General features: G+C 39.8%; 2 protein-coding genes and 1 long non-coding RNA gene across 4 annotated transcripts; all 3 read left to right on the top strand.

Moving 5' to 3' along the window:
* Positions 1-31,657: 31,657 nt before the first annotated feature.
* Positions 31,658-35,827, top strand: LOC140559435 (uncharacterized). The gene is made up of 2 exons (XR_011979889.1): positions 31,658-31,936; positions 32,075-35,827. It is a non-coding gene; the product is annotated as an uncharacterized lncRNA (long non-coding RNA).
* Positions 35,828-37,188: 1,361 nt separating this feature from the next.
* On the top strand, positions 37,189-111,369 carry ppp1r16b (protein phosphatase 1, regulatory subunit 16B). 2 transcript variants are annotated; one of them, XM_072683881.1, is made up of 12 exons: positions 37,189-37,278; positions 59,176-59,549; positions 77,616-77,686; positions 85,309-85,454; positions 86,708-86,811; positions 89,838-89,962; positions 105,350-105,475; positions 105,618-105,693; positions 105,828-105,957; positions 106,088-106,229; positions 106,896-107,153; positions 110,876-111,369. In XM_072683881.1, exons 2-12 carry the CDS (start codon positions 59,282-59,284, stop codon positions 110,963-110,965), a joined length of 1,536 nt encoding a protein of 511 aa, XP_072539982.1. In that variant the 5' UTR covers positions 37,189-37,278; positions 59,176-59,281; the 3' UTR covers positions 110,966-111,369. The 2 variants fall into 2 exon arrangements, with proteins under 2 accessions (XP_072539982.1, XP_072539981.1); XM_072683880.1 differs by having other exon boundaries at positions 106,896-110,968.
* A 19,164-nt stretch (positions 111,370-130,533) lies between these two features.
* Positions 130,534-140,006, top strand: atg3 (autophagy related 3). Its single transcript, XM_072683927.1, has 12 exons — positions 130,534-130,740; positions 132,343-132,384; positions 132,482-132,531; positions 133,132-133,202; positions 133,298-133,405; positions 134,519-134,568; positions 134,730-134,832; positions 135,080-135,114; positions 135,236-135,391; positions 135,514-135,641; positions 138,575-138,643; positions 139,057-140,006. The coding sequence occupies exons 1-12, from the start codon at positions 130,669-130,671 to the stop codon at positions 139,136-139,138; spliced, it is 966 nt and encodes a 321-aa protein (XP_072540028.1). The 5' UTR covers positions 130,534-130,668; the 3' UTR covers positions 139,139-140,006.
* The last annotated feature ends 4,173 nt before the right edge of the window (positions 140,007-144,179 follow it).

Raw genomic sequence — 144,179 nt, 5'->3', positions numbered from 1 at the left:
CAAAAATGATGAAAATAATGTGACCAAAGGGACATGTTAAATCAAGATGTGTCCACTAATTAGCATCACAGGTGTCTACAATCTTGTAATCAGTCACTATCAAAAGTTAAACAAAAAAAAAAAAATTAACTCCTAGCTTTGCAGGTTTTGTGATTTACTAGATAGCAAACCATACCATATCTAACTATTTTAGCCAAGATTGTGCTTCAGTATACATTACCAACTATATGCAAGTTTTGCAACCTTAATAGCAACAAACTGCTATACCACAGCAACATCTCAGCAACCACATAGCAGTGGCTTTGGAACCTACAGCTATTCCATACCTTGGTAGCTAGCTAGCAATAGCTAAGCAACCAGCTAGCAAAACCACCAAGCAACCAACACCTTTACTGTAGCAACACTTTTGCAACCAACTTTGTCTGTCTCTCCCTATACAAATGGCAGCCTGTCTCTCTGTCTATCCCTCAACAACTCTATATTTATCTCCATGTATTTCAATGTTTTTTTATCTGAATTGTGTATGTGATGCATCTGTACAAAACAGTCTAAATTGGTGAAGTGAAATGATAAAAAACATCACATCATTAGTCACATGCTTAGTGAAATAAAGTCCACCTGTATCACATGATCTGTCAGTATATACACACATTTTCTGAAAAAAAAAACAGTGGCTGCTACACCATTAAGCAAGACAATAACGAAACAACACAAAAACCAAGACGTCAGGGACAAAGCTGTAGAGAAATACAAGTCAGGGTTGGGTTATAAAAACCTATCCAAATCTCTGATGATTCCTGCAGCACCATTAAATCCATTATCATCAAATAGAAAGAACATGGTACCACAACAAACCTACCAAGAGAGGGCTGCCCACCAAAACTCTAAGCAAAGAGGCATCACAGAGACCAAACGTAATCCTAAAGGAGCTGCAGAGATTCCAAGCAGAGACTGCAGTCAAGGGTCAAGGGGGAGATTGATGGTGCTAAATACAGGGATATTCTTGAGCAAAACCTGTTTTTGGTCTGTCAGTGATTTGAGAATGGGACAGAGGTTCACCAGACCCAAACACATACTGCTAAAGCAACTTAAGTGGGGAAAGCTACAGTGAGGAAACGTAAATGCCGTAAAAGGTGGCTCTACGTAGTACTGACTGAGGGAGGTGAATAGTTATGCAAGTTTTCTGTTATTTTGACATATTTGTTGTTTGCTTTGCAAAAAAATATATATCAAATGTTCAAAGTCGTAGTCATGTATTGTAAATAAAATGATGCAAACCCTCAAATAATCAATTTTAGTTCCAGGTTGTGAGGTAACAAAACACAAAAAATGCAATGGGGTGAATACTTTTGCAAGGCACTGTATTCTAGTGCCATTTTCTTGAGAAGGGGGCAGTTCCTGATCTGTTCCATGTTCTGTGCCAGCAAGTAATTTTTAGATTCTCCATCAGTGGCACCTTCTTTTCATTTTTGCTGCAGGCCAGGTCAGTAAACAGTAGAACATTTAAACCAAACACAGACAGAAGGTCTTGTCTCATCATCATGTGCACTGGAAAAAAAGTTTTTTTTAACTTTGTAAATAGAGTGAAGATTATTAACATATTCTCTACAAGAATATACTAGTTGTGCCTTGCTACTTTAGAATGTCAGACATAATTCAGTGTGCCATTTGGTTGCTTTGTAATTACAATTTACAATTGTACAAATACAATTGTTAATTTAATTCTAAATGCCAAAGTAAAAGTTACAGCATTTGTCATTTTAGCAGTTGATGCAAAGCCAGTAAAACATTGCCTACATGTGTGAAAGAGAAATGATGAATGCAATAAGTAGCTGGGTAGATACTGATGGCGAACACATTTTGTCAGTTACATCAACGGTTCTCTATAGGTTGCCAAATACATTTAGCAAACAATTAGCTTCTGATTCTATCACTTCATATACCAATGTAATATTGACAAATTTATTATCAAATTAATGTCAACAGTTCTTTACAGTAAATCTGGGTGAACTTGGAAAATGGTTTGATTAATTGCAAAACAGTTAACAAGGCAGAAGATGTGCATGCAGGGTTAACAAACGGACACTAGTTATGTCTTGTTTTTTTAGTTGTAGCTGCTGAAAAGCCAAATTGAACTCCTTATACATATTTATTCTCAATATTAACAGTATGTTTAACGGTATTCTAAACTTGATTCTATTGCATATGTATACCATGTGTGCACTGTTTAAGCTGGACAACAATTTATACATTTCATTTGATGCTCCTTTCATTTGATTAAGACACCTTTTTCATTGCAAGTTAAACACATATGCATACATACATACGTACATACATACAACATAAAAGACTTTTAGGTACTCTTACTCACTCCTGGTAATTATTATTTGACCCAAACATTTTAGACACACCTGCCACACACAAACAAACACGCACAAACACTCTTCCATACTCCTTATACTTAATATGCCCTCCCTCAATCACTCCAACCACTTAACCAACAGGAACAGATGCAATAATCTGTCAAAAATCTTTTTTGTATTTGTAAGGATGTCAGCAAACGCATGATCAAATATGAACTGTATGATCATTGTACTGGACAGTGCTGCAGCAGAGGAGGTGCCAGATAACAATCATTGTTATTGATGAAACAGCGGTACTGGATGGATATCTGTGCCCTCTGTTCATGGGACTAATCTGTTCCCTGAATCTCAGTTATCAACAATGCTGTGAGAGACATTTAAAACATTCTAAGCAGGATGGTTTACCAATTGCACTGATTATTATTTTGTGCAGCTACTAACACATTAGAAACAGTTTGAAAACTCATTGAAGACACTGTGACACTTAATACTTCTGCATCTTAATTGTACCATTGTATCCTTTCAACTGTTAATTGAAAACGCCATTCCATTAGTGGGGCAATAAATAAAAAAGTATAATGTTGTCTGTCACTTTGTAAGTAGTTTTTGAATGGCAATCATCAGTATTAGCATTTATGAAAATGAATATCATAATGTAAAAATATTTGACAAGTAAGCATTACTAATATACTGCTACATGATTACTAGTGCTAGCATGTGCACTTTAATAACCATGGCTTAATGTGGTGCTACATTGTTTAAGTAAAGTCTACTAAATCTAGGTCTGTTTTTATGTTTTTAAAGTAAATCCTGCTCTACTTTCTTTTCAGTGTATGTAAATGCAAAAAAAATAACATGCATAGAGAATATGAAAAATAAACGAATAGGCATACCTCTTCGCACTGCTTTGTTCTTCAGTCTGTGAAAAACACCCTCACGCTGCTCTTAGGGTAAAGGGGGTACAGCTCGAAACCTGGGATCCAACGCCGTGCTCTCCAGCAGATAATCACGTTCCTTATTGTATCTCTTAATATTAGCGATGGCAGCCGAGCTTTCCTTGTTGGACTCCATGCTCTGCTCAATCATGTATTATATTACTGTATGGTTCTTTTCACCGGATAGCATGGCTGTGCCGGTTTTCAGAGGTTTCAGAAGTTTCACAGTGTCCTCGGCATCAGTGAAGTCGGAGTCATCCAGACAATCGATTTTACGGGCATCTCAACTTATCTCCGTACTCGCGAGATCTGTCGCTATCGCTGCTTGTTGTTCGAATTTGCGTTAAAGCTTTTCTACAGAGCTGTTTCTTTGCGTAATGACATCCATTTTTAGTTTGTGCGATAGAGTCTTAAGTGGTTTCTGTTTAGCTGTTAGCACACCGATCCAGTCGATCCAGCAATCACCTGACGCGAGTTACGCCTAAACCTGCCTGGGACGCAAGCTCAAGAGATTACCACGTGCATTTGCTTATGGCAAAGGTTATGAGACCGTTTATACTGTCGTCAATAACGACGGATCTGGACTTCTTTCAACACGCTGGAACCCAAGTACAGCATTTCATCACGCCCGCAACTCAGTCGCACTGTCCTACCAGCTTTATACAATACAAAGAAAATGTGATGTAAATGTTGAAAGAAGTGGATGGACTTCAAGGCCTGCTAACTATGTTACTACAACGGCACTTGTAATCACCGGCGAGTGGGAAATGGCGAGCGTCCTCTTTTGAAGTTGCGCAGTGGCCTAAACATAGCCGAAAGGTGTTTGGCTCACACTTTAAAGCTTTTGTGCTGGACTCAAGAAGTGAGGCTGCAAAAGCACTTGATAGACATATTTGGCTTTTGAGCACTTTCTTCATTGCAGGCAGTGGCCGGAGCTTTTTCACTGTGACTGCGTTAGATAGGTGGATACTTTATTGATCCCGAAGGAAATTAAGCAGCCAATAGCAGTTACACAATACAGCACAATAAGACAATAAATACATGTATATTTAATTATAAATGCTGCTTCAGATTGGTGGTGCTAGCTGTTGTGTTGGCCATTGTTCTTTTGCAATATTTGCAAATGGTTTTGGTTGTGTCAGTTACCCTGTTACCTTTTTTCATGTTGGGAATCACGATGGATGCATCCTTGATCTCTAAATGACCCTTTATTAGTTTCAGTTGCCGAGTTTAAGCAGCTGCTATGCTAACAAGTGCAGGAGTGTGGGGGTAGGGCTGGCTAGTGTGAGTTAAATCGATTGCGACCTCTGGTGTTTAAACAATGCAACTGCATTAGATGGCACAATAAACAGAACGTCATATCAGTCATATGTTTCATGGCATGCACATAGTCTCTGCCATCTTAAAAATTAAAATAAGTGTGGATAACAATACAGTTACGGTACATGAAAAAGCATTTATTAATCCATTAATTTCATGATTGAGTAATCATTCATTCTTACACATAATACTTTAGGAAAGTAAGCATGACTCATGCATGTCTAATGAAGAAGCAATATATTAATTCATGTAGTAATTAATGTACAGATATAATTAGGTGACAAGTTATTCCTGGTGTTCATACAGGTCTTTGTGGTAGTCATCAGGCAATTTGTCAGCCAACACCTTAAATAACAAGAATGTTTAGCATTACTAAATCATTATTTCTTCATGAGTTCATGAGGTTTGTGAACCAATACTATTATTTGAACAATGAAATGTCAGATGAAATCATCCAGACATCTCAATATGTAACACTTGTGAACTTTTATTGTTCTTGAATTGTGCAAATTGTTCAGGAGAAAAGAGCTTGACAACAAATAGAGAGCACATGTGAGTAATGTATTACCAGTATACACTGTATACTATATACTATATATCATATACTATACACTGCTTAACCAAATAAAGGCCAACATGATATGGTACTCTCTTTTGCGTAGTTTAGAAATTTTGCCATCACACGCAGCAAGGTGCTGCCAGTGATTTGTCTTTGGAGAGCAGCTGAAACAAAATGGATAGTAAAGTCCTATTAAAGGTAAAACAGTTATTGCAGTTATGATCAACACATTAACTTGGCAAATTAAGATATGGCAACAAATAATTTAAAGAACTATCAATAACAATCTATTTGGTTTATTCTTGCTATGTTGCTATGTTCTACTGAAGTAATAAACTAACATGTGCTAGCTAAATATACTGGCTGTAGTTAACCACTAACTCATGTTATAGATGAGCATCTTACCAGTTGACAAGTACTGTCAGTGTCTGCATAAGGAAAATTTACTTCTAGCTGATGTTTACTGCAAATGTTTGCAGCATAAAAGTCACAATGTCACAATTGACCTAAATAAGAATGCAATGAGTGTCTTCAGAATATTTTGAGAATAATTAAGATTTTCTTAAGAGAATATCTGAGAATGGCTTACTGTCTTCTTAGTGTTTAAATTAATACCCTTTATAAGTGTTTTCTTAGGAAAGCGTTTGTGAATCCGGCCCCAGATTCTTAAATTGGAATACACAAGGATCTTATTTATTTTATTCAAAATAAATTCATACTTCACAGTATGATGATCACGCTTACGTTTTTGTGAAATATCTAATGTTTTTATACCTTATCCAAGGCATTGCACTTTGTGACGCTTTTTGCTGAAGAACATAACCACAAACATATGTTGCCTTTAAACAAATAATTTTTGGTCCCATCCTATTTGCACAATTACTGATGGAGAAGTTATCTTAACTGGCACATCTTCATGACACAAAGGATTATTTATACATCAGGTTATACATTAGTTATATGTCAGAACTTTGACATACACAAGGCACAATTACATTATACTCAGCTTTATATTTTATACTCAGTCCAACATATTAGGGGCAAAATAACTATGCATCAGTGGAGTGAATAATACATTTTACATTTAAATGTTGAGAATCATTTAAATTTTATCGCTCTGTCCCAGCAACTCAGAGCTTTCTGGGGTCCCGAAGCTTCTCTAGAAGCTTCTCAAGATCTTCCAACTTGGTGGTGACATTGTTAAATGCTGAGCTGTAGTTAACAAACAGCATTTTACATATTTACCCCTCCTAGTGTCCAGATGAGTCCGTGTTGTGTAGAGGAGATGTAATGACATCATCTGTGGTGATGAAGTGTCTGACCAGCTTTTCAAATCACTTCATCACAGCTGCTGTGAGGGCTACTGGGCGATAGTCATTGAGGCAGGCTGGCTTGGGTTTCTTTGGAACAGGGACAATGATGGACTGATTGAAGCACACTGGCACAACGCCTAGCGTTAGGGACGTATTAAAGATGTTTGCAAATACTGGAGCAAGTTTAAATGTGCAGGCTTTAAGGATTTTACTGCTGATACCATCTGGTCCTGCGACCTTCCTGGTATTAACTCTTTTGAACACTTGTATGTATGGTCCAACATTACAAATTAACATTAAACATTAAAAATTAAACCATCATCCAGGGAATTCTGCAGAGCAGTCAAAGGTGTGTGAATTGTATCTTAACAGAAACAAGAGTCAAGAGAAAAATGGTAAAGAGAAATAAGGATTAGAAGAAAAAAAAAGTGATAAACAAATAAAAAAAGCTTAAGTGGAACTGTAGCCATTTTCAAGTCTCTCCAGAAATGTTTGCTGTTTCAAGTTATGGCTCTGTCTGGGCCATTCAAGGACATTGACAGAGTTGTCCGCAAAGCCACTCATGTGATTCATAAAGTCTTGGCTGTTTCCTTAGGTTCATTACCTTGTTCAAAGGTGAACCTTCGGCCCAGTCTGAGGTCCCAAGCTATTTGGATAAGGTTTTCATTAATATCTCTGTACTTTGCTCCATTCAGCTTTCCCTCAACCCTGACCAGTCTCCCTGTCCCATTCACTAAAAAACACCATCAAAGCATGGCACTGCCACCACCATGTAGGGATGGTATTGGGCAAGTGAGGACATGACACCTTTAATTGAGGCAAATAAATGTTGATTTCATCAGACCAGAGTTTTATTACAGTCTGATAGTCCTTTGGGGACCTTTGGAGCTCAGCCGAAGTAACAATTGGGTTTCTGGCCGCATCTCTTACCTAGGCCCTTCTCCCCTGATTACTTAGTTTGCTCTAATATGCATTGTCAGGTATGAGACCTTCTGTAGACAGCTGTGTGTCTTTCTATGTCAACTGAATTTTCTACATCCAATCAAGATGTAGAAACATATCAAAGATAATCAAGAGAAACGTGAGGCCACCTGAGGTTTATTTAAAGTGTTAAAGCAAAAAGACTTAGATCCATGTGAAATAAATTTGCAAAATTTAAAAAATTCTGTTTTCAATATGGGGTATTGAGTGCAGAATGATGGGGGTAAACATGGTCTCATCATACAAAACATAACAAAAAACACAACAGCATGGCCTAGTCAGAACATCCTAGAAAGTTCAGCCCAAGAGCAGACCACAAGATCCATAATGAAGTCACAGGACCTACTGGTAGCCCCTGCAACAGTTGATGTCAAAGTACAGCATGTACCATCAGAAAAATACTGCCCAAGTTTGAATGGGAAGTGTGCAATGAGGAAACTCAAAGTAAGTACATTTACATTTACATTTACGACATTTAGCAGACGCTCTTATCCAGAGCGACTTACAAAAGTGCTTTGCTATTTACCCAAGAAAAACCTTAGCTAGTTAGAATAGACTAATAGTTCAAAGATACCTCAAAGCTCAAGCACAAGTCAACAAGGTGACCATAGTACTCTGCTATTCGTCCAAGTATTCTCGGAAGAGGTGGGTCTTCAGTCTGTGTTTAAAGACAGCGAGCGACTCAGCCGTTTGGACACCCAGGGGAAGCTCGTTCTACCACTTCGGTGGCAGGACAGAAAAAAGCCTGGACGCTTGTCTTCCGCGGATTTTGAGGGATGGCGGTTCGAGCCGAGCCGTACTTGAAGCTCAAAGGGCTCTAGGTGCAGATCGGCTTTTTGCCATCAAGTATGGAGGGGCTGGTCCGTTCTTGGCTTTGTAGGCCAGCGTCAGGGTTTTGAATCTGATGCGGGCAGCTACAGGAAGCCAGTGAAGAGAACGCAGCAGTGGAGTGATGGCTGAATTTAGGAACATTGAAGACGACCTGTGCCGCTGCATTCTAGATGAGTTGCAGGGGACCAGCCAGAAGAGAGGTGCAGTAGTCAAGTCTGGAAGTGACGAGAGACTGAACAAGCACCTGGGCGGCCTCTCTAGAGAGCAAGGGTCGAATTCTCCGGATGTTGTACAGGAGAAATCTGCATGACCGAGTTACGTTTGCAACATGACTTGAGAACAATAACTGATCATCCATAACTACAACAAGACTTCGAGCTTCTGTAGAAGGTGTGACCAGTGAGTTCTCTAAGGAGATGGCAAGATCGTTTTTAGATCCAGCAGTTCCCGGGATGTACAGCAGCTCCGTCATGCTGGGGTTAAGTTTGAGGTGGTGAGCCGCCATCCAAGAAGAGACGTCAGCGAGGCATGCTGAGATGCGGGCAGAAACCTGTGTGTCAGACGATGGGAAAGAGAGCATGAGTGTTATCGGCATAACAGTGGTAAGAGAATCCATGAGAGGATATCATTTTACCAAGAGAGCTAGTGTACAGTGAGAAAAGAAGAGGACCAAGAACCGAGCCTTGTGGAACGCCAGTGGAGAGACTACAAGGAGTGGACATGTCCCCCTGCCATGTTACCTGGTATGAGCGTCCCTGCAAGTACGATGCAAACCGTCGCCATGCAGAGCCGGTAATTCCAAGGCCGGGAAGGATAGACAGGAGGATCTTGTGGTCCACTGTGTCAAAAGCTGCGGAGAGGTCAAGAAGGATCAGAACCGATGACAGTTTGGCAGCTTTAGCTGCATGAAGCTTCTCTGTAACTGCAATGAGAGCAGTTTCAGTAGAGTGTGCAGCTTTGAAGCAAGACTGGTTAGGGTCCTGTAGATTGTTCAGAGTGAGAAAGAGAGACAGTTGGTTGTAGACAGAAAGTTCAAGAATCTTTGAGAGGAAGGAGAGAAGAGAAATGGGTCTGTAGTTGCCAATGTCCAAGCTGTCCAGAGTTGGCTTCTTTAGGATAGGCACAACTCTGGCAGACTTGAAGGCGGATGGTACCTGACCTGACTACAAAGAGCTGTTTATGATCAAGGAGATGAAAGGAAGGAGATTTGGAGCAATAGTTTGGAACAGAGGGGATGGAAAAGGGTCTAGCGGACAGGTGGTATGATTATTAGAGGTGAGAAGATGTAGGAGGTCATCTGTGGAAAGAGGACAGAGAACAGGGAGGAGGAGGGCAGTGTCTAGAGAGGGTGGTAGAGCCAGGGGGGAAAGATCGGCGGATCTTGTCAATCTTTTCTTCGAAGAAGGAGACAAAATCTTCTGCAGACAGGGTAGTGGGTGGTGGGGGAGTAGGAGGGTTGAGGAAAGAGGAGAAGATGGTGAAGAGTTTGTGTGGGTCAGATGCAGATGCTTCCAGTTTCCCTCTGTAGTAAGATGCTATAGCAGCAGCAACTTCCGTTCTACAGCTGGAGAGAAGAGACTGATAGGAGTCGTGTTGTGTCTTCCTCCACTTCCTTTCAGCCATTCTTAGCTCTCTACGGTTGTTGCGGAGAACATCTGACAGCCACGGGGAAGGTGAAGAAGAATTTGCTGACCTAGGTGAGAAAGGGCAGAGAAGGTCGACAGAGGTGGAGATAGATGAAGAGGAGAGTGTCTGTAGCAGTTTCTAGTGGGAGAGAGGAGAAAGATTTAAGATGAGAAAGAGTAGTCAGGACAGTTGAGGCAAAAGCTGAGGGGGAAACAGAGCGAAGATTGTGGTAAAGAGTGGAAGAACTGTCAGGAGTGGTGATTGAAGGAGCAGAGAGGAGGAGTGAGTATGAGATAAAGTGGTGGTCAGAGAAGTCCAAAGGAGCAGGGACAGGTCTGCTGAAGATCAGGTCCAGAGTGTTCCCTGCTCTCTGTGTTGGTGCAGACTGGTTGAACGTCAAAAGAGGATAGCAATGGAAGAAGGCATGATGACTGGAAGGCATGATGACTTACCATATTAAGATATGGTAAGTTGTTAGTAGACATGACAATACTGGGCTTGTACATGATTTCACTTCTCTGGTATGCTAGAATATACTAGGTCCTGTAGTCTATGAGGTAATAAAAGGTTCTCCAAGAGGAAACCAAATAAAGAGAGTATGGAACATAAAAGACCAGAAGTACACCCTATAATTTGGCAGCACCAGTTCTCCCTGTGTCTTATCTCGCTGAAATCTTGCGACACATCTGAATTTATATTAATCAACGATGACTTTGTTTTAACTTAAGTCCAATTAATGTTATACCCAGATAACGAGCTAAACAAAGCTATGGGAGAAAATAAATGTGGTAATTAAGAATTTGTGTTGCATACGTAAAGAGGATATCAATGGTGTACAATGACATGCAGTGCTCTGTATTGCAGACAGTGATAGGAGACACTAAGGGATGCTGTCTAATTTTCTGAGCAAGTCTTCTGTCCAAGGCAGCTCAGAAAATCCCAATCTAGCCTATTATTAGGGTTTAGTCAAGTCAAGTCAAGTCAAATTTATTTATATAGCACTTTTTACAACTGTTGTCGTCACAAAGCAGCTTTACATAATTAGTAATTAGTAAAAGACAGAGACAAAAAAAGAAATAACGTAAGACATGAAGAATCAAAGACCCCCAGTGAGCAAGCCAACGGTGACAGTGGCAAGGAAAAACTCCCTCAGAGCTAGAGGAAGAAATCTTGGGGGAACAAGGGGCACCCATCCTCCTCTGGTCAGAACTATTATAAACATTATTGATAAAAAATTACCAAACCATCTATTCTGTTGACCTGCTCTGATCATAATCATAATATACTAATCATGGTGTAGATAGCCAATAGTGGTGATTTTAAAAAGTCCATTTAGGTTTTAACATGGTCATTAAACAGGTAGCAGTGGTAGGAGGGTGTGCCGCTGGTCTGATATGGGTGGTGGTGGGTGGGGGGCCTGATGGTCGGACTGGTAGGTGGCAGCTGATCTGACGCAGGTAGAGGGGACCTCAGCGGGCAATCTTCCAGCAAGTCGGGCTGGGTGGCCATTTACTCGGAGAAGGTAAAAAGAGAGAATTAGTTGTGAGAGGATTTTATGTAGAACAGAGAATGTTGAGCAGTATCAGAGTGTCAGCCTAATTAAAAGGAGAGCCAGAAGGTAACGCAGACACGGGAGCGCCCTTAAATGCTAGCGTCCATCTGCTCCACCATCCACAAACCTGGGTGATCGCATGCAAGCAGCGAGACGACAGCTCCAGCATCTCAGTGTGCTACAATTCCCTGTGTGTGAACCCCTGGACCTGCAATCTTTATCTAAGGGGAAACATTAATTACCCAAAGCTAAACTAAACAGGTAGGTTTTCAGCTTAGATTTAAAGATTGAGACTGAGTCCCAAACATTATCTGGAAGGTTATTCCAGAGTTGGGGGGCTTTATAAAAAAAAGGCTCTTCCCCCTGCTGAGGTTTTCTGAATTTTGGGAACTACTAAGAAGCCAGCATTTAACTGGAATTTAACTAGAATTTAACTGGGAGCCAATGAAGTGTTGATGGAACTGGACTGGACTAGTTTTAGTAAGGACCCTGGCCCTAGCTGGTCCATCTTTTCCACCAGAAAGCAGAAAGTTCCTGAGCAGTTGCATCACTGTCTGGTATGGAAAGTGCAATGTTTCTGACCACAAGACCCTACAGCGAATAGTGAGGACAGCTGCTGTCGTCTGGCAGAAGCATTCAAGCCATCACTGTCAGATTCTCAAACAGCTACTACCCCCAAACTGTCAGAATTCTCAAGGACTGATTTGAGACCCCCGCTCACCTCACGCACACTCACACACACCTACACATCTCTCTTGATGCCCCACCATGTGCCTAATTGCACACCTATCATGAGACTGTATTACAAACAAACTGCTCTCTTCTATCTCAGACACTGCTGTTCTAATGTCTATGTTATAAGATGACTGCAAATAGCTATATGTCATAGCATGTTACATACCACTGCAACTTATCCCCACTACACACATAAGTGCTGTGTCGATTGTCGTCTGTTTACTGTGTCTAATTTATGTTGTATTTATCATATTGTTTTGTATTTTACTGATTCTGTTTACACATTTATGTATATGTACTGTATTGTTTCTGTTCCATGTTGCAGTCTGAAGTTTTGGAGGAATGTAATTGAACTTTTCCAAAATATTTAGTCTAATTTTTATCATGCATTTCCAGATAAGAAAGATAAAGAAACGACATGCAGACTTAGACTTATTCAGACTTCCTTGGGGAACACTGGGGAATGCATTATGTACTAGTCTTTAAACCTTCTTTGGAACTTTATGTTTGAATAAAGTTTTGTACCTGCCTTTCATTGGCTTTAGAGCAGGATTGATTTTTGCATTATTTTTAAAGAGTTTATAATGGGTCATTTTTTTGAGTAATTAAATATTCTCACATGGAAAGATTCCTATGTAGCCCCTTAGTTTTGACATATTAATAATTCAGCAGTTTTTGAAATGCTGTGAAAGCTAAGGAATTGCTGTCTCACTGAACAGCAACGTATGACGGATAACAAAAAAAAAAATCTTAAAGTCAAAGTAAATATTGTTAATGTACAATACATGCACAACCCGCCTCAATAAATATAAAGGCAACATTTGCTTTGTCATAGTTGTGAGCTTGGAGACAATTTATTTAACCTGACACAAAACAAAGCAAAACAGGAACCAAAGAAACACAAACTGGAGAATAAAACAAACACAGGAGCCAAACAAGCCACCTGAGACTAACAAGAGGCTAGGGCAGAGAAAACAAACGAATATAAACAGTGCACTGCTTGCAATTACTCAAATCACACTTGTTTTGAGTGTGGGCTTAACCATTTCATGAAAATACAAGGGGGAGGCAAATTAGGGAATGGCTCAGGATGGGTTTTTGTTGGTTTTTAACGTTTTAATGTTTTAAATAAAATAGAAGAAGATTTAGAAAAAGATTTTTTTTATTACATGTTTAGGGCCCCTGTCTGTCACAACATGCTGTTCATAATAAATCAGTTGTCCCTGAATGGTGACTCCATACTCCTACCAATGAACTAGCCCTGTCTTCCCCACCCCCCTACCAATGAACCAGCTTGCCTCCCCATCCCCCATGCCCCTACCAATAGTGAAAGATAGACATGGAGATTTCACATTTGGCAACATGCACAACATGTCCAACCTTGACAAGGATTGGGGAATCCATGCCACGAAGAAATGAGGATGTTTGAGAGCAAAGGGAGAGTATAGTCTTCCAAATAAAGTGCTTAGTAAGTACATGTTTCATATAGTTTTCTATTATGCTAAACATAAAGTCCGCACTGAAATGTTTATCATAATAGCAAATTATACAAATTATAAAGTCACTGTGCACTTTAATAGGATAATCATACTAATACTTGGTAGTTGTATTCCTCTTATATTCTGTTGGGTATAAAAAATTCTCCCCCAACTCTATGGAAATGTGTGCATATATGTTTTCATGTGCACAGAGACGTGGGAAGTTGTCCATATGTTAACCCTTGTTTAAAGCTTCAGTGCATTGCCCTGTGGGGTCTGTAGACTGAAGAAGTGACCTAGATACATTTATGAGCAATGCACGAATGGTTCTTTGTGCTGCTTTGTGCTTAATTGGTGAACTGTATTACAGCAATACAATATAGTGATTTTTTTTTTATGTGAGGTTTCATTAACAGTTTTTGTTACTAAATAATGTGGAGAAACAAATTAGGTTTTTCTTCTGCCAAATAAATCTTTCTTAGACTTTCAGATTACATTCTTTCAAAACAGTGGGCACAAGATAGTGGACACTACTTCTCCATGAAATTTGTTGCAGTTATAAATGCAGAATATCTTCAATCCTGGTCAATGGATGTTTAATAGAAACTATACATAGTCACAATAAGATCATACTACATTTTCAAACATGTTAATAAATGTAGAGTGAAAAAAAGAACAATATCCTTCAGTCACCACTCTAAATGCCTCAGAGTGATATGATGTCAAGCGTAATTTTTTGATCCAGTGCACATACGGTACCTATATATGTTTACTCTGCACAAATACAGAAACCTGTATTATGAGATAGATCAGGAAATTAATACAAACTGTGACAAAAGCAGTTTTGTAGGATCATGACCACCATCTCAGACTCAATTCTTTAATTCAATGCAACTCATTAACTCTGTAGATACAACCTTTTTTCCACATGCATAATATTGAAAACATTTGACCATCTCTCTCTAAATCTGCTGCACAAATCCCTATCCATGTATTTATTTCTAGACACCTGGACTCTCTATTAATCAAAGTCAAATTCAGCTTTTTTGTCAAAACTGCAATATGTACAGGACATACACAGGATTAAAATTGCGTTACTCTCAGACCTATGGTGCAACAATAAACATTAAAGCTGATACTTACTTTTACTTACACTACTGTTCTACATAGCATTGATGTGATTTACTTATTCTTTACAAAGTCAACCTGCATTTTCCTCTACAGATTTACCCATTATCTGACCACTTATTCTACATGGATGTAATGATATGCTTTTTGACTGCCCCCCTAGGCTGTGGAACTCTGAGACCTTATTGTAATTTAATCAAACCTAACGTCTCTATTAAGTAAGCCTGAACCATCTTTAACACCAGTAAATTAATGTAGAGAGTTTTATTCAGTTTTATGTAAATATTTCACCTGGTCATTTTCAGAACTATGACTGTTTGTTACGTTTGACTTAGACAGTACCATTAGCTAATTTGCCGCAATGTGATTTAGATTTAAGCTAAACCATCCTCAGAATCTTGAGTAGTGCCTAAAAACTTGCTCTCTACAGTTTGTGTTCTATATAATAATTAGTATGATTATATTACGCACATAACTATGTACTGAGTTGATGATAATGAGCATTAAGGCAACATTTCCCATTTTAAATCCACATACTGAGTTAACGGTTTCTAACACTTAATGTGGACTTACTAGCATTTACTACACTAGCAGACCCACCAATGCCAAACTAATCTCTTCCATTTCACCTGTACTTAAAGTACATTTAAGTTCCATTTCTTCCATTTCACCTGCACAATACACTTTGTCTATTGTACACTTTAGCTTATCTCTAGCTTCCTTAACTTGCTTGTTTGACATTAAGAAAATTGTTAGCTTTTCACATGCTATTCTAGAGTGCTCTTGTAATTGTAATTACAACATGTCTGTGCTAATATAGTGATATGTTCACGTTGTTCTGTGATTAATAACGAGTGCCATCGCCTGAAAATCTGAACACATCCTTACAGATATTCTTCTTGTACACATTTTGGCAAAACTGAAAAAGCACTGGTCCTGAGTCCATTCTGAATCATGTGTGATAAACTTTTTATACAGTTAAGCTTTTCTGTTTGCACACAGCCAATCTAACATCCACACACAAAAGCTCATTTAGTCTCTCAGTCCATACATACCAAATAAATTGGATAGCTTTCACCAGGATGATTGACTTTCTCCAGCACCAGACAATAAGTCCTGTGTGTCCCCATGTTAATAGTTCCAACTAAAACATTTTTTTCTGTCTGTGGTGTGGTTTGACATGGTTTGTCCCGAAAGTCCACTCATGCAGATTGTTGGTATAGACATAACTGGAAAGTTTTACAAAAAGAAAACCCTCATAATTCCCCTTTTCAGCTTAAAAACAACCCCCTCCTTAATACTGACCCTTAGTGGACAGGGTGGGAAATACAATGAAAAACTGTGAAACTGTGACAATTTATTTTGCTCTTGATTGGTAAAGTGAGTGGTATCACTATGGTGAGATCTAAAGAGCTCTTCAGAAACAATGGCCAGGTCAGATCATCAAACAAGTTCAGCCCAAAATCAGAACATAAAGAAATCTCCCAACAATCCTAAAATGTCATCATGGGAGCTCATAGAACAGCATTTACTATCAAAAAGAGACAAAAAAAAAAAGATAATTTTTTTTGCCCTGTTTTTTTAAAACAGCAAGGTGATGATGATACCACATCTGAGGTTTAAATAAAACAGGCTTATCCAAAATAATAACAATAACAGCATTTTATTCATTTGCAGCTGATGTGATGCATTTGTGGTGCACATTTTTATTTGTTTAGTTATATTACCTCAATTTCTCATTGTTAAAATGAAGATTAAATGTACTTATATGCAGGCTGCCAACCAGAGGACCCGTGGTCAAAGCTCTGGCTGCAAATCAAGATTTAGTGTAAATTACTGATAGCGCATCCAACATGGTTGTTGTTGCTGAACTGGGTCCTTTTTTACATGTAAAATGCTATGTCCACACACTAAGCCTCTCAGCAAGCGCCTAAGTTGCCCACTGTGTCAAAGTGTTTTTCCACTGCAGCCCAACTGCAAAATATTGAAAATATTGGAAATATTTGAAGTTAATTCATTATGAATAATTACAGATACTTTGCTTTAAAAGTACCAAGTAGTCACTAGAGAGAAAATAAATCCTATATACCGATATGCACCGATAATTGTTTTAGAATCGCATCGCAGCCCTCTGAATTATAATTAAATCGAATTGTGAGGTGCCTAATAATAGCCAAATCAGAAACAAAAGTTTTGTTAATTTGGAAAAAAAGGAATTAAAACTGAAAGTTCAAGTCTTAAGCTTGAACTTTAAAAAAAATACAATGTGTAGGAATGGTGGCGTGGCATCAACAAAGAGGGATGTGATACAATGACTGACAGCATGACCAAGACGGCTTAGAACTTGATGGTACCTCTAAATGTTGCCTGCGAGAAAAAAAATCTCGACATTTCATATGCACCATAATCACTTAAAAACGCCATATTCACAAAAAAGAAAAAAGGTTTATACAGCATTTGCTACCAGTTTGCTGCAGAGTGAGATCGGTACATGAGGTCAGATTGTGCAGTTCACTAGCACACTTTGAGCACTCGTGGTGTCCGCGCGCGGTGGCGTCCGCTCCACCAGGACAGCCCTGCTGGCTCCAGCGCGCAGGTAAGAAATGTAAGATAGCATACTCCGGGGGAAAAAATGCCGCGTCAAAGTCATTTTTGTGAAATAGGTATTGACGTACGTAGGGAAAAGGCGTCTTGAGGTGGGGAATTAACCAAAGCTGAAGAGTAAATATAGGTTTGGCCAAAGAGTTTGGGAGGTACTTTGTGAATTATATATATAAAGCAAACTATTAGGTAGGTATGGCGTCCACCTTACGCGGGAGAGTGCTGCCCTTCCTTCGTGCAGCATAGCGCATAGACTGCTAGTAAGTCGGCAGAGTAGTGTAAAAGGCTGCTGACAATCCAGAGGGTCCAGGGGACCAGGCCGCAGACAGACCGGCTAAACCAACCGTTTGCGAGCTGCTTTGAGGCGTCACCCAGGTTTCACCATATTGAGACTGTGTCTGTGCCCCGAATTAAAGGCAAACATAGAATATCTAAATCAGCTCGTTTTAATAATTTAATCAGTGTTAAATTTTCGCATTTAAACGATAACAGCAGCACCTCAGACCTAAAGCTCGGTCTACTTAATATTATATCATTAACATCGAAAGCAGTCATTAAATGAAATGAAATTATATGTGATCAGAAACTAGATGTTTTCTGCCTCACTGAAACCTGGATTAGACCTGATCAATATATAGCACTAAATGAAGCCACCCCAGCAAGTTATAAATATGTACATGCACAGCCAGATTATCAGGCAGAGGTGGAGTATGCATGATCTACCAGAATACACTATGTATTATTTAAAAACACTGTATTACCTTCACTTCTTTCAGGATTATCTACATTAATATATCAAATCCGGCCATGAATTAAAATGCATTCACACAAAAAAATATTTATAGGCCTCCAGGGCCCTACTCTGAATTTTTTTAAGAATTTGCTGCAGACTTGATAGTGTGCAGCGACAAAGTAATAATAGTAGGATACTTTAATATTCATTTTGAAAAAGCAGACGATCCATTAACAAAGGCGTTTGTATCGATCTTAGATTCTGTAGGCGTCACACAAAACGTAAATGGACCCACACATAACTGTAATCATACCCTAGATTTAGTCCTGACCCTGGGTGTTAGCACTGGCATCTAAATATTCTACCTCAAAGCTCAGTAATATCAGACCATTATCTAATCTCCTTTGAGCTACAAACACTGTCCCCCGACACTGTCTAAAGCGTGCAATAACAGCTGTACAATTTACTGAAAAACTCCAACCCCTATCGACCTTAGCTTACACTCCGTCAGACCAAATGGAGCTAGTCAAATTAACAAAAGATCTAGAAAATACCCTTCGCTCAACCTTAGAAAAAGTAGCATGACAAGGCAAAGAAGGCTCGCACCGTGGTACAGTGTTCATACTCCTACCTTAAAACAGACAGTGTGGAAACTAGAGCGTAAATGGCGGACGACTAACCTAGAGGTGTTCCACTCTGCCTGGAAGGACAGCCTTAGTCAGTATAGGTAGGCTCTCATTAAAGCTTGCTCAGCGTATTTGGCCTCGCTGATCGAGAAAAACAAAAACAATCCCAGAGTTCTTTTTAATGAGATCTCTAAACTTACTAAAAGCCAGGCAGATACTCAACCCCAGATTCCAACATCTTTAACCAGTCATGTTTTTATGGACTATTATATATGTATATATTATATTATATATATATATATATATATATATATATATATATATATATATATATATATATATATATATGGACTAATAATAAAATAGAAAATATTAGACAATAAATCCAACCCTGCTTTTTAAATTAAACATGGCCGTCTGCTTTAGAACATGATACATGCTTTAGAACTTGTTTTAGAACAAAGGCTGGAAGCCTTTTACCCACTTCCACGTCCAGAACTAGAAAAAAATATTTCCTAAGCAGTATCTTTATTAGCTCTACTGGACCTTAGTGCAGCCTTTGATACAATAGATCATACTATATTACTAGAAAGATTAGAGAACATAGTTGGAATCACAGGAACAGCCCTATCGTGGTTTAAATCATATCTAACGGGACGTTATCAGTTCGTAAAGATAAAATATTTATCTTCAAATTACACATAAGTAAGATATGAAGTTCCGCAAGGCTCAATTTTTGGACCGCTATTATTTACATTATACATGTTACCACTGGGCTCAGTTATAAGCAGACATGGCGTTAATTTCCATTTCTATGCAGATGACACACAGCTCTATATATCAGCCAAACCTGACGATACATTTAGATTACAGAAAATGGAGGACTGTGTAAAGGATATAAAACTTTGGATGTCACATAACTTCCTTCTTCTTAACAGTGACAAAACCGAGGTTCTCCTTTTAGGTCCAAAAGACACTAGAAATCAACTATTAGACTTAATGTTAGACTTGGCTGATGCTTCCATTATTCCTGGTCCAGCAGCTAAAAATCTTGGTGTCATATTCGACTCATTTATCATTTGAGCAACATATAGCCAATATTAGTAGGACAGCCTTAATGCAGCTTAGGAACATCTCCAAACTAACAAACTCCTTATCTCTACAGGACGCAGAAATGCTAGTACCCGCTTTTATTACCTCAAGGCTAGATTACTGTAATGCACTTTTATCAGGTTGTTCCAGCAGAAACCTCAATAAACTTCAGCTGGTGCAAAATGCTGCAGCCAGGGTCCTTACTAAAACTAGAAAATGTGACCATATCAGTCCAGTTCTATCAGCACTTCATTGGCTCCCAGTTAAATTCCGTATTGAATACAAAATTCTTCTATTAACATATAAAGCCCTACATGGCCTCACTCCTGAGTACCTGCGGGATCTTATTACATATTACGAACCATCAAGACTACTTAGATCTCAGGGTGCTGGCCTCTTACTTGTTCCCAAAATTCAGAAAACCTCAGCAGGGAAGAGCCTTTTCTTATAAAGCCCCCCAACTCTGGAATAACCTTCCAGATAATGTTCGGGGCTCAGACACAGTCTCAATCTTTAAATCTTAGCTGAAAACTAGTCTGTGTAGTTTAGCTTTTGGTAATTAATGTTTTCCCTTAGATAAAGGTTGCAGGTCCAGGGGTTCGCGGACACAGGGAATTGTAGTACACCGAGATGCTGGAGCTGTCGTCTTGCTGCTTACACATGATCACTCAGGTTTGTGGACGGTGGAGCAGATGGACGCTAGCGTTTCAGGGTGCCCCCGTGTCTGTGTTACCTTCTGGCTCTCTCCTTTTAATTAGGCTGTTATAGTCAGACCTGCCGGAGTCGTCAGACACATTCTGATACTGCTCAACATTCTCTGTCCTCCATAAAATCCTCAGTACTAACTCTCTCTTTTTACCTTCTCCGAGTAAAATGGCCACTCAGCCCGACCTGCTGGAAGATTTCCCGCTGAGCTCCCCTCTACCTGCTACAGACCAGCTGCCACCTACCAATCCGACCATCAGACCCCCCCACCCACCACCACCCATGCCAGACCAGCGGCACACCCTCCTACCACTGCTACCTGTTTAATGACCATGTTAAAACCTAAATGGACTTGTAACTATCTGCCACTATTAATATCACCACTATTAACTATCTGTTGTATCTGGTTTGGTAATTTTTATCAATAATGTTTAAATAGTTCTGACCAGAGGAGGATGGGTCCCCCTTGTGAGTCTTGGGTCCTCCCAAGGTTTCTTCCTCCATCTCTGAGGGAGTTTTTCCTTGCCACTATCACGCCCACGTCGCCGCGGCCCGCATGCGTACATGAAGACTTTTTGAGTTTCACTGTCACGGTCAAGTCAGGTTTCTAAAGACTCTTATGTTGAAAAGGACTTTTATGTTGACACTTACGTTCTGGGCACGCTTCACATTTATGTATGATTCCTGTGCGTGTCTTCACGGTTGGTTAATACGTTCCACCTGTGGCTGGTGTATTTAAGGAGGGCTGGCGCTAGCAGCCAGGGCTGAGAATTTAAACTTGTGAAGCTTTTGGACCGAATCTGTCGGACTAATCGACGGACTTTGTTAATAGAAGTGGATCGGTCAGACTCATGGAATCTGTCGGACTAATCGACGGACTCACTGAACTGAAGTGGACCTTGTGAGTATTGTTGAGTATTCTGTTGAGTATTTCGAATCCGTTGGGCTCATCGAAGGACTCAAAGTTGAAGCGAATCGAATGAGCTTAGTGAATTCGGTGAACCCGCTGAACCGAGGAACGGACTGAACCGTAGGAACCTTTGGGGGCTGATTCATGAGTGAGCCTAACTCACTTAACTTATCTCACGAAGCTTTGTCACGGTCTTGAGCTCAAGCAACGAGCTGTCTTCATGTAAGGTACTCATGGTAGGGAGCCCCATTACTGTATCGATTTTGTCATTTAGGTTTGGCAGCTGTTCCTTCAACTCGAGTCAATTAAGTTCAGAGGCGCCTGACTAGCGCGGTCTTTAGTATTTCTCTGCTTTCCCCAGGCACGGCCTGTAGATTTTGGTTGGTGTTATTGTTCTGGCTCATCCCTGGCATGCTAGCCTAACCCTTGTACCTCACCAGCCTCGGGTGTGCACCTTTTGTTTTGCCCGAGTTCATTTGCCCTCTCACTCAGCACAAAAGAGTGGAATCCATTGTTAGGATGGCTGGTATTGCTCACCATCTTTTTGGCATTGATCCAGCGCTGCTTATTTCTACCCCCAGAGAGAAAGCTTCTTGCTGCAATCAGTTCCTTATTGCTGATGACATTAGATGATTATCCCCACTGTTTTCCACTGAGTTTTCTCTTCCAGGTAGGCCTTCTATGCAGTTGCCATGCAGTCACTCAGTATAGCAGAGAGCTCCATTGCTGTAGGTGGTAAGACATGTTTGCTTGTGGTCTGTTGGTCAAAAAGCTAAAGCCACACTAATGCACAGTGGGACAATGCACACATCTCAAGGTGAGGTTGAATGTGTCCATGAACACAGGTGCTTGTTGCTCCTCGCAGGCTGGAGATTGGTATATTGTGGCCCGTCATTGTGCATGTGTTTTGCCCACAGTTGATTGATCATGGTCTTAAAATGTCTAAACACAAATATAAATAAACACAAGTCAGATTGTGTGTTTCTTTTCTTTGAAAATCAAAATATGTTCACCATATGTGGATTTCGCATTGATTTCACAGCATTTGTGTTAAATTTATCCTTAGCAGCTCGAATTAATGCTGTTATAATGCTGTAGGTCTTGCACAAGTGGTGTTTTTTTTTTGTTTTTTTTTGTTTGTTTTTTGTTTTTTTTTAAACCTCAGTTTCTTTAACTTTCTTGATTCCATAATCTTAGAATTCATTTGGACAAAAAAAACCTCACTTTTAATTATAACCCACTTTTAATTACCCCATTTGGCTTAAAATGGAAGCTTTATCTTCTCCTGCATTTTTAGTCACACTGGCACACTACCCAATTAAGGGTCCCAACCCAATTTAAAACATAAATAACATTTAAAACATTTCTGGGAATTTGTAATCGGTTGGGTGCAATTTTGGGCTTTGATTTCCTCAATCAATGGAAGATGGTGCATTTAAAATCTGGTGTACCCTAGGTAAACATTTTAAAGACATATTTATTGACAACACATTGGCTTCATTTCAACATTTGAGGGATAAATTCTCTTTGCCCAATAACCATTTTAAATCATCTTCAAATTTGTAGCTTGTTTGAATGTTTGTAGCTTGTAGAATGTTTGAATGTGGAACCTTTCCTCAGTTTCCCATTTTACCAGGAGAAACCAGTTCCCTCTATAAAGGGGTTAATTTAATTTCTTTATGAGCAGATTAATGCACTATGTTTAGCCTCCCTAGACACTGTCCCTCTGGGAACAGAATTAGGAGAAAACAATCCCAGAAGATAACTTCTATCTGTGCTAAACATAGATGTCTCACACAGTGAAAAATACTACATCGGTTCTGCTTTTAACTTTTGGTTAGGCTTTCACATTTTGATAAGCACATTGATCCTATATGTGATCTATGTTGGCAGGCTTTAGCAAACCATTTGCACACCTTTGGTCTTGCCCTGCTATGGGTTCATATTGTATTAAAATATTCAAGTCTCTTCATCGGTTTCCCTTTTAACTGTGGAGGTTGACTTTGTATCCTTTGCCACTCTTCTTGCTAGAAGATTAATGCTACTAAAATGGAAATCTATTCTAAGATTAGATCTTTTAGAGATCTATTTGGCTCTATGCCCTAAATCCATTAGGTTTATATGAGCTACCCTTGAGGTCAACATTCATCAAGGATTCACAAGCTATATGAAACAAAGAGGGCAAAACTAGCTCAGGATTTGGAACTCGCAGCCTCTATTGCACTTACAGGTGATTATTGGATGTCAAGTCAAATTTATTTGTATAGTGCTTTTTACAACTGGTGTCACAAAGCAGCTTTACATAATTAGTAAAAGACATAGATAAAAAATGAAATAACGTAAGACATGAAGGATCAAAGGCCCCCGCTGAGCAAGCCAACAGCGACAGTGGCAAGGAAAAACTCCCTCAGAGATGGAGGAAGAAACCTTGGGAGGAACCAAGACTCACAAGGGGAACCTGTCCTCTTCTGGTCAGAACTATTTAAACATTATTGATAATTACCAAACCAGATATAACATAGTTAATAGTGGTGATATTTATAGTGGCATATAGTTACGAGTCCATTTAGGTTTTAACATGGTCATTAAACAGGTAGCAGTGGTAGGAGGGTGTGCCGCTGGTATGGTACGGGTGGTGGTGGGTGGGGGGGCCTGATGGTCGGACTGGTAGGTGGCAGCTGGTCTGATGCAGGTAGATGGGACCTCAGCGGGAAATCTTCCAGCAGGTCGGACTGGGTGGCCATTTACCAGAAGGTAACAGACACAGGAGCACCCTGAATCGCTAGCGTCCATCTTCTCCACCGTCCACAAACCTGAGTGATTGCGTGTAAGCAGCGAGACAACAGCTCCAGCATCTCAGTGTGCTACAATTCCCTGTGTCTGCGAACCCCTGGACCTGCAACCTTTATCCAAGGGGAAACATTAATTACCAAAAGCTAAACTACACATTAGTTTTCAGCTTAGATTTAAAGATTAAAGAACATTTTATCTGGAAGGTTATTCCAGAGTTGGGGGGGCTTTATAAGAAAAGGCTCTTCCCCCTGCTGAGGTTTTTTGAATTTTGGGAACAAGTAAGAAACCAGCACCCTAAGATCTAAGTAATCTTGATGGTTCGTAATATGTAATAAGGTCCCGCAGGTACTCAGGAGTGAGGCCATGTAGGGCTTTATATGTTAATAGAAGAATTTTGTATTCAATACGGAATTTAACTGGGAGCCAATGAAGTGCTGATAGAACTGGACTGATATAGTCACATTTTCTAGTTTTAGTAAGGACCCTGGCTGCAGCATTTTCAACCAGCTGAGGTTTATTGAGGTTCCTGCTGGAACAACCTGACAGAAGTGCATTACAGTAATCTAGCCTTGAGGTAATAAAAGCGTGTACTAGCACTAGCACCATCACTAGGTAAGAGCTAATTATATACATGAACAGTAGCGACTTGATTCACATGCTTTAACGGTCATGAAAAAAGGCATCATGCTGCAACCTGTGCCCAACATTTTATGGATGTGGCCAAGCAGTGGAACATCGAAGGTAAAGTGAGCACTCTGAGCACAGAGAGTGCACTGTCTAGGGTACCGTCACAGTGTCCCTACAAAATAGTGCATTTGACTGTGCGCTTTCTAAGTGTTGCTAGACGTTGGGGCACTTCAAACATAGTCCACCGAATACCTCTGAATTAGAAAAACAGCAAGTTGCACATGGGCTGAAGAATTAGTTACTCGTCTTGGATAATAGAGAGTTCAGAGGATGACCCTGCCTACATTGTGAAGTACAAGCAGACCTTCACCTTGGACATGGATAAATGCACTAAAAAAAGTGCCTGGCTGAAGATTTTCACAGCACTCGACTCTAGATTTACTTGACCCTAGGTTGTTTTCTCTTTCTGGGCACATTGTGCAGAAAAAGTGAGCTGCTTTGTCATCTAGCAATGTGACCAGACTTGTGCCTAAGTAGCTGGCTTGGGTCAGCAAAATAGAAGCTGTGCCTAACTATATTATTCATTAAAGCCAACCAGTTGTTGCTGTTTAGATTAACTGGTCAAACTTAACCAGTTGCTTGATTTTGAATTAGGCCTAGGCCTATGTTCTATTAGGAAGAGTTTGATGGAGTTGAACTGTGGTATGACACTACATGTCTTTAATGAAGTCCAGCTTTGTGTAATTTTTTTTTCTTAATGCTGTACTGTGATGTCCTATAGGCTGTGACTGAATACAACTGCAGCACAGTTAAAGTTTTATTTAGTTATTCTTTTCTTTTATTGCACATATCTGAAATGAGTCACAGTAGTATGTGACTGCATGTCTTATATTTGAGACTACAGCTTTGTAATCTATTACAAATCCAATTTCTATTTTTGTGGGTTCAGTATTACTGCCTAGTACATAAAACTGTGTAACAACCACTGAATGCAGATCTGCAGGAATACCTTTATAATGATTAAAAACAAATATACAGTTAATCCAATATAAGGTCTTACATAGAGCACACATTACACAACACCGGATGTTCCAAATGCGTTTTAACAAAATAGATAATAATAGAGATATGTTCACAATGCACACTTCACATCACTGATAACTACTTTAATGTACTATGGGGATGTGTACCAGTGAATAATTTTGGGGGGAAAAAATACCCCAAAACTATCCACATTCTTGGATAGCAGTATTCCAGCAACACCTGCTCTGTGTCTCACAACAATAGACCTGCCAACAAAAAACTCCAATCCACTACTTTTAGCATTAACTATTGCAAAGAAAACTATTCTTCTTAACCAGACAGTATCTTTTTGTTGCACATTGAATAAATTTATTAACAGATCACCTAAGACAAGAACAAATCTCAGCTGCACTCTGAGATCAAATAACCAAATTTAACACTACTTTCACCTATCTTAACATCTTTAAAACTGCCTTTTAATGCCTCAATAATCTAAAAGAAAGCAAAACTGAATTTCTAAGTATATATTTGTATATGTGGATGTGCATTTGTGGCTGTGTGCAGGTCTGGATGGCTCTGGGTCCCCTTCCCCAAACCTGACCTCTTCTCCTTTTGCCCACCCCTTCATATAGTGAGAGGCAGCCCATATTGTGACCCCATCAATAAGACCTTGCTGCTACAATGAGCAGATCCTTTGTAATGGTGCTTTCTGTCGGATGTGCATTGTATTGTATTTGAATAATGTATTTGTAGATATCAGATATGCATCTGATATGCACCTACTTATGCACCTACTTCATGGATGATCAGTTACCGTTCTCAAGTCATGTTGCAAACATAACTTGGTCCTGCAGATTCCTCCTGTACAACATCTGGAGAATTCGACCCTTCCTCTCTAGAGAGGCCGACCAGGTGCTTGTTCAGTCTCTCGTCACTTCCAGACTACTGCAACTATTAGATGCTGTTAGATGAAACATCTTTTTATCTAAAATTAGTCAGATGAAGTTTCTCCATCTCTGTTGTGAGAATGAAGCCTGACCAACTAGCTCAATCTAGTTATACATTAGCTTTACAATATTTGTCATCCCCCACACCGAAACTCATAACATAAAGAAAGAATAGCCCTTCAAACTCAATACAACCTTCTACTTCTAATATCTACATATCAGGCTGCTTATTCTCAGTTCTAGGGGGTTCTTTTATAAACACAGTGACAAATCATTTGAAATTAAAAACTCGCTCTGAAGTCCAATTACAAGATGGCATGGGTAATTTGACTTTGGACTCTCTCAAAATAAACAACACTTTCTAGAATGTTTATTCTTTTCTTTCTTTTTTTAATTAATGTATAAATCTGAATTCCTAGAAGATCAGGATTTGATGAGTCTTTTTTTTTCAATTCTATTGAGGTTCCTACTATTTCTCCTGAACAAAAGGAACAACTGTTGTAACCTGAAAAGGTTCTAAGTCACTCAGACAATTTTTAAGAAGCAAGGGAATTCTATAAAATATTCTCTAATAAATTAGCCCCGATACTACTTAATATGTTTGAACATTTCTTAGAACAGGGTAAGGTACCTTCAATTTTTCACAGAGGCCTTGATCACATTCTTATACTTGATTCACATTCAAAACTCGGTAAAGATGCAACAAAATGTAGTTCTTATTGCAACATTTCTTTATTAACCATGTTGACCATGGCAATAGAACCCCTGTCCTTAATGTTAAAGACAATTCAATCATTTCTGGGTTCGCCCTGGAGGATCAAGCAAATTATTCGCAGACGACTTGTTGCTTTATATTTCAGATCCTTTAGCTTTAATGACAGACATGTTCAGCAGGTTTTGGTAGTATCTTGTGAAGAGTGAATGTGTATCAGTAAATGATTCAGCTACAAAAAACCCTGACAGCTCTCTCCCATTTCATAGTACAACATTCAGGTTCAAATATCTATGTATCAACTTTACTTGTGCTTTCAAGGATCTCTATACGAAGAAATTTGGCCCTTTTTTAAAGTCCAGTCTTAGTACTTGGGGTATTCTGCATTTAACTTTAGCTGGCATGGTAATTGCGTTAAATGAATGATGAATGTTAATGAATGTTCCAAGATTTTTATATCCGTCTCAATGCCTTCCTACTTTTGTTTTTATCTAAACCTTTTTTTTTTTTTTTTTTTAGCAGATTGACAAATTAATTTCAAAATTTATTTAAAATGGAAATATACGTATTTGGGAAGGACCTTCTTCAAAGACTCAAAATTAATGGAGTATTTACCTAACATCATGTTTTACTATTGGGTTTCTAATCTACATAAGGTCTTTTACTGGATTCAGGCACTGGATAACGATTGGTGTGAATTCGAGTCTAAATCTTGCAGAGACGTCATTACATGCTTTGGTCATGTCTCATCTAAGGCAGCATATAACACATCCTGTGATAACGTACCCTTAAAATTCGGAGTAAACTTCAAGACAAGACACTACAACCATATTGACCATTTGCGATGGACACAGATGGAATTTGGCTTTCGCTTTTATCCCATCTGCGCAATGAACACACATACACACCAGTGAAACACACATGCCCGGCGGGGTCGGCAGCGCTTGCTGTGGCGCCCGGGGAGCAGAGAGGGTGAAGGGCCTTGCTCAAGGGCCCAACAGTGGCAGCTTGCCGAGCCAGGGTATTGAACACACCCTGTCATCAATAGCCCGAAGCTCTAACCGCTAAGCCACCACTGCCCCCAGCACTTTAAAATTACACCGACTCTGTTTATTCAAAGTCCTATTTGCAGCAATAACTAATTTCTTTCAGATAACTGGATCAGACCTTCATAACTTGTTGGAAGAAAGGACTAATTACATTTGGTGATCTATACCTTGATGATGCCTTTTTTGAGGACTTGCGTACAGTCTTGGCTGGTCAGATCTGTGGCTGTATTTTCAGGCCCAGCATTTTGCTTGGACTCATAGTGTGACATTCCTGATCTCCTGATTTATTCGAAATTTTACCCAGTATTAAAGGGTTAATTTTAAACGCCTATTGAATAGCACATAGAATAATGGGAGAAAGAACTAGATCTCTCTGAAGATATGTGTAGTAGTGCTTTACAAAGAGTTAATGACAACACAAATGGCAACTGTGTCAATTGCAATTTAAGGTTCTCAATCACATACATTGGAGTACGGCTAGGGTAACTTCTTTCTATCCTGGTGTTGACAGTATCTGTCTCAGATGTCATAGGTTAGGGCATAGCCATCACATATCAGCCTTTTGGGCTGCTGTGTTTAATGCTCTTAAAAACAAATGTCGCCTGATAGTTGAGCTGTGTGCTTAAATTGCTGTAGTTGGAGTTACAGTGATTATATGAAGATTAGATTTATACAAAATTAGATTTAGTTTATTGTGCTTTTGTGCCTAATTTGACTGCCTGTAAATAAACATATATCTAAATCAGAATAAGGGATGCAGTGATCTGGCTTTTTCAGTACCAAAACCGGTACATAAACTTTGCACATCAGTCGATACCAATCCAATGAATTAATAAACCGTATACCTCACCATGTGGTAGAGACTTAAGACATTAGGGTTGACTTTTACATTACTTTACTGAAACAAAATATCAAATTAATTATTAGATATAAATGTACTAATTTGCTATTTATTTGTCACTAAAATGTATCAGCCAAAAAATAAGTCGCTCCACTTTGTCAAACACACAAACAGTAATCAATCTTATTTTTAAATATTTAGTGTAAACAGTAATTCAAAATAAAATCTAGCAGCTGAACCTGAAAATAAATAAGTAACTTGGCCAAACATACAAGCAGTAATCAAACATGTAAATATTAAGCACAATCTCACACCAACAAATTAAAGTGAAAGGATCAGTTCAATTGGTCGGCCTAATTATCCGATACCCGTTTCGAATATTATCTATAGCTAATGTCTAACTGCTCTTAGTAGAGCAAAACAGTATACAGACAAAGATTATTTATCATCTAGCATCCTCCCAACTGATGACTAGATTTCCCAAAACCTTTGATGCCTGTTATCAATTTCAAAGGTGAGCTTCTCTAATGGAAAGAGGTCTGATATCTGAGTCATACCACATTTTAGGTGAAGGACCATCTGAAGATATTCACAACAGCAAGATGCTAGATATGTTAAAGTCCCTAACAAATTAGCCTGAGTGTCATTTAGGACCAGATCGGGACTATGGTTCAAAAGATATGAACATGGTGATATATGGACGTTTTTGTCCAATATCTCCATAACAAATCAAATAAATTTTTAAGCAAAATACAAATACAAAGCAGCTTTACACAAACAGTAATTAGTAAAAAGACAAGTAATCAACAACTTAAGTGAGCAAGCCAAAGGTGACAGTGGCAAGGAAAAACTCCTTCAGAGCTGGAGGAAGAAACCTTGTGAGGAACCAAGACTCTTTTTATAATAATCTCTGAAAGTTTCATTAACAGTGACAAAACCTCCTTTTAGGTCCAAATGACACTGGAAATAAACTATCAGACTTCATGTTAGACTTGGCTGATGCTTTATTCCTGGTCTAGCAGCTAAAAATCTTGGCATCATATTCGATTCAGATCTAATATTTGAGCAACATATAGCTAATATTAGTAGGACAGCCTTTATGGAGCTTAGGAACATCGCCAAACTAACAAACTCCTTATCTCTACAGGGTGCAGAAAAGCTAGTACATGCTTTTATTACCTCAAGGCTAGATTACTGTAATGCACTTTTATCAGGTTGTTCCAGCAGGAACCCCAATAAACCTCAGCTAGTTCAAAATACTGCAGCCAGGGTCCTTACTAAAACTAGAACCATATCAGTCCAGTTCTATCAGCACTTCATTGGCTTCCAGTTAAATTCCGTATTGAATACAAAATTCTTCTATTAACATATAAAGCCCTACATGACCTCGCTCCTGACTACCTGCGGGATCTTATTACATATTATAAACCATCAAGAGTACTTGATGGGTACTCAGGGTATTGGCTTCTTAGTAGTTCACAAAATTCAGAAAACCTCAGCAGGGGGAAGAGCCTTTTCTTATAAAGCCCCCCAACTCTGGGATAACCTTCCAGATAATGTTCGGGACTCAGACACAGTCTCAATCTATAAATCTAAGATGAAAACTAATCTGTGTAGTTTAGCTTTTGGTAATTAATGTTTCCCCTTAGATAAAGCTTGTAGGTCCAGGGGTTTGCAGACACAGGGAATTGTAGTACACTGAGAAGCCGGAGCTGTCGTCTTGCTGCTTGCATGCGATCACTCAGGTTTGTGGACGGTGGAGCAGATGGACGCAAGCGTTTCAGGTAGCTCCCATGTCTATGTTACCTTCTGGCTCTCTATCTGCTACTATTAATATTACCACTATTAACTATTATTACTCTGACCATCACTGCCATGACTATATTAAGTTCTACTACACCATGATTAATATATTATGATTATAACTTTTATCAATAATTTATAAATAGTTCTGACCAGAGGAGTATGGGTCCCCCTTGTCACGCCCGCGCCGCCGCGCCCGCCCCAGGGGTGGTCCCGGGACGCGGCTCACAGGCGATCATGAACTCCCCCTTCATGGTTATGTTATGTTCGGGACTTTTGTGCTGACAAGGACTCTTAGTTTGACATTCACCGTCGCCATCTTGTGTTTTGTGATTTGTGTCTCATGCCCGTTCCTCGTTAGGTTGATGTGTCACACCTGTGGGCTGGTGTATTTAAGTAGGGCGAGTGGCAGCTGCAGGTTGCCGAGAATTACTCTTAGTGCTCCCCATGCACTCAGGATACTCTAGAGTAACCTGGCATACTCTAGATTCGCCGGTCTTGTCTGTGAGTTCTTCTGGATCTAAGAGGACTCTTCCAGCCGTAGCTAGTTTAGCTTAGTAGGTAACTAGTTAGGCCGTGTTGTTCTCAAGGTCCGGTTTGGGGAGACCAGTCTGATTATGGTGTTGTAGGCAGAGCTAAAGTCAATGGACTAGGTGAGTGCAACCATGCACAAGGCAGGGCAAAACTCTCCGGTTCGGTCGTCTAGGTTTGGCGGCAGACCCCCTACTCCCACGAGTCATGTAAGTTCAACGCGCCTGACTAGCGCACTTTGTTTGTTTGTCTCTGTTCAGGGTTTTCCCCAGGCTCGGCTTGGTGGTTCATGTTTCCCGGATAGCGGTTCAGGCTCAGCCCCGGCAGCTAGTACAGCCCTAGTGCCTCACCAGCCCCAGGTGTGTTATTTTGTTTTGTCCCTTTTGGTTGTCACAGTTGTTTCTGTTCTGCTTTACACCACGTAGTTATTGCTGCTGTTTGTTTTACGGTTTATTGTTCATCAATAAACGTCTCGCTTTGGTCCATCCCCTGCGAGTGTTCTCCCTCAGTGTCAGACCGTGTGGATCATGACACCCCTTGTGAGTCTTGGTTCCTCCCAAGGTTTCTTCCTCTAGCTCTAAAGGAGTTTTTCTTGCCACTGTCGCTGTTGGCTTGCTCACTGGGGGGTCTTGGATCCTTCATGTCGTCTTGCGTTATTTCTTTTTTCTGTATTTTACTAATTATGCAAATTTGTGACGAGTTGTAAAAAAATAAATTTGACTTGGCTTGAATTAAATGTGGGTCATATGCAATGTTACCATTGTCTATTCTAATAACTTCTATAGACTATTTTCTGATTCACCTTTAACTGATAAGCTAATAATCTACTTGATCTATTCCCATGTTCTTAGTACTTCTGCTAAATTAGAAAATAAGTTTCTTTATATAATCTGTATAATGCAGGTTAAACTGAGCTCTTGCTTTAGCCAATTGGTTCCAATTGTTTTGCTGCCTAAATTTTGTTTAAATAATTATTGCACACTTTCTGTAAATCCTATAAACTTCATTTCACTTCTCAAATATCACTGTTCGTCTGCTATGATATATTTAACTGAAATTGCTGATCCGAACAACCAATGATTTATAAAGGAAAATCATCAATTAGTTTTTGCATACCACTGTACATACATTATGGCTAAGATATGGGCTATATAGAATTAGGTTATGGTCCAAGATTGCTGAGGTTTTAGAATAGAAGTTTTTGAATAGAAGAATATTTTACTATGTTATTCATGGTAACACCCTTTGTCAAAACTAAATCTAGGGTATGATTACAATAATGTGTAGGCTATTACATTTTGGGTATGCCGACTGAGTTTGCCAAAATTCTAAATGGGGCCCGGGTCGTCTTCCTTTTTTATGCATTTTTTTGTTTAGCCCTTGTGCACCTCATCCTCCTAACCCCTAATTGCTGTGTGTATGCAGATGGGTTCAATGCAGAGGATAAATTCCATTGGCCATAAAGAATGATCTTAATTTTAGATTGTTTGTTTTTGCCTGTGATAAACCTACATTAGGAATTGTCTTGCCCTTTTTTTCCTTCGTGGCCTATGTCTGTTTTGCCCTGCCTTGTGCATGGTTGCACTTACCTAGTCCATTGACTTTAGCTCTGCCTACAACACCATAATCAGACTGGTCTCCAAACTCAACACTCTTGGAATGTCACACACTGTAACTGGAGCACGGACTTCCTCACTGGCAGACCAGTCCGTCAGAATGGGTGACCATGCCTCCCCCACATTCACATTTAGCGCTGGATGCACAAAAAGCAGCATTCTCTTATCCATGCTCTACACTTTGTATACCTATGACTGCAACAATGATGAGGGACCATACAGAGAGAAAGTAAAGCTCCTTGAGTGGTTCACTGATAACCTCTCCCTCAATGTCAGCAAAACCAAAGAACTGATTGTTGACTTCAGGAGTGGGAGCAAAGTGCACACACCCCCATGAGCATCAAGAATGTGGTGGTGAAGGGTGTGAGCAGCTTCAAGTTCCTCTGCGTCCACTTATCTGAGGATCTCTGCTGGGTACTCAACACATCACACAACACCTACACTTTCTTTGACAGATTAAGTTACTGTTTCGTTGTACTGTACAAGCCTCTTTTAGTACAATAACGATTTACTTTAAAAAAAAAAATAAAGCTGCTTTGTGACTACAGTTGTAAAATACAAAATCACCACTGCTATACCAATTAATTTGAACTTATGCAGACCATAGTGATCGAGTGTTTTATGGTCGGTGATGAGTATTGGAGATCTCTAGAGATCATGGCCAACACCTTTTTTCAATTTGTCTGGACTTGCTTTCTGTTTCACTCGATGTGCATGACCTGGTGGTCATTATTACAGAGCTAGGCTGATGTAGTGTTAGTTTTGCCCAAGGACTCCTATTGGTGTAGTGCAGATTTCATTGTGCCACACCAACTAGGGCTGCAACTATCAAATATTTTTGGAATTGAGTATTCTTTATTTATTTATTTATTTATTTTTTACATCAAGTAATCAGATAAATCATGCTTTTGTGTTTTTAAACAACTATATCAAGTGTTATGCAACATGAAAGGCCTGTTAAAATGATCAAGCAATTGGCTGTTAATCCTCTTAAAAGGTTTTTATTCAAACACTTTTACAAGATCAAAACCTTTTGTCTTATTGTCTGCAGGACTAAGCCCAGTTAATCAACCTTTCTGTGGAACTTTTATGATGTACATGAAAGAAAACCCTATAAAATACAACTTCACAAACATATTTTGCCTTAGTTTTATCTTTGTTAAAAAAGGGAAAACTGTGTACCCCCTGCAATAGCCCTTCTGAGAAGAAAGAATAAACATTTAAAAGTATAACGGTTCTTTATTTTCCAATCGTCTCCAAAAAGAAACCTATATGCTAATGAATGTAGTCATTGATGAAATCGTTCATGAATTTTTCCATGTGTTGCATTTATTATTACTACTATGTATGGAAAAGGCATGTTTTGAGATGTAACGTGTGCGTGCATCTTGCTATTTTCTTAGACACAAGAGTCACAGACTCTTCAGTGTCCAATTGCAAGCTAGCATCCTATCCACCACAATGCCTTTTTGCCAATTGCAGGTTGTATGAACTAAATACATCTCAATGTTTGTATTTATCTCCATTCTAATTAAAATTTATGAGTCTATCATGAATCTACTAAGACGGGGATTGTCAAGTTGTGGGGCGAGTCATCCTCATCAAGCACAGGGCTATTATGACAGAGAAAGCTATATGTGAAATCCAAAGGCCTGGTTGCATCGAACCACAGAAAATATGATGAAAGGTACTAAAATATGGGTTTACATGCATCATACTAAAAAAGAGCAATACCAACAGTGTGTTGTATGTTCAGAGGTACTTGACTGCAAATGACAGTTTAAAACATGTCAAAATTAATACGGTACTTGAACACCAGGCATCCGACATTCAGAGATACGTCAGTTGACTTTTTTTCGTGGTAAAGAGTAATTGTTGGCTACTTAGAAACAGACAATGGTCAGCCAAATGTCAGCGAGTGCCTCATTGTAATGTCTCCCTCTGCTGGCCTCAGTGAGGAGCTCATTCACAAGTCATGCGCTCTAATGTTCAAAGCCTAAGCATTAACGCACATGATTAATCTGCAACCTTTAATGTGTATAACCTTTTTATGCAAATTAATAATTTTACCAAGTTCATCTTACACACTCCCATATAAGTGACCTCCTCCCATAGGTCACTCTCTTTACAGAGCCTAGTGATGTATTAGCAGTTTTATTTAGCGATGGTTATTCAGTATTGTATTTTATCTGCTGATACCCACTCCCCTTGCACATTTTTCATTTCTTTCTTATTCTTTATTACTGCACTGTTTTTCATCTCTGGTTAGGTTCAAATGTTTTTTATTCTATTTATTGTTATTGTTGTATTACTGTGCTGTAACTCTCTGCTAAATGTCCTTCAGAATCAATAAAGTGTCTATCTGACTGTCTAGCTAAACACAGCTTTGCTACTATGGAGCTGATTGGGTAGATTGTTTTATTTATGCTGAAATATAAATTAAATCTTATAACTAACTAACACATACTTTCTCTCTCTCTCTCTCTCTCTCTCTCTCTCTCTCTCTCTCTCACACACAGCTACTCCTTTCTTAGCCAGCTTAGTCCAGCCCAATGACTGAGCCATCTATTTAGTCTCATAAAAAGTTTTGTTTGTTTGTTAGGCAGACCACACGTTAATTAGTTCTTCTGCCCAAAAATTGAAGGCCATGCTATCTAGCATTTTAACTTGCGATTAATCATAATTAATTACAGAATATGAAACTTTTTAATTGATGAACACAGCTATTTTGTATTTTCTCATGCAGAATATTTGAGCAACTCAGAGTATCTTACAGTCACTACTATAATAATGTCTTGGATGAAGTAATTCATTGATTTTACTTATTAATAATAAAGAACAAAGCCCAACAAAGACTAAGTGCACAGGGAACAAGACTGAATGCTTCTTCCATTTGTTTTTACTTATCTGGTAAATCCAGCTTTGTTCTTGGTATAACTGACCAGAGGGTGTTAGTGTCCACATAATGCATTGCTATCTAAACAAATAACAATCATCTTCATAAAGATCATGATAAAAAAAAACAGCAAATGTCTGAATTTGAATTAGCAACATTGTATCAGAGCAAACTAGTCCTAATAAAATGTCTTTTGATTTGATGTGATAAAGTAAAGTGGTGTAAAGTAGTTGTGGAGCAGCTTTTTCATTTTTTATTTATTTTTATTTTTTGCTGCCAACTGATAGTGAGAAATAAAGACATTTCTCAGATTTCTCTACTTCTATGTTATGTCAAATATTTTAACTGTCAAGATATTTTATTCTCTATGCCTATATTCCTAATATGGCATATGTATTGGTGATAGATTGTGACATAATTGGGTGAAATTAATATCATCACAGCTTCTTCTACAGTTTGGTATCTGACCAGAATGCAATATCGTGTTGCACTTATCGACATAATTTTACAGATCATGTAAAATTAGCACATATCCTCATCCCCTTAATATTATTTGTGGCTACACCGTAGTTCAATGGGCTATAAAACAAGAGGCATCTCAATATTTTTTACTCAATAGTAGTGTAGTACTTATTGCACATTCATCTATGTGTATACTGTTATATGTATCGTTCTTTAGCTGTATCTGATATGGTGTACAGTTTGATTGTCTCTGTAATACAAAATATTGTGTCGGCGATTGCTATTGAGAGTTTTTGGCACTTTTGGCCTGCCATAGGCCCCTCCCGGTAGACCTAACGTATTACGTGGGGGCGCTCTGTTAGCGCCACTTCTCTTGAGTGACTTTACAGAATGCAGGATACCTTACAAAGAGAGAGCGAGTCTCGCCACTTGCACTGACGGTTACTGATTTTGGAGTAGCAGCTTTAGCAAACATAACGGGCAGTGGACGGTAAGTACCTACCCCTTTAACGCCCTGATTTCTGCACGTTTCGACAGTAAAAATGACAACCGAATTCATTCGTTCACTTACGTTTTTGATTGTGTATGTTGTAGCAGCAAGGGTCAGAAGCAGAGCCAGTAAGTGTGATGCTTGGTTTTTACGACACTGAGCATCTCATCTGGCTTTTCTGCAACTTTATGGTCTCCGCATGAATACATTCTGCCCTTTTTCGAAGATGTGACTGCTTACATTTCGGGTGCATCATATGTTTCTCAAGGCTTTTTAGAGAGTTATGTGGCAATCTTTAGCTACGAGATGTTTTCCAGTTATACTAAACTTCGACAACTGCTACAGCGCTTAAGTCCAATGGCGGGGCGGCATTGAATCGTTTATAGTGTGTTTATGTAGGATGTGGTTAAAACAATGTGGCGTGGAGACCCAGCGGATGTTCCTCTCAGTCATCATTTTAAGATTGCTGTGAGGTAAAAATAATTTGACTGTACAGCATAAACGCAAGCCACTGTTAATAGGTACATGATTAGCTACAGATCTTGCTTCTAGCCAAATCACCAATCGGATTTACAGCCGTAACGAGCAGCTTGGAGAATTCTACTATTTATAGTGGGCTTCCTCTTACAGGCTCCTATGTTGGGCTAATTTATCTGTTCTGATGGCTGATGGGCATAGAATTAACTATGCATCATAGTAATGATATTAAATCATGAGATCAGAGTGTGAAATCATAAACTTCACTTCCAGAAGAGTGTGAAATCATAAACTTCACTTCCACTCTAAAGAACACAATGTTTTAAATGTGGGTAATATGTTTTGCTAATACGTCTGTATAACACCTTTGCAGATGTTTGGATACAAAAACATCTTACTCACATTTCTTGCAATTCTGCTACTATCCTGTCTCCAGAGGTATAAAAAGAAACTTTCATATAGTGTTGTATCTCTCTCTGTCCTGTCTACCAAAAAAAAGTTATGATTAGCAGATACAGATAGGTCTGTTGTGGTGAAAGAATTAACCCTGCAATGATTTAGGGTGGCTCAACATCGCGATATGCGGTTGTACCATCAGTCACAAGTGGAATTGTGGTTATTGCGCCAGCCCTAGATACAAATGCACAAGTACAATTAATATTAAAAATGTAAATAGAAAAATAATTGAGAATAAAACAACTAAAGAGTGACATGTAACTAGAAAAGTGCATTTTCTGCTGTTGCTAAGCAGTTGCTATACTGTCTCAGGTGGTTGATTTGCGGTTTCAAAATGGTTGCTATGCTGTTTCAAGTGGTTGCTATACAGTTGATAGATGGATGCTATGTTATTGCTATTCTGTCCCAGATGGCTGCAAGAATGGTGTTAGATTGTTTGATGGTTTGTGGGGTGCTGCTGATATGACATGTCTCTAAATCTTGTCTTATGGTTATGATGCTGTTTCTTTGAAGGACACATGCTAAGTATTATTTTGAGGGGGAATAAAATTGTAAGTCCATGCGGGCTGCTGTGAACGAATCAACGTATCCAGAGCATTAAAACCTTTACATTTACATTTATGGCATTTATCTTATCCAGAGCGACTTACAAAGTGCTTTGCTATTTACCCAAGAAGACCTTAGCTAGTTAGAATAGACTAATAGTTCAAAGATACCTTTAAGCTTAGACATTACTAAACACAAGACAATAAGGTGACCAAGTATTCGTCCAAGTATTCTCTGAAGAGGTAGGTCTTCAGTCTACGTTTGAAGACAGCGAGCGACTCGACCGTTCTGACGCCCAGGGGAAGTTTGTTCCACCACTTTGGTGCCAGGACAGAAAAAAGCCTGGACGCTTGTCTTCCGCGGATTTTGAGGGATTGCCATCAAGTACGGAGGGGCTGGTCTGTTCTTGGCTTTGTAGGCCAGCGTCAGGGTTTTGAATCTGATGCGGGAAGCTACAGGAAGCCAGTGAAGGGAACGCAGCAGTGGAGTGACATGGCTGAATTTAGGGACATTATTATATAGGGAATTTAAAACATCATAGTTGGCAGTAAGGAAGTGGAGATCATGTTCATTGTAGCACTGAGGCAGGAAGAGGGCATCTCAATACATTGATGGAAAAAAAACAAAGGGATTAAGAGGGTTGTAGCAAAGCAAACTTACAGAACAGGAGAATCTAGTCCACAGCTTGTGTGAAGAGAATATTAAGCTTTGGTAAGACTTAAAGGTTGAGAGTGTAAGTCCTGATTGTTTTAGAGTTGGGGAATCTTATGAGGAAAAAGCTCTTCCCCATGCATTGTTTTTTTTCTGTTTGAGGAGCTGCCACTAGACCAGTGAGCAAAGTGTACATGGCAGGATTTAAGAAACACTGCAAGACACTGCAAGGGCCAAAACATTAAATAAGATTTATATGTCAGGTAGAGTATTTTATAATTATGTGGAATTCCACTAGTATTTTATTGATCAAGCTGGACCTCATTTAACAATTTGCATGAGCTTCCAGCCAGGAGATTAAGGTAGCCTAGCCTTGAAGTTATAAATGCATGTTCCAGCTTCTCTTCATCTTTTAGAGTACATTTTGCGGTTTGGCAATATCACAGAGATAATAATCAGCTCATTTTGAATTCTGAGTCAAAAAAGACCATTGACTTTATTAACTATTGGGTATTGGGTATGACTGAGAAATCATCTAAATTTACGGCAACATTAGCAAGTTCACTTTTCTCTTATATAGCGACCTAGTAAAAAAAAAACTAAATTGAGTGTTATTCAGGGGTTTCCAGTCTTCACAGGCAGTTGCTAAGATGTTGTCAAGTCAAGTCAAGTGGGTTTATTGTCATTTCAACTACAGTGGGGAGAACAAGTATTTGATACACTGCTGATTTTTCAGGTTTTCCCACTTGCAAAGCATGTAGAAGACTGTAATTTTTATCATAGGTACTCTTCAACTGTGAGTGATGGAATCTAAAACAAAAATCCAGAAAAATACATTGTATGATTTTTAAATAATTAATTTCCATTTTATTGTGGGAAATAAGTATTTGATCATCTATCAACCAGTAAGAATTTTGGCTCTCACAGACATGTTACTTCTTCTTTAAGAAGCCCTCCTGTTCTCCACTCATTACCTGTATTAACTGCACCTGTTTGAACTCGTTACCTGTGTAAAAGACACCTGTCCACACACTCAATCAGTCAGACTCCAGCATCTCCACAATGCCCAAGACCAGAAAGCTTTGTAAGGACATCAGGGATAAAATTGTAGACCTGCACAAGGCTGGGATGGGCTACAGGACAATAGGCAAGCAGCTTGGTGAGAAGGCAACAACTGTTGGTGCAATTATTAGAAAATGGAAGAAATGCAAAATAACGGATAATCTCCCTCGGTCTGGGGCGCCATGCAAGATCTCACCTCGTGGAGCATCAATGATCTTGAGGAAGGTGAGGAATGAGCCCAGAATTACACGGCAGGACCTGGTCAATGACCTGAATAGAGCTGGGACCACAGTCTCAAAGAAAACAATCAGTAACACTCTACGCCGTCAAGGATTAAAATCCTGCAGTGCACGCAAGGTGACCTTCCTCAAGCCAACGCATGTCAAAGCCCATCTGAAGTTTGCAAATGACCATCTGAATGATCCAGAGGAGGAATGGGAGAAGGTCATGTGGTCTGATGAGACAAAAATAGAACTTTTTGGTTTAAACTCCACTCGTCATGTTTGGAGGAAGAAGAATGATGAGTACAACCCCAAGAACACCATCCCAACCGTGAAGCATGGCGGTGGAAACATCATTCTTTGGGGATGCTTTTCTGCAAAGGGGACAGGACGACTGCACCGTATTGTGGGAAGGATGGATGGGGCCATGTATCGTGAGATTTTGGCCAACAACCTCCTTCCCTCAGTAAGAGCACTGAAGATGGGTCGTGGCTGGGTCTTCCAGCATGATAACGACCCAAAACACACAGCCAGGGCAACTAAAGAGTGGCTCCGTAGGAAACATCTTAAGGTCCTGGAGTGGCCTAGCCAGTCTCCAGACCTGAATCCAATAGAAAATCTTTGGAGGGAGCTTAAAGTCCGTGTGGCCCAGCGACAGCCACGAAACCTGAAGGCTCTGGAGGAGATCTGTATGGAGGAGTGGGCCAAAATCCCTGCTGCAGTGTGTGCAAACCTTGTCAAGAACTACAGGAAACGTCTCATCTCTGTAATTGCAAACAAAGGTTTCTGTGCCAAATATTAAGTTTCTTTTTCTGGTGTATCAAATACTTATTTCCCACAATAAAATGGAAATTAATTATTTAAAAATCATACAATGTATTTTTCTGGATTTTTGTTTTAGATTCCATCACTCACAGTTGAAGAGTACCTATGATAAAAATTACAGTCTTCTACATGCTTTGCAAGTGGGAAAACCTGAAAAATCAGCAGTGTATCAAATACTTGTTCTCCCCACTGTACATACAGAGTACACAGTGAAATGAAACAACGTTCCTCCAGGACCATGGTGCAACATAGACAGTGCATACAAGACACAAGTGCAACACAAACAAACAAGTGTGGACAGACAACACAACACAGTACAGACCAGAGAATAATAAATAATGACGGTAGTGTGCAAGTTGTGCAATGTGCAATAAATAGAGTCCAGTGAGGTAGTAAAGTTATTAGTGCAAATGCTTGTGCAAAAAATGCTTCCCATGTTATCTGGGGTAAATGGTTGGAAAGAGGGAGAGTGTACATGTACCAGAAAGATATCAGTTCAGAAGTTGAGTTGTGTTGAGGAGTCTGATGGCTTGGGGGAAGAAGCTGTTGCAGAGTCTGGTCGTGTTGGACCGGGTGCTGCGGTACCTTCTTCCTGATGGCAGGAGGGAGAACAGTCTGTGTGAAGGGTGGGTGGAGTCATCCACAATGCTGGTTGCTTTGCGGATGCAGCGGGTGGTGTAAATGTCCATGACGGAGGGGAGAGAGACTCCAATGATCTTCTCAGCTGTCCTCACAATGCGTTGGAGGGACTTGCGGTCAGAGGCTGTGCAGGTCCCAAACCAGGCAGTGATGCAGCTGCTTAGGATGCTCTCTATGGTTCCCCTATAGAAGAGGGTGAGGATGGGTGGAGGGAGACGGGCCTTTCTCAGCTTCCGGAGGAAGTAGAGACGCTGTTGGGCTTTCTTGGCTGTAGAGCTGGTGTTCAGGGACCAGGTGAGGTTCTCCGCTAGGTGGACACCAAGGAACTTGGTGCTCTTAACGATCTCTACAGAGGAGCCGTTGATGTTAAGTGGAGAGTGGTGCGGTCTTGATTTCCTGAAGTCAACAACCATTTCCTTGGTCTTCTCTACATTCCAGTGAAGGTTGTTGACTGTACACCAGTCTGTCAGCTGCTGCACCTCCTCTCTGTATGCTGACTCGTCGCCTTTGCTGATGAGACCCAGCACAGTTGTATCATCGGCGAACTTTATGATGCTGTTAGAACTGTTTCGCAACACAGTCATGAGTCAGCAGGGTGAACAACAGAGGACTCAGTACACTGCCCTGGGGTGCCCCAGTGTTCATGGTGATGGTGCTGGAGCTGCTGTCCCCGAACCGGACTAACTGGGGCCTTCCTGTCAGGAAGTCCAGGATCCAGTTGCAGAGGGGGGTGTTGAGGCCCAGCAGGCTTAACTTCCTGGTGAGGTTCTGTGGGATGATGGTGTTGAATGCTGAACTGAAGTCTATGAACAGCATTCTGACGTAGGTGTCCTTCTTCTCCAGGTGGGTAAGGGAGAGATGAAGGGTGGTGGTGATGGCATCGTCCGTGGAGCGGTTGGGACGATATGCAAATTGCAGGGGGTCCAATGAAGAGGGCAGTTGGTTCTTGATGTTCCTCATGACTAACCTCTCGAAGCACTTCATGATGATGGGCGTGAGAGCTACGGGACGGTAGTCATTGAGGCAGGACACCGTGGACTTCTTCGGCACGGGGACGATGGTGGTGGTCTTGAGGCACGTTGGGACAGTGGAGCTGCGCAGGGAGACGTTGAAGATGTCCGTGAGAACATCTGTCAACTGGTCTGCACACTCTCTGAGCACTCTGCCGGGGATGTTGTCTGGTCCTGCAGCTTTCCGTGGGTTGACTCTGCGCAGAGTTTTCCTCACGTCCACTGCAGTCAGGCACAACACCTGCTCGTCTGGCTTGGGTGTGGTCTTTCTCACCAACGTGTTGTTCTGTGCCTCAAACCGTGCATAAAAGTCGTTCAGGGCATCGGGGAGGAAGGCATCACTGTCACAGGACGGTGGCATTGTCCTGTAGTTTGTGATTTCCTGGATGCCCTGCCACATGCGCTGTGTGTCACCGGTGTCCTTAAAGTGGTTGTGGATTCTCTGGGCGTGTGCGCGCTTTGCCTCTCGGGTGGCTCGTGACAATTTGGCTCTTGCTTTCCTTAGGGCCGCCTTGTCACCCACTCTGAAGGCCGAGTCGCGGGTCCTTAGTAGCGCACGCACCTCAGGAGTCATCCACGTCTTCTGATTTGGGCGTGTGGTGATGGTCTTGGAGACAGTGACATCATCAATACACTTGCTGATGTAGCCAGTGACTGATGCTGTGTACTCCTCCAAGTTAACAGAGTCGCCTTCAGTCGCAGCCTCCCTAAACATGTCCCATGCAGTGCACTCAAAACAGTCCTGAAGGAACTGGTCTGAAGCGTCTGATGAGGGGTGTGTAAGCTGGAGTCAGATACACAGACATGTGGTCCGAGAACGCGAGGTGGGGGCGGGGCTCGGCCCGGTACGCGCCGGGGATATTTGTGTAAACCAGGTCCAGCGCGTTCGCTCCTCTCGTGGCAAAGTCCACATGCTGATGGAATTTAGGGAGGACTGACCTGAGATTTGCATGGTTGAAATCTCCGGCGACAATGAACAGCCCGTCTGGATGTTTGGTCTGCAGATCGCTGATGCCCCCGTGCAGTTCCCACAGTGCCTCCTTAGCATTAGCATTAGCGCTAGCGCTAGGCGGTATGTACACGATGCCAATGGCAAGGAAAAAGATAAAAGTAAGCATTAGAAACCTCCTGCTTATCCAGTCTTGTGGATAACTGTGACAGTTTTTAAAGAGGTTTAGCTGATAAATAAAGCTAGGTGTTCTCAGCATAGCAGTGCAAGTTAATATCATGTCTTTAAATGACTCAACCCAGTACATATAGTCCCCAAAATTTCCAAAAAGTATGGGACAATAGGAAAGTGGGATTTCTGTTATTGACAATATTTGCTCTTTAACGCTCAATCAAAATTGCTGTACTTCAGAACAGGACTGCATAGCATGTACCAAGCTATATTCCGCCATATTGGCCAAGCTTATGTAATATGCAAGGTTTCAACTGTAGTCTTAACTCTATCCCTAGACATTCTTGCAATATTATAGGGGGGGTGTTGTCATTTATACCCTTCTTGTAGCGCTTTATCATGAGGTACATCAAAAGCCAGCTCCCCCACAACAGGGCACACTTCAGTTTGCATTTCATCCCAACAGTTCTACAGACAATGCAGACAATACAGACAATCTGACACTTATGTCAGAATGCTCTTACTTCAATTCAGCATTCAACGGAATCATCTCTCAGCATCTGATTAAAAACTGAGCCTGCTGTGCCCTATCAAGTCCCAACTGTGGAGGGCCTCATTAGCAAGAATGACAAGTCGGAATACAAAGGAGGTGCAGCACCTAACCGACTGGTGCAGAACCAGCAAATAAGTATTAAACACGTCACCAATTTAAAGTAAATATATTTCTAAAGGTGCTATTGACATGAAATTCTCACAAGATGTCAATAACAACCCATTCAGTCCACAGATGTCCATAAATTATTTGTAGTAATGAGAACTCACACAGGGAAAAATAATTAAACACAAAAAGAAAGAGAAGTGCAAAAATGACACCAGCTGAAATCTGGGTTTTTTTTTTTGTTTTTTGTTTTTTTTTTTCTTCTCCTTCTATCTTTCTCCACACAAGGCTTTTCGACTCAAAGGTATATGTGACCAAAATAGATTTTAACCAACTATATGGAAAAAGGTTGACCTGGACTGTGCTAACTGGCAAGCTTGTTCTAACGCGGTGAAACAGCTATGTTTTTTGTTAGTTTTTTTTTTTCCCTCCAGTTTTTCAAGCTTTGGTGGACTTTTTGCTCCCTCAGCTGTGGGCATGAGAACTGGGTTTTTTTCCTTCCCTCTTCAAATATGGGTCAAACTCCCATATTGCAGTGCAGTGTGTTCACATGAGCAAACACATTTGCCAAGTTTAACAGCAAAAAAACTAACAAACTGAAACTGTGTGTAATTTTGTTTTTTTGTTTGTTTTTTTATTGTTTGTCTAGTGTAGATATTTAGTGGTATTTAGAGTTTCTGGGTAAACTCTAAGTACTACTCATTATTTTGTACTTATTGCTTATGCAGCATGTTTAGTCACCTTGACTTATCTGACATATCTGACTCTGAACCTGCCCCCAGACTGAGGTTGCCACAGCAGTCTAGCACAGCAATAGCTGACCAAGTCCAATCCAGTTTCGGGCTAGAGAGCCACAGAAATGGTTCACTGTCCTTAGGACGCATATTCTCACTTGGACACAGTTCTGTGATCTATTTAAGAAGGTCTTTCTCTCCTGTTCCTGTAGGGCATAGCTTAAATCGTTTTGGTGTCTGTCTGTTGTCAGAGACCGTCAATCTGCCATGAATACCATTAAAAAAATTTGCTTAACATCCTCGCCTGTCTTGAGATTCCCTGACTTTTCAAGCCCATTCTTCATACACACTGACGCAGGGCTGGGTGCCGCCAGAAAAGAGTGTTTGGTCGTCATCTCGGCCCCAGAACATGTTAGGCCCTATGTTCAAGGTCTCCACTGCTCCCTGACGACTGCCATTCACACGTATGTGGGTAACAAACACTCTTCATGGGATAAATATGTCCCTCAGATCTGTTTTGTCTTGAGAACTGCTCCACACGAGAGTACGGGGCTTAGCCCGTCAGTAATGCTTTATGGAAGGGAGTTGAACACCCTGCTCAACCTTATCACACAGCCTTCCTGTGAGGGATCCGAAGAACTGTAGGTCCCAAACCCGGAGCACCTAATATCCTCCCTGAGAGAAGCACATGATTATATCAGAGTAGTGTTACAAGAAAGCTAGAAAAGGCGCAAACACTACTATGACCTTAAATCCAGACCTGTCATATCAGCTGGATGACCTTGTCAGAGTCAAGCAAACTTGCAAACTTGTGCAGCCACACATTGAGTGCTCAGAGTCCCGGGAAGCTGAGGTCTGCTTAGACCTTGACTTTAGTTACCCAGATCTGTCCAGACTGTCCAGAAAAAGTACATGCTGAGTCCCCAAGTGACCTTTTCGACTCATTTGGTGACCACAGACGATTTCCCCGACTGTAACCTGACTTGAATCATTCCAGTCATGACACCCAACACTCCACATCTTGACCCACTAACTGACTAACTGACACTAACTTGAGACCCACTGACTGACTTTGAGTTTGTCCCTGACCCTTTTAGTCAAAATAATGTCAGGCCTAAATGTGTCCCCAGGGTCACTTCAGGTTGGACAATGTCTAGATGGACCAACCCTCATCATACCGACAGACTGAACCTTTAGTTACTTAATACTATGGGTATAGATAAGGGTCTGTTGTTCTGTTCAACTTTATAAGTGTTCATTCACCTAGTAAGTGTTTGAGGGCTGACATGTTCTGTGTCAATATACAACTATTGGGCTAATCTAATTGTTATTGATTGCTGGACATTAAGAGGGTTACTGAGACCATGCACCTTTTTGGATTTAGTTTTGTTTTCTGTTTTTGGGCCTAACATGTCATCTGGCATCTCCTGACATGTATGTGTATTTTGTATGTGGCTGACAGTTTTCACCCTGTCCATGCGTGGGAAAGGATAATGTTGGTATGTTCCTCCCTGTGTACAGTCTCTTTCTTATCTGGGGAGAAATGTAACAGATCAAAGTACAGCTACGCTGTGCCTTTAAGAGATTCTAACTCTTCTAGGGGTAAGCTGCCCCTGTGTTGTATTAGACTTTCCAGTAATACAGAGCTCCATGCTATATTCTTTTTTTCATGTATGAACAGCATGTTTGCAGCCGTGCGACCTGGCATAATCTGGTCCGGTGTAATAAATAAACTAACCCTTCATATTGCCCAAGTTATGGCGTCTGTGTGGTATCCTGAGTGCCAAGCTAACGACTACCTACCTACCACACAGCCCCCAAAGTCCGGAGCTTCCTGGCCTGCACTAACTGTGTGATAAATACTTTCAAGTGTTCCAAACTGATGGCATTAGTTACTGACAAATTTCCAAACTACTGAAGGTTCTAGTGAGCACTGTTGAGGACATAATCTAAGAGTGGAAAGAACATCATTTCACTATAAACTGGCTGCGACCTGGTGCTCTCTGCAAGATTTCAGACGGAGGATTACAAAGAATTATCAGAGGAGTTAAGGACTACCTGTGGAGAGCTACAGAAACACCTGGAATTAGCAGGGACAATTGTTTCAAAGACAATAAGAAATGCACTCAACCACCTTGGCCTGTATGCATTCTCAACATGCTAGACTCCATTGCTGAAGAAAAAGCATGTTTAAGGGTTTGCCGAACACCATTTAGACAGGCCTGTAAAATACTGGCAGAATATAGTCTGATCAGATGAGACTAAAATTAAACTCTTTGGATGCCATAATATACACCATGTTTGGAGGTCAAAAGGCACAACATATATCCCCAAAAACACCATGCCTACAGTGAAGTTTGGAGGTAGGTAAATCATGGTGTGGGGTGTTTTTCAGCATGTGGCACTGGCATGCTTCAAATAATTGAAGAAAGAATGAATGGACAAATGTACTGAGACATTCTTCTGCTGCCAGAAAAATCTGCTGCCATCTGCCAGGATGATGAAGATGAAATGAGGGTGGACACTTCAGCAAGACAGTGATCCCAAACACACATTCGAGGAAACTTGCAGTTGGTTTCAGAAAAAGAAAATAAAGCTGCTAGAATGGGCCAGCCAATCACCTGACTTGAATCCAATTAAAAATCTATGGAAATGTTGGTGTGAAGGAATGGGCCAACAAAGGCCTTTTTACAAAGTATTAAATAAATTTTAGTAAGCGTGTTTGTTACTTTTTCCCATTTGTCATGTCAATAGCACCTTTTAGAAATAATTTTACATTAAAAAAAGATAATAGTGACGTGTTCAAAACCTTTCACACTCTGTATCTGTGAACATGACAAACTAAGGAGATGGTTGTTGACTTCTGTAGAATACGAGGTGATCACCCCCACTGGAAATCAATGGTTCTGCTGGGGTTTGATCATCAGAAATAACCACTAGGAATGGCTAAGATTTTATGCTCACTGCAGAATAAGCTTATAGATCATTAAGAAAGCATATTCTGTTCATGTTTAGACATGTGAAACGAGGTGTAATGATCAACAAAAATCGTGTTACCTTGTTATTAGTTTAATGACCACCCTTAATCTTAGATTATCTGGAAGCAGTAAGTCTCCTAATCTAATGGGCCAATAACCGAATTTTTGTTATTGCCATATTAATATATTGAGCCACCTGTCTGTAAAATGAGAAGTCATGACGCTGGTTCAGAAAGCATCATGATTACTCAGACACCTAATTCACATGTTCGGAATAATATATACATAATATATGATCATCAGCCTGCATCATCATCTCTATTGCTTGTGCGTACAGTCCTTAATTTTCCCCCTTACATACAACTTTCTACTACACAGCTAGACAGATTCACAGTATTTTTGCTATTTGAATAGTAATTTACTCAGATTTGAAATGAAATACTTTATTTTGAAGTACTGGATTTCTGATAAATGTTCTTCTATAAATGTTACCAGTTACCTTATTGCTTACCTTTATGTGTGTAACATTCTATATATTGTGAGAATTGTTACTTTTTACACTATTGTTACTTAAGGTTTTCTTGCTGTTAATTGTCAGGTGTATCTGTAATTAATAGGTAGTGGCAGAGGTAATGTGCAGAGTGGATTTATTAGGGCTAATCCAAAACATCTGTCATAGGAAAGGGACAGGCAGGTACATCACAGGCTGGTTTATAGTCAGAAGCCACAAAACAAGCACAGAATGTCATAAAGTCTCAGAAATCGGAGTATTAACCAAAGGGGCAATGAGCACCACGCATGAGGTCTGGGCATATGAAAACCTGAAACACAGGATTGAGAGTCAACAGAATTTACAGCAGGCACTGGAGAAACCTAGAGCTCTGAATCAGGAAAGCAACAAACTGGCAAATGCCTTCCCTGCCTGGGGCGTGCTCCTTGGTCTTCATGGTGCCCCTTGCTTAATTTTTTGCAGACACTGGGGCTTTTCATAACAGGTGTATACGTACTGAGATCAAGTGAGAGATCATGCGACACTTGGATTGCAAACAGGTGGACTAATTATGTGACTTTTGAGGGTATTTGTTATGGGCCTTATAGCTAAGGGGGTGACTACATGACAACTCATATTTTTGTGGGGGCCGTAGTGAGCCATCACACTGCATAAGGGTTTTTTTTATATTATAAGACTATGTATTTGCACCAATTTGGGCTGTTTTGTGTAGGCCTATTGCATAAAATCCTATTAAAAGCAATGTCCAGGTTGTAAGGCAGCAAAATGGGAACAACAGGGGTGAATACATTTGCAAGGCACTGTACACAGAGCAGCATAGCCCTCCATCACAACCACCACCAAAAAAATATCCTGGCGAGCTTTTTCCTTTTGCTTAGAAGCAAAAACAGACTCAAGGAGGTCCCAAAATTCAGCTAAGAGCTGAGTTTCCTTGTTGTATTGGTAAAATATTTGAACCACCCAGTTCAAGGCAGGCCCCCGCACTTTAGAAAGCCAATATGGTCAGGACCCCACAGTAGAAGTGGGGGTGTGCTGGTGGTGTCCTTAGGGGTAACACAACTCGCTGCAGCCTTAGTTGGCAAAATCTTCTATAATGAATAGGCTGGGGCAGGCTGCATGTGTTTCAGCCCATATGTATAAAACGGGTTGCGGTTCATAGTGTGTGTGTGTGTGTGTGTGTGTGTGTGTGTGTGTAGAGAAAGAATGAGACATTAGCTCTGTGTGTGTTGGGTGAAGTGTCTGAAATGTCTCGCATAAGTTTCAATAAGCAAGCTGGTTTACTTTATATCAGGTGGATGTGAAATCTAAGCCATAACTGCAGTAATGATGATCATTTTTGGTGTAAAATGAGTGTAGTGACAGTACTGTGGTTTTCTCTAAAATCAGATTTTAAAATCAGTTTACAGAAGGCTCAGTAATGGGCTGGATATGTATTAAAATGTTATATTGTCCCTTTTTCCTCATTGGGCAATCATCACTTAAACCAAGATCAAATACACCCGTCAGTATTCTTTTTTTTTTTAACATTTAAATACATCTAGATCTTTAAAAATCAGATTGGTTGGGTCATTTGCCATAAACAACTTCCAGATAATCAGTGGCACTACTCAAGCGGTTTCAATTATAATCACCATCTCATTAAAAGTATTTTCTCTGAATTATTAAAAGAGGCCAAGAGATCAGCTGTTTAATCAATACTATAAGTTATACTTTGCTAATAACATATACTTTATGTTGCTTGTTCATTTACTCATTTTATTCACTTAGTCATTCTATGTCTTTCTATAGCTGGCCTGCTTTAAGCTTTTGACTGGGGAAACACTGACCCAGAAAGAATCTTGACTGAAGTCTTTTAGTTCTGTCTCTCTCTCGCTTTTGTTCTCCCGCTTTCGCAGTGCTCTCTCCTGTACCAAGTAGGGCAGCTATTCCATCCTGAATTTAACAGTGTCTCATAGGATGTGTTAAAAGGAAAGATGGAACATACAGAAAGAAATAGTATATTATCACTTTCAGTAGTAATATATTGGTTTTAATAGCTAAAAAGCTAATGATAGGGCATCAATTAGAAAATAAGATATCTGGCCCTCTCCTACATTTTTATTTAAAAAAAACATAATTGTTACAGGCAATGTTTTTTAACCATTATTACCATTTATTTATTTATTTCCCCCCTCCCCGTGTCTTCTTTTTCACATCAGTCTGTTCTCTGCTTAAGTGAAATCTGGAGCTATCCTGGCTTTTCACTGTATAGAGTGGATCATGACCCTACTTGTAGTCAAAAAGGCACGAGTGTGTTTTCTAGTTGAGATGTCACAAGAAGCAATACTTTGGTCCCAGGTCAAATTTAATAAAAAAAATTGACTGCTAAGAGTCTCCAGAACTGAAGAGCAGCAAAATAATCGTACACAAGTAGTATACATCAAATCACTTTTGTCACAACATTACACAGGTGTAAAGGTAAGTAAAAAAACGTAGGGGCAGTCCCTCACAGTAAAAAGTAGATATTTACAAAATAGAAATATTAAATATATACACTACCACATAATATGCATTTACTATACACACGTTATATCCACACTGTCTCCACTGTGTTAGAAATCCGGCGTCCAGGAGACAGATTCAGGAGTCAGGAGACTGGATCTTCAGTGTTGATGAGTTTATTGGTACACACAGAGATGTACAACTCGATCGGTCACGGTCAACCCAGTCTGATTAGGGGTATTTTGAGAGGGCCTTATATACATTAGAAATTGTGGGAGGAGAAAGGTTGATGAAGAGGAGTTTAAGGAGGGGTAGGAGGAGGATGAAGGATAGGTCACTTGGAGTATCAACAATAGGGGGGTGATAGTTATCACTTTAAAGAGGGGTAGGAGGTGGGTGAAGTTCAGGTGGGGTTGAGGGTTATCACACATCAAAGGTCATCGGTATGCTCACTTGATTGTTGTCACCTTTTGGGGGTTATACGAATTATCATAGAGTGACCACTTTAGGCCGGCAGACGAAGGGTAACAAAAGGTGAGACAAAGGATTAAGAACCATTTGATAACTTGAAACCACATGAAAGTAATGTTAGAAAAGACCATATTTTCTCTCAACTGTTTACAAATAGACACTGGGTAGGTGTGAATACAAGTATAGTGTACGAAGTATTGGTGGGTGTTGTGTGACAGAGCATAGGAACAGTTCCGGTAAGTATGTGCAGGGTGCAGAGTGTGTTTGTATGGGATGGAGGTGTGTTGAGACAGGTGAAAAAACTTGTGGACTGTGGACTGTTGGTTCTGTTCTTCATGCTTTCGTATGAAAGATTCATACCAAGGGATTTATACCAAACCGCCTCAATGTTATTGGTGTGTGTGTGTGTGTGTGTGTGTGTGTGTGTGTGTGTGTGTGTCAACCTCTTTATTTAGTTCGTTTTCTTTCTAACATACAACTAATAAAGCCCCTGATTTGCAAATGTGTGCTCATTTGAGAGATTGGCATTGCCAATTGTGTTGCTTTTGGAGAAGCCACTTATCATATTAGTTGTGTTGAGACATTTAAACCGTTCTTGTTTGATTTATTGTGGCTAAAAAGTTGGTTTGTTTTGATAACTCCTGCGTTTTAACTCCCGATCGCTATGACAAATCACAGCTGTGTACTGTAAGGCAAAAAATCCTGGTTTGACAGTTTTCCTTATGAAAGCAGCCATGTTGCATAGTGTCTAGTCACTCAGTCTGACTAATGGGGCTGTATTCCAGCGGGAATGTGACATCAGTACATACCCTCTATGAGAACTCAAAGACCAGTGCTCCTCAGTGCAACTCTTTCTCTCTCTTTCTATCTGCTAAACATACACAGACCTTCTGTTGCTCTCACTCTCTCCTTATGCATTCAGAAGCACAGGATGTGCAAAACCCACTGCCTTCCGGTGTATGTGTGCATGTTTTTTTTTTTTTCTTTCTTCTAAGTGGTTTCGAATCCTCAGTATTTCCGTGCTTCCGAGGTTATAAACATGTGCATATGCACAGCACCCATACATGTTGCATCTACATACAGCATCTACTTTTAAAATGCATTTTTTATTTTGGTGTTTTATTAGTTTAATTTACTAGCAGTTTAGGAGCTTGCTGGAGAAACACCAAACCGCCAGATCAACCTGATGTCTCCTTATTGGGCTATTTAGTTATTCTGCCTGATCAGCAGTTTATTTAGAAAGTACTGATTAGTCAGTAATTAAACTGATATGAACAATTGATCTATGAACAATCCTTTCTGCGTGAGAGTATGTTTTTGCCTTTTTTGATTTGTGTTGTTTTGGCTTTGTGCTGCTAATGAATAGGCCACAACTGACTTTATCTATAAAAATCCATATATTGCTCTATTGTGATTGCATTGAGGATTAAAAACCAATAGAGAACACAAATGGACCATGAGAACGTATCGTTGCCATTGTATTGAGTATTGAAAACTCTCATGCTTGTGCATGTGTGTGAGTGCACATTTGCTTGTTTCTCTGATGGAATGAACAATGAATAATCATCCAAATTCTTTATAAAGATATGTTTGAAATACTATCAACGTTGTATTTAGACTGTGTTTACACAGCAGCTGAAAATGGCCCTAAGCTGATTATTTTGTCTGTTTAAAATTCACATTGTCTTCTTAATGTGACCAGTGTTTTTTTTCATGTAATGTTAGAATCACAAAAAATAAATCAATTTATTCATTAAATAGCTTAATCATTGGGCAGTGTGACCAGAAGGTTGCCAGTTTGATCCCCTGAACCACTGAACATGACTGAAATCCTCTTGAGAAAGGCACCTAAACCCTAACTCAAGCAGTGCAACATGTTCTGCTTCTTGAGAGAGCATATTAACTGGTAGTTTGAACAACTGTCTGGCTGCATCCAAACAGCGCAATTGGTGTTCTCAATATCGAGACCCAGCAATATATACGCAATTTAATGACCTTGACTGGGAAGTTTGTGTTCTGTAACCACACTTGGATAGGCTCTGGCTATATGTTTCTTCAGCCTGTGTTTGTTTGTTTGTTTTTGTAGCTTGCTACTTCCTGATCCAACACTCCAGTGAGTGTGTTTTATGGAACTCACAACAATTGGGGAAAATTTTTATTTTTATTAGGTAATCCTAATGCTGGAAATGAGTAGAGATTTCTTTCAATAAAGTTCAATAAATGTCCTTACATGCTGTCCATCTGCAGATCTTTCCAATCGAAGACATTATTTTGTTTTCTTTTTACTTCCAAAAGGTGGATGGAGTGGAGCTGTTGCACTGATGTTTAAAGTGTATGGACATGGTAACAGCCACAACTGCATCAACAACTACCTCCCCTTGTACACATGCAAATGAGAATAAAGGTCACTCAAGTGCATTGAGTGACCACTGTCCCCAGTCCAAATATGCCCAGCCCCATAAGTGAAAAGTGGAGATCTAGTTTGCTACTCCTTCTAAAGAAGTAACACTTTATTTGGAGTATGTAAGAGATTGATGTCTGCTGCCGCCTACCAGCGGAGAGTGATGGCAGCAAGGCACCGTTACCCAAGGGAACTCCAATCCCCTGATGTTTGAAAAGAGAAAAGAAAGGAGAAACAAGAAAAGCTAAAATGAAATGAAATTAACAGGGTTGTAAAAAAAAAACTGATCACAGCTCAACACTCAGATAGCTCAAAGAAAGCTTTGATCTTTTGTTTCATTGTTTAAAGAGCTGCTTCAGTTAGTTCCCTCTCCAGAGAGAGATGCATTTATTTGTTTTTCTGCTTTTGTTTTAGTGCTAACTGTCATAAGTCTGAGCTGCGCCATATTGGCATCTCCTTTGTTTGGTTTTCCCGCCTTTTCTATTTCATTGTTTTAAGGGGTGCAAGTCCACTAACTGCCTGTGCTAGCTGGTGGTGCAGTGGTAAAGTGTACAGTACAGCCATAAAAAGCACCCACCGGTTTTCCTCTCTGCACTTTGGTCCGATCCCTGACCGTCTCGTAACAGAAGTGGTCCTTTGTGCATGATTAGTAAAATCTTAAGAGTATCTGTAACAAATCAGTAAAGTAGCAACAAGTGAAGCATTATCGGAATATATTGCGGTAAATATCTTGATGTACTGTTGGTTACATCAAGTAGACTTAATATCATAATTAATATCATATAATATTTACTTCCATTAAGCAAAACCTAACCCAACACCTAACTCTAATCCTGGCCCTAACCTTAATCTCAACCCAAAACCTAATCCTAATCCTTGCACTAATCTCACCCCATGCGTCACTTGTGACTCAACTATAAAAGGTTTGCCGTCAGGTATGAAGTGTGTGTGGGTTTGATCCCCACCTCTGCTGCCACATTTCGCTTGGTCTATTTATCAGCGTTTGTAGTATTAATACATTTGGAGCAAAACTCCAAAATAATATGCTAATGAAGCATGTTTACTGTATTTGTGTTAAAATATGTTTAACAATCAAAATCGGTTCCTTTTTGACATTACATTTATGTGGCCCCTGTGGCCAACTGTAATGCACTTGCCTTTGTATATGAAGTATTTGGGTTTGATCCTCACCTCTGCTGTCATGGTCGCTGTGGGACCATTTAATTTAATGCATATGAACTTTATACCTGATAGGACATTGCCCTACATTTACCAGATAAGTAAAAATGTAATCAGTGTTCAAAAAATGCAAAATGGGATGACCACTGACAGTAGTTTAATTGAAAATGTCTTGACAATTGTTAAGAGGCATGAGATCCAGAGTGCCTTTAGAGTGCAACTTAGCATTCATAGGTATTCATAGTGAGCATTCAGAGTATGTAAGCAATAGAGGAAAGGATCAGCAGGCATAGCTACAGGGCCAAGACAATGACTATAGTGTGGAAGAAATGGATTATCTCAAAGAAATAGCGAAAGACAGGGGCTGTCCTTATACCAAAAGAGAAGGATTGTGTGGCCATTGCAGTTTCATCCTATAAGTTTACTTAATGTTATTCTATTAATTTAGTGTGGTTGCATGAATATGCTGAATACCTGAAATAAAAAAGCTAATTTACACTTTAGTGTAAAAGGCAGGGATTGGGATTTGTCCAGGTTGTTTAGAGAGGCACATCTCTATGTGGTATTCTTACTTCTGTAATGCTTTTGGTTCTCCACTATTGTGGAAGGCGTTTAATTTTTTTTTTAGGTTCCATATAGGATTACAGAACTGCTTAAGGCTTCTTTTGAAGATATTCTGTTTTGCTTTAATACTGAGAAGTCTGTCAAGTCCTAACAGCAGGAAATAGGTCAAATGACTGGGTACATAATCTTACCTTTAGCATTTACAATGAAGATGGAGTTGATTATTAGGGCTTCTAATTAGGCCGTAAGTGGGAAAAGAATGTGTGGTGGTACCCGGCCCCCGGCAAATAGGGCATGGATGGACAATATGACAACATTGACAACTACTCTCTTATGTACCCAGCAGCTACTGAAGTTTAGGTTGGCAAGGATGAAGGTTAAACTCAATGATTCTAGAAGTGTGTCAACCATGAAAGGAAAAGTATATCTTCTATACTGGAGAAACCAGCTTAGAATTTCAGTAGGTGATAGTGCAGCATTGCAAGATAAAAGCATCCTAGTCCAGCACCTCCTTGACTGTGTACGCGGGGGTTCCTTCAATGTCCACAAGTTCAGGGAGGATGTCTGCAAGTGACAAATCATTCAGCCAGGGACTACGGATTTGAACATAGAGACATGGAATGAATTATGGATTCTGGAGTGCGGTGGAGAGCTTGAGCTTGTAACAGACATTGTTTCTTTATTTTCTTTGTAATGACATAAGGACCAGAATACAAATTTTCGTAGGGGACCCTAGCCCTCAAATACCCCGTTGAGAGCCAGACTGGGGTCTCCCCTCTGTGTTGGTCTGCCTGCTGTTTGTAGTGCCGCAGGAAGGTCTGGATGTGTTGATGCGTGGTGCTCCAGACATCTTTGCTGTCGCGCACCCAGGAGTCGACAGCAGGCACAGACAGAATATTGTGTTATACTCTCAAAGCAAACAAACAGTTCTTAACAGTTCATTTCAGATTAAGTTTTAATTAAGAGCTTACGAAAGGAGAAGATTTGGTGGCTGTGGTGAGAGATCATGGGAGGCAGGCATGTATTAGACCAGTAGAGATAAGTGATGGGTGTTTTCAAATGAAGTCTGCTAAATCTATGCTGTTTAAATGAGGGCAGCCACGAAGGAACCGTCATTAGTAGCTGAAATATCTAGTCAATTAGGTTGTGAAAAAAGGGCTGATGTTGGGTGGGGATGGGCAGCATGTGACTAAAGGTATACAATCACTTCACGACAGATGATAACAAAGCTGTAGCTGATCGGGTCATAAACGACCACAGCAACAAAGAAGAAAGTGAGATTAATCCAACAAAAACTGACAAAAGAACGTGCCTACCTGTGTGCTTATCAGAAATGCGCTCAAGCACACAGCGACAGATTTAACCAGTCTCCATCCCCCTAAAGAAATCTAAACTAAAATTAGCAGTGTGGGACTACTTCTGAAACCCGTAAAACGGATGTGAGGATGGATTTTTTTCGTATCTTTATTTAAAAACAGAACATTGAATAACAGAGCAAATAAGTGCGTACAATAATTCAATAATAATAGAGTTTAATAAAAGTTATTAAAGTAAATCAATTTTATTCATAAATTAAAACTAAAAAAACTAAAATATTTTTTTAAAATTAGTGCGTTACTGATTCAAACACTGCACTGTATTGGAGTGAGGAGACAGACAGGATGAATTGAATTATTAATTAAAACTTGAAGCATAATCATTAATTACCACAATTTTGTACATGTTACATGTTTTTATAAAACACATTTAAACACTGCTTAAGAGAATTAAAATGATAATAAAAGTCAAAGCAAAAAACAGCATGTGCCGTCCTGTGCCGGATCGCAAAGTGTGAGTGCGCCGTTACTTTCCTCACTTCCAAACAGAACAAACTCAGGATATTGTAATGACTGTGCTCCCACACTTTTGAGGATTTAAGCCGAACCTTCTTTTCTGCGTCGGTTAGGTTTCATTCATGGAATATATTTACTTCTAGATGTTAAACTTATTTCGAAGATCACACCTCTGCTCCAACTCGCCCTTTTTTTTTCTTTTTTTTTTTTTCCAGCGTAGGCGAAATGCTGCAGGTGACGTAAGCAGAGATTACAAGGCAAGTAACACATGAATTGTGCAACACAACGATAATGAAATTCGTTGCAAACAATTTTCGATTATTATCGATTGTAACAATTCATTGTTGCAGCCCTAATACGGACATAAAGTGGCAGCTAAAGGAGCTGGAAATCTTGTGCGCGTGGCCGTAAAGCTTGTGCAGTGTTGGATGTGTGTGGCCGCGTTTAGGCCCTTTCACACCGATTCAGATTTTTCCATACCTAGCGTGAAAGACGCCATTATTTACGTGCATTTACTTAACAAAATTGATGTGCCTATTTTTCATCCGTTAAAATCAGGCTTGGTGTGAAAGCCTAGAGAATTGTATTATCTTTTATCTATTATCTATATTAGTCTTCCTGATCCAGCTCAGCCAACTGTCAGTCATATTCAAAGGGAATTAAGTTAGATCCCTTATCTAAACCATGCAAATCTTATACCGTTACAGCCCTACTTGGATCCATCAATGAGCTTAATGTAGTTTGGTTGAAAATACAAGAGCAGAAAACCGAATTGCGGAATTCTGCTAGCCAATGCAGGAAAGTTAGCATTTATGTGGTATAAATTGACCCATGACTTTTGTGTACCATTACACCTGTAGTAAAAACAAGCAAAAGTCAGCAATTGTAACTAAATTATATTTTAAATATAAAATCGAGCTCATAAACAGACATTTTTCACAACAGTCAACCAATATAACAAAATATAATTTTTTCATTTAACTGTTTCTAAACATGCTGAGTTTTATCCCATCAACAGCAGCAAAGGCACAAGACTTGAACCAGGAAATCACCCAATTATTCTTTCTTTCTTTTCCTGTAGGTAACATATGATGGGTGAAATCCTGATTACAGGAGCAGCTCTCACTGTGTTATTCTATTTCCCATCTATCAACATTCTATCTGTAAAATCAGATATATAGCTGAGAATGACCACTCATCTTGAACTGCTAACTGAATTGCAACAGCTGGACAAAGCGCCCAGTCTGGAACGTCTACGAGCAGCTCAGAAACGGCGTGCCCAGCAGCTGAAACAGTGGGCTGTCTATGAAAAAGGGATGCACAACAGGAAATGGAAAACTGACAAACAACGTGAAAGTGTAAATCATGGGATTGCACTAGTTAGTCACAAACGAGTGACATTTGCAATAAATGTGGCATTATTGGAGGCCTCAGCAAGAAATGACTTGGGAGAAGGTAAGTTATTCATTTATATACACTACATTTAGAACGACAATTGGGCAGATTCAGTATGTGTTACAGATAATATAGTGTAGACATCTAATTTTTTTTCACCTCCTGAAAGTATGCCTCACTGCGGCAGGTTGTGAATAATGTCTGGGTTGTAAATAATGTCCAGAGCTTCTCATTATGGCATGGTTTTAAAAGAAAAAAACAACAACAACAAAGGTGCTGAGTATGCAGTACCCATTGCACTTAATTATGCATGGATTGCCCCAGATCTTGATACACTGGATTGAATCTGGACACCCCTAGTTATTGTCAAGTTAGTTATGTATTAAAAGACTAAGGGGACCCAAAAAGTTTTATTGTCAACATTTTTTCCAAGTTTCAGTGTTTGCTTGTTGTCTCATAACCATAAACACAACATAAACAATAGGTTTTGTGTGTGCTTAGTTATTATACCTGCAAGTAGCTTAAAATCAATTTAAACCCTCACCTCAATGGTCAATATTCATACTCACCAAAAGTCAAATATTAAATATATTAAATATTTTGGCGCTATTCGCATTTATTAAAGGGCCAGTTTGAGTAAACATTGTGCTTGAACCCTGCTACACAACGTTGACATAAGGCTATAAGCATGTAATGAAAGATGCCATATTAGCATATGGCAGAATCTGTAAAAATGTCTGTAGAAATGACGTCATGTATCATAATTACTTAATTGAATGTTAATTATTTAATAATCATTCAATTAAAACTTATTTGTATAGCTTAACATTATCCGGAAGGTTATTCCTGAGTCTGGGGCTTTACAAGAAAAGTCTCACTCCCTGCTGAAAACTGAGTTCTGGGAATTAGTAAGAAGCCAGCACCCAGTGAATTAATTGGGATGGTTTATAATAGGAAATAAGATCTTACAGGTACTCAGAAGCAAGGTCATGTAGGGCTTTACATGTCAACAGAATTTTCTAATCAATGCGGAACTTGGCTGAAAGCCATTGCATTTCGGATAGAACTGATATGATCACATTTTTTTTTAGTAAGAACCCTGGCTGCAGCATTTTGGACGAGTTATCTGCTAGAACATCCTGACTACAGTGCATTGCAATAGTCTAGCCTTGAGGTAACAAAAGCATGTACTAATGGTTCTTTATCATGTAGGGATAAGGTAGATTTAACAGTAAGTCCACAGTTAACAAATTACGCCACAGTGTTTTTTGTTTTGTTTTTTTTTGTTTTTTTTTACGTGTGCCTTAATGACTTTCAAACTATGAATTCGATTCAGTTTCCTGTTTTTGTATAGTGTAATAAAAATAAGTAAATGTAAAAGTTTCATAAAATATGTGCTGGGGCTCCTTCATAATTTAATACTTTCAACCTTAAGTTTTTCACTAAGAATCACAATATAAAAAAAAATAGTAACATAATTAAAAATATATAACACGTACACAGTACAAGCACATGATCTCCCCAAATGCATACTGATTTTCTGGGCATCTATCAGTAGAACAGTTTCCTATTTTTCAACTGTAAGAAAGAACTTGAAACAATATACAAATATCAGGAGGGAGTGCTATTTTAAAGATGGATAAATGTTCATGAACCCGGACATTAAACAAGCTACAGTATTGACTGGTGATGTCACCACATTTCTGAAGGTAGATCTCAGATACTTGCATAATACAGTGGGGGAAAAAAAGTATTTAGTCAGCCACCAATTGTGCAAGTTCTCCCACTTAAAAAGATAAGAGAGGCCTGTAATTGACATCATAGGTAGACCTCAACTATGAGAGACGAAATGAGAAAAAAAAATTCAGAAAATCACATTGTCAGATTTTTAAAGAATTTATTTGCAAATAATAGTGGAAAATAAGTATTTGGTCAATAACAAAAGTTCATCTCAATACTTTGTTATAAATCCTTTGTTGGCAATGACAGAGGTCAAACGTTTTCTGTTAGTCTTCACAAGGTGGGTACACACCGTTGCTGGTATGCTGGCCCATTCCTCCATGCAGATCTCCTCTAGAGCAGTGATGTTTTGGGGCTGTCTGCAGGAAACACAGACTTTCAACTCCCTCCAAAGGTTTTCTATGGGGTTGAGATCTGGAGACTGGCTAGGCCACTCCAGGACCTTGAAATGCTTCTTACAAAGCCACTCCTTTGTTGCCCTGGCAGTGTGCTTGGGATCATTGTCATACTGAAAGACCCAGCCACGTTTCATCTTCAATGCCCTTGCTGATGGAAGGAGGTTTGCACTCAAAATCTCACAATACATGGCCCCATTCATTCTTACATGTACCAGTCGTCCTATTCCCTTTGCAGAGAAACAGCCCCAAAGCATGATGTTGCCACCCCCATGCTTCACAGTTCGTATGGTGTTATTTGGATGCAACTCAGCATTCACTCTCCTCCAAACACAATGAGTTGTGTTTGTACCAAACAGTTCTACTTTGGTTTCATCTGACCATAAGACATTCTCCCAGTACTCTTCCGGAACATCCGAATGCTCTCTAGCAAACTTCAGACGCGCCCGGATATGTACTGGCTTAAGCAGGGGAACACGTCTGGCACTGCAAGATCTGAGTCCCTGGCGACGTAGTGTGTTACTGACGGTAGCCTTTGTAACGTTGGTCCCAGCTTTCTGCAGGTCATTCACTAGGTCCCCCCGTGTGTCTACCTATGATGTCAATTACAGGCCTCTCTCATTTTTTTAAGTGGGAGAACTTGCACAATTGGTGACTGACTAAATACTTTTTTTCCCAACTGTAACTCATGCAGTGGACACATTTTTCTATTTAAAACATTTTACAGCAGCCTACACACATTGAGGAAGAAGTGTATTATTTTACCCTGTCAGCTTGGTCAGCACATCATATCTATGTTCTGGTGGCTTTTCCACATAAACACGGTTTGGCATGGACTGCTTACAAACCAGGCCCGGTTTTCTCTGCATGGTCATTTAACCATACTTGGGGCCCCAGAACCATTCGGTGGAAGAGCATAATGACTAATTCTCTCCATATCTGCACCACCTATGTGCCACAAGATCCTGGGTTATAATTGCAGTACAGGAAATGGTGGACACTGTATCTAATAAAGAAAATAATAGTTTAAGTGCACTGATCATTAATGTGGCGACAAGTACACTTTAGTACATCTTTAAGTTTAGCACATTTGATTTGGCTTGGTTTGAAATAGATGAATTATGGCCTCTGTTAATTTTTTGAGCTTAGGTTTACTGATCAATCTTTTATTAATAGTTTAGGTTTCATTACAGCCTTTTAAATAAACTTCAAAAGGGGTTCTATTCTGTCTTTTCTTAAAATGCACACTTTCCAAACTGACCGGTGTGGGGGGTGCAGACTAATGGGCCATTTTCTTTGACAGAAGAAAGGGAGGGGAACTCTCACTTGTGTGTTTACACCTACCTCCTAAATGTTTAATGTGTGAGCTACAAGTTTACTGTAGCTGTTTACTGTCTGTTTTTCACCATATATCTGTACCTTTGAAAATAGGTTTTTAGGAAGCTTCTGTATCATAATGACATTCTTAGCATAAACTTTGATTAAATTTGTAGAAATATCAAAGCATGCTGAACTACCTCAAACGTGTCTGAAAAGCCTCAGACTTGAATAGAACCTGTCTGGCAATGTAAAGCAGGCTAGAAGGTCTCACAAAGCAGCACTTAATTCCATGTTCCAAATACAGATGTGAAACAAAATAATACAAATTTACCAATCAATAAAGGATTTAGAACATTTGGGATGAAGGAAACAATGGTAAACCTTTCCAGGAGTGGCAAGCCTACCAAAACTTCACTAAGAGTGCATCGCCATCTCATCCAGCAGGTCACAGATGAGCCCAGATGAACAACTTAAGAACTGCAGTTCTCATTTGACCACTTAAGGTCAATATACATTTTTGTATAATAAGGAAGTAACTAGGCAAAAATGGCATCCATTGGGAAAATTGCAAGGCACAGACCAATGCTGACTAAATAGAACACAAATCAGAACACAAATGCTAAGATGGGACAAAGGATTGATTAAATGTGGTACTTTTTGGAAGACATGGGTCCTGTTATCTGACATGAAGCTTACTCTGTGTTTGACTATTAGAACATTGTACCATTAGTCAACCATGGTGGTGGTAGATGTGATGGTCTGGGGCTGGTTTGCTTCTGCTGGACCTGGATGTCATAACTGATGGAACCATAAATTCTGCTCTCTGTCAGAAAATCCTGAAGAAGAATGTCCATCAGTTTGTGACCTACACATCAAGTGCAGTTTGGTGATGCAGCAGGATAATAATCCAAAGCACTCAAATACGTCCACCTCTGAAGGGCTCAAAAAGGATTTTAGAGTTGCCAATTTAAAGCCATGACTTGAATCCCATTAAGATGCAATGGCAAAACCTTAAACAGGCAGTTTATGCTTGAAAACTCACCAAGAGTAAAACAAGTCCTTCCAAGTTATTTTAAATTTTGGTTACAGTTGTTACTGGAAAAATTAAACTTGGGATACGTTTACAATTTTTTTTACAGCACTGTATGACCTATGTTTAGAAGTCACTAATACAGAAATAGCTGATTATAACATTATATTATGAGACCAGTGAAATGATTTTAATCAAAATCAACATCACTTTGCACCCTGATATTAGGTCAATAGTTGGACCACAACTACAGAACAATATTTAGGATGCTGCATTGTCTAATTATTATTATCTTTATCTAATATCTAATGGTATTAAAGCACATAAATTCCTACTCCACAAACTGGGTACAATTAAAGTGTCCAGTGATTAGAATCACTGTTCGGAGGCGCAAAGCTTTGATATTGCACTATAGGGCATTGTTTTTCTGGTGTCCGCTTAATATAACAGATGTATAATAAAATCCTAAAATATTTTGTCAGTCCACATACTTCTTTCACTTTCAGTGGTCTGGTCTGTATCTCTCAGCTTGTAAAATGCATGTGAAAAAGCATTTCTTTTAGTGGTGGCTCAAAGCTCAAATTTCACTTCCCAGCTGTAGGGAGAGCAAGAAAGGACAATTCTTGCATAATGCTGTTTTAAGGTATTGTATTACATTATGTTAATCTATGGCTCATTATTCAATTGATAAGTATATATAAATATAAAATCATATACACTAATATTTTTTATATTCAAGAGGAGGCTTTTATCTCACTTAATGGACAATCTTTCAAAAAATGGATCACTTCTCCCAGAACATTGTTATAATCGCAAATGCTTTGGTATATACATGTTTACAGTCATGCAAAAAAGTATTTAGTCAGCCACTGATTGTGCAAATTCTCATACTTAGAAAGATGAGAGAGGTCTGTAATTTCCGTCATAGGTACACTTCAACTACGAGAGACAAAATGAGGAAAAAGGAAATCCAATTGTAGGAATTTTAAAGAATTTATTTGTAAATTATGGTGGAAAATAAGTATTTGGTTACCCACAAACAAGCAAGATTTATGGCTCTCACAAGACCTGTAACTTCTTCTTTAAGAAGCTTCTTCTGTCCATAGCCTCAAACAGTCAGACTCCAAACTTAAACATGGCCAAGACCAAAGAGCTATCCAAGGACACCAGGAAGAAAAGAGTGAATTTACAATAGGCAAGCAGGTTGGTGTGACTAAAGCAACTGTGAGAACTGTGTTGAAGAAATCAATTATAAGAAAATGAAAGACATACAAGACCATCAGTAACACACTACGCCACGTGTCCCCCTGCTTAAGCCAGTACATGTCCAGGCCCTTCTGAAATTTGCCGGAGAGAATATGGATGATCCAGAAGATGATTGGGAGAATATTATGTGTTCAGATGAAACAAAAATAGAACTCAACTCGTCGTGTTTGGATGAGGAAGTATTCTAAGTTGCATCCCAAGAACACCATATGTACTGTGAAGCATGGGGGTGGAAGTAGGACAACTGTACTGTATTTCTTTTGCTTGCATTGGAACAACAACAAATAAAAAAGCAAAACGTAAAAGAAGTAAAATCTGATTTTACACAGAACTCCAGGAATGGGCTGGACAATTATTGGCACCCTGAATTCACTATTTAGTAGCACAACCTTTGGAAACAGCAACTAAGATAAGATAAGGTAAAATAAGATCCTTTATTAGTCCCATAGTGTTACAGAAGCAAATTGATAGCAAAACAGTCCGTTACAAAATAGTAGATACATTTGCGATATATATACATAGTATAAATAATAAGTCAAACAATTCAAGAACAATATTATTTTCAGATAATTGCAACTTGCCCCTTAATTGCACATTGTAATGTTACATTGAAAGAACATTCCTGTATGTGTGTGGAGTTTAAGTGTGTGTATGTGCTCCTCTGGGAGCTGTGCTGGAGTCTGATGGCAGCAGGAAGAAACGACCTGCAATACCGCTCCTTCACACACTTTGGGTGAAGCAGCCTGTTGCTGAAGGAGCTGCCCAGTGCTTTTCAGTCTTTTCCTGTCTGCCTTTGAGATGCTACTGCTCCAGCAGACCACTGTATAAAAGATAGCAGATGCCACCACTGTGTCGAAGAAAGTTCTCAGGAGTGCTCCCTGCACTCCAAATGACCTTAATCTGCTCAGTAGGAAGTGTCTGCTCTGGCCTGTTTTATAAAGGGTCCGTGGATGGGCTCACTAAAGGGCGGAGATCATTACGGACCAGCCTCTCCAGTGACTTCATCAGATGAGAAGACAGTACCACCAGCCTGTAGCTGTTGAGGTCCTTTGGGTGCTGCGTTCTCAGCACAGGTACCACACAAGATGTTTTCCACAGGAAAATATGAGGTCTCTGAGGTCTCTCCTTCAGCCTGACATACTGAGGTCTGCCAGTGAGGTAGTCAGTAATCCAGGTTACCAGGTGCAGATCCACTTGCATACTTGACAGCTTGTCTCTCATTTGGAGGGACTGAATGGTGTAAAAGGCACTAGAAAAATCAAAGAACATTACTCTCACAACGCTGTCCCCCTTGTCAAGATGAGAGTGGGTCTGATGGCAAAAGTACAGCATAGCATCCTCCACTCCAAACCGGTTGAAGAAACTGTCTGTGGCACTGTCCGTCCTCTGCTTACAGGCTGTGATGGTCTTTATACCACTCCATACCTCCCTCATGTTATTCTCCCTCGACGTCCGCTCCACCTTCTTCCTGTAGGACTCCTTGACCTCTCGCAAGTGGACTTTGAGCTCCCTCTGTACGCTCCTAAGCTCCTCCTGGTTGCTGTTATTAAAGGACCTCCTCTTCTTGTTTAGAAGGCCTTTTACACTGCTGGTTATCCAGGGCTTTTTGTTAGCATAGCAACGCACAGTGTTCCTACGAACAACAATGTCCATGCAAAAGTTCATATAGTCCGTCATGCAGTGTGTAATCCCCTTGATGTCCTCCCCATATGACTCCTGCAGTACACTCTATTCAGTGGACTCATAACAGTCCTTGAGAGCTGCTTCAGCACCAGGAGACAGTTTCCTGAAGGAGCGTGTAGTTACAGGTTGGACCTGGGGCTTGTACTGTGGCTGCAGGTAGAACAGGTTGTGTGGCAGTGTATGCATCCTTTATATTGTACACTGCTCAAAAAAATAAAGGGAACACTCAAATAACACATCCTAGCACATCTGAATGAATGAAATATTCTCATTAAATACTTTGTTCTGTACAAAATTGAATGTGATGACAACAAAATCACACAAAAATCATCAATGGAAATCGAATTTATTAACCAATGGAGGCCTGGATTTGGAGTAACACACAAAATTAAAGTGGAAAAACACACTATAGGCTGATCCAACTTTGATGTAAGGTCCTTAAAACAAGTAAAAATGAGGCTCAATATTGTGTGTGGCCTCCACGTGCCTGTATGACCTCCTTACAACGCCTGGGCATGCTCCTGATGAGGTGGCAGATGGGCTCCTGAGGGATCTCGTCCAAGACCTGGACTAAAGCATCCGCCAACTCCTGGATAGTCTGTGGTGGATGGAGCGAGACATGATGTCCCAGATGTGCTCAATCGGATTCAGGTCTGGGGAACGGGCGAGCCAGTCCATAGCTTCAATGCCTTCATCTTGCAGGAACTGCTGACACACTCCAGCCACGTGAGGTCTAGCATTGTCCTGCATTAATGGAAGTCAGGCTACCTCTGGCGAGCACATGGAGGGCTGTGCGGCCCTCCAAAGAAATGCCACCTCACACCATTACTGGCCCACTGCCAAACCGGTCATGCTGAAGGATGTTGCAGGCAGCAGATCGCTCTCCACGGCGTCTCCAGACTCTGTCACATCCGTCACGTGCTCAGTGTGAACCTGCTTTCATCTGTGAAGAGCACAGGGCGCCAGTGACGAATTTGCCAATCCTGGTGTTCTCTGGCAAATGCCAAGTGTCCTGCACGGTGTTGGGCTGTGAGCACAAGCCCCACCTGTGGACGTCGGGCCCTCATACCATCCTCATGGAGTCGGTTGAGGGGCAGGTGATGGATCAAATCTGTTGAAAAATACATTACATCACAAGTAAATTCACCCACTTTTGTTGGGCTCTGTTTTGGTCTCATTCATCTACAGGACATTTTTAGGACTTCTTTAAGTAAGGTGGGGGGCCTGATGGTCGGACTGGTAGGTGGCAGCTGGTCTCACGCAGGTAGAGGGGACCTCAGCGGGCAATCTTTCAGCAGGTCAGGCTGGGTGGCCATTTACTCAGGGAGAAAGTAAAAAGAGAGTTAGTTCTGAGAGGATTTTATGGAGAGCAGAGAATGCTGAGCAGTGTCAGAGTGTCTCTGACGACTCCGGCAGGTCTGACTATAACAGCCTAATTAAAAGGAGAAAGCCAGAAGGTAACACAGACACGGGAGCACCCTGAAACGCTAGCGTCCATCTGCTCCACCGTTCACAAACCTGAGTGATCGCATGCAAGCAGCGAGACGACAGCTCCAGCATCTCAATGTGCTACAATTCCCTGTGTCCGCAAACCCCTGGACCTGCAACCTTTATCTAAGGGAAAACAATTAATTACCAAAAGCTAAACTAAACAGATGAGTTTTCATCTTAGATTTAAAGATTGAGACCGTATCTGAGTCCCGAACATTATCTGGAAGGTTATTCCAGAGTTGGGGGGCTTTATAAGAAAAGGTTCTTCCCCCTGCTGAGGTTTTCTGAATTTGGGAACGAGTAAGAAGCCAGCACCCTGAGATCTAAAAAGGTAAAGGTGCACGTATTTGTCACTGTACAGTGTGGACTGTACAGCGAAATGTGTCCTCCGCATTTAACCCATCTGGTAGTGAACACACACTCACACACACACATGTGTTAGGGGCAGTGAGTACACACACACCCAGAGCAGTGGGCAGCCAACTCCAGCGCCCGGGGAGCAGAGAGGGTAAAGGGCCTTGCTCAAGGACCCAACAGCGGCAGCTTGCCGAGACCGGGAATCGAACCCACAACCCTGTTATCGATATCCCGGCGCTCTAACCGCTCTAACCACCGCTCTAACCACTGCCCCGTAAGTAATCTTGATGGTTCGTAATATGTAATAAGATCCCACAGGTACTCAGGAGTAAGGCCATGTGGGCTTTATATGTTAATAGAAGAATTTTGTATTCAATACGGAATTTAACTGGGACCCAATGAAGTACGGATAGAACTGGACTGATATGGTCAAATTAGGACCCTGGCTGCAGCATTTTGGACCAGCTGAAGTTTATTCAGGTTCCTGCTGGTACACCCTGACACAAGTGCATTACAGTAATGTAGCCTTGAGGTAATAAAAGCATGTACTAGCTTTTCTGCGTCCTGTAGAGATAAGAAGTTTCTTAGTTTGGCAATGTTCCTAAGCTGCTTAAAGGCTATCCTACTAATATTGGCTATATGTTGCTCAAATGATAGATCTGTGAGCATCAGCCACCAGCAGAGGGCCCGGCCAACAAAGTATGAAAGCTGGTGGAGTTGGAGCAAAGAACTCCAAGCCCCAGAATTCCCAGCGGTAATCAATGCTGACCAGATCCACCTGTGTGGCACGGTATAAATACACCCAGCCAAACACAATTCTCCGTCGCACCTTTGTAGAGGGGTGAACGTTAACAGTGGTTTTAAGTTGTGAACGGTGAAGAAAATCCGAAGTTGAAAAGAGAAAACAGTTCAAGTTGTGAACAGTGAAGAAAGCTGCAGTTATAAGAGAAAAGCATTTGAGTTGTGAACAGTGAGGAAAAGCTGAAGTTAAAACGTGTTTGTTGTAAAAAAGTGTTTGTTGTAAGCAGTGGCTAGATAAATAGAGTTGTTGTGAGTTGTGTAGTAAACACTACTCCTGGTTTTTCCTTTGTTTGTTTTCCCACCCTTTTTCTATATTGCTCATAAACAGTGTTTATACTACCACCCTCACAGCTGTGGTGGTGCAGTGGAAGTACACTGGGCTCCCATTACCAGGGTTGGGAGTTCAAGCCCAACAGTCACAATCTCACCAAGCACATAAAAAGGGGTAGTTTAATAATAATTAAATTTAACAATAATAAAGCAAAAAGTTTAACTGCACTTGAGTCCGAACCCCACACCACACCGTAACAAAATCTAAGTCGAACATGACGCCAAGATTTTTAGCTGCTAGACCAGAAATAATGGAAGCATCAGCCAAGTCTAACATTAAGTCTGATAGTTTATTTCTAGTGTATTTCGGACCTAAGGGACATTAGGGCTGTCTCTGTGCTGCGATTGGATCTGAATCCAGATTGGAGATTCTCATACATGTAATTTTTACTCAGGTATAAGCAGAGTTGTTAAGCTTTTTCTAATATCTTGGATATAAATGTTAAGTTGGAGATGGGTCTGTAATTAGACAATACACTAGGATCAAGATTTGGTTTCTTGATTAAAGGTTTTATGACTGCTAATTTAAGGGTTTTGGGCACATGTCCGAGGCTAAGGGATGAATTTACAATTGTTAAAAGAGGTCTGATTATAATTGGGAGTATTTCTTTTAGCAATTAGCAGGTTGATCGAAGGGTATTTTCTAGATTAATTTTACTAGCTCAGTTTGGTCTGACGGAGTGTAAGCTAAGGTCGATAGGGGTGGGAGTTTTTCAGTAAACTGTACAGCTGTCATTGGGGTTATTGCGCACTTTAGACAGTGTTGGGGGGGACAAATTAACATTTTGCCTAAGATGTAGCTCAAATGAGATAATGGTCTGATATTACTGGGCTTTGAGGTACAATATTTAGATAATAAATGCTAACACCCAGGGTCAGGATTAAATCTGGGCTATGATTTAAACTCACCTTCGTTTCAATTTTTCTCTTCTGTATGTCCAGGGGTGTTATCTACAGTGCCATGGGCTGGCCACAAGAACATTAGGATCTCTGTAGACGGACTTGTGGACTGTTGAGATTGTTCATACTTCTTGCCAGTTTTGGATCTCACATCCTCTGCTAATTATCCTTGTTTTCTTTCTTTTCCCTATGCTCACTGTGGTACACAAAATTTGAGTCAACTTTAAACTGGTTGATTAAGTGATTTCTATCTGACCAGCACCAAATTTAAGCATCATCACATGATTAAAGTTCAGTTGATTTGAAAAAGTGCTAATATCTGTTCCCATTCCTTTTTTGCCCTTTAGCTTTTTTCAGCTAGAAGAACATTTTAACTCACTATATGGTTGCATGTACACAGGCTATACTGAAAACAATGCCAGTTATTTTTAGAAACAAACATAAATAGCAAAAGTGGCCTACTATTGTTATTATTTTTAAATAGTAGTAATAGAAGTTGTAGAAGTAGTACAGTGTATAACAAACCTGTGTATTTATTCATAATCCCACACACTGTATACAGGATTAAAATGTCCTGTACATAGTGGCTGTTTTTTTCTACTTATTTTATATAGCAGACAACTGCCATGCAGTGGATGATTGTCTAGAAAAACTAAGCTTCAGGATTACTAAGTTTATACATAATGTGGAGTCCACAGCATGACCTCTACAGACTGTTCATACCGACTTCCTGTTCATTCCAGATCTTTCTTCATTTCCTTATGATAAGACAAAGTGATGGTGTTGTTTCTGTTTGTTGATTTATCTTATCTTTCTCAAAGCATCTTTAGTCTTTCCCCTCACTGGCATGAAGCTACTCCACCCAGGAATGCAAGGATTAGTCATCTCAGGGGAATGAGTGAAGCATAGCAGAAGGAAACCTAAACTTATTCCTTAAGACATCAGCCATGCATCAGACATGCTTCCATCCTACTGTCATCAAACTTAAATGCGGACATGTTAGAGTGGTGGGACAACAGATTATCAAAAGCTTGTCAAAAAGCTAACTAAATAAATATCTTTTCAGCTTGAACTTCCCAAACAATAACTGGAAGTCTATTTTAAAGCTGGATTTCTTTGTATGAAAATCTTTCTTTTAAAATGTATTTTTTAAATTCTGGGTACTAATAAGAAGCCAGAACCTTGCTGTTTTCATCAGAAGACATACCTAGTCATTTAAAAAAACATTTAAAAAGCTTTTATTTTTCCTGACATGCATATGATACAGCTTGATGTTGTTTAGAGATCTGCTGGGTCTACATATTAACTGTCTCAGCACTAGACCTTGCACAAAATAATCTTTTTTCAGCTGTGGTTCTCTGTCAAAGACCAGATTTTCTGTGCCCTAAAGCAAGTGTCATGTGTATTATTCACAGTGGATTTATTTACAACGCAGGTCCTGATAGGACGGCGTCTAGGTCCGGACCAATATTGTGGTCCGCCTAGTAGTGACCTCTGCCCTACACCATGGCAAAGTGGCTACACCTCCCAATAAGTGCAGAACAGTCATTACATAGTTTTGTGTATCTGGGCATAATAAAAACAAATCTAGCAGCTTATAAGGTCTTAAAACTTGGTAAATACAACCTGAGATGAACAACACATCAAATCACATTAACACAACATGGTGGATTCTGTTGTGTAGTGTTGTTCATCTTAGGTTGCATTCACCTAATTTTAAGACCTGCTAAAATTTTGTTGTTTTTTTGTATGTATGTAAAACTATAGAATTCAATATGGATGTACATGTTTTTCATATGACTATGTACAGTTGATTGAACTAATGATCTTGAAATCTGCAGTTGTGTAAAAATGGCTCCAGGAGATATTCCTCACTTGTGTAAATCTAGATTTCTGATATCATCCTTAGATCTGCACTGAGCATCTTGAGCCTTTCGTTCCTGTACTCTCATTAATTCAAATTCTTTTTATCTGAAAATTTATATGTGGTTCCCCCTCATTTGAGCCACATGGCCTTTGCTGTTCAAATCACTCTTCTTGGCAGAATTGGAATTATATATCCTGGCACTGACCTGACCTTTTAGCTCAGTCCACATGTAACATTGGGACCTTGGGAAGGCCCTTCCAGCCTGGGAGCTGTGATTCAAGATTAATCAGCAAAAACAGATATTTGTGTGAGTGTAAACATAAAGCAAATATATATATATATATACACCTTCTCATTCAATGCATTTTCTGTATTTTCATGACTATTTACAGTTTCTTCAAAATAGCCACCCTTTGCTCTGATTACTGCTTTGCACACTCTTGGCATTCTCTCAATGAGCTTCAAGAGGTAGTCACCTGAAATGGTTTTCCAACAGTCTTAAAGGAGTTCCCACAGGTGTTTAGCACTTGTTGGCCCCTTTGCCGTCACTCTGCGGTCCAGCTCACCCCAAAACATCTCGATTGGGTTCAGGTCCGGTGACTGTGGAGGTCACTGTGGAAGTCATCTGCTGCACCACTCCATCACTCTACTTCTTGGTCAAATAGCCCTTACACAGCCTGGAGGTGTGTTTGGGGTCATTGTCCTGTTGAAAAATAAATGATGGTCCAATTAACCGCAAAAAAACGCAAACCAGATGGGATGGCATGTCGCTGCAGGATGCTGTGGTAGCCATGCTGGTTCAGTGTGCCTCAATGTTTGAATAAATCCTCAACAGTGTCACCAGCAAAACACCCCCACACCATCACAGCTCCTCCTCCATGCTTCACAGTGGGAACCAGGCATGTGGAATCCATCCGTTCACCTTTTCTGCGTCTCACAAAGACACGGCAGTTGGAACCAAAGATCTCAAATTTGGACTCATCAGACCAAAGCACAGATTTCCACTGGTCTAATGTCCATTTCTTGTTTTTTGGCCCAAACAAATCTCTTCTGCTTGTTGTGCAAAATTACATGTATTTTACCAAGATTTGCTGCTGCAGTGGAATTTTGTGAACATGACTGTTGGATGAATAAATTTCACCTGTGCACGTTTATGAGTTTAACTGTGGTGAACTTTGACACACACAGTTTTGACCCTGACCAATTGACCAGTGTCTCACTTCTGCATTAATTTATTTGGAAGTGTAAATAGTAGTGTTAAACCATGGATTTTGCTGGATGCTTCAAATGTTTTCTATTGTTTCTATCTACCCCCCCCCCCAACCAGAAAATAATTCGGTGAAAACAACAGTAAGTGGAATATGTCGCTTAGTGTTTAGCATACATACACATTTTTTCTGAATGGTGCGGAACGTAGTTGTAAGGGGTAACTCTAGGTCAAGACTTCCTCCCGCCACACTCCTTTGTGTGTTTCTCCCGTGTTTTTCCCTACTTTCTAAGCTCAAAGCCCCCCCCCCCTTTCCCTCGAGTTCTCTGCGTTTGTGCAGTGTTTGTACGTTTGTGTGTGTGCGTGTGTGTACAAACAAACGAACACTGGTTACAGAAGATGGCCTGTTTTCAAATGTTATCTCCACATCTCTTTCTCTGGTTTTACTATTTAGAGGCAATGTGTTGGGAAATTAACATTTGCATTGCATTTTATAAACCATATACTGTAATCATAAATCATATACTGTACAATAATGCAAATAAATTATTGTAATAATTATAATGAAAAAAAGTTATTATTCAAATTTAAACAACACCGTACTAATATTTGAACAGTGATTCAAAAATCACTATGGCGAAATAACCTTGACTGCCAATCACAGCTTTCATGTCTTAGCAGGCGCTCCACTAGTCTTTTCCGTTGCTGTTGGATGACTTAATGCCATTCATAGTATGCAAATTCAGGTAACTCCAACTTTCTCTTATTTTTTTCCAGAGCTGTATGTTGTTACTATGCCTCCAACATGCCAAGAGTTACATAAAATGCAATTTAACTTCATATGGACAACTGGGTTTAATTTCACAAACATTTGATAAAGAGCAAATTTCCTCTTGTGCTGAGGCCTGGGTCTCTGCACAGTCTAGGCATGCCCCTGGAGTTTAGCAGGTTCTCATCCTCCTTGGTTTGGTGCTGCAATGTGATTCTGCCCTCTAAGTCCGATATATTCAAGCTTTGCTTAGTTAGTTTTGTGTTGGGCTAAAACAGAGTGATCTATGTCTGTTGCTTGCTCAGACATGCTCTCTCCCCCAGTCTCAAATGGCAGTAGGGCATCCCATTTCTCATTTTGCCAATCTAAATACTGTTCACAAACGCCCTCTATGTGCCCTTATTATACTTTGACGAGTGCCACTATAAAGCGGACTCAGCAGCACTAAATTACCCACATTTTCGTCGTAACAGACGCTGTAAAGTTGAAGGTGCATATATTTGTCACTGTACTATGTACAGCAAAATGTGTCCTCCGCATTTAATCTGTGGTGGTGAACACACACACACTAGTAAACTAGGGGCAGGGAGTACACACACACACCTAGAGTGGTGGGCAGCCACTTCCAGCGCCCGGGGAGCAGAGAGGGTAAAAGGCTCTTGCTCAAGGGCCCAACGGTGGCAGCTTGCCGAGCCCGGGTATCGAACCCACAACCTTGTTATCAATAGCCCGGGGGGGTGATTCCCTCATTACTCTATTAAGTAATGATATTATTAATGATATTATATTATTAAATATACTATTAAATAATGATATATAGACAACCTATAAGCAACATTAGCAACAGTAATATAATATAATAACTTTTCCTCAAACAGTCAGACTCCAAACTTATTCATGGCCAAGACCAAAGAACTGTCGACGGACATCAGGAAGACTGTGGGAGCAATTGTAAGAAAATGGAATACGTACAAGACCGTTGATAATCTCCCTCGATCTGGGACCCTATCTCATCCCGTGGAGTCAAAAGGATCATGAACAGTGAACAAAAATTCCAGAACTACACGGAGGGACCTGATGAATGACCTGCGGAGAGCTGGGACCAAAGTAACAAAGGCTACCATCAGTAACACACTACGCCGAGAAGGACTCAAATCCCGCAGTGCCAGGCGTGTCCCCCTGCTTAAGCCAGGCCCGTCTGAAGTTTACCAAAGAGAATATGGATGACTCAGAAGAGGATTGGGAGAATATTATGTGGTCAGATGAAACCAAAATAGAACTTTTTAATAAAAACTCAACTCATTGTGTTTGGAGGAAGAACACCATACCTACAGGACGACTGATCCATATTAAGGGAAGAATGAACAGGGCCATGTATCATGAGATTTTAAGCCAAAACCTCCTTCCATCAGTGAGAGCATTGAAGATGGAACATGGCTGGGTCTTTCAGCATGACAATGATCCCAAACACACTGCTCGGGCAAGGAAGGAGTGGCTCTGTAAAAAGCATTTCAAGGTCCTGGAGTGGCTTAGCCAGTCTCCAGACCTCAACCCCATCGAAAATTTGTGGAGGGAGTTGAAAGTCTATGTTGCCCAACGACAGCCCCAAAACTTCACTGCTCTGGAGGAGATCTGCATGGAAGAATGGGCCAAAATACCAGCCAAACCTGGTGAAGACTTACAGGAAATGTTTGACCTCTGTCATTGCCAACAAAGGTTATGTTACAAAGTATTGAGTTGAACTTGTTATTGACCAAATACTTATTTTCCACCAAAACTTAAATTTACTAAAATCTTTAAAAATCAGACAGTGTGATTTCCTGGACTTTTCTTATTTTGTATCTTGTAGTTAAGAAGGTACCTATCATAAAAAATACAGACCTCTCTCATCTTTTTAAGTAGGAGAACTTGCACAGTCAGTGGCTGCCAATACTTTTTTGCCCCACTGTATGTTGATTGATGTTTATAAAGCATTTGACATGGTATGTTTACAACTATTTAGTCCTTTTTCCTAAATGCTATTAAAATGTATATTAAGGTTGTTCAGTAAAGTTAGCAAAGTATGAAAAAATAAGTGGTGATGGTTTAGAAGTTATGAAACCTTAAATAATACATTTACAAGTTAATTGGCTTATTTTACTCTGTAAATGGAATGCGGAAAAAAATATTTGCTGTAGAGATCCCTGTAGTCAGCATGTGCCAGCATTCTTGGGGACCTTTTTTTAAGTCTATAGCTATTGCTATGTGGTTCCACGTTGTTTCCTTGTCCTCGGACAAGGATGTTGTGTCAGCGTTGTTGGACAGTTGCAGGGTATGAACATGCTAATGTGGGGGATTCTACAAAACAAGGTGAAAAATGTACCTTGTTTCACCCCTTACACCCAAACTGTTACACCCCTAATATGAAGGAGTCGTGACTGTAGAAGGTAGGCATTTTAGTCATTCATCCAGTATAATTGGCAGCAGGACAACAGAATAAGAAGAAACAAAACAAAATTATTTATTTCCACTGGCAATGGCACTAAATAAAATAGTAAGAACTAGTGTTGCTAAACTGTAACAGTTTTGGCCCCAAACACAAACAAATGCTTGGGTAAATGCTCTCATGAAGGATAAATTAATAGGGCCTGAAACTTTGCAAGGGCAGGTCTCCAAGTCAAGTCAGCGCATCTAAACAAAAATTGTGCAAAAAAAACAATTGATAAAATGATACACAAAGCACTGTTGCTGTTTTTGTGCATTTTCAAAGTTATTTCTAACAATTATGTTCTTTTGTTGTTTTAATTTCATTGTGCTAAATTTAATTCAATTTCTTCTCATTAAAAGGTTATTAAATTTTGTTTTGCTAATCTTAACATAATTAAGATGGCAGCCAGTGCATGACAGACCACTGCTATGAAATACAAAAACAATGACCAGTGACTTATATGCATGGTGCACACTCACTCACACTCTCTCTCTCTCTCGTAGTGAAATACCTACTTAAGAACAGTGTTAACCCTGATCTCTGCAATGAAGATGGGCTCACTGCAATGCACCAGGTAAGACCTGTCTAAATTATTTATAAGCATATCATTCTGTAATTATGATTAGACCTGTTTTTTAACATAATCCTCTTATTTAAATAACCTTATGCAGGTATTCATGGAAAATAGTAAGACTAGACCAGGTTAAGGAATGTATTAAAACTTTGTATCGTGGTGTGTGTCTGGCTAGGAATCGCAGTACTTGATGATCCAAAATGTATGCATGCAGTAACTCATGGGCATTGTCTGAACTGGAATGTCCAAATACTATTTTAGTTCTTGAGTTATTAAGCAATAATGTTTTTTTTTTGTTGTTGTTTTTTTTTTTTTTTATTTAATCTTTAGTTTAACCAAGGTACTCAAGTGCATGTGTGTGTGTATGTATGTATATATATATATATATATATATATATATATATATATACTACTAAAAAAAATAAAGGGAACACTCAAATAACACATTCTAGATCTGAATGAATGAAATATTCTCATTGAATACTTTGTTCTGTACAAAGTTGAATGTGCTGACAACAAAATCACACAAAAATTATCAATAGAAATCGAATTTATTAACCAATGGAGGCCTGGATTTGGAGTCACACACAAAATTAAGGTGGAAAAACACACTACAGGCTGATCCAACTTTGATGTAATGTCCTTAAAACAAGTCAAAATGAGGCTCAGTATTGTGTGTGTGTGGCCTCCACGTGCCTGTATGACCTCCCTACAGCGCCTGGGCATGCTCCTGATGAGGTGGCAAATGGTCTCCTGAGGGATCTCCTCCAAATCCTGGACTAAAGCATCCGCCAACTCCTGGACAGTCTGTGGTGCAATGTGACGTTGGTGGATAGAGCGAGACATGATGTGCCAGATGTGCTCAATTGGATTCAGGTCTGCGGAACGGGCGAGCCAGTCCATAGCTTCAGTGCCTTCATCTTGCAGGAACTGCTGACACACTCCAGCCACATGAGGTCTAGCATTGTCCTGCATTAGGAGGAACCCAGGGCCAACCGCATCAGCATATGGTCTCACAGGGGGTCAGAGGATCTCATCTCCTACCTAATGGCAGTCAGGCTACCTCTGGCGAGCACATGGAGGGCTGTGCGGCCCTCCAAAGAAATGCCACCCCACACCATTACTGACACACTGCCAAACCGGTCATGCTGAAGGATGTTGCAGGCAGCAGATCGCTCTTCACAGCGTCTCCAGTCTGTCACGTCAGCCAGAAAGCATAGGTATTGAGAAGTGGTCTGTGGTCCCCACCTGCAGAACCACTCCTTTATTGAGTGTGTCTTGCTAATTGCCAATAATTTCCACCTGTTGTATATTCCATTTGCACAACAGCATGTGAAATTGATTGTCAATCAGTGTTAAGTGGACAGTTTGATTTCACAGAAGTTTGATTTACTTGGAGTTATATTGTGTTGTTTAAGTGTTCCCTTTAGTGTATATACATATACATGCATACATATAGAAAATATAAAATTACGATACAAGCTTTCAGTTAGTGTTAAAACAGGGGCAAGAATAAATAAAATCTCCTGAATGCGATTCTTAAAATTAGACATTGACACAAGATTCCAGTTTGAGTTTTTTGAAGTGTGTTCCAGTTATGAGCAGCTGCAGACTGAAATAAAAAAGAGCCATAGGAAGTGTATGTTTTGGGGACTTTCAGCTTCAGAGAGTGTATTTGTGTGTATATTACGGTGAGTCTGTTAGGAGGGCCAATTAACCATAGAGTTTGCATGCCAGTCTGGAAATTACATTACCATAATCAAACAAAGGGACAACAGTCATTTGAAAAAGAGTAAGTTTAGCAGCATGAGTAAAAGAAGAATGATTTCTGTATAAAAAGCCAAGCTTGGTCTTGATTGTAACACATCAGTATGTGTGGAGAAAGATAAATAGCTGTCCAACCATATACTTATATATTGATAAGTTGCAACCTGTTCCAGGATAGTTAAATTAAATTTTATGGAAACTTTAAAGGTAGGGCAAGTCAAGGCACTTTTCCAACCAAACCACATAAACTTGGTCTTAGAAATGTTTAAGGTTGGATAAGTGACATCATTCAGATGCCTGTTGATGGCCAAATTGAACCAAAGGAGTCTTGTTTATTAGTGCTGTGTTTGTGCTGGGTAGTGCCATTTAAGCAAACGTGCAATTTTAATTCTTGTGTTATTAAGTAATATTTAGTGATGTCACCTAGCCCCTGTTGTTGGCCAAATTAGACCAAAGTGGTCAATTTATTTGTATATTGCTGTTTACAACTGTTTACAACTTTTTTTACAACTGTCACAAAGCAGCTTTACACAATCAGTTATTAGTGAATAGACAAGATACAACAACATAAGAAGACATGAAAACCTAAGACCCTCAGAGCTGGAGGAAGAAAGTCCATTTAGGTTTTAACATGGGCATTAGGTAGGGGGTGTGCCACTGGTTTGGCATGGGTGGTGGGGGAGCCTGGTGGTCGGACTAGTAGGTGGCAGCTGGTCTGATGCAGAAAGGGGGGACCCTAGCGGTCAGTGTTCCAGCAGGTCGGGCTGGATGAGTGGGCGACCATTTACTCTGAGAAGGTAAAGAGAGTTTGTTCTGAATGGATTTATGGAAAGCAGAATGTTGAGCAATATCGGTTTATAGAGAGCAGAGAATATTGAGCAGTATTGGAGTGTGGCTGATGACTCCGGCAGGTCTGACTATAACAGCTTAATTAAAAGGAGAGAGCCAGAAGGTAACACACACACTGGAGCACCCTGAAACGCTAGAGTCCATCTGCACCACCGTCCACAAATCACCGTCCAGAGTGATTGCGTGCAAGCAGCGAGATGACAGCTCCAGCATCTCAGTATACTACAATTACCTGTGTCTGTGAACCCCTGGACTTACAACCTTTATCTAAGGGGAAACATTAATTACCAAAAACTAAACTAAACAGACAAGTTTCCAGCCTAGATTTGAAGAATGAGACTGTGTCTGAGTCCCGAACATTATCTGGAAAGTTATTCCAGAGTTGGGGGGCTTTACAAGAAAAGGCTCTTCCCTCTGCTGAGACTTTCTGAATTTTGGGAACGAGTAAGAAGCCAGCACCCTGAGATCTAGTTAGTAATCTTGATGGTTCATAATATGGAATAAGATCTCGCAAGTACTCAGGAGCAAAGCCATGTAGGGCTTTATATGTTAATAGAAGAATTTAATAGTCAACATGGTCTTGTAATGTAAATAATAGTAGTCCTAAAATAGAGCCTTGCGGACCTCCATATCTCCATAAATCGTTTACCTTTACGAACTGATAGCGCTCGCGTTAGATATAATTGTTCTAACGTTTCTAAGAGAATAGTGTGATCTGTTGTATCAAAGGCTGCACTGAGGTCGAGTAGGGCTAATAATGATGCGTAGCCTTGATCGGAGGTAAGAAGGAGATCATTTGTAATCTTCACTAGAGCTGTCTCAGTGCTATCATGGGGTCTGAATCCAGAGTTGTTGGGCCACAGCTTTTTCTAATATATTGTAAATAAATGTTAAGTTCGAGATGGATCTATAATTAGACAGTACACTAGGATCAAGATTTATCTTAATCAAAGGTTTTATGGCTTCTAATTTAAGTGTTTTTAGTTATGTTCTAAATTGGCTACACCAGGTGACGGCCATGTTAGATTTAGTAAGGAGACTTGTTGTCTAATATTTTCTTATTAAAATACTTTTCTTAATAAAACCATTACTGGTTAGGGTAGCTGGGATCTGGGTGTGAGTATCTGCCTGACTTTTATTAATGTTAGAAATCTCACTAAAAAGTCATTTTAATTTGGGGTGCAGACAGTCTCAATTCAGATAACCTGGGTGATGCCTTAAAGCAACTTGCAGGCTGTCAGTTTAGCTTGTCTGCGGCCTGGTCTCGGCTCTGAATTGTCGCCTTTTACACTACTCTGCCGACTAACTAGTAGATTATGTTCAATGCTACATGAAAGTAAGGTAGCAAATTATGTACAGTACAGTAGATTCTGTACACTCAATCTAAGCTTGCTTGACCTAACCACAGTCTTAACAAAGTTAAATATCTATTGATGCTGCCTGCTTGGTAGCTGGCTGGTCTCTAGATTACAAAAAGTGCAATTATTTTGTTAGTAGGTCACCACACATGGCAGTTTTCTATTCTCTGTATCCTACTGTTTCATCTCCAGTTAACATTTTATTCATTATTTCCATTCCTTGGGTTATTTCAAACCCAAAGGTTTAACTTTTTAACAATTACCAGTAATTGATTAAATGAAGCTTTTTTTAACACACTTGTATTTGCAAATCAGTCTGGAACACTGCACTGAATATTTTAAACCTGTTTGTGGGACAATGTTTAAAAAAAGATTACAAGACTCTTGCCTCTGATGAAGATTCTTGCCTATGATTCTTGTTCAAATCATATCTAACCGAATGATATCAGTTCATAAAGGTAAAAGATTTATCTTCAAATTATACAAAAGTGAGTTCCGCAAGGCTCTATTTTAGGACTACTATTATTTACATTATACATATTACCACTGGGCAGACATGATTATAAGCAGACATGTTAACTTCCATTGTTATGCAGATGACACACAGCTCTATATATCAGCCAAACCTGACGATAAATCTAGATTAAAGAAAATTAAGGAATGTGTAAAGGATATAAAACTTTTTCTGCACTAAAACTGATCACACAGACGAAACTGTAAGGCCTAGAGCAGGGTCATCCAATCTTATCAACAAAAGGGTGTGGCTTTAGGTTTTCATTCTAAACAACCAGTGTGCTCCAGCTTGGCCTGAAAGAAAAACTGCAGCCACACTGGCTCTTTGCGGATAAGATTAGACATCCCTGGCCTCTGGCCCAATTAGCCTCAAAGGGGGCACTATAGTGCATGCAAATGCATTTTGCTTAAGATCTCGTGAGCAAAACTTTTCACGTTTCATTCATTATTTTTATTTCTTGGGTCATGTCAAACCAAAAAAGGTCAATGGAAGCATGTAGTTGCGCCTGCTTAGATTTCTTGGAAATTTGCATTAATCATAGGGTTTTCGCTCTGAAAATCAAACAAGGGTTTAAATGTTTTATTGACCTTGAAGGTCGATAGTTATCAAAAAACATTGACATTTCTACATAATATTGCTGGAATATGCAAATAAACACAATAAAACCCACACATTTTTTAAAAAATCATAATTAAATACATTTCTCGAGAGTGCTTTTTTCAATTAAGCACTTTTGGCTTTTTACTTTTTAGTGCTTCATTGAAAAAAGCCAAAACATCTGTTTTATTTGTGACTAGACTCAAAAACACTTAAAATTGTTAACAGTTAAATTACGATCATATTGTGCATCTGCAGATAAACTATGTGTCTTTTGATTCAGTAGCAGTTTCTAAAACTCTTTCAATGCAATGTGTTTGCAAAGCTGTTGCCAAGTGGTTAATATATGTTGTCCTAGCTGGTTGCTAAGATACTCAGTGTGGTTGCAACTGTATAGCAACTCCATAGCAACCACTTTGGGGCTTTATATTCAAATGGCAAATGTTTGTAATAAATATTTAAACTTAAATGGCAGCAAATGTGGTGCTGATAATACCAAACTGATTTGGTCAAAGTTTCTAGTTCTTGAAAGGACTCTAGCTACTGCCATTTGGACTACTTTAAGCAACGCCCTTATAAGCTAGTCAACAGTAACATGATCCATTGTAGATGCTTACCTGACATTCAACCAACATTCATCTGAATGCCTATTTAATGCAAAGGAACGCTAAGTTAAATGTAAACCATTGCCAAATTAAGATCTGACAAATCAAATTAAATCAGATTTATTTGTATGGCACTATTTGTATGGTCAAAACTACCTATAAATTATTGTCACCCTACCACCACATAAGACTTCGGTTCTGCTGCAGTGTACTGATATTATCATAGCAGAGATGGTAAGAATAATGAAAGTAATGATGATGGTGGTAATAGTAATAATAATATTAGTAATAATAGTAGTAGCAAATGCTAACTTCTACATACTCGGTAGGCAGATAGCCGTAGCAGCCTAGTGGTCAGAATTTGGTTTGAATGGTGGGGAACTTCCTAAGAACCACCAAACTGGTGCTAGGCAAACACATTTGTTGCATTTGCAACCTTTTTCTGTAAAGTAATAATTTGTTGAGACATTATTTAACCATTTAGTTAACCACATGTTTTTACTGTCATAAGTACTTTCTTATTAGTGTACCCTTTTTGTAAAGTGTTGCCATTCTCGCGTTCTGGAATGGCCAGGTCAAAGCCCAGGTCTGTAATACTATTGATAGGGTGGTTTGCAACACACTGTGCATGGAAACCTCTTAAACATCACACAGCTGAGGAAAATGTACATGGGGGAGTTGCAGAGTGGTGGTTAGAAGATATTTGAAACAATTTAATGATAAATGACTTGACATTCACTACACTACTGCAATCCCAAAACATTTCTGGCAGTGGTAGACAAGCATGTCCCATATAAAAATGTTGGAATACAAGATAGATCTTACCCCTGAGTGACAAATGAAATATCCTTCTTACTGAAATCAAAGAATAAAGCATGTGCATTACCTGCATCTATTTATAAATTCAGCTTCAGGCAGTTTCAAATTCTGGAAGAGAATAACTTTGCTTAAAAACAAATCATAATTTATTAAACAGCTTGATCAGGACATCCCTAATATGAATTCCTTGTTTTCATTTTTACCTTATGTATCAGCTCGGCTCAGCTAAATTGTAAATGAGGAGAAATGTACCCAGAGTTTAAATAAAGTTTCATTATTTTGAGTCTTTACATTTTTTTTTTATCTCTCTTGAACGGTCCCTTTTTATTTTTAATGTAGCCTTTAGGCTAAATTTGATTACATAAGACTAACTATATTTGATAGTAAAAGACAAGTAAATTGTCAAAGATAGCCCAAAGTATGTCTGTTACCATTGTTAACCTTTAATCCATCTTAAGGTTTCAGTTTGAGCCACACCCCCTCTCTAATGTGCAGTTGCTAGAGGAGACTTAACTCTTTAAAACCTATGGCATCAGATAATTGCCTGAAAAGTTTACTTCTTTGAAACTGGAGTGTTATTTTACCTTCTGACCGATTATTTAAAAAAGACAAATAACACTTTGCATATGTTTTATTTTTATTTTGCATCACATTTAATACAAGTATTTATTGCTTACAGCAAGTTTTTAAAACAAAATAAAACATATTAAACACAACTATTTAAACCCTTAACCCCCAGTCATTTTGACTTAAGTAATTTCAAACTTAGAAATCTGTATGTATTTTTCTGGCGTAATCAACCAGGGGGCAGCAAACATGTAATGTTTTGATTTATTATTTAACCTAATAACATAATGTTAATCTTATTCAAGGATGCTGGTTGGGCCCAGTGTTGTGCAGCAGGTGTCCTTTTTTTAACCTATTCATCCAGGCTAAAATCTGCTTTGCTTCTAGTCCTTTTAGGCTGCGCAGTAAGCTCAGTGAAGGTGGTTTGAAACACGCTTGGTCTACGAGAAAGGGGTATGCTTACCAAACGAGTAGGTGTGTCTGGCACACACAATGATCACATTTGTGTTTACACATGTTTACCACTCCATCCCCCTTCTCTAACAGTGTTGTATAGATAACTATGAAGATATGGTTCAGCTGTTGTTGAGTCGAGGTGCAAGTGTCAATGCTCAGGATAATGAACTCTGGACACCACTTCATGCTGCAGCTACCTGTGGACATACTGGTCTTGTCAAGATTCTCATCCAACAGTAAGTGTCTAAGGCTAAAAAAGGGACTTCTTCTTCATGAGGTGTGTCTTCCACACATGAAAGCTTTTCAGTACATGTTGCAACATTTTCTGTTTAGATATTACAATATTATGATATAATAGATATTAGGGCTAAGAGTCTTGTAATATTAATAAATTAACTGGAATAAATGTCCAGTATCAGTTACATCTGAATCATGCCCAACAAGATACAAGCTGTTAATTCTGCTTAACATGTAAAGCATTTGCTCCACAAGTTGGTGTAATAATTACATTTAAAAATGCAGATTTACTTCTTGGGTGTACTTGTTCATGTTATCTTATGTGTGGATGGACCATCTGTATTGTAAAAACAGTAGCGATGTTCTGATCCATTTTTTTGCTCCCCAATCCAAGTGCCTTAAGGCAGACACTGATCTGATCTATTCTTTGTGTTTCTCTTTTTGGTCAGATAAGTTACTAATTAATATAAGGCAAATTAAATGTGATTTCTTAAATGTGATATCTTTACTGATTTAAGTAGTCTACTTTTTAAAATGATAATTTAAAAGATATTCATCATCTAAGATAATTTAAAACATTTATTATATTATAATAATAGTAAATAGTAATAATTAGTAATGTGTTACAATAGTAATATGACTGACAGCCCTAATCATTCGGCTGCCAGTTACTTTGAAGTACTGAATCAAGTCATGTGTATAGTATGTGTATAGTAGTACACACTCTTAATTGATATCTTTTGTTTATGGTTGACTATTTATGTGAATTAACTATGTTTTTGGGTGGTTGCACTATGATTTCTATTCTCTAGTGTGGGCATTTGCCTACTCAGTTTTGAACATGCTGTTTGGTGCTGGTGTAAAACCAAAGTTGTGTGGTACTCTCACTGGTAAATTAACTGCTTGTACGAATAGACATATGTCTAAAGGAAAAGTGGCTCCACTAGAACCACACATATTACATTAAGTTGTCATGTTCTACTGTAAAATATTTTCACACTGTACACATCCAAAATGTTTCAATACTTTCTGAGAACTCTCCTCACTGCTGTGAATAATGTATAAGTCGATACTTGATTCATTAAACTATGCTGGAATTGGCCCCTAAAACCAGTCCATTGGACAGGACCATCTCTATTTATCAGGCCTGTGTTAAACGTGTTTATACACAAACATGTATAAATCTTTCTGTGTTTTATGTACACACACATCACAATAATGGCATTATGTTTGACTATTATTTTCTATGTAGCGGTGCAGACCTTTTAGCAGTCAATTCTGATGGTAACATGCCCTATGATCTTTGTGAAGATGATCCCACACTTGACATCATTGAGACCGCCATGGCCAACCGAGGTAAGGTTTTATTGAAATAACTTCTAGCAGCCTCAATTCCAATTGGTCACAGTGTCCTAATGGCTTTATCTTTCATCTGTTATGTCTGAAATGTTGTCATGACATAAAGCATTTTACAATGTTGGTAAATGTCCTTACACAAATGAACATTTATTTAAATTAATGTGAATCTGGAACTTGCTAGCTAGCTACGCATTAAACTAAACACAAGGAGAGATAAGTAATTGTAGCAACAGTTTGCCAATGCTAACTTACCATGACATTGCTCTCCCTAACATTATATTATAATGGACTGGCATGAGAAAGCAGCGGCTAGCAGTGTTTGATGAGGCCAGCAGCTGGCATGCTGACTTTCGCTCGTTTTACTACATTGTGTTTTGTTTGCTGTGTTATGATTTTCAAACTGATAATGACAATGCTACCAACATGATTGTTAAAACCAACAAAGCTATGATCGAATGGCTTGATTTGTTTTCACTGTTTGCCTTTTGCTATAATGCTTTTCACAAGTCACCTTTACAAGTAAGCATCTACAGACAGTGAAGTGCATCTCAAGTGCTAAAAGCTCCAGGAAATGCTTAAAGCATTATATAGATTGGGTTAGATTAGTGTTATATGTGCATGCTATTCAAAGGCAAGCTCGTGAGAATATTTTTTAAGTAACTTCAACAACTGATTGCAGCTGCTTTTTCATGAGACTTCTTTAGATTAAACGGTTCGGTTAAGGTGATGCAAGAGCATTTAGCTGTGCTTCTCCAGAATCACTGTAAGACACTGTTTCTGAGAGTTTAGAAAAGTGTTTCAAACTCCCCTTGAAGAACACCCCTTTCTCAGAATGCTGCCAAAAACAGCACTGAGAAACGTCAAAGTCAAAAACATTCAAAATCATGGAGGGAATTTAATATTTTTCAAAATCTTTTAGCCTAATGAATTTAACTAAAACAAGAAACTAGAGTCAAACAGTTGTGAATATTAATAAACCTTAGATAAGATATCATCATTATTATACTCTGATGGGGAGTAGGAAAGCTCTTCATTGCAACTTAAAGCCGAAAGCAGAAGCAGAAATCTGTTAATTATAAAAATGTTAATTATAGATTCATTTTAACCCAAAAATAAACATCTACCATGACCAAGTGAGCACCCATTGTCAACTATTTACATATTAGTGTTTGATTGGGATTTATAGTTTTTAACAAGTAAAGGGAAGTCTTTATGTATTATACAAAGTAGTGAAAATTGCAGTTGTATGCAATTTTATATAGATAAGCTCGTATGTAGCCTGCAGAGTTTGCTATCTATGCATAGTACACCAGAAACATCACAAACCAGTGTCACAGAGAAATTGTTCCCTGTACACAGAAATAGTCTATTTAATAGTCTATACAAAGCTACAAAAAGATTACTTTTGCAAACAACCACAGGTCATCAGCAGTAGGCCTTCTTTCCCATTTTTCAAATTCTATCCTTTTCATCCTTTAGTTGTCTTTTTAATTAAAATCATGGTTTTATTGAGAAATGATAAGGTGATCATGGAAAATGTTGAACTAGAGGCAATCTCATGTCATCACAGCAACCTAGGGTTAGATTTCATTTCACATGCCCTGCAAAGTCCATTAGACCAAGGTTCATTGCAACTGGAATCAACCAACATATCAGGAAGTACAAAGAGAATCTTTTAGAAGTCATCTCTTAGGAGACAGGTAGGCTTAACCACAGTGGCAGCGATTACCAGAATCTTAAATACCACCCGGCACTCAGAGACACAAAAGGGTTATGTGTATTAAGCAAAGGAAAGGAAGTTGAAAAACATACCACACTTGCTACCACTTTTGGCTCGCCATTGCCCTGACTGTGCGTTATGCTTGAACCGGAATTTGGCACCAATTGATGTGATTTGGCATTTGTAATACCTATTTCATTTGGTCAGTACCCTAAAAAGTAACGCCATCGATACCCAGACCTACAAATCAGTAAAACTGTCAGCATTTTAAAGTGAAATAAATGCTAAATATATTTGAAAGAAAAACTTTGGATGTTAATGTGTTATTAATTCCCTTTCCCGTTGAAGACCATACCACACTAAGACTATATTTACCTATCTTTGTTATGTGAGCCTAGATGACCAGGGGACTCAACCAAAAAACTACCCCATAGGAGACTAAGTTTAACATAGAAGGTGAAAACTGAGCTTGGGGCAATGGCAGGTTCATCATGACAATAGCTGCTGCAAAGAGGAGCAAGGGCGGTTTCCTGCCAGGCAACGGCCTCTCCCATTACTCAGTCTGCTGTAATAATCTGACTAATAGCTAAATCGGAATATGCATACAATTTCTATCCGATTAGAGGTAGGTAATCCTTAAATAATTAGTTAAATATAAAAATAATAGCCATGTAAACACCCTGTATCCTTTTACATTCTTTGACTCCGGTAGAAACAAAAATGGCTGCAAACACCTGCATCTTATTAAATTCCCAAAATGGAACTTTTAACACATTCTTCACAAGTGCAAAGCAACATAATATTCCTGGAATAGGGTCTCTCATGGTATGTGTCCACTGCATGGTGGGCAGAATTCTGCCCGCTTCCTCTGCCAACGCATCGCTGCTTGAGAGATGTGACTGTCTACAATATAAGACATGTCATGATGATGTTGTGGAATTCTTTTTTTAATTTATGTTGTTTTTTATTATTATTAAATATTTATGTGAAGATTTATTTCTCTTTTACTTTTATTTTTGTTTACTTGCAACGGCATCTAATGACATGCATTTCTCAACAAATTTGCTATTTTTAAAAACTATAAACTATAAATATTAAACTTTCTAAATTAGCTACACATGCACCAAAGAAAGAAGAGGGTTTGGGCAGCTGAAAACGTTCCTGTTATTCTTCACAGACATATATTTGTTGTTTATCCATTCAGAATGATGAGATGGATACAGTGCAAAAGGAAGAAAGAATTGAGCAGGTAATGCTATCCATTCTTTTAATCTGTTTCATGTAAATGTGTGGTAAATTACAGGGATCACACAGGAGATGATCAATGAGACTCGAGCTGCAATGGAGAGGAAAATGCTGGCAGATATTCGGAATATTCTACATAAGGGAGAAGACATCAATCAGCATGACTCACAGGGAGCAACTTTGGTAAACACTTGAGCACAGTGATGCATTGAGCCATTTAAGACAGTGACTTAGTACTTTGTATTTTAGCACATGTACTGCTATAGTAGACACTAAATGTCTGTTAGCTTTAAGGTTGAAGTTAACGTTATATAATTGTATTGCTGTTGAAAAAGGGTTTTATGGCATTTTAAACTTATATGCTTAATAATATAATGCAAAATTTGATCAAGTGATTAAATACTATTTTCTATATCCTTGATAATGTTCTACTGCTCTGAAGTAAAAACAGCAAAAGCTGCTTATCCTGTGATAAACAGTCTAATAAACAGCCTAATTACATGTTTGTTTGTTTGTTTAGGATAATTATTCTACTGTTTAGACATAAGGCTGGCCAGGGAGCTAATGCACATTCCTCACCAGCAGCATTGGGTATGCCCTGGAGAATTGCTTTATATACAATCATGTGTAAGGGGTGGCTCTAGGGCAAGGCCTCCTCCTGCCACCAGGGGGAGGCCCCGAGTCACCCCAGCCAGTAATCGAGCCCAATTCCCTACACCTGGGCAGTAGGCTATATAGGCACACAGATCCAGTTGCCCCACTGCTGGATCTTTTGATTCTGGTGGTGTGTGTGTCTGTGGTTCTCGAGGTGAAGGCTGAGTGTGTGTCACTCCCCTTCGTGTGTCTCTCCCGAGTCTCTCTCCCGGTGTCTGTGCAGTCTGTGTGTCTGTGTGTGTGTGTGTGTGTGTGTGTGTGTGTGTGCGCGTACCACTCATACACTCGTGTACCAGAGGAAGGCAGGAGTGTCTGTCTTCCCTGGTGTGTGTGTCTGTGTGTGTGTGCGCGTAGCACACATACACTCGTGTACCAGAGGAAGGCAGGAGTGTCTGTCTTCCCTGTAACTTCTCAGTTTTCTGGTTTCTTTTGGGAGATTCTTTTGCCCTCAGTTGTATTTCCCTCTAGAGTTAAAGAGGTAGCCAGTTCTCCCCTGGTGTCCTTTGTTTGTTTATTAAACCCATCCTTTTTAAAGTTTCTTTTGTTGGCCGCTTTCATAACTGCCGCTTTGGTGAAGCGGCAGAGCGTCAGTCTCGCGACGCGGCGGCCTGTGTTCGAGTCCCGAGAGGCTTTGTTTTTTCATTTCCATTTTACCTGCTCTAAGATTGAAAGACTCTGCACTTGGGCCCGTTGGTCACGTGATCGTGGTAGCTCACTCAGTAGCACGGCGGCCTGGGTTCAAACCCCGCTGTAAGTGAGCACCACATTACAGAAAGATCCAGCCAAGACATGGACCCAGCAGAGACATTCAATCTAGAGCAGGTAAAAGTCGCTCTAGCAAGTCAGGGGGGGACTGTGGGGAGGCATGAGCAGGCCCTGCAGCAGATTCTTTCTCAGCTGCAGGGTCTGACAAATCTAGTGACTCAACACACTAGCCAGCACACTCCTGTCCCTCCCCAGGAGGAGGCTACCGCTGCCCAAGCAGCTGTGGTTTCTAGTGCTGAGCCCCCTCTACCAGCCCCAGAGCGCTATGCTGGTGGACCAGGAGGATGTAGAGGGTTCCTCCTTCAATGTTCACTGGCTTTTGAGCTGCAACCATCCCACTTTCCATCCGAGCGTGCTAAGGTGGCATACATCATCTCTCTCCTCACCGGTAGGGCATCAGCCTGGGCCACCCCGGTGTGGGAGTATCAACCCCATGTATGTGCCTCTGTGGCCCGCTTTGCGGCTGCGCTGTCGCAAACTTTCGACCTTCCGCTCCGTGCAGAAGAGGCAGGGTCCCGCTTCCTGCACCTACGTCAGGGAGAAAGGTCGGTGGCTGATTATGCCATTGAATTCCGCACGCTATCGGCGGAAAGTGGATGGAATGCCAGTGCTCTTGTTTCAGCCTTCCTCCATGGTCTCAGTGAGGAGCTCAAGGATGAGCTGGCCTACCATGACCCCCCCACCTCCCTTGATCGGCTCATTGAGCTGGCCCAAAGAGTGGATAACCGCCTCAAGGAGAGACGTAGGACGCGGGGTGCCAGAGCCCCCCGAGCTCCTCAGGGCCCACCTGCTGTCTTAGGCTCTCTTCGGGGGCCCCCCAGCAGTAGGGCCCTAACCATGCGGCTGGGACACACTCGTCTGCCACGGCAGGAGCGTGAGGCGCGCATGCGCGAAGGCAGGTGCCTCTACTGCGGGATCTCTGGGCACCTCCGTGCTGCTTGCCCAGAACTCTTGGGGAAATGCCAACGTCCGTCAGGTGAGGGGAGACCACTGACGGACTTGCTGATTCTCCCTCTGGCCCAGGGGGTGTTCCTCAATGCCACGCTAGTGTCAGGGTTGGTTGAGGTCCGCCTACCTGCCTTTTTGGATTCGGGAGCGGCAGGGAACTTTCTAGATTCCGGCCTCGCCAGAAAGTTGGCCCTGCCACTGGTCCCCTTGAGGGAGCCCATGCCCATAGCGGCCATAGACGGTTGGTCATTGGAGCCTGGGGTGGTGTCCCACCAAACCCACCCTCTCACGCTGCGAGTTGGTCCTCATACCGAGCAGATAGTGTTCTTCATTATCAGCACTCCTGACTTGCAGTTGGTGCTGGGTTTCCCTTGGCTCCAGCGTCATAACCCCCACGTGGACTGGCTGTCCCGGTCTGTCTTGGCATGGGGGCCAGTTTGTCGGTCCTCATGCCTCAAGACCCCTAGGGTTACTGTGGGTACTGACACCAATCCCAAAGGTTTCGACCCCTCACGAGTCCCAAAGGAGTACTGGGACCTTCGGGAGGTGTTTAGTAAACGGCAGGCCCAGCTGCTGCCCCCCCACAGACCCTTTGACATTGCCATCGACCTCCTACCCGGCACTGCCCCCCCTAGGGGCAGGCTGTTTTCTTTGTCAGCACCAGAGCGACAGGCAATGGAGGACTACGTCCAGGAGGCCTTGGCCTTAGGGTTTATCCGGCCATCCACTTCCCCGGCTGGGGCCGGCTTCTTCTTCGTGGGGAAGAAGGATGGGGGCTTGAGGCCCTGTATAGACTACAGAGGCCTCAATAAAATAACGATAAAAGACCGGTACCCATTACCCCTCATGACCTCAGCCTTTGAGGCACTGCAGCAGGCCTCCATCTTCACCAAGCTGGACCTGCGCAGTGCCTACAACCTGGTCAGGGTCAAAGAGGGTGATGAGTGGAAGACGGCGTTCATCACCCCGTCTGGGCATTATGAGAACCTCGTCATGCCATTCGGTTTGATGAATGCGCCCGCCGTCTTCCAACGGTATATTAACGAGGTCCTCCGGGAGGCTTTGGACAGGTACGTGTTCGTCTATTTGGATGACATTCTCATCTATAGTAAGACCGTAGACGAACACGTCGCCCACGTCCGGCGGGTTCTCCAGTTGCTCCTGGAGAACCACCTGTTCATCAAACTGGAGAAATCACTGTTCCATGCGCAGTCAATCTCCTTTTTGGGCTTTGTGGTGTCCCACAACACCCTGCGCATGGACCCGGCCAAAATCAAGGCCGTGGAAAACTGGCCCAGGCCAACCTCTTTGCGCCTTGTCCAGCGCTTTCTGGGTTTTGCCAACTTCTTCCGAAGGTTCGTGAGGAATTTTGGCTCCGTGGCAGCCCCTTTGACCGCTTTGACGAGGAAGACGTCAGGGAGGTTTGTTTGGACCACGGAGGCCCAGGAAGCGTTTGACACTCTAAGGCGCCTGTTGACCACGGCCCCGGTTCTCCAGTTGCCCGACCCGGAACTTCCGTTCATCGTGGAGGTGGACGCCTCTGAGGTAGGCGTGGGTGCAGTACTCTCCCAGCGGTCTGGTCCAGGCCAAAAGCTGCACCCCTGCGCCTACTTCTCCCACCGCCTTTCCCCGGCTGAACGGAATTATGATGTGGGTGACCGCGAATTATTGGCGGTCAAGCTTGCATTAGAGGAGTGGAGACACTGGCCTGAGGGAGCAAAACATCCCTTTCTGGTCTGGACGGATCACAAGAATTTGGCCTACATCCAACAGGCCAAACGTCTTAATCCGCGCCAGGCCAGGTGGGGATTGTTCTTCACTCGGTTCGATTTTGTGTTATCGTTCCGACCGGGCTCGAAGAACACCAAGCCCGATGCTCTCTCTCGCCAGTGGGAGCCCCCTCCTCTATCAAGCACACCCACGACTATAGTCCCCGAAGACCGGATTGTGGCGCCCATCCGATGGGGACTAGAGGACGCGGTCAAACAGGCCCACCTCACTGAACCTGATCCGGGTGGTGGCCCCCCGGATCGACTTTATGTACCCAGGCCTGTAAGGGAACGGGTGCTTCAGTGGGGCCATGCGTCCTCCCAGGCAGCACACCCAGGGACTACACGCACGCTCAAGTTTCTGCGCCGGCGATTCTGGTGGCCCGGCATGGAAGGAGACGTGCATGCTCATGTAGCTTCCTGTTTGGTGTGCTCTCAGTGCAAAGATCCCAGAACCAGGCCAACTGGTCTGCTGCTCCCTCTGGCTGTCCCCACGCGTCCTTGGTCCCACCTGGCCCTTGACTTTATCACAGGGTTGCCCCGATCACGTGGCAACACTGTGATTCTAGTCATTGTGGACAGGTTCTCCAAGGCTGGCTGCTTTGTGGCGCTTCCAAAGCTGCCATCAGCTAAGGAGACAGCGGATCTAGTACTCAACCAGGTGGTTCGGGTTCACAGACTCCCCTCTGACATTGTGTCAGACCGTGGGCCCCAATTCACCAGCCGGTTCTGGGGTGCATTTTGCCGACTGTTGGGGGCGGAGGCCAGCCTCACATCTGGCTTCCACCCCCAGTCTAACGGCCAGACAGAGAGGGTCAATCAAGACCTGGTGCGCACCCTCCGCTGTCTGGCCTCCTCCTCACCTTCTACATGGTCTGACCAACTGATTTGGGCGGAGTACGCACATAACACCCTCTGGCACTCGTCTCTGGGAATGTCACCCTTTGAGTGCCAATACGGGTACGCTCCGCCCATGTTCCCAGGACAGGAGGCAGGAACTGGGGTCCAGTCGGCGGAACAGATGGTCAGGCACTGTCGGAGAACCTGGCAGAAAGCCCGCAGGTCCCTCCTGTCTGCAGTAGCTGCTCAGAAGCGCTATGTGGACAGGAGGCGAAGGCCGACCTATCGTCCTGGGCAACAGGTTTGGCTTTCGGCTAAGGATCTGCCCTTGCGTGGTGCTCCCCGCAAGTTGGCGCCTCGGTACGTCGGACCGTTCAAGATCCTTCGCCGGGTCAACCCTGTTGCCTACCGCCTTGCCCTTCCCCCTTCGATGCGCGTGAACCCCACCTTCCACGTGTCCCGCCTCAAGCCAGTCTTGTGTTCCGTGGGTCCCGCCAATCCGCCGGGCCCGCGTACGGTCATCAGGCGCCTTCTGGATGTCCGTCGGATCCGCGGTGGCCTCCAGTATCTAGTGGACTGGGAGGGTTATGGCCCGGAGGAGCGGTCCTGGGTGCCCTCCCGCCACATTCTGGACCCCGGGCTCATCCGGGCGTTTCGTCAGGACCGTGCTGCTGGGTTGGGGACGTCGGGTGCCGCCCCTCGGGGGGGGGGGTCCTGTAAGGGGTGGCTCTAGGGCAAGGCCTCCTTCTGCCACCAGGGGGAGGCCCCGAGTCACCCCAGCCAGTAATCGAGCCCAATTCCCTACACCTGGGCAGTAGGCTATATAGGCACACAGATCCAGTTGCCCCACTGCTGGATCTTTTGATTCTGGTGGTGTGTGTGTCTGTGGTTCTCGAGGTGAAGGCTGAGTGTGTGTCACTCCCCTTCGTGTGTCTCTCCCGAGTCTCTCTCCCGGTGTCTGTGCAGTGTGTGTGTCTGTGTGTGTGTGTGTGTGTGTGTGTGCGCGTAGCACTCATACACTCGTGTACCAGAGGAAGGCAGGAGTGTCTGTCTTCCCTGGTGTGTGTGTGCGCGTAGCACACATACACTTGTGTACCAGAGGAAGACAGGAGTGTCTGTCTTCCCTGGTGTGTGTGCCTGTGTGTGTGTGTGTATGTGTGTGTGTTTGCACACATACACTAGTGTTACAGAGGAAGGCAGGAGTGTCTGTCTTCCCTGTAACTTCTCAGTTTTCTGGTTTCTTTTGGGAGATCCTTTTGCCCTCAGTTGTATTTCCCTCTAGAGTTAAAGAGGTAGCCAGTTCTCCCCTGGTGTCCTTTGTTTGTTTATTAAACCCATCCTTTTTAAAGTTTCTTTTGTTGGCCGCTTTCATAACTGCCGCTTTGGTGAAGCGGCAGAGCGTCAGTCTCGCGACGCGGCGGCCTGGGTTCGAGTCCCGAGAGGCTTTGTTTTTCATTTCCATTTTACCTGCTCTAAGATTGAAAGACTCTGCACTTGGGCCCGTTGGTCACGTGATCGTGGTAGCTCACTCAGTAGCGCGCCGGCCCGCCAACACGGCGGCCTGGGTTCAAACCCCGCTGTAAGTGAGCACCACATTACATCATGTAAGGATAAAGAGGGATTGGTGAGAAATTACCAAAGGTTACCAAAGGTTATGCACAGTAAACTTCTTTTTCAGGGGTGTGCATCAGTGATTTCTAGGAGTCAGACATGGTCAATGATGGTCAATGTGTCTTCTGTCTGTTAATACAGACCTTAATAGTATTGAGATATTAAGGACAGTAGTAGTTCTTGGTATACAACTACAGCAATGCAGCAGCGCTGTATATTGGTGGTTACCTCTTCCCGATTTAAACTCCAACCCTTCCTGACCTTATTCCACATCAGTTCACGTAGAAAGAAAAACATTAAAATAAATGTAAAATGGCCAGTGATAAAATGTAAACCATACTTTGAAAACTTTGTTGGTTTAGCACACCGGTGGTCATATCTATAGTGTAGCATGGCCACAGTTGTATTCCAGAGATTATTTAACAATACTAGTCCTTAAATTAAGCTTTCAGAAAATGCTGACTCAAAAACTTTATTTACTTTTACTCGGACTGTTGTTCAGGCAGAAAATCATGTCAGGATGCCACACACATACTCAGAGCTAATGTATCTGCATGAACAGGTGTTTAGTATGGGTTTTTATATGTATGTAGGCAATACACAATACCTCCAATAATTGCCTACTCATTATTTTGATGCACACACTTCATGGTTTAAAAAAATGCTTTAACGACATAGTACTAGAAATGCTTGGAAACAGTCAAAGGAGACAGTGGCAATAAAAAGGTTGTCTAACCTTTCTAGGAGCATAGTGTGATTTATTGCATCACTGAGGCTGAGTAGAACTAATAAGGGTATTTAGCCTTGATCAGAGGCAAGGAGAAGAGAGCTGTCTCAGTGCTATGATAGGTTCTGAATCCAGATTGAAATTTATCATACATGTGGTTTTCACCCAGTTATGAGCAGTGTTGTTGGGCCACAGTTTTTTCTAAGATCTTAGAAGTAAATGTTAGGTTAGAAATGGATCAAACCAACTTATAAATATATGCATTACATACTACATGGTATTATTGTTATTGTTGTTATGATTATTGTTAATGAGAATATAATTATTATACTAAGTTTATTATTAATTAGATATACTTACACTTACTTATTTACACTAAATAGACTTTTACACTAAATACACTTATTTGAGATTGTTGATGTTCTCAAACCAAAGTTGAAATACACAGATATATTACTAGCATACTACAAGGCTTATTTATGAATTAATCTATTTATCTTTATAATGAAACAACTGTTTAAAACTGGTTATTAGCTCATGGTTTCAAACCAACAAATTAATGCGCCTTTTTTATTACTATCTATTACTTAAATCAGTGTTTTAAATTTAATTAAATGCAAAATGTATTTATATAGCGCCTTTTACAGCAAATCTTGTCACAAAGCGCTTTACAGAAATCCAGGTCCACGCCTCTTATGAGCAAACACCACAATAGAGGTGGTAGCGACAGTGGCAAGGAAGAACTCCCTCATACTAAGAGGAAGAAACCTTGGGAGAAACCAAGACTCAGTCCGAGGAACCCATCTGCCTTAGGTCGACCCGCACTGTGTGAGCAGGTAGGAGTGGATCATTGCAAAAATCCAGAGCAGAACCGTAACACAGCAGGGCAGTGGAGAGCCAGGTTTTTTACTGTTGGGAAGTTTAGTCACAGTATTGAAAAGAAATCTTGGGTTTTCTTTGTTTTTCTCAAAAGAGCTGAAAAATACTGAGATTTGGTTTTAATTAGTAGTTTAATTTTTGTAGTCCACTATGCTGCCGTTTGAGTCGAAAGCACTCTAGTTTTGTGTGTCGCCAATTAGGTTCATAGCTATGAGCGGTTTGTTTTAACATGCGTGTGTGATCATTATACCACAGAGCTATCTTTTTTTCCCTAATTTGCCTAATTGGCGCAACACTGTCAAGATTAGAGCGGAGGACCGAGTGCAAATTTTCAGTCACATGCTCGAGATTTTTAGCATGTAATGGGAAGGAGATGGTTAAGTCAGGGAGGTTATTAATAAACGCATTTGCTGTTGCAGTTGTTATTGTATGTTTGCTAATACAGCGGGCAGGTGATAGATATTCTGGTAAGAACTATTTCGAACATGATTAGATAATGGTCAGATATTGAGTCATGTTGAGAGAAGCTAACTATATTTTCTTTAGTGATATTTAACAGTCCTAATTTAATGCGGTAGTTGCTGTTGCTCAGAGGGACGGACAAGTTTGTTTTAATTCTAATGAGGTTGTTAAAACTTGTTATTAAACTCAATTATTATTAGATATCATGGTCCCAAACCAACTTAATACACAGATATACATTTCTTACCTTCTGCAAGGCTTACGTTTGTAATTAGTTGATTAATTGATTTGACTCCTTGACTCCGGCTTGATAAAATACAACCATACAGCACAGTCATGGCCAAAATATTAGCACCCCTGCACTTATTTTAGAAGTGGACCACTTTGCCCTCATTGTTACAGTTACAAATGCTTTGGTATTCAGATGTCTTTCTGTCTGCATTTGAACACAAATCAAATTTGAGGAAAAAAAAGTTGAGAAAAAAAAAAATCACTAGTATCATTGTGTATTTATGGCAACTATTGGCAATATAGAAATGTACATCCAGTAAAAATGACAAATTGTTGACTTTGTTGTTGTGTTGTCCATTGCTGGAGTTTTGTCTCAAATTTGACTATGTTTTGTGTATGTTTCAGTGCAGTGAATACCAAAGCATTTGTAACTGCCAATATTTTGGTCAGGATTGTCAAAACAAATCTATGCACTACTACATAAAGACAAGTCAACCAAAATTTAGGAAATTGATTGATTTACTTACAAGTACACTTGGGTGAGAAGCAGGGTCATCTGCTTTGTTTTACTCTGCTCTCCGTCTTATTTTCTTTAGTGAGGCCGCTATTCACAGTATGTGGTCTTTTTCTCATTTACCAAGTTACCCACTCTCCCTATCCTGTCAGCATCCTTATACTGTTTTTCTTTCTTTATTCTGATTGCGCCAAAGCAAACACAAAATAATATAAATAATATAATCATATATTAGTATATTATAGCTGCTATATAATTATGTTATAGCAGTGAACAACTGGTATTTTTGACATGGCCATTTCTCAGCTGACTGGTAATTATCAAGAAAAACTGACTCAACTCTTGTACTACTCTCTTGTATAAACCTACTTCTATCACCTGATCATATTAAATTTCCTACTGCTCAAAACTTGGGTTTTCTGTGCAGTAGAATAACAGTTCAGTGCAAAGTACTGTATTATGAAGTTAGCTGCTATTACAATAAGTGCCCCATCATCAGCAGATGGGAACACTGACAGAATCCCAAGATCCAAAAAATAGCTATTGAAAAATATAAATAAAAATATATTTTTATTTATCTGTGTTCAGACAGTAGAACATATCAAAAGTTGTATCTGGAAACTGAGCCAAAAACCGTGCCCTATTCACTATTATAACATATGGGTTGAAGCATGTGTAGAGGGACTTTATTATTATACTAAAGCAATACTCATTGTCAGGGGCGGTTAGGCAATTCATCATCTTCATCATTTACATTTAAGGCAAATCTTTTACAAAAGTGCTTTGTTGTTTACAAACATTAGCTAGTTTGTATAGAGTAGGATCCAAAAGATACCAAAAGATTAGATGCTACTAAATACAAAAGTCAGTATGGAGATCACAGTACTCGACACTATACATCGCCCAAGTACTCTTGGAAGAGATGGATCTTCAGACAGCATTTGAAGACAGCTAGTGACTCTCATGACACCCATGGGATGTTGTGAAAGGATTTTCCGGGTCAAGCTAAGCCAGACTTGAAGCTCAAAGGGCTTGTGGTACTGATCGGCTTTTGACCATTGCCATCAAGTATAGAAGAGCTGGTCCAATGTAGTCTTTGTAGGCCAACATCAGGGTTTTGGAAGCCAGTGAAGAGAAGGCAGCAGAGGATTTACATTGCTGAACTTAGAAACATTGAAGACAACCTGTGCCGCTGCATTCCGGATCAATTGCTGGGGCCTGATGGTGCGCAAAGTGAGACCAACCAGAAAAGAGTTAGTTATCTTTAAGTAACAAGACTAAACGAGCACCTCTCTAGAAAGTAAGGGTTGAATTCTCTGGATGTTGAAAAGGAGAAATCAGCATGACTGAGTCAGATTTGCAACATGAGTTGAGAACGATAACTGGTTATCCATGACTATGCCAAGGCTCTGTGCTTCTGTAGATGGAGTGACCAGTGAGATGGCAAAATCGTTGTGAAGTCCAGCAGTTCCATGGTTTGTACAGCAGCTCTGTCTTGCTGAGATTAAGTTTGAGGTGATGAGCTGCCATCCAAGAAGAGACATCAGCGAGACATGCTGAGATGCGAGTAGAAACCTTTGTGTTAAGAAAGGATGAGATGTGTCATCGGCGTAACAGTGGTAAGAGAATCAATGGGAGGATATTACTTTACCAAGAGAGCCGGTGTAGAGTGAGAAAAGAAGAGGACCAAGCACTGGAACGCCAGTGGAAGAGACTACAAGGAGCGGACATGTCCCCCTGCCATGTTCCCTGGTATTAGCTCCCCTCCAGGTACGATGCAAACCCTCGCCATGCAGAGCTGGTAATTCCAAGGCTGGTGAGGGCAAACTGTTTCAAAAGCTGCGGAGAGGTTGAGGAGAATCAGGACTCACAACAGTTTGGCAGATTTTGCTGCATGGAGCTTCTCTGTAACTGCGATTAAGAGTGTGCCGCTTTGAAGCCAGACTGGTTAGAGTCATGTAGATTGTTCTGGGTGAGAAAAAGAGACAGTTGGTTGTACACAAAATATTTGAGGATCTTTAAAAGGAAAGAGAGAACAGAAATGGGTTTGTAGTTGTCGATGTTCAAGCTGTCCAGAGTTGGTTTCTTGAAGGTGGATGGTACATGGCCTGAAGACAAGAAGCTGTTTATGATAAAGGAGATGAAAGAAAGGAGGTTTGGAGAAGGTCATCTGTGGAAAGAGGAGAGAAGTAAGACAGAGAAGAAGGACTGTGTCTGAAGGGGAGGATGGAGACTGGGGGAAGAATCGGCGGATCTTATCAACCCTTTCTTCAAAGAAGGAGACAGAATTTTCTGGGGACAGTTTGAAAATGATGAAAAACTTGCATGGATCAGATGCAGATGCTTCCAGTTTCAGAAGGAATTTAAGATGTGGAATAGTGGTCAGAAGAGTTGAGGCAAGAGTTGAGGGGGAAACGGAGCAAAGATTGCGGTAAAGAGTGGAAGAAATTGTGGAAGCAGTGGTTGTAGAGGGAGCAGAGAGAGGGGGAGTGAGAAGGAGAGGAAGTGGTGATCAGAGAAGTCCAGAAGAAGGCCAGAGGAATCACAGCCACATTACATCCAACCAACCATCCTCAACGAAGCTCGGACACAGAAGCTTTAGTGTAGAAAATGCTTCAACAACTTTTTAAGAGATAAATAGATGAATCAGTCATTGGGCTGGAGTAAGCACGCTAAGAGAGGAACAGCTGTGTGTGTGAGAGAGAGAGAGATGGGGGAGGGGTAAGAGAATTAGTTAGTTGAGAAATTTAATAATAGTGTAATCTACCTTCTGAGCTCAACAATAGTGACACTGTGTTTACAATGGTAAATAAAACTGCTAATACATCACTAGGTTCTATAAAGAGAGTGACCTATGACATTAACATTGACAGAAATAATGTATATAGATATATAACTATATTTACATCAGTGTACTGGAGGGGTGTGTTGCACTGATAAATCTACGCTTTGATAAATGATGAAGAACGGTGGTGTTCCGAATCTCTCACGAATGTCAAACATGAAACTAACTTTACCACAGTATACAGCTCTGTTCATTAGCTCATTGAAAACAGCTATCTGCTACTTATGCATCATTATGTTAAATCTTTTTAGCAGGCTTATTTTTTCGTAGCAGGACTGAAGCCTCTGGTCATTAGGTTAAAAGCATGCAAGGCAGACCAGAGGTGCTTTCAGAGTGCTTTTATATTTGTAGTAATAGAATGCCTAAATCAATCACATTGCGAGATCAAAAATAACTGTTAGCTAATGTTAGCTTTCCCTATTAGGAATGTAAGTTTTGGGAAACATACACTTTGCTTACAAAAACATTTAAAATTGACCTTAGCAAATGTGAGAATAATTAGTGTGTCCTTTGGTCTGTGTTCAAGGGCGGGAAAAAAATCTACATTTTTAAAAATAAAAATCTTTAAGTAGTGAAAAAAATACAAGGAAATGTTTAGCCTGCAGAATTTTATCAGGAAATACACTGTTCTAATTTCTCACGTATATACACAGTAGTCCTCAAACGTTTACATACCCCAGAATTGAGAATATGAATGATAACACACAAACATTTTTTGTGTGACAATGTTTTTTTCATGGTTAGTGGTTGGGTGAAGCCATTTATTGTCAAACGACTGTGTTTTCTCTTTTTAAATCATAATGACCACCAAAAACACCCAAATGACCCTGTTTACATACCCCAGTTCTTAATACCGTGTGTTGCCCCCTCTAACATTAATGACAGGTTAAAGTCTTTTGTGGTAGTTGTGGATGAGGCTCTTTATTTTCTCAGATGGTAAAGCTGCCCATTCTTGGCAAAAAGCATCCAGTTCCTGTAAATTCCTGGGCTGTCTTGCATTAACTGCATGCTTGAGATCTCCCCAGAGTGGCTCAATGATATTGAGGTCAGGAGACTGAGATGGCCACTCCAGAACCTTCACTTTGTTCTGCTGTAGCCAATGACAGGTCGATTTGGCCTGTTTTGGATTGTTGTCATGTTGGAACGTCCAAATACATCCCATGCGCAGCTGATGAGTGCAAATTTGCATCCAGTATTTGCTGGTAACGTGCTGCATTCATCTTTCCTTCAACTTTGAGCAAGTTTCCTGTGCCTTTGTAGCTCACACATTCCTAAAACATCAGCGATCCACCTCCGTGCTTTACAGTAGGAATGGTGTTCCTTTCATCATAGGCCTTGTTGACACCTCTCCAAATGTAACGTTTATGGTTGTGGTCAAAAAGTTCAATTTTTGTCTCATCACTCCAAATGACCTTGTTCCTGAAGTTTTGAGACTTGTCTCTGGGCTGTTTGTCGTATTGTAGGCAAGATACTTTGTGGCATTTGCGCAGTAATGGCTTTCTTCTGGCAACTCGACCATGCAGCCCATTTTTCTTCAAGTGCCTCCTTATTGTGCATCTTGAAACAGCCACACCGCTAGTTTTCAGAGGGTCCTGTACTTCAGCTGATGTTATTTGTGGGTTTTTCTTTGCATCCCAAACAATTTTCCTGGCAGTTGTGGCCGAAATCTTTGTTGGTCTACCTGACCATGGTTTGGTTTTTACAGAACCCCTGATTTTCCATTTGTTAATCACAGTTTGAACACTGCTGACTGGCATTATCAGTTCCTTGGATATCGTTTTGTATCCCTTTCCTGTTTTATACAGTTCAACTACCTTTTCCCGTAGATCCGTGGAAAATTCTTTTGCTTTCCCTATAACTCACAATCAAGAAATGTCAGTGGCAGAATAAAAGATGCTAAAGAGTCTTTCTGGATCCCAGAAACCCACTCAGCTTTTGTGCACACACACTGATTACAAGCAAACAGGTCACAGGTGAGGATGTTACCTTTCATGGTTAGTGGTTGGGTGAAGCCATTTATTGTCAAACGACAGTGTTTGCCAAGAAAGCAAAAAAAACTATTCTGCTGGGGTAGGTAAACTTTTGAGCATAACTGTGTGTCTGTGTATGTGTGTGTGAAAATGGAATTTAAGAAAGTTATTGAAAAGGACAAATTAAAATATTGCATTGACATAAGTATTCAACTCAGTACTTATTTAAAGCACCTTTGTTAACAATTTCAGCATCCTGTCCTCTTTGTTTTTTTTGGAGGATTTTCTGCAGTTCTTCTTTGCCGATCCTCTCCAGCTCTGTCAGATTGGATGGGAACTGTTGTTGGACATCCAATTTCAGGTCTCTCCAGAGATGTTTGATTGGGATCTGGCTGTTAGGGCTCTGGCTGGGCCACTTGGTGACATTTTGGTCCCTAGGCACTCCTGTGTTGTCTTGGCTGTGTGCTAAGGGTCATTGTACTGTTTGAATGTGAACCTTCGGCCCAATCTGAAGTCCCAAGCAATCTGAACCATTAAAATTTCTGTACTTTGCTCCATTCAGCTTTCCCTCAACCTTGACCAGTCTTCCTGTCCCAGCCACTGAAAAATAACCCCACACTGTAGGGATAGTATTGAACAGGTAATGAGCAGTGCCTGGTTTCCTCCAGAGATGACGCTTAGAATTAAGGCCAAATCAACCTTGGTTTCATCAGACCAGAGAATCTTGTTTACACAGTCTTTGATTCCTTTCAATTTGCTTTCATTTGCCTTTTACTGAGGAGAGGCTTCTGTCTGTCACTCTGACTTAAAGCCCAGATTGGTGTAGTGCTGCAGTGATGGTTGACCTAGAAGTTTCTCCCATCTACACACAGGATGTTTAAAGCTAAAGGTCATCTCTCTTACCAAGGTCCTTCTCCCCCAATTACTCTCTCTGGAACTTTCAGTGTAGCAGAATTTTGTGTGTGTGTGTGTCTTTCCAAATCATGTCCATTTAATTGAGTTTCTACTCCAGTGTAGAAACATCTCAAGAGAAATGGAAGACTTTTACTTTTCAAGTGTCATAGCAGGTTTGAATACTTGAGAATTTTTTATTGTCCTTTTCAGTAAATTGGCAACATTTTCTAAAATTCTCTTTTCACTCATTATGGGGTATCTGATAATCCCCCCCCCCCCCCCCCCCCCCCCACACACACACACACACACAAACACGCACATTCACAGGTATTTTATTACTAGAACTCTTAATAAGTTAATGTAATGGTAATGGCAAATTGATTGACATTGTAAAAATACATACACATTATTTCTCATTTGTTTAATCATTAATTTGTTTATCATGTGTTCATTTTTTAAAGCTCCACATTGCAGCGGCTAATGGTTACATGCAAGCAACAGAGCTATTACTGGAGGGAAAAGCAAAGATGGACCTAAAAGATTCTGATGGGTGGCAACCATTACATGCTGCAGCCTGCTGGGGGCAGGTACACACAAACGCAAAGTACAGATAACGACTACATACTTTTAAAAAGGGACCATTGTTTTTCTCTCTACAACACACACATACATTCTATCTCTTTCTCTTTCTCTCTTTTTCTCTCTCTCTTTATCTCTCTATCTCTGTAGAGGAATATAGCTGAGCTATTGGTGTCGCATGGGGCCAGTCTAAATGCCAAGACCTACATGGAGGAGACGCCTATAGGTACAGTTAACTGATGACCTTTTTTCTGTACATTATAGCGCCACACAATAAAGGTCAATATATCAATATCGGAGATATCAAGCATAAATACTAAAACCAAAAACACTAATTACTAATTTGTATTGAATTCTTAGACCTTTGTGAAGATGATGATTTCAGAAATCATCTTCTGGACTTGAAGCACAAGCATGAAATTATTTTGAAGTCACAGCTGAAGCACAAGACCTCATTGTGCCGCCGCACAAGCAGTGCAGGAAGTCGTGGGTATGAATTGAAATCTATTTCACCTACTGGTTCTGCAGTATTTATAATATACTGTACCTATTGTTATTTTTAAATGTATTTACCTGTTACAAAGTACATATTAATGAGTAAGTGTGTGTGTATGTGTTAGGAAAGTGGTGAGGAGGGCTAGTTTATCAGACAGACACAACCTGTGCCGGAAAGAATATGAGACAGAAGCTATTGTGTGGCGAGGAGGAAGAGAGGAGGAAGAAGAGAGGGAGAAGGAGTCTGATCAGGAAAACAGTAATCCAGTGAGTGTTCATCTATTTTTGTGATGCTGCTGTTGTTGTAAATATGAACAGCCTGACTAGACAGAACACATACATTTAAAATGGAGTGTATTTAATTGTGATCTGTTCAACACCTGTTGTTATTCAGCAAATAGGTATTACATTTTCATGTTTTACTAGATCTATGTAAACTACACAAAGTCACATTTGCTTAAACTAATGAATGATCTCAGAAGAGCACTGTACCTATTGCCCAGCCAACGCTAAGCTAACATACTCTCTACTGTTCAGGGACAGCTTTTTACTAGATCTTGGAGAATTGCTGTAAGGATCTGATTGCATTTAGCAGCAAGAGTGTTGGATGGTGAGTTTAGGATGGTGGATGATCACCACCTCACCTCATCCCCAACTTCCAAACTCATTCTAAAAGGATTGAATGGAGCATATTTTCAAACAATACCCCTCTACCCCACGCCTGGAACCAGGCATAGTGCCAATAGGTTCAAGTTTATCTGTTCCAGAAAGTCCTGTTCTATAGACATTCTTTTATTACAGGGATTAGACTTTCATTTAAAGGCGTGTCCTCAAACATTTGGACATCTAGTCTATTTGCCATGTTGGCCTATTAAATTATTCAGATTATTCATGTCACATCATCTGCTCTTTTTCTCTGTTTTGTTCAACCAGGTGAAGTCTGTGAAGAGGCACAGAGCTCATTATAGCTTGAAGGATGACAGGGAACAGAATGACTTTGTCTGCACCACAGCCACTACTACGCCCCCACCCACTTATGATTGTGACTGTTTGACTCCTGTGGCTTGTTTTACCACCTTGTCTATTTCCTCTGAAGACAGCTGTCCCAAGGAACGCCCTCAGACACTCTCTGAACTCAAAAAGCAGCGTGCTGCAGCGAAACATCTCAGACATTCCATTCTCAATGGTCAGGTCAGCAATGGTTCCATGGCAACAACAGTAACAAAGGACAGCTTGGAGGCTCACTGTAAACCATTTGTTTTATCTAATGGCAATACAGTTTTTTTCACTCCTACAAGTGGAGACCCCCCTCTCCTTAAATTTAAGCAGCCACCTGAGGAAAAGGACCCCAAAAGTCACGGATGCTGCTGCATCTCATAAGTCAAGAGTGGGCCATGTCAAAGAAACATTGAGAAACTAACTGGTTAGCAATAACCCAGCTTCCAAGTTATTCCACTCCACCACTTTATTAAGTACACTTACTTTGCACATTCTCTTGTTGGTCATTTTAAACCACATATAAAGGTGCAAATATGCAGTGACTAACTGTAGCCTGCTGTTATGCACAAATGTCAGTCATAAACAGATACTTGAACACAAACTTTAGCACACCTTGTAAGTATACAGGCCATTTTATCCCTTGCAAAATTTGTTAGGCATGTTCTGCTCCTTTAATAATGTCTACTTTCTGACCAAGGCTGTATATTGGCTGTATATTGTTCAGTGTCGATCTATTTGCAGCCCAACTGCAATATTAAGGGGCTAATTTATCAAATCACAAGTCACAACATTTATATGCTTCTGTTATGCACACCAAATATGGCTGGACATAGGTTAGCAGCAGCTACTCGCAGAACAGGCATTTATCTAGAACATAAACATTGACAGGTCAGGAGTATTAATGAGACCGTAAAAAATGCAAATTAAGCACACTGGAAAAAAAATGCACAGGACACAGATACTAATGCATCAGTCATGTTATTTACCTCCATTGATTACTAGCACTGTGCAGTCAGTCTTATCTTAAGCTGCTACAGTGAACTTTTTTACACTCACCTAACAACCACAAACTTTAATGTATTTTATTGAGATTTTAAGTAATAGACCAACACAAAGTAACATAATTGTGAAGTGGAACGAATATTATACATAGTTTCAAAATATTATTAAAATAAAAAAAGTTTCACATGCAAAGGTATTCAGTATAAAGTATATCAGTACTTTGTAGAGCCACCATTGGCTGCAATTGCAGCTGTCTTTTGGGGTATGTCTCTACCAGCTTTGTGCATCTAGAGACTAAGATTTTTGCCCATTCTTGCAAAGTAGCTCAAGCTCAGCCAGGTTGGATGGAGAGCATGTATGAACAGCAAGTTTCATGTCTTGACACAGATGCTCAGTTAGATTTAGGTCAGGACTTTGACTGGGCCATTCTAACACATGAATATTTTACTTTGATCTAAAGCATTCCACTGTAGCTCTAGCCGAATGTTTAAGGTCATTGTCTTGCCGGAAGGTGAATCTTCTTTCCAGTCTCAAGTCTTTTGCTGCCTCCAACAGGTTTTCTTCCAGGATTGCACTGTATTTAGCTCCATCCATCTTCCAATCATCTCTGGCCAGCTTCCCTGTCCCTGCAAAAGAAAAGCATCCCCACAGCATTACATTTATATTTACTCTTAGGGCATTTAGCAGACGCTCTTATTCAGAGCAACTTACAAAATTGCTTCGCTATTTACTCAAGAATAACCTCAGTTAGTTTGAATAGACTAGTGGTGGCAGCACCATGTTTCACAGTGGGGGTGGTGTGTTGAGCAGTGTTACTTTTCCACCACACATAGCGCTTTGCATTTAGGCCATAATGTTCAGCTTTGGTCTCATCTGACCACAGCATCTTCTTACACGTGTTTGCTGTGTCCCCTACATGTCCTGCAAGCGGAACTTCTTATGTGTTTCTTTCAATAATGGTTTCTTCTTGCCACTCTTCCATAAAGGCCAGATTTGTGGAGTACATGACTGATAGTTGTCCTGTGGACCGATTCTCCCACCTGAGCTGTGGATTTCTGCAGCTTCTCCAGAGTGAACATCTTGGCTGCTTCCCTGACCAGTGCTCTCCTTGCTTTATCTGTCAGTTTGGGTGGACGGCCATGTCTTGGTAGATTTGCATTTGTAGAATACTTTTAAAATTTTTGGATGTTGGATTGAACAGTGTTCCTTGGGATACTCAATGCTTGGGGTTTGTTTTTATAACCTGTCCCTGCTTTAAACTTCTCCACAATTCTTCCTTGGTCTTTATGATGCTGTTTGTTTACTAGTGTTCTCTAACAAACCACTGAGGCCTTCACAGAACAGGTGTAATCATACTGAGACAAAATTACACACAGCTGGACTTTATTAAATAAGTAAGTGACTGAAGGCAATTGATTGCACTGGATTTAATTTAGTGGTATCAGACTAAAGGGAATACTTTTGCATGTCACACAGAGTTTAGTTTGATTATTATTTTGAAAACCATGTATAATTTCCATTCCACTTCACAATTATGTGCTTCTTCGTTTTAGTCTATTATTTAAAATCTCAAAAAAATACATTTAAGTTTGTGTTTGTAAGGTGACACAATGTGGAAAGGTTAATGTATGAATACTTTTGCAAGCCTCTGTAACTTTGCTATCATTCATGTGCATCAGTGTTGCATGATTATTGGCTAACTACTTTATAAAGCATACAAAAAAGAGACATTATTTACTTATTACTGACTGATAACAGGACCATTCCAATATTTCATGTTTAAACATTTCTGTGGAGTGATAAGTGCAGTTTTTAGGGGTGGTAGAGGAGTTTAATAACAAAGACTTTGTGTACAAAAGCAAAATATTTCAATGTTTTTTAGCTTCATAATGTGTCTCTCTCAGTGGCATGCTGATATTTATTGACTTGGTCCCCCCTACACAATCCTCAACTCTACTGTATCGACCCCTAGCACTGTCAGATTTTTTGATTATTGTTGTGTGCACAAGAAGCTATAGTAAACAAAATACTGCAAAGACTTGAATTAGATAATGAACAAATAGGCAAAAATCACAAACACATTTTACATTTGTTAAAGTGTGGTTAGATTAGTTGTAACCTGTTTTTGAAGCTAATGAGGCTAGCACAGGTTTTTAGATGAGGTGATAGACACCCTCCAAATTGAATGTTCTCAAAGAGAAGGTATAAACTGTCAAATTGATGTCCTAAAGAAAGCTGCATGAAGGGTATTAGAATATCTAGCAAAGTGATGATAACGTTTTTCATAACCAGAAGAAGATTGATATATTACAGTTCTCTCTTCTTCCTCTTTTTCCCATGCCTAAAATTGATCATTTTTTGAACTCTCATTGTCAAATATAAGTGTCATTTCAAATTAATATCAGCACAATTACTAGGATTATTATTTCTGCAAGGTTACTATTTTGAGTGATGCAATAATATATTCCAGTTTGACATATACTAGTTCATCTCTATAAATTAAATAAATAAATATAATTTTACAATTATTTTTGTCCATAATTTAATTCAAAATATAAATGTATACATTTTATTTTCATTGTACATAATGTGACATTTAGAGTCTTAATAGGGGTCCAAGCACCAAATGCAAGAATAGTTTTTGTTTGTGAATCATACCCTAATTAACTAAATATTAATATTTTTTTAAATGTGCATTGTTTGAAGAAGACATTTCTTTCAACTACCCTTTACATCCGATCATCTCAAAACATGTAAAGTTTGTTCTTAGATATGAGAATTATCCCCTAAACTTGTGTGATTTGACCGAGTTAGCTGGACATTCCTAGGTACACATCATTGAGACACCAGTTTCTTTATTGTTTCTTCTTAAATCACCCATTGCTCACATCTGTTTCTTACATTTTCTACAGCTCCACCCATCCCCCAACTTCACATTCCCGTATCCCAGAAGGTCCCTTGCTGAGCAGCTACCCCCTCCTTCCCTTCTAACTCCACACTGACTGATTAAGAATACCAGGTACAAAGTTTTAAACACAAAATTTACACAAGCTGCACATAATGTGGCTTCCATCTCAGGAATAGGCCCATGCTGATGTATAGGGCCTCATTAGACTGATATGTGCTTGGACCCAGAGAATCGTGTCTTACGGCTATATTTTTGTTTTATTTTAATCAGTATGGCTTAAAGGTTCAGTATTTCTCAATATTCTAATATTTTATAAGATCAAACAGGAAAGGATGTATAGTACAGAAATGTCCAACCTCTGACATTTATACACTCAATATTTGGTTAAGGCTGTGAGTTTACATACTGCACATACGGGTATGTGTGTGGTGGTTGGGTGGAATGGGTTGGAAGGAGTGTGGGTGGAGGTAAAAAGGGTAATATAATACTGTTTGTTGATTGTTGTTTTATATATATATATTATTTATAAAAACTCAAAATAAAAAGTTTATTACAATAAATATTTGGTTAAGGCTCCTTTACCACAAATTACTGCATTGATGCGGTGTGGTGTGAAGGCAATCATCTTGTGGCACTGCTGAGATGTTACTGAAGTCTGTATTCCTGAGTTGGGTGTTTCTTATCTTCGTCTTGACAAACAGCCATAAATTCTCTATGGGTTTCCGGTCCAGAGAGTTTGCTGGCCAATCAAGCACAGTAATATCATGGTCAGCAAACCATTTGGTAGTAAAGCTTTTCATTAAATGGAAGCATGAAGTGCTCCAAAATCTCATGGTAGACTTCATTGACTCTGGACCTGATAAACACAGTCCACAGTTGACTATCACCAGCAGATGACATGGCTTCCTTGACCATCACGGAAACTTTACACTGGACTACAGACACCTTGGATTCTGTGCCTCTCCACACATTCCTCAGACTTCTAGGACCTTGATTTCCAAATGAAATTCAATATTCATCTGAAAAGGTAACTTTGGATTACTTCACAATAGTTACATTTTTTCCTTAGGTCCCAGGTAAGATGCTGCTGACATCTCCAGTTTAGAACTCGCTTGATATATGGATTTGGCAGTTGTAGTCCTTTTCTTTTAGATGTCTGTGTGTGGCAGCATTTTACCACTATATTACCCCATTCCAAACAATTTACTATTGATATGCTTTGATACAGACAGATACAAACAGACAGAGTCTTTTTTAGCAATGACCAACTGTGGCTTACCCTCCTTGTGGAGGGTGTTATTGATCGTCTTCAAGACAACTGTCAAGTCAGCAGTCTTTCCCATGATTGTGGTTGTGTCTGTTGAGCTGAGCCAAAATATACATATTTATGTATTATTTATAAAGCATACATGGGTGACCTATGATTGTCAATATTTTGAGATCTTTTGTTTTACAATAAAAAAAGAAACAACAAAGAAAATGGAAAGAACTGATACTCATCCTAAATCTCTCGATCTAAAAAATAAGTTCCACAGGTTTTAGAAGTCCACAAGTGCTTCACATGCTGTTTAACACTATTTGTTTTAACCCTGCTGTAGCTAAAAATAGAAATGCTGATAAATATTCTGTTTAACTTATAATAAACTGCTATGTCATAAAGACATGTAGTCTTAACATACAAAGTATGTTGCATATCTTATTTAGTGTTTTCATAGTATTTTGTTTTGTGTTTCTAATATTACTGTTATGTACAGTATTAATTTATGTATGAATAGGATTGTTGTGAATATATCTTCTGAAGGATCTAAATTATATACTATATTAAATAGGACAAATTGTAATAATACATGTTGGAGATAAACTGACAGCAGAAGTTGAATTACCAATGTAGCTGGTAAATATTATATATTTACTTTAGGTAGCAATTTAACTGATAATATTATTTACCAATGTGTCACCAATGTAAACAGTTTGATATGAGTGCTAAGGCTAAGTTCTACCAGTAGTGTCAAGTCAAGTCAAGTCAAATTTATTTGTATAGCGCTTTTTACAACTGTTGTCGTCACAAAGCAGCTTTACATAATTAGTACTTAATAAAGGACAGAGACAGAGAAGAAAGAAGAAATAACATGAAGGATCAAAGACCCCCGTGAGCAAGCCAACGGCGACAGTGGCAAGGAAAAACTCCCTCAGAGCTGGAGGAAGAAACCTTGGGAGGAGCCAAGACTCACAAGGGGGACCCATCCTCCTCTGGCCAAACTATTTAAACATTAATGATAAAAATTACCAAAGCAGATACAACAGAAAGTTAATAGTGGTGATATTAATAGTGTCAGACAGCCACGAGTCCATCTAGGTTTCAGCACGGCCACCAAACAGGCAGCAGCGGCAGGCGGGTGAGCCATGGGTGGTGGCAGGTAGAGGGGACCTCAGCGGGCAATCTTCCAGCAGGTCGGGCTGGGTGGCCATTTACTCGAAGAAGGTAAAAAGAGAAAAGTTAGTTCTAAGAGGAATTTTATGGAGGGCAGAGAATGTTGAGCATCAGCATCAGGGTATGTCTGACGACTCCGGCAGGTCTGATTATCACAGCACAATTAAAAGGAGAGAGCCAGAAGGTAACACGGACATGGGTGCACCCTGAGAACACCAGCATCTATCTGCTCCACCGTCAACAAACCTGAGTGATCGCGTGTAAGCAGCGAGACGACAGCTCCAGCATCTCAGTGTATAAGTTTTCAGCTTAGATTTAAAGATTAAGACTGTGTCTGAGTCTCGAACATTATCTGGAAGGTTATTCCAGAGTTGGGGGGCTTTATAAGAAAAGGCTCTTCCCCCTGCTGAGGTTTTCTGAATTTTGGGAACGAGTAAGAATCCAGCACCCTGAGATCTAAGTAGTCTTGATGGTTCGTAATATACAATAAGATCCTGCAGGTACTCAGTAGCGAGGCCATGTAGGGCCTTATATGTTAATAGAAGAATTCTGTATTCGATACAGATTTTAACTGGGAGACAATGAAGTGCTGATAGAACCGGACTGATATGGTCAAATTTTCTAGTTTTAGTAAGGACCCTGGCTGCAGCATTTTGCACCAGCTGAAGTTTATTGAGGTTCTTGCTGGAACAACCTGACAAAAGTGCATTACAGTAATCTAGCCTTGAGGTAATAAAAGCATGTACTAGCTTTTCTGCGTCTTGTAGTGGTAAGGAGTTTCTTAGTTTGGAGATGTTCCTAAGCTGCATAAAGGCTGTTCTACTAATATTAGCTATATGTTGCTCAAATGAGTCAAATGTGACACCAAGTCTAGTTTTTTTGGGACCTAAAAGGAGAACCTCGGTTTTGTCACTGTTGAGGAGAAGGAAGTTATGTGACTTCCAGAGTTTTATATCCTTTACACAGTCCTCCATTTTCTGTAGTCTAAATTTATCATCAGGTTTGGCTGATATATAGAGCTGTGTGTCATCTGCATAGAAATGGAAATTAACTGAGCCCAGTGGTAACATGTATAATGTAAATAATAGCGGTCCTAAAATTGAGCCTTGCGGAACTCCATATCTTACTTCTGCGTAGTTTGAAGATAAATCTTTTATCTTTTCAAATTGATAGCGTCCCGTTAGATATGATTGGAACCATGGCTGTCCCTGTGATTCCAGCCATTTTCTCTAATCTTTCTAGTAATATAGTATGATCTATTGTATCAAAGGCTGCACAAAGGTCTAGTAGGACTAATAAAGATACGTAGCCTTGATCAGAGGCAAGAAGATCATTCGTAATCTTCACTAGGGCTGTCTCTGTGCTGTGATTGGGTCTACATCCAGACTGGAATTTCTCATACATGTCATTTTTACTCAAGTATAAGCAGAGTTGTTGGGCCACAGCTTTTTCTAATATCTTAGATACGAATGTTAAGTTTTAGATGGGTCTATAAATAGATAATACGCTAGGATCAAGATTTGGTTTCTTGATTAAAGGTTTTATAACTGCTATTTTAAGGGTAAGGGATGAATTTACAATTGTTAAAAGAGGTCTGATTATAATTGGGAGAATTTCTTTTAGCAATTTAGAGGGAATCGGGTCGAGTGTACATGTACAATTAGCTGAGGAAATAATTTTTTCTAGTTCTGGCTGTGGAAGTGGGTAGAAGGTTTCCAACCTTTGTTCTACAACTAAGTTATGTTCTAAAGCAACTACATCAGGTGACGGCCATGTTTGATTTAATAAGCAGGGTTGGATTTGTTGTCTAATATTTTCTATTTTATTATTAAAATAGTCCATAAAAACATGACTGGTTAAAGATGTTGGGATCTGGGGTTGAGAATCTGCCTGGCTTTTAGTGAGTTTAGAGATCTCACTAAAAAGAACTGTTTTAGGATTGTTTTTGTTTTTCTCGATCAGCGAGGCCAAATACACTGAGCGAGCTTTAATGAGTGCCTTTCTATATTGATTAAGGCTGTCCTTCCACACAGAGTGGAACACCTCTAGTTTGGTCGTCCGCCATTTACGCTCTAGTTTCCGCACTGTTTGTTTTAAGGTACGAGTATGATCACTGTACCACGGTGCGAGCCTTTTTTGCCTCATCATTTTATTTTTAAACGGTGCTACTTTGGTTGATCGAAGGGTATTTTCTAGATCATTTGTTAATTTAACGAGCTCCGTTTGGTCTGACGGAGTGTAAGCTAAGGTTGATAGGGGTGGGAGATTTTTAGTATACTGTACAGCTGTCATTGGTGTTATTGTGCGCTTTAGACAGTGTTGGGGAGACGAATTAACATTTTGCCTTAGATGTAGCTCAAAGGAGATTAGATAATGATCCGATATTACTGAGCTTTGAGGTAGAATATTTAGCTGATCAATGCTAACACCCAGGGTCAGGACTAAATCTAGGGTATGATTACAGCAATGTGTGGGTCCAGTTACGTTTTGTATAATGGCAACAGAATCTAAAATTGAAAAATCAGACGATCCATTAACAAAGGCGTTTGTATCAAAGTGAATATTAAAGTCTCTTACTATTATAACTTTGTTGCTGCACACTGCCAAGTCTGCAGCAAAATCACTAAATTCTTTAAAAAATTCAGAGTAGGGCCCTGGAGGCCTATAAATATTAATCAGTGTGAAAACATTTTTATTTGTGGCTGGATTTGATATATTAATGTAGATCTTAATGTAGTGACTTGTTACTCTTTAGAATAGAATGTCTTGCTGAACCTTTTACACTGTATTGATGGTTGATTGATAGTTGAAAAAAAGGTTAATTGCACTACTAAAAGTCCATTTCATGTAAAGCTAAAACTATCTATGCATGAGTTTAGCATGCACATGATGATGTTCAATGTTGGACATGGTTTGAGGAAATTCATTTGAACATCAGGTAGTTTTCTTTTACAGCACAGTTTTTTTCAGGTATAGTCTTTGAATACTAAAAGGCTGTGTAATAATGATAAACATACAGTTGCAATTGAAATTATTAACCCCCCATTGCAAATTAAGTTTATTAGCAAAAATGTTTTGTTCAACACAACTAATATAACAAGTGGTTCCTCCAAATTAAACACAAAATGCCACTTTTAATGATTACTGCAGTAGTTTCTTTAGTACTCTGTAGAGCACACTTTTAATGTTTTAATTACCTGCTGTAAACATGATGCAAAACCAGACACCAGCCTCTGTCAATGTTCTTGGAGAATCTTGGCCCATTTGCCATGGGCAATGGCCTCCAGTTCACTACTATTCCTGGGTTTTTGTGCTGCATCCGCCTTCTTCAAATCCCACCAAAGATGTTCTATGAGGTTCAAGTCAGACCAATGTAACTACCACTCCAGTATTTTCCAGAACATCTTCTGAAACAAAGGCATTGATGACTTTGTGTTTTTTTTTATTTTTTCAGCGCATGCCTTATTCTTCCTCCTTCAGATATACTGCTGATCCAAAGCTCTGAAAGGTTTCACTTTTGTTTCATCACGCCACAGAACAGAATCCCAGAACTTCTGTGTCTTATTTAGAAGGTTTGGAGCATATTGGAGCTGGTGTACTAACATCTCGCAACGGTTTATCTACTGGTTAGCACTCAAGTGTAACATGACATGACGTTTTGTACTTTGTAGTGGCATTTAGTGGCATAACAATCTATATTTCCAACTGCATGTGAGTTGACTCTCAACTTAAGCTGACATAAGTGTCAATAGCCGTACTTCAGAATTGTACTGGGCTGATGTAATGTGTAGTGGAGAAATCAACTCACACAATCAAAATAACCCAGCTCACCATATAAAATTGTTGATGCACAGGTAATGTACCATCTTCGTCTTATTTTTACACCATTTACATTTTAATTTGCATTTTAGACGTTTTAGACGTGCAAGTCAAAATGACTAATTCACTCTGTGCACAAGATGGCGTCTGTTAATTTTACGGTTTATGATTGGTATGCATCACTGTTTCCTGTTGTGAGGAGATGTGAGAAAAACTGAGGGAATCCTTGGATAGCAACAGCGGTTAGCATAATAGTGTAATTATTGTCTCTGGAACATAATGACAAAAAACAAATTCACTTGATGAGTGTGTTGACACTGGCATGAAATTGCAATAAGAAGTTTATCATAAATGGAAAAAGCCTCCAGAGGGCCCCCTGTGACCGCTTTTATGCCCCCACCAATGTCAAAATTAAACCTGTCCGCTTGGAGAGAGTGGAAGAATCATTTCAGAGAGGCAAAACATTCGCAGGTAGTAGTGAAAGTAATATTTTAGTCATGACCAAGGCTGAAAGTAGTCATTGCCTGTACGGCCTTTTGTGTTAACATGTTATTATAACATCTTATATTTGAGCAAAAAACAACACTTCCATAAAGAATGTTTTTATTCTCCAGTAATAATTTTGTGCACTTTGTTTATTTTACAAAAACCCAAAGATGTCATTATATAATTGCTTCTGAACAAAAACCTCAGACTGAATGAAAGAATGTAAGTTTAAAAACATTACAGTAATAAAAAATATGCGCTGTACTGGCTGTTAACATGCACATAATTAAACCATTTAACAGTGGAACAGTGATCATAATATATTCAGATTTAGCATATTGATAATAGATTCACCTCAAAACTCATGTCCCACTGCTCTCCCCTATAAGTAAAAAATATTGGTATTGGCATTGCTGGCCCAAAATTTACTTTGTATCGGATTGCATTGCATACCACTACACCCTACTCTCTTCAGCTAAATCAGTTTATAATGCATCAGTACAGGCTGTATGTGTTTTTTAGAGAAAAGAGGACTTTGCCCAGCTAAATTTCCAACACAGGACTGCCACAAACAGACGAATACCAACCAGCAGAAATTGTCCAACTATCATGGTAAAATGCAAAAACTGTAGAAAAAAGGGTTTCACCAAGGTATGCAAGTTAACTCATAAGTGGTAGTTCCCAGAGCTATCTGTGCTTCACATAGTGTTACAATGCCCCTTTCTAAATAAAATATCTGAAGCTTAAATGTTTCAGATGTGGACAGAGGTGTCAAGTAATGAAGTACAAATACTTCATTACCTTACAAAAGAAGAAATTTTGGTTATCTATACTTACTATACTACAGTAATTATTTTTAACTGTTTACTTATACTCCTTACATTTCCACACAATTATCTGTACTTTCTATTCTTTCTACTTACATTCAAAATAGCTTGGTTACTCCTTCATTCCAGTTTGTTTTCATTCTAGCTGGTCATTTAAAAATAAATAAATAAAACCCTATCCAGATCAATTGCGCCATCCGGAAAGTGTGAATTTAATTGTGGTTGGATGAGAAGTATAAACATGTACCATTCTGAGACCCTGTTGGTTTGTAAGCAATCCATCACACCTGCACATGTCACGTCACACTCTAGCAAGGACATAGCAGATGTATGTAGCCTAGTATGAAGATGTATGTGGCAGATACTAACTTTTTCCATTACAATACTTATAGGCAACTACTCTATAACTAATATATTTTATATTATGCATTCAATTTCCATTGACCTAAATAAGGCTGAAACAGTTTTCCAGATAACCCCACTATTTGCCAGTGAGCTACTACACCATGTCAGAGACTGGGGTTTTATTCCCGGTCTGGATGACTGTGCTGCTCTACACCAATAAGAGTCCTTGGGCAAGACTCCTAACACTACATTGCCCCACCTCTGTAATACAAGTAACCTTGTAAGTCGCTCTAGATAAGAACGTCGGCTAAATGCCATAATTGTAAATGTAAATGTTTACTTTTTTGCAGTTAGAACAGTGAAATCTGAAGGTTTAATTTCCATTAAGCAAAACCTAACCCAGCCTTACCCAAAACTTAAACCTTACCTAACCCTAGACCTAACCCTAATCATAACCTTAACCCCAACTCCAACCTTCATCCTGGCCCTAACCTTAACATCAACCCAAAACCTAATCCTAACCCTCCCCCGGTCCCTTACTCAATTTATTCCAGTTAAAATCCAGTTCAATACTAGTGTCAGAAGCAGGTCTGTAACAGCTTGTTAAGGATGTTGAGATGGTCTGTATTAGACTAGAACTCCTGGGCAAAGGGCTATATAATGTTAAGGGTTATTGAGTGCAGGATCTCTGACTCAATCTGAGCTTTAGAGACTGCCTGTATCTTGAGTTAAGGCTGAGTGAGTCTCACTCCCCCTTCCACCTGTTAGTTTTCCCCAGTCATTCCCTCATGTCAGTGTTTGTGGTTGTGCGCAAATTTATACACTGGTTTCAGGAAGAAATGTTTTTTTTTATTTTTTATTTCCACACACTTGGGGTGAAGCAGCCTGTCACAAAAGGAGCTGCCCAGTGCTACCAGAGTCTCATGCATGTGCTGGGAGCTGTTCCCCAGCATGGATGCCAGCTTGGTGCAGACAGTGCAGACAGAAAATACAACACAATACAGACAAAGAATAATAAATAATTAGGGGTAGTGTGCAAATCATGCAATGTGCAATAAATATTGAGTCCAGTGAGGTAGTGGTTATTTGTGCAAAATGCTTTGTGCAAAAATGCTTCCCATGTTGTCTGAGAGAGTGAGAGTGAGAGAGAGAGAGAGAGAGAGAGGGAGAGAGAGAGAGAATGGAACAGAAAAAAAAAACATCAGTTCAGTCTCTGGAGTTGAGAAGTCTGATGGTGTTGTAATGCCCTCTTTTTTCCCTCATTTTGGTTCAAAATGCTGCAGCCAGGGTCTTACTAAAACTAGAAAATGTGACCATATCAGTCCAGTTCTACCAGCACTTCATTGGCTCCCAGTTAAATTTCGTATTGAATACAAAATTCGTCTATTAACATATAAGGCCCTACATGGCCCCGCTCCTGAGTACCTGCGGGATCTTATTACATATTATGAACCATCATGAATACTTAGATCTCAGGGTGCTGTCTTCTTAGTAGTTCCCAAAATTTAGAAAACCTCAGCAGGGGGAAGAGCCTTTTTTTTATAAAGCCCCCCAATTCTGGAATAACCTTCCAGATAATGTTCAGGACTCAGACACAGTCTCAATCTTTAAAGGCTGAAAATGCATCTGTTTAGTTTAGCTTTTGGTAATTAATGTTGTAGGTCCAGGGGTTCGCGGGCACAGGGAATTGTAGTACACTGAGATGCTGGAGCTGTCGTTTCGCTCCTTGCATGCGATCACTCAGGTTTGTGGATGGTGGAGCAAATGGAAGCTAGCTTTTCAGGGAGCTCCCATGTCTGTTACCGTCTGGCTCTTTCCTTTTAATTAGGCTGTTAAACCTAGTCAGTCCTGACTGAGTCGTCAGACACACTCCGATACTGCTCAACATTCTCTGCTCTCTATAAAATTCTCTCAGAACTAACTCTGTCTCTTTACCTTCTCCAAGTAAATGGTCACCCAGCCCGACCTGCTGAAAGATTGCCCACTGAGGTCCCCTCTACCTGCATCAGACCAGCTGCCACCTACCAGTACAACCAGCAGGCCCCGCCCCACCACCACCCATGCCAGACCAGCAGCACACCCTTCTACCACTGCTATTTGTCTAATGACCATGTTAAAACCTAAATAGACTTTTAACTATCTGCCACTATTAATATCACCACTATTAACTATCATTTCTCTGACCATCACTGCCATGACTATATTAAGTTCTACTACACCATGATTAATATTTTATGATTATGAACAGAACAGTTAAACAGTATAGATGGTTTGGTAACCTTTATCAATAATTTATAAATAGTTTTGACCAGAGGAGGATGGGTCCCCCTTGTGAGCATTACCCAAAATGTAACTACACATTACTATAATTATACCCTGGATTTAGCCTTAACCCTTGGTGTTAGCATTGATAACTCAAATATTCTGAGCTACATCTTAGGGTAAATGTTAATTTGCATCCCCACCACTGTCTAAAGCGCTCAATAACCCCATTGACAGCCCTTACTCTCCATCAGAACAAGCGGTCTAGAAAATGCCTCTCAATCTACTAGAAGCAGCACCACTTAAATGTAAAATAATAAGGCAAAAAAAGCTTGCTCCCTCGTACAGTAATTAACCCCTTACATCAAAACAAATGGCACAGAAAATAGAGCAGACATGGAGGTCAACCAAGCTGGAAGTGTTCCACACTGTGGAAGGACAACCTTACTGAGTGTAGAAGAGCATGCATTAAGGTTCGCTCATTGTATTTGGTGTTGTAATTTTTTTAGTGTTTACTAAAAGTCAGGCAGATACTGAACCTCTCAGATTCCAGCTACATTAACCAGCAATGTTTTATAAACTTTTTCAATAATAAAAAAATAAAAATGTCAACAAATGACAAATCCAATCCGCTATATTACCTGGCGTACCTGGTGTAGCTGTGTAGCTGAAATAAGCAACACTTAGTTCTAGAACAAGGGCTGGAAGAAAATGATCTCCTCTGCAAATTGTACAGCCTGTACACTTTAAAGCTACTAAAAGAAGTAGGTAAGAAGAAGTTATCATTAGACCTCTTTTAACAATAGTAAATTCGTCTCTTAGCTTTGGGCATTTTTAATAATATGACTTTCTTCACATAAACTACAAATGCACTAGTGCCACCTGCAGGTGCACTGGTGGAACAGCTGTTATAAATGTAAACACCTACATAATACTATTCATAATTTTGCGAAGTGGTTATTTGCGTTAACCTATCCAAGTAAATTATGTGACAGGAGCACACCAATATAAACACCGATTTCTACATACAACATTTGGTGCAAGAATCAACCTTAGATGACTGCTGAAACTCGAGGATACAACATCACTTGGTAGGTCAAGTCATAAAGTAGTAAGATTGCAATTTTGGAGGTGATGTAGCACATCTGAACAGGATTAGACAAAGTACTACTTGAGTTAAAAGAGAAATCCCAAAATATTGGCAGGCATCCATCAGAGTTTTAAGCCTATACTGTGTATGAGCCCCAAAAATGATCTGAAAAGGCTCTTTCTCCTGCTGAGTCTATGTTCCAAAGATGTCGAAAAGCTGTTGTAGTAATATTAGGTATATGCTGGTCAAATGATCGATCTTAATCTGTTATGACGCCAAGATTATTAGCTGCTGAACCACGAATAACAGAAAAATCTGTTAAATTTAACATTGTTTATTTCTGGATTTTGCACCCAATAGGAAACTTTCTAACATCTTTTACAAAGTCCTCAATTTTCTTTATATCAGAGATGAAAAATAGATTTAAATCTAGATAATAGAGCTATGTGTCATCTGCATAACAATGGAATTTAACGCCATGCACGCAACTGTGCCTAGTGGCAACATGTATAATGTAAATAATATCGGCCCTAAAATAGAGCTTTGCAAAATTTCACATCTCTTTTATATTATTTGAAGATACATCTTTTACCTTTACGAACAGATAATGCTTAGTTAAATATGATTTGATGTTCTCTAATCTTTCTAGGAGAATATTGTGGTCTATTGTATCAAAAGCTGCACTGCGTTCGAGAAGTACTAATAAGGATACACAGCATGGGCGGATCTACCGGGGTGGCATAGGGTGGCAAATGCCATCATAAAAGAAAGCCTTGCCACCCCTGCTGGCACCAATGAATTAAAAAAAAAACTTATGGCCAATTTGACATTTACAATCCTTGCCGATCAAGAATAACAAAAACATACTTACTAAACATACTAAAAATAAGGCAGATACCTCACCTCAGAATCCAGCTATTTTACCAGCAATGCTTTCATGGACTTTTTCAGTAAGAAAATAGAATATATTAGATCACAAATCCAACCCTCCATATTACATCTAACATGTCTGTCACCTGGTGTAGCTTATATAAAGCAAAACTTAGTTGCAGAAGAAAGGCTAAAAGCCTTCTACTCACTTCCACAGCCCGAATCTCCTCTGCAAATCTGCAATATGTTGCCACCCCTCAAAAATCCCTGCCTCCCCTCTCGCCACCTCATAAATATTGTTCTAGATCTGCACTGATACACAGCCTTGATCAAAGGCAATAAAAAATAATCTGTATAATTAGACAGTACACAAATGAACTTTTTTTTTTTTATCAAAGGTTTTATGGCTGCCAATTTAAGAGCTTTGGGTACATGGCCTAAGCTAAAAGGCATAAAAAGATTTCTCTGCTACAATTTGGTTTTAAAAGTCCAATCGTCTGAGAAAATTTAATGTCTGGGTTTGACCATTTTGTGCCAAAATTCACTCAGATGAGGCAGCTGCACATCAGGTATGGCAATATCTTTTGGGTGGGGATTATGTGGTGGTGCCCAGTCTGTACTGAGGTTTCATCAATCTCAAACACAATTACCCACCACCAAATAATACCTGCTCTGTGGTGGTCCTGTGGGGTCCTGGCCATTGAAGAACACAGTGGAAGGAGGCTAACAAAGTATGCAGAGAAACTGATGAATTAAAGTCTGGAATTACAGAACTACAAAGTGCTCCTATATGGTAAGTGGAGCTGGTATAATGGGGCAAGTTCATTCCAAATCATCCGTTTTAATATGCCTGTGTGTATATCAACTGTATGAAGTTTTTTTTGTTTGTTTGTTTCGACAGCCCTCAATAGATTATCTATAGATGTTCAATTTATAAACCTTCTCAACATAGTTGAGGTTAAGATTACTACTTTATACTTATCCTTTACACAGTCCTCTTTCCACAGTTTTCTTTAATCTAGATTTTATCGTCAGGTTTGGCTGATTTATAGAGCGGTGTGTCATCTGCATAACAATGGAAATTAACATTATGTCTGCTTATAACTGTGCCCAGTGGTAACATATATAATGTACATCATAGTGGTCCTAAAATAGAACTTCATATCTTACTTTTGTGGAATTTGAAGATAAATCTTTTACCTTTCCGAACTGGTAGCGTTCAGTTAGACATGATTTTAACCATGATAGGGCTGTTCCTGTGACTCCAACCATGTTCTAACCTGGCTCTAACCTTGCTTTAATGTTATTCTTACTCAGTTATGAGTTGTTGGACCACAGCTTTTCCTAATATCTTGGATATAGATGTTAAGTTTGAGATGAGTCTGTAATTACACAATACACAAATCACTTCTTGATTAAAGGTTTTATGACTGCTAAATTAAGGGTTTTGGTTACATGCCCTAAGCTAATGGATGAATTTACTATATTATAGCTGATTATAATTGGGAGTATTTATTATAGTATTTTTGAGGGAATTGGATCGAGTGTACAGGTTGTACAATTTGTTGAGGAAATCATTTTTTCTAGTTCTGGATGTGGAAGTGGGAAGAAGTTCTGTTCTAAAACAGCTACACCAGGTGACGGCCATGTTTGATTTAATAAGCAGGGTTGGATTTGTTGGATCTTATTATTAAAATAGTTCATAAAAACATTACTTGTTAAAGTAGCTGGGATCTGAGGTTGAGGATCTGCCTGGCTTTTAGTAAGCTTAGAAATTAAAAGTACTCTGGGATTGTTTTTTTGTTATTTTCGATCATCAAGGCCAAATACGTTGAGCGAGTCTTTCTATACTCACTAAGGCTGTCTTTCCAGGCAGGAGAAACACCTCTAGTTTGGTTGTCCGCCATTTCCGGTCTAGTTTCCGCATAGTTTGTTTTCAGGTACGAGATTGATCACTGTACCACGGTGCGAGCTTTTTTTGCCTTGTCATTTTACATTTTAGTGGTGCCACTTTGTCTTAGGTTAATCGAAAGGTATTTTCTAGACCATTTGTTAATCTATCTAGCTGTGGGTTCAGTTATGTTTTGTAAGATGCCGACAAAATTTAAGATTGATGCAAACGCCTTTGTTCGTGGATCGTCTGCTTTTTCTAAATAAATATTTAGTCTCCTACTATTATAACTTTATTGTGGAACACTGCCAAGTCTCAAACAAAGTGAAGGTGTCACAGTGTTTCTGAATAATATGTAGTGTATTCTCGTAAATTATACATACTCCACCTCCTCTGCCTGATAATCTAGGGCATAAAACATTGAATTTCTAAAATTCTTAAATTCAGTAGACTGAACTTTAGTGGTGCTTTTTGAATAATTTGAATATGATGATTTATTACTGATTAAATTATCAAGATGGGCTGTTTGAGTTGCCATTGAACCAATTGTTTATAAAGCTTGATTAATTTTCAGAACACCACTTGGACACCAAACAGTTCAGTAAATTCTGTAGCTAAATCTCTTTTGTAGTGTATACACAGTTTAAATGCAAAAAAATGTCAGCCCTGCGGCGCCATGGCACATCCCTAAAACAAAGCAACACCAATCAACAATCACAATCAACACAAGTTTGTCCGTCATACTGGTCACACGGTTGCCGGTTTAAGCTCAGTGTTAAACTTTGTGTCCTAGTTTAAGCTCCATGCTCAACACACACTCCTGTGGAATCTTTCCTTCTTTATTCACTAAAACAGCATGGAAATATTTGGTTTTGTCAGCCATGCTTCTAGAAATTTAGTCACATAACCTCAATATAACATTTCTAATGTGGTGACTTATGCAAACAATCAAACAATGTCAATGAAATTTATTCTTCTTACTGGAATTTGCAGTACTTATAAGAGGCTGAATTTTAAGGTGCAATTTCAGCTTCATGCTGTGAGATAATCACATTTTGTGTTGCTTATTTCCTTAAATGTATATTTTAAAATTTTATATCCGTACCAGCACCACTACTGATGGAGGTTGTTTATGTTGCCCTTTTAAAGTCACTGATAATCATTCTGCAATCGGACACGCCCTTACAATTTTTAGAGCATTTAACTATGATTAATCTGCATTAATAAAATAGATATGTTGAAACAGTGGTAAATGCTTAGTCTGTGATAGAGAGATAAATTGTTTGTCCACACGTGGACAAAATTGTTGGTACCCCTCGGTTAACGAAAGAAAAACCAACAATGGTCGCAGAAATAAAAAAAAGTAATAATAAATAAAAATGCTATGAAAATTAACCAATGAAATAGCTTTTCAACCTTGCTTCAACAGAATTATTTTAAAAAGTAAACTCATGAAACAGGCCTGGACAGAAATTATGGCACCCTTACCTTAATATTTTGTTGCACAACCTTTTGAGGCAATCACTGCAATCAAACAATTACTGCAACTGTCAATGAGACTTCTGCACCTCTCAGCAGGTATTTTAGCCCACTCCTCATGAGCAAACTGCTCCACGTGTCTCAGGTTTGAAGGGTGCCTTTTCCAGACAGCATGTTTCAGCTCCTTCCAAAGAAGCTCACTAGGATTTAGGTCAGGGCATAGAAGGTCACTTCAGAATAGTCCATTGTTTTCCTCTTAGACATTCTTGGGTGTTTTTAGCTGTGTGTTTTGGGTCATTATCCTGTTGCAAGACCCATGACCTGTGACTGAGACCAAGCTTTCTGACACTGGGCGGCAGTTTCTCTCTAGAATCCCTTGATAGTCTTGAGATTTCATTGTACCCTGCTGTACAATGATGGTGCAATCTGACACTGATGTTCCTTGAGCTCGAAGTTTTTCTGGACTCTTTTGTTACCATTCATATTATCCGTCTCTTTGCTGCTTGGGGATGGTCTTATAACCTTTAACATGCTTGTCTATAATCTAATCTCCTGAGACAACTCTTTTCTTTGCTTCCTCTGGTCCATGTTGAGTGTGGTACACACCATGTCACCAAACAGCACAGTGACTACCTGTAGCCCTATTTATAGGCTCACTGACTGATTACAAGATTGTAGACACCTGTGATGCTAATTAGTGGACACACCTTGATTTAACATGTCCCTTTGGCCACATTGTACCATCACAGGGGTACCATCATTTTTGTCCAGGCCTGTTTAAATAATCTTAATAATAAACTTTACCTTTTTTTTTACCTCTGTTCCATTCTGTGGTAAATAAATATGTTCAGAACCATATATGTTGTGTTCTTTGTATGTTTCTCCTATGCATCATTGAATCGTCTGAATTACAAGGTAATTAGAGAGTCAAAATATGAATATTGCTACACATAAGCTAATGCTACCACACACTGAACTGATGCCATTAGACTGCAGGATCTTAACCCACAGATTTACCAGTGTAGTCAAGTGGTATTAATATCAATATGTGAAGCAGTTGTTCACCACGCTAGTGTATCTATTTGAACAGCTTGACCAAACTGGTCAACCACCTTGGTCACACTAATAGACCAGCTAAACCATCAAACTCAAATGAAATCATATACTGTGCTGGTCGAGAGCTAAGCTGCTTAACCTACTTGCCAGGATTCCAGCATACCGTGTTTTCATCTGAATAAGCAGTTTCTTAACCACCTTGACCATCAAGGACCAGCTTTTGAAATCAATTACGAACAGAAGCTGGTGTTGAGCTGGATTTTTCAGCAGTCAAGCAATGTTGGTTATTATGCAGTTTTCTGTTCTTGGTTCATGAATTGGTTCTTAAGTTGATATTATTACTATTATTATTACTATTAGTAGTAGTAGTAGTAGTAGTAGTATTACAAAATGCTCATTGATTTTTAAAACTCTTGAACAGGGTTGATGAAACTACATATTTTTACACCCTCACAACAAAATAGCAATATTTGATAACGGTGAAGGTATTAGCAATATTTGGTGAATCCACAGTGTCTCTCTGGATAACCGTATGGTACTAGGGGTGCTTATTGTGGTCTCCAGTGAAACCACATAATTGTCCATGCCTGTACTACTGATCTGATTACTGTCAATAAAACTATGTTTAGTTTCTTTAAACCGCAATTGATTAATATGAGTTCTACAGTAAACACTGACAAAATGTTTAATTTTAGAAGTTATCTCATGTGCACTTGTGTTTATCATATAAAGATAACGTTATATCTTTAAAGATGCAGAAATTTAGTTCAAAGTCTTTTGATGGCATCTCCAACAGTGAAAGTTTTCTAACTTTATCTTTTAATCTTTTGCAGTTATGTCCAAGAGTTGGTGATACCTAACTGCCTTTGAAGGTCTGCAAGTGGCAAATTATTGATTTTAATTTATGTTTTCTTTTTACCATCTTTTCTTGGTACATTCAAAATTTCAGATGTCTGAATTTTAGTGTAGTCTACACTGTTGAGCTGTGCTCTTGCAATACCAATCAGAACAATACTGGCACCATGTCCCAGACAAGATCAGGGACCACATTCTGGACCACATTCATCTATTACAACTCTTTCAGTATGAGAGTCACATCTGGAACAACAACATCTGCAGTTCATCAGTTGGAGAAGGGCATTATCACGGGATGTACTATTTCAGTGATTTTGTTTGCTATGAATATGCTGGTGAAGTCCGTGGAGGTTGAGTTGAGCCTATATGGACAGTCTGACGGTGACCACAACATCAGTAGCAGGTTGCAGATGGATCCTTCAAGGCCTGGAACGTCTCATCACCTGGACCCGGATGGACTTTAAGCTGGCTAAGTCCCAATCCCTGGTACTGAAGAGGGGGGTTGTCACTGACAGTTTCTGCTTCTCTCTTGGAGGTGTCCAGATACCTTTGGTCAGCGAAAAGGTTTTTGACTGCACCCTGGGGGACACTACTTCACTCCAAGCAACTGATTTGTTGGGATGTTGTGGATGTTGGCTAACAGCAGTGGACAAGTCTGGGCTGCTAGACAAGTTCAAGGCCTGGATGTCCCAGCATGGCATTATACTATGTCTGCTCTGATCCCTGCTGGTCTACGGTGTGCCAATGACCACCGTCAAGGGCTTTGAGAGGAAGGTCACCCAACACCTGCGGAGGTGGCTGGGCCTGCTATGTAGCCTCAGCAGCATTGCCTTGTACGCGAGGAAGACCAAGCTGCAACTCCCTTTCAGTAGTCTGAAGTCAAATGATGTCCAAATCGTCATGGTGGGCTTTGAAGTGAGGACTGGCAGGAAGTAGAGAGCTCAAGAAGAGGTGAATCAGACAGAAGCTTAGTCTTGGCACAGTGTACTGGTGGGAGTAGTGGCATCAGAACGGGCTGGGCTTGGTAGCAAACCACGACCTTGCTACAACCAAGTCCAGGGAAAAGAAAGGCATCACTTAGTCCAGGAGGAGGTCCGAGTAGAAGTGGAGGGCGTAATAAAGAAGATCTCTTCTGCTGGGGCCTGGCAGAAATACAGATGTGCCCACTGTGCCAGAGAAAAGGATCGCTGGAACACATCTTGAGCTGCTGCCCCAAATCTCCTTCAGCAGTCAGCAACAACCAGCAAAGTATTCCATTACCTTTGATAAAGCCAGGGAGATGGAAGAACGGTGCCCAAGCCAGGTAAGGAGGCTTCTGGCAACAGCAAGGGACTGGCAGCTGAAGGTGGACCTAAGCAGGCAGCTCAAATTCCCTACCGCCACCGCAGAGACTACGCTTAGCAAAAGCTTGGATGGAAAAAGCTTTTGAGAGGGCTAAGTATGAGGAGATGGCAAGTGTGTACCGAAGCAGGGGATGGAAGATCTGGTGTGATACTATTGAAGTCGAGTGCAAAGCCAGGCACTCTGCAGGGCTCTTAAGAGGTTTCACTTGCTTGTTTCATTAAATGATTTCTGCATGATTTGTGTTTGTCTTGAGAAATTCCACTGACAATCATCCTGAATCTGCCTAAATAAGTATCAGTGTTGTTAGTGTTGTCAAAATGTCTGAAATACACTGATTTCGTGTTTTCGCCTAGTATAAAACATGATGCCAGTGGCTAAAATCTGATTTATGTGTCCTGTGTCAGATTGTATATAGAAAGTGCCAGCGCAAAACTGTATTTCCCAGCAACACTAGTTTTCGTACAGACATTACAGCCAAAATGCCTCAAATCCACTGATTTTGTGTATTCGCCTAGTATAAAACATGGTACCAGTGGCTGAAAGCTGTATATTTTCCTTCATAATGCAACTTTTATTAAAGATTTATGTGTCCTGATTATGTTAATAAAGTACCAGCGCAAAACTGTATTTCTCAGCAACTCTAAGTATAGAATAATTCATCCCTAATACCTGTTATTATTGATAGTTGGACATAATTTTAATAAGCTTTTAAATGGTTGTAAACTTAAACTAGTTTATAATTTTCAATTAAGATAGTTAAAAAAATATTTTATTCAGGTTTAGGGGTGACTTTTATTTTAACAGAATTTCGTTTGGGAATCTGCCCAAGTGTGCTAGAATCACAATGTTTTGGTCATTTCACGGAGCAATGAATTTTCGCGAGATTTTATACCGGAAGTACTAGTCAGGTGACTTCGGTCATGTGGTTTGAGATATGAGGTACTCTATGCTAAAAACGTCAGTTGCTTCTGGAATCGTTGAATAAAATCATAGCGACTTTTTGGGTTAAGCGTATCGACTGTTTAGGTCGTGTACTGTCAGCATGCAGAACGTGATTAATTCAGTGAAAGGCACAGCTCTGGGAGTGGCTGAGTTCCTAACACCAGTTCTGAAGGTAAGCCGAGACATGTTGACCAGTCATTGTTTGCTAGCAAGTATAGCTAGCTAAATGCTCTCTTTTAAGTTGTGGCGAGAGTACATTTTATATTTGTATATTCTTTTGTCAGACGATAGTTGTAAAATCCAAAGGCCTACATTACGCCATGTACCTGAGACAATCATTTTGTGTATTGGGTAAGTCGAACATGTCTTATATGGGATCATTCCTTGTCAGCTAAGGCAAGGTTCAGTTATTTGTCAACCTATTCATGTTCATATATCATGATCATCAAAATTAGAGGGTTGTATTTTCTTAGCTGTAGGCTCTCAATGAGTGTAAGGAGGGCTGTTGTGGACTAACACTAAAATGTATATTAAGAATATGGTCTCAAATGGTTTCAAAGCAATGTTACTAGCTAGCATTTTGTCTGCTTGATTAATCTGGCATTGAACAGTTTAAATGGTTTATTGCTAAACATGTCTTCTTTTGGCCCTCTGTTCCATTTAAATAACATAACAGGTCTGATGGTGTCACCCATCATTGTTAACTTCCTTAATGTTTTAAAAGAGTTTTATGGTACAATGGTACAATGTCTGAATGTTTTAATAAAAAGTATTTCATTTAAGAAATAATTACATTCCATCATTACACATGGGTTAGATAGGACATAAAAATAGTGCATGTCTAGTAAGGCCAAAGAAATCAATTTTAAAATGATTACATAAGATGTTCTCTCTGGATTCTCCCTTTTACAGATGTGTTGGTTTTGATATCTCTTGCTTGTTTGATAGAGCTGTTTGTTAACATGTTTTATGTATAGTATTTTGGGACAATGTTTATATCCAATATTTGTAATGTACAGGTCTGCTGTTGTCAGTACACAAACATTTATAAAATGTGGAGGCTGGGACCACATTGCTGCATTACAAAGAAATATGTAATCAAATATAAACTTTTTATGTGGTTGCACATGCAGTAAAGTGAATATTTTCAAATGAGATTTTATCGCAGTGTGGTTTGAAATATCGTCAGATACTTTAATTGTGGATCAGTTAATCTTTCAGTATGAGTTGACTTTTTAGTGTGACCTATGCTCATGGAAAAAAAAACTTATTTCTATTATAAACTATTATCTCCTTGAAGCTCAAATACATAATCTGTCACTTATAACTACAAATCTCAATCTATTTTTGTCTTTATGCTTGACTTTATCCTTTATTTAAAAAAAAAAGTCTTAAAACTAGTATGAAGACAGTAGATTAATGAGTTATTATAATCATTTTGTTAGAACCTTTATAGATGATTGATGCGTTATTCTCTATGAGTGTGTTTGTGTGTGTGAATGATTGTGTGTGTTGGAGATATTGAAGTTATTTTGTTGCCTCCGTCTTCTCAGTTTTACCTTATTGTGTGAACATACTGTATTATGTTATCTTAACCTGCTGAAGTTTTTCCAGTGAAGAATGCTCACAAGTAAATTTAGGATAGGCATGGAGCAGCTGTTTATTTTTAGATTGGTCCTCATTTACATGTGAAAATCCCTTCCATAACTGAAATGTTTACCCTGTAACCCTTTTGCAGTGTCATTGTTTCATTGTGCCTCATGTTTTATTGCAGGAATCCAAATTTAAGGAAACTGGAGTTATAACTCCAGAAGAGGTAAAAAAAAAAAAATTAAAAAAGAATTGAATATTCAATGTTCTATTACTTTTCACGCTGTGATATAAGATTGTAAATGTTTCTTGAATTTGTGCAGTTTGTTGCTGCTGGAGACCACCTAGTTCATCACTGCCCCACATGGAAATGGTAAGTACTTATCTCCAGGTTTCAGTGCACAAGTCCCTGGCACTTGTACATTTTGCCATTGTCTTTGAACTATATGCCTCATATTTTGAGATCTGCTCTAGCAGTGTGATTCACCGATCTTTGTGCATTGTTAAAGTAATTTAAGTTGTTTTCTCGCTTAGTAAACCTCTTAAGCTTCTAGGTTTTAGTTGTGGTTTGCATAAGTAATCAGTTTAATTAATTGGCATGATGCAAATTTTAAATAAAATGTGTATGTACTAAACATAGGATGTAGACAGTGTATTGCTAGCAGTTTCAAAAATCTGCTAAACATGTCTGTGCATCGTGAAAATATCTTTTAAACTTTGTCATATATTATTTTTACCATATTGACCACCCCTAGAGTAACCTAAACATAATTTCAAGGTGCCAGGAACTGTTGACCTACTTTTGTCTTACTTAACATAGTTCACAGTTGCATTATGAGCATATTTGCGTATAGCTGGTGCAACTGGATGCAATTGCTACTGTTTTAGAATGTTGATTTAGGGTTGCTTAGGGTGAATTGTTTGTACTTGATCAATAATAGCACATTGTTAAGTGCAATGTGTTTACCTGCAGGGCATCTGGGGAAGAAACAAAAGTGAAGCCATATTTGCCCAAAGACAAGCAGTTCCTATTAACTCGAAATGGTAAGACATAATTTAATTGAATTAGATTTAACCATGACTTGTTTGCATAGAATTATAGTCAAAAAACAGCATGTAAAAGTTGTGATCCTTCTCAGTTCCATGTTACAAGCGTTGTAAACAAATGGAGTACTCTGATGAGATGGAAGCCATTATAGAAGAAGACGATGGGGATGGAGGATGGGTCGACACCTATCATAACTCTGGTGAGACACACTCCAACTATATAATGTGTGTGAAGGGAATACATAAGACTTAAAGGTGCTTTAGAATGGAAAACTGTATTTATCTTGGCCTAGTTGAATAATAGAACATGGTATGTGGAACTGACATACTGTAAGCCTGAAAAACTCCTTTCCTTTAAAAGAAAATCCTGCATAACCAAAACAAAGCTGTAACATGTAACATTGTTTTTTTTTTTGATTGATTAATCTAACAATTCCTCTCTTTTTTTTTCGTTTTTTTTTTTTTTTTTTGATTAGTCGATTAATCAAACAACATATTTTTGTATGTTTATATGTAATGTATTAGGAATTAAAATAATTTCTTCATAATAATTAAAAAAAAATCCTTACTGCTTTTCCAATACTGCTTTTCTTAAACACATAGAATGCACTTAAGTAAAAAAAAAAATACTTTAGTGTTAACAGCTTTACTGTCAAACATAAAATCCTCACCGCAAAAGATTAAAAAATTAAAGTAAAAGAAATAAAGTGATTAAAACACATTTATCAATATAATAAATAAATAAAACAATGCAAAATTCAAGTCACTACCCGGAGGAACACTAGAGCAAGTTTTACAGTCCAAAAAATAAATTTTTTTATTAACATTTTTTAACTAAAATTAATACATAATTAAAGAATATTCTTAAAGTAAAATAAGTACAGTTTCAGCACCTTTTCAACACCAGTTACCTTTTTCCTAACAAACTGACTGAAAGTAGTGCAAATAGTTAAATTAAATCATTTAGCTCACAAATAAACAGTACATGGCACTTTGTGTGTGTGTGTGTGTGTGTGTGTGTGTGTGTGTGTGTGTGTGTGTGTACGTACGCGGCCATTTAAAAAAAAACAAAGGCCATTCAAGGCTGAATGCAAGAGGTACTTTGAGAACATGAGAGTCTGAAAAAGGATAAAAAATAATACTACTCAACCAAAGCAAAAACTGTAATATACTTGTTAAATGGTATTTAAGAATTTTTGTCCAAACCAAAATCACATGTTGAATATTTATACATCCATGAACAGCTTATAATATTGTCATTTAAAAGGCATTCTTTGTCACCTTTAAAGAATTCATTACTTTGACTTTGCCAGGTGTGACCGGAATGACAGAGGCAGTTCGGGAAATTGCCTTGGATAACAAAGTGGGTCTAATACAAAGGAATGTAATAAGACTGCAATATAAATATATTTACATAAATGGATCATATATATTTTTATTTAATACTTAAGACACAATTTGTTTGTCATTTCATTTGGATATCATCAGCTCTTGTGCTATTTTGATGCTTCTTTTCCTTTGAAGGACAATATAAATATGAATGTGCATGTTAGAAGTGGAAATGGTGAAGATGGTGACAATGATGATGATGATGAAGAAGAAGAAGGGGAAGCAGCAGATATGGAAGGTACTTGCATTAGACCATAGTTTTGTGATGGTCTCAAACTTTTTAAATAACTTTTGTTTTAAAAGCACAGTGCCTAAATGCAATGCCAAGAATTTCACTGTAGAGGAGACAAGGATTGAATAAAAACACATACCTTATTTTTTCTTTCTCTCTCTACCTCATTCTCTTAGAAAATTTAGTAGGATAATGATAATAATGATGCTTTACTGTTTGCTAATTTAATGTAAACCTAGTCTGTGTATTTCAGAATATGAAGAAAGTGGGCTTTTGGAAACAGATGAGGTACTTTTGAGATCACAATTTCTCCATGCATTCTGTTCTTGCTTATATAATAATGCTTTAGTCAGTGTTGATTTATTTTATCACTTAGTTATTTTTGTGTATTGTGTCATCCTTTGTATAGGCCACCCTTGACACAAGTAAAATTGCAGATACAACCAAATGCAAGGCTGAGGCATGCGGAGAAGATGCCATTCTACAGACAAGAACCTATGACCTGTACATCACTTATGATAAATACTATCAAACTCCCAGGCTGTGGCTCTTTGGATATGATGAGGTTCTTCTTTCAAATAGAGAGCACTTTAAACTTCATTATTCAAATATTAGTTATTTTTAATAGCTTTTTATGGTTATTCAGTTCAAATATCAGTTATATTTTTCCTATGTGCTGTACCACAGGAAAGACAGCCTCTCACTGTGGATCAAATGTATGAAGACATTAGCCAGGATCATGTGAAGAAAACTGTTACTATTGAAAACCATCCACACTTGCCGCCTCCTGCCATGTGCTCTGTGCATCCATGCAGGTACTGAAATACAAACACTATGTTCTCATTTTCAATTTTCAAAAATTTAAAATGCAACATGAAAGTCTTTTGCTTAGACTGTAGTTGTGATGAAAGATATAGTTCAGTGCCAGATTAACAAATGCATAAATGTACATAGTAGGGTGTGTATATCTCTAAATGAGGAAGGTATTATGAAGTGTCAAATTTCTGTTCTTTGTCTGTCTAGTGCATGACCAAGTAGCTCATTCAATTATGAGTATTGAAGATGGCCACTGGGTGGGGGCACTGTGGAAGTTTAATGATGAGTGATGAAAAACGGGTTCTGAAAACAGGTTTGAATAAAAACGGGCCCACTGTAGTTGTGAGTTTAGCGACATACTGAGTTTGAATGAAAGGAAAAACAAGCTTGGATGAAACAAAGCTCTCAGATATGAGGCTTTATCTTCACAATGTGTGATCTGATCCTTAGTTAGCTGAAACAATTCTGTGTAGCCTATTCTGTGTAGGGTTGGACAATAGTGGACAAGTGCAGTGTTTTGTTTTGTCATTCAATAAGTAATAAATTGTGAGTGTGTTACAGCTGTGTTTTGACCACCGAATCCATGCTTCCAGCTAATATCGCTGGTTATGAGCCATTGCAGTGTTAACCTATACAAGCAAATGTTTGTCTTTCTGAATGCAATTCACAAACAATAACAAACATTTTCAGGATATGCACATTTTTTAACAAAACTCAGTGTACAGATCAGTGTACACTCAAAACCCCAGTGTACAGATCTGGATGTCTGTTTTTGAGGAGCTTAGATAACTGACAGGTGTTTCCTCCATTCATTCAGAATGCTCTGTGACACATTTGCATGCTGATCCCTGATCATCCAACTCCTGATGTCATTCCACGTGTTGTTATGGTTACCCTCTTCCTTTTCCCTACAATAGGCTTATTATAGTGCTCTGTCAGTTAGAGAAATCACAATCCTCGGTATCTATGATGGCTGTGGTAGTTTTGGTTCCTGTCTGTATCATAAACAAGCACCATCATGTTTTCAAGAATCTTCAAATCAAGGGCTTCATTAGTTGCATCATTGAGATGAAACCAATTAAATACCTGGACTGGCTATACACTGTGTGCACAATTATTAGGCAAGTCTTATTTTTGAGAATTATTCATGTTTATTTCTTAAACATGATTGTTTAAGAAAGTAAAAGTCAGATTCTATCTGTCTATAGAAGAATATCTATATGTATACAATCATTGGGCAACTATTATTGTGCAGAATTCAAACAACAAACTTTTTTTGTTTATAAACATTTCTGACATATAAAAAAAAATCTGTGACCGATATAGCCACTCTTCTTTTCAAAAACAGTGATACAGCCTTCCATTAATGGAGTATGTCAGTTTCTTGATCTGTTGACAATCAGCTTTTTTGTGCAGGAGAAACCACAGCCTCCCAGACACTGTTCAGAGAGGTGTACTGTTTTCCTTCAACAAGAATTGCCCACAAGTTCTCAATTGGGTTCAGGTCAGGTGAGAAAGAGGGAGATAAGTGTTTCATATTTAATGCCTTTACTGGCTAGCCATGCAGAGAGGAGTTGGATGCTGTGATGGAGCATTGTCTTTTTGAAAGATGCATAATTCTACCTGTAATACTGCTTAAAGATATTGTCTTCTAAAAACTGGCAGTGGGAGTCGATTTTGAGCCCATCTTCAACCCGAAAAGGTCCAGTACCCCACTTGCTAGCATCTGACTCAAAGTGGAACTCTATGCCTGTTACTGATCCAGCCACGAGCCCATCCATCTGGTTCGTCAAGAGTCACTCTCATTTCATCAGTCCATAAAACCTTTGAAATATCTGTCTTCAGATATTTCCTGGACCAGTATAGACGCTTCAGCTTATGTGTCTTGTTCAGTGGTGGTCGGGTTTCAGCCTTCCTTACCTTGGCTATGTTTTTGAGCACTAAACATCCTGTACTTCTTGATATTCCATGTAGGTTGCAGTTCTGGAATATAACAGAAATGGAAGATAATGGGTTCCTGGTAGCTTCACCCTTGTTTCTTCTCAAATCTGTGGCAGTTAATTTGTCTTTTTTTTCCTCATCACGTTTCTTGTGACCCTATTGACTATTTGCAACAAAACGATGGTTCTGTGATCACACCCCAGTATCAAATCTGAATCAGAGTCAAATCTCTTTTTTTGGCCTACTAATTGTGCACACCTTGATATAGGGGGTTAACCTCCTTAGGCCTCCCTTATTACACAAAGACATCACCTGCTATGCTTAAATCCATTAAGCGTTCAAGTTTATCCAGCTTGGAGTAAGAAAACTTTCTCCAGCTTCTCTGCATCATGTAAGGAGAATACATTACATTTGGCAATATTAAGTAGGTCAAATGAGAGGACCGAGTCAAAAACAACTAGGTTGTTTTTTTTTGTTTGTTTGTTTTTTTACAGTGCTACAGTGTATGACTGAAAAAATGTGGTGGCAGATATGGCGGAATGTTTAGATATGATGTCACAAAGGAGCGTACTTTCATACACCCAGCTAAGATAATGTGTGTGTGTGTGGCCTCATTTCTCTCTGTTGTCCTCTAGTATTGTCTGTGCATGGATGAACTATTGGACCAATCATCTTTTGGGCAAAAGCTTCGGGACTCTTTAAGCCAAGCATATTTGCATTCCAGCATTTAGCCAAATGTTTTTGGACCAACATAGCAACCACCTGTGCTATCATAACAACCACTTCACAATACCATAGCAGCTACCTAGCAGCCTCTTAAAGCCTCTTAGAAACACTAAGCATGTAAGATACCATAGCAACTGCACAGCAACTAAAGACAACATATTAGCAACCAAACATCAAAGAAACATCCATATGTTAAATAAATAAATAAATAATAAAAAAAATAAACTTTACTACATTACATGATGCCCCCCTTTCCTCACCCCAGGCATGCTGAAGTCATGAAGAAGATTATTGAGACGGTGGCAGAAGGTGGAGGGGAACTTGGGGTTCATATGTATCCTTTCTTAATTCAGAAAACGTGCAGAACAATCTTGGTATGGCTGTGTGCAGTCATGGCCAAAATTGTTAGCGCCCCTGAATTTTTTCAGAACATGTCTATGGTGCGCAACATAATCAAGAAGCAACCAATGGCACTGTGGCTGAGAACAATTGATGAAAGGTTGCAACACATAATAGTCGGAAAAGTGGATAAGCAGCCCCAATCAAGTATTGAAGAAAGTCAAGTTGTCCTGCAGGCTCAGGGTGCATCAGTGCGCCATTTTCTGGAAAAATTAAACACTTTTGGCCGTGTGTATGTATGCATGTGTGTGTATATATAAACATTTACTATTCTTATTACACTAAGTAGAATGTTAATATTACAAATTACCAATAATTTTATTTGTTTTCCTTAAATATCACTCTTAGGTATCTTCTAATATTCTTGAAATTTGTGCAAGCTGTAATTCCGACAATAGAATATGATTACACAAGGCACTTCACTATGTAATGGTCATGCTGCCCAGGATTGCAGCTATGCCTTCTATATTTTTTTCACGAATGAAAGCTGTTTGCTGTGTGCAGACACTGGACTAGTAACACATTTACACAGGTCCTCAGAAAGGAATGTTACATATTGTATAAAATAGCCTACTTTGCATGAGGAAAGGATCTGTTGACACTATTCTCCAGCATCAACATAGCAGACTTCCTTATTTTTTCGTATATGGCTCTTATCGTCCTGCTGATGCTGTCTTCATGCTAAATGTTTTTTGTATTAATATTTGTATTCAAATGATCTATTGTGAAAAATACAAATAGCATTATTCGTCTAACCAGCATTCCTTATGTACTTTGTAGCCTCTGATGGGGTGCACAGTAAACTATGGTCTTGGATTTGCTGAATCTTGTAAAACCGTGTAATTTATGTCAGGTTGTCTTAATGCTTTGCTCTTTGATTGTTTAACTGTCTGAGCATCATATCATTGTGATGTTGAGATGCTGTAAGTCTGGTAAAAGGTTTGGGATTTTTCTGTTTATTTTTTCAGGTACTCCTTAGTTAATAGCAAAATGACTAGTGTATGTCTTGACATCTGATATGCATATTCCATACACTTACAGTAAAGTGCTTATGTATTGTCACTAAACAGACATCACAGAAGCAGCAGCTTTTTCAGAAATAGTGTGATGTTTTGCCAAATAGTTGCTTTGGCTTTAAAATACAGATTCCTTGTTCCTTAAGTAGATAGTTGGAAATGTTGCTTGTTGTGGTATTAGAACCACAATCTGCCTCTCTTAGGGTATGTAAGTTTATGTTCCCCTTTCCTTGTGTGTACATTATAAAATGTGAATATGAATAAAAATCAGATTTTATCCAATTTAGGTGGCTGGTTTTGTCATTTTTGTCATTATCCTTGTTACAGATACTTGAGGTGGCAATATGTTTTGAGTGCTTCCATCTGTAAATAAATCAAGTTTGTCCCTGCTTTCCAATATCATGGTGATATTTGGTTTCTGTATTGAAAACTGATGTTTCAAGTGTTTATTTCTTTTAATTTTGATGGTTATAGAAATTTGCATTTTTAAAAATGTTGGCCAAATGAAAAGTATGAACATAAAGTATGAGCATGTACAGCACTCAATACTTAGTTGGGGCTCTTTTAGCCTGGATTACTGCAGCATTGCAATCAGTCTGTGGCACTGCTCAGGTGTTATGAGAGCCCAGGTTGCTCTCAGCTCTTCTGCATTGTTGGGTCTGGTGTATCGCATCTTCCTCTTCACAATACCCAAACACCATACCCTTCACAATTTTTTTTTGCTGGCCAATTAAGAACAGGGATATCATGGTCCTGTTCTATCAAGCACCTGTGTGTGTGTATGTGTGTGTGTATATGTGTATATGTATATATATATATATATATATATATATATATATATATATATATATATATATATATATATATATACACATACACACACACACACACACACATACACTGCTCAAAAAATAAAGGGAACACTTAAACAACACAATATAACATCCAAGTAATTCAAACTTCTGTGAAATCAAACTGTCAATTTAGGAAGCAACACTGATTGACAATCAATTTCACATGCTGTTGTGCAAATGGAATAGACAACAGGTGGAAATTATTGGCAATTAGCAAGACACACTCAATAAAGGAGTGGTTCTGCAGGTGGGGACCACAGACCACTTCTCAGTACCTATGCTTTCTGGCTGATGTTTTGATCACTTTTGAATGTTGGTGGTGCTTTCACACTCGTGGTAGCATGAGACGGACTCTACAACCCACACAAGTGGCTCAGGTAGTGCAGCTTATCCAGGATGGCACATCAATGTGAGCTGTGGCAAGAAGGTTTCCTTTGTCTGTCAGCGTAGTGTCCAGAGGCTGGAGGCGCTACCAGGAGACGTGGAGGAGGCCGTAGGAGGACAACAACCCAGCAGCAGGACCGCTGCCTCCGCCTTTGTGCAAGGAGGAACAGGAAGAGCACTGCCAGAGCCCAGAAAAATGACCTCCAGCAGGCCACAAATGTGCATGTGTCTGCACAAACTGTCAAAAAAACGACTCCATGAGGATGGTATGAGGGCCCGACGTCCACAGATGGGGGTTGTACTCACAGCCGGCTCACAGGACGCTCTGCATTTGCCAGAGAACACCAAGATTGGCAAATTCGCCACTGGCACCCTGTGCTCTTCACAGATGAAAGCAGGTTCACACTGAGCACATGTGACAGACGTGACAGAGTCTGGAGACGCCGTGGAGAGCGATCTGCTGCCTGCAACATCCTTCAGCATGACCGGTTTGACAGTGGGTCAGTAATGGTGTGGGGTGGCATTTCTTTGGAGGGCCGCACAGCCCTCCATGTGCTCGCCAGAGGAAGTCTGACTGCCATTAGGTATCAAGATGAGATCCTCAGACCCCTTGTGAGACCATATGCTGATGCGGTTGGCCCTGGGTTCCTCCTAATGCAGGACAATGCTAGACCTAATGTGGCTGGAGTGTGTCAGTAGTTCCTGCAAGATGAAGGCATTGAAGCTATGGACTGGCCCACCTGTTCCCCAGACCTGAATCCGATTGCGCACATCTGGGACATAGTGTCTCGCTCCATCCACCAACGTCACGTTGCACCACAGACTGTCCAGGAGTTGGCGGATGCTTTAGTCCAGGTCTGGGAGGAGATCCCTCAGGAGACCATCCGCCACCTCATCAGGAGCATGCCCAGGCATTGTAGGGAGGTCATACAGGCACGTGGAGGCCACACACAATATTGAGCCTCATTTTTGACTTGTTTTAAGGACATTACATCAAAGTTGGATCAGCCTGTAGAGTGTTTTTCCACTTTAATTTTGTGTGTATATATAGAGTGAGTGTGTGTTAGGAAATCACATGGAAATTGTAAATTATGTAATTATGTAAATTATGGTGGAACATAAGTATTTGGTCACCCACAAACAAGCAAGATTTCTGGCTCTCACACACCTGTAACAACGTCTTTAAGAAGCTCTTCCGTCCTCCACTCGTTACCTGTATTAATGGCACCTGTTTGACCTCGTTGTCTGTATAAAAGACATGGCTATTGATGATTTTTGTGTGATTTTGTTGTCAGCACATTCAACTTTGTACAGAACAAAGTATTCAATGATAAATTATGTAATAAAATAAAATCATGTCCACAGCCACAAACAGTCAGACTCCAAACTTATCCAGGGCCAAGACCAAAGAGCTGTCAAAGGATACCAGGAGCAACTCATAGACCTGCACCAGGCTGGGAAGTGTGAATCTACAATAGGCAAGCAGGTTAGTGTGAATAAATCAACCGTGGGAGCAATTGTAAGAAAATGGAAGATCATTGATAATCTTCCTCGATCTGGGACCCCACACAAGATCTCATCCTGTGGAGTCAAAATGATCATGAGAACGGTGAACAAAAATCCCAGAACTACACGGAAGGACCGGATGAATGACCTGCAGAGAGCTGGGACCAAAGTAACAAAGGCTACCATCAGTAACACACTACGCCGAGAAGAACTTAAATCCTGCAGTGCCAGGCGTGTCCCCCTGCTTAAGCCAGTACATGTCCAGGCCCGTCTGAAGTTTTCCAGAGAGAATATAGATGATCCAGAAGAGAATTGGGAGAATATCATGTGGTCAGATAAAACCAAAATAGAACTTTTTGGTAAAAACTCAACTTGTGTTTGGAGAAGGAAGAATGCTAAGTTGCATTCCAAGAACACCATACCTACTGTAAAGCATGGGGGTGAAAACATGCTTTGGGACTGTTTTTTCTGCAAAAAAGAATGAATGGGGCCATGTATCGTAAGATTTTATGTCAAAACCTCCTGCCATTAGTGAGAGCGCTGAGGATGGAATGTGGCTGGTTTTTCCAGCATGACAATGATCCCAAACACACAGCTCGGGCAACGAAGGAGTTCTGTCTCCAGACCTCAACCCAATAGAAAATTTGTGGAGTTGAGAGTCTATGTTGCCCAGCGACAGCTCCAAAACATCACTACTCTAAAGGAGATCTGCATATATGAATGGGCCAAAATACCAGCTACAGTGTGAGCCAAACCTGGTGAAGACACACAGGAAATGTTTGACCTCTGTCATTGCCAACAAAGGTTATGTTACAAAGTATTGAGTTGAACATTTGTTACTGACCAAATACTTCTTTTCCACCATAATTTACAAATAAAATATTTAAAAATCCTACAATGTGATTTACTGTTGAAGTGTACCTATGATGAAAATTTCAGACCTCTCTCATCTTTCTAAGTAGGACAACTTGCCCAATTAGTGGCAGACTAAATACCTTTTTTGTCCCACTGTGTGTGTGTGTGTGTGTGTGTGTGTTAAATAAATAAAATGTATATACGTGTATAATATAGTATAGGGAACAGCTCAAAGCTGAGGTACTTTATACCCCTCTAGCCCATACCTGTCATTAGGTTTCATGTTTTTCTGCTTCAGAGAGTCCTGTGTGTGTGCATTTGCACATCTGTGTCAGCAATAGGTGAAATCATAACCATTCTTCCAGAAGCGCATTTGTAAGGTCAGACACGCAGTTCTAATTCATCCTAAATGTGTTTTATTGGTTTGAGGTCAGGACTCTGTGCAGGCCTAGTCAGGTTCTTCTACACCAAACTCCCTCACACCAAACTCCCTCCTTATGGACCTTGCTTTGTGCACTGGTACACAGTCATGTTGGAACAGGAAGTGGCCATCCCCAAACTGTTCCCGCAAAGTTGGGAGCATGAAATTGACCAAAATCTCTATGCTGAAGTATTAAGAGTTTCTTTCACTAGAACTAAGGGGCTGAACCCAACTCCTAAAAAACAACCCAACACCATAATCCCATGTACACCAAACTTTACACTTGTCACAATTTAATCAGACATGTACCGTTCTCCTTGCCAAAACTGACAAACCCAGAATCGCCCATCAGATTACCAGACGAAGAAGTGTGGTTTGTCACTCCAGAGAACACATCTCCACTGTTCTAGAGTCTGTGGAAGGTTGAATTTCTTG

This window comes from Salminus brasiliensis, chromosome 7 (assembly GCF_030463535.1).
Source record: "Salminus brasiliensis chromosome 7, fSalBra1.hap2, whole genome shotgun sequence".
Lineage (NCBI taxonomy): Eukaryota > Metazoa > Chordata > Actinopteri > Characiformes > Bryconidae > Salminus > Salminus brasiliensis.
This window is presented reverse-complemented; position numbering and strand designations above follow the sequence as displayed.

Excerpts from the sequence above, each read along its gene's own strand:
- ppp1r16b (XM_072683880.1), top strand. The coding sequence starts at position 59,282 with ATGACCACTCATCTTGAACTGCTAACTGAATTGCAACAGCTGGACAAA. Across the intron at positions 86,812-89,837 it reads GACCGCCATGGCCAACCGAG|GGATCACACAGGAGATGATC; the intron begins GTAAGGTTTTAT and ends GGTAAATTACAG. Across the intron at positions 105,958-106,087 it reads AGCAGTGCAGGAAGTCGTGG|GAAAGTGGTGAGGAGGGCTA; the intron begins GTATGAATTGAA and ends TGTATGTGTTAG.
- atg3 (XM_072683927.1), top strand. The coding sequence starts at position 130,669 with ATGCAGAACGTGATTAATTCAGTGAAAGGCACAGCTCTGGGAGTGGCT. Across the intron at positions 130,741-132,342 it reads TCCTAACACCAGTTCTGAAG|GAATCCAAATTTAAGGAAAC; the intron begins GTAAGCCGAGAC and ends GTTTTATTGCAG. Across the intron at positions 134,569-134,729 it reads AAATTGCCTTGGATAACAAA|GACAATATAAATATGAATGT; the intron begins GTGGGTCTAATA and ends TTTCCTTTGAAG.